This window comes from Mytilus californianus, unplaced genomic scaffold (assembly GCF_021869535.1).
Source record: "Mytilus californianus isolate M0D057914Y unplaced genomic scaffold, xbMytCali1.0.p SCAF_9, whole genome shotgun sequence".
In the NCBI taxonomy this organism is placed as follows: Eukaryota; Metazoa; Mollusca; class Bivalvia; order Mytilida; family Mytilidae; genus Mytilus; species Mytilus californianus.
In genome coordinates this window covers 99,276,629-99,420,807 of record NW_026262745.1, presented here as the reverse complement: position 1 = coordinate 99,420,807, position 144,179 = coordinate 99,276,629, and the positions used below count along the sequence as shown (strand labels likewise).

At 32.3% G+C, this 144,179-nt stretch overlaps 4 protein-coding genes across 11 annotated transcripts; 3 read left to right on the top strand and 1 right to left on the bottom strand.

Annotated features, from left to right (window-relative positions):
• The first annotated feature begins 4,115 nt into the window (after positions 1 to 4,115).
• LOC127716659 (phosphoglycerate kinase 1-like) lies at positions 4,116 to 22,411 on the top strand. The gene is made up of 12 exons (XM_052222909.1): positions 4,116 to 4,278; positions 9,301 to 9,351; positions 10,867 to 11,019; positions 12,111 to 12,255; positions 13,666 to 13,769; positions 14,592 to 14,711; positions 15,137 to 15,251; positions 15,641 to 15,820; positions 18,050 to 18,126; positions 18,672 to 18,772; positions 20,814 to 20,912; positions 21,699 to 22,411. Exons 1-12 carry the CDS (start codon positions 4,217 to 4,219, stop codon positions 21,737 to 21,739), a joined length of 1,248 nt encoding a protein of 415 aa, XP_052078869.1. The 5' UTR covers positions 4,116 to 4,216; the 3' UTR covers positions 21,740 to 22,411.
• Positions 22,412 to 37,901: 15,490 nt separating this feature from the next.
• LOC127716669 (uncharacterized) lies at positions 37,902 to 51,639 on the top strand. Its single transcript, XM_052222919.1, has 4 exons — positions 37,902 to 37,930; positions 44,959 to 45,028; positions 50,273 to 50,318; positions 51,253 to 51,639. The coding sequence occupies exons 1-4, from the start codon at positions 37,924 to 37,926 to the stop codon at positions 51,508 to 51,510; spliced, it is 381 nt and encodes a 126-aa protein (XP_052078879.1). The 5' UTR covers positions 37,902 to 37,923; the 3' UTR covers positions 51,511 to 51,639.
• Positions 51,640 to 67,802: 16,163 nt separating this feature from the next.
• LOC127716667 (trafficking protein particle complex subunit 2-like) lies at positions 67,803 to 77,483 on the bottom strand. Of its 2 annotated transcripts, none has more exons than XM_052222917.1 (5): positions 77,417 to 77,483; positions 73,534 to 73,667; positions 72,025 to 72,172; positions 70,547 to 70,632; positions 67,803 to 68,124 (listed from the first exon to the last, which is right to left on the bottom strand). In XM_052222917.1, exons 2-5 carry the CDS (start codon positions 73,627 to 73,629, stop codon positions 68,026 to 68,028), a joined length of 429 nt encoding a protein of 142 aa, XP_052078877.1. In that variant the 5' UTR covers positions 73,630 to 73,667; positions 77,417 to 77,483; the 3' UTR covers positions 67,803 to 68,025. The 2 variants fall into 2 exon arrangements, with proteins under 2 accessions (XP_052078877.1, XP_052078878.1); XM_052222918.1 differs by lacking the exon at positions 77,417 to 77,483 and adding an exon at positions 74,138 to 74,160.
• Positions 77,484 to 77,694: 211 nt separating this feature from the next.
• LOC127716649 (pericentriolar material 1 protein-like) lies at positions 77,695 to 143,963 on the top strand. Of its 7 annotated transcripts, none has more exons than XM_052222894.1 (38): positions 77,695 to 77,800; positions 78,988 to 79,153; positions 82,161 to 82,400; positions 85,072 to 85,257; positions 86,200 to 86,298; positions 88,987 to 89,082; positions 90,259 to 90,378; positions 92,830 to 92,964; positions 94,528 to 94,623; positions 95,630 to 95,717; positions 97,276 to 97,457; positions 98,575 to 98,788; positions 99,560 to 99,695; positions 101,119 to 101,271; positions 102,141 to 102,299; positions 103,327 to 103,533; positions 105,705 to 105,828; positions 106,746 to 106,869; positions 108,797 to 108,974; positions 109,633 to 109,757; positions 110,636 to 110,791; positions 111,226 to 111,290; positions 112,142 to 112,280; positions 114,244 to 114,763; positions 115,377 to 115,438; positions 117,981 to 118,161; positions 120,504 to 120,738; positions 125,197 to 125,298; positions 126,240 to 126,431; positions 127,470 to 127,643; positions 134,440 to 134,672; positions 136,147 to 136,300; positions 136,940 to 137,095; positions 137,367 to 137,500; positions 138,861 to 139,095; positions 139,614 to 139,673; positions 140,498 to 140,618; positions 142,078 to 143,963. In XM_052222894.1, exons 2-38 carry the CDS (start codon positions 79,004 to 79,006, stop codon positions 142,095 to 142,097), a joined length of 5,751 nt encoding a protein of 1,916 aa, XP_052078854.1. In that variant the 5' UTR covers positions 77,695 to 77,800; positions 78,988 to 79,003; the 3' UTR covers positions 142,098 to 143,963. The 7 variants fall into 7 exon arrangements, with proteins under 7 accessions (XP_052078854.1, XP_052078853.1, XP_052078850.1 ...); XM_052222893.1 differs by having other exon boundaries at positions 95,630 to 95,729; positions 127,470 to 127,631; XM_052222890.1 differs by having other exon boundaries at positions 95,630 to 95,729.
• The last annotated feature ends 216 nt before the right edge of the window (positions 143,964 to 144,179 follow it).

Below are 144,179 nucleotides of genomic sequence, written 5' to 3'. Positions count from 1 at the left end.
ATTTCAGCCACTTTTAAGACGATAACATATTTTACTTTTAATAAATTGGCTATGTTCTTTGGGCACAAAGGGTCGAAAGGGCAACTGAAAAATAGTTCATTGATTTTATACAATATATCTATGATAGCAATTGTTTTATTGGTCTTAATGAATTGTTTACACGGAAATTACATCCACTTTATTTTAACTTTGGTGGATAGTTGTCTCATTGGCAATCCTACCACATCTCCTTATTATTATACAGAAGCCCATTTTGGTTCAAATTACATCCACTTCATTTAACTTTGGTGGATAGTTGTCTCATTGGCAATCCTACCACATCTCCTTATTTTTATACAGAAGCCCATTTTGGTTCAAATTACATCCACTTCATTTAACTTTGGTGGATAGTTGTCTCATTGGCAATCCTACCACATCTCCTTATTTTTATCCAAAAGCCCATTTTGGTTCGCTAAGCTTAATCAGTGGTGGATCCTGAAACTATTAGAAAAGGTGAGTGGTAATATGTAAATAGGGGCGGAAGAAGAAACCAAACATTATATTATATTGTTTTAAGGATATGAATAAGGATATATTCAATAAAAGTCAGTGGATCATCAACCTAACACAAGAGATTAACATGCCTATACATCCATTGACTTTTTGCGATTTTGAAAATTAAAAGTCTATCGGAAACACACAATGATTTACTTGAATTCAGAAATTGGAATAAAGTGCCTTCTTAAATTCATGGCATCATTACTACAGTCTTCCAGCTTTATTACACTATATTGATGAGGACGAACGATGGTAAAAATCATTGCAAGGACATTTGAGCAGAAATGGTCACATGTATTGTATATTCTACAATAAAATGCACTATCCAATCTATAGTGCTGTACCACAAGTAGTTCCTGTAAACAAAATAGTATTAGTAGTCTAACACTTCTAAGATCTAAACAGAATATATTTCTAAATATCTGACATATAAACACTTGTTAAAATCTAAACAGTTGTTGAAATCAAAACATGTTTAGATGCTAAACGTGTTTCAAAACGTACACAGAAAAAGTGTTTATATTTGTGTTTAGGATCTAAACACTGTTTTTACAGTGAAGGAGCCGGAGGCTAGGGATAAAAACTTACAAAGGCGTGTCGCTGGTATTGGTCACTTTTTTTTAATGTCGAATATATCATTGGGGTGCTGATGAAATGTAGAAATGTATATGTCAATGGGTCATACATGTTCATTTTCTGTTAAGATGTCTTGAAACTTTGTACATAGCGATATTTTTATCTTATAATATGAATGATTCCACGAGGTTTTATATAAATAAAATATCACACATGTGTGTCTGATAGCTATGAAATTTATAAAAGGGTTACGATTTTCCTATGAAATCTCGGATGATAGGTATGGATAGGGATTTTCGCAAACTGAAATCAATATATGAATGGGGATTGTTTATACCCCAACTGGACGTCTGTACCAAAGTTTGTATTTTAAGACCCCCACTCCCGTGATACATTAAATCTGTGAAATTTTATTTTTAGATCCCAAACTCCCCCTTTTCATCTAGATCAGCCTGAGTAAAACATGATTTAACCTGGGACATATGATATATATATAATACTATTCCTAGTTCTGACCTAGGGACGATTTACCCTATATCCCTTCTACGTAGGACAGCAAAAGACGTTAAGGTAGATTGGGTGTCTTTTTCTGAACATCTGTTCGGGGCATGTTGCAAAAATACTCATTTGATTTAAAAAGATATTTATATATTCAATATACAACAGAAACATTTCAAACTTGAATTTTTAAGATTAAACAATCAAAAGATTAAGTGTCGTTAAGTGTATTTGAATTTTTGAGAAAAAAATTCCTTTTAAAATCAAGGGCAGATAATTATACTGAATTTGATGGGACGATTTGTGTTTTTTTGAGTTTTCAAGAAAACAAGGATTTGTATAGTTAGACTATACAAATCCTTGAAGAAAATAAAGTCCGTGACCCCCTTTTTTATTTGGTATTTCGGAAGTATTTATGAAAAGCAATTCTCTCATGGAATTTTAACAACTCTATCGTTTAATGTTTCCTTATTAAGGAAAAATTAAGTTTCCACTATTCAACCATAGATATAATTATTAAATAGCCATAGATATGGCTATTATATCTATGATTCAACCCATATAAAATAATTGTGATTTCGATAAATTTTTTTTTTTTAATCATGGTATTTTAACGAAAAAACAAGGTCCGTGACCCCGTTTTTATATTGAAATTTGAAAGTACATCGACCCAGAAGTCTTTTACAGAAGTTAAAGAAAAGTCGTCGAACATTTAGACACCCCAGCTACCTTAAAACAACGGCCGGGTACAGGTAATAAATTGATAAAACCGTTCTCTTCATCTGTCAACGAACACATTTAAATAATGAGTGCTTACTGTACTTTTAATATTTATGCATTATGCATAAGTATAACATAACTTAACTATACTTCATGACATTTATATGGTAAAGGCTTAGGTCAAAAGTGTTTCACCTTTCAAAAAATCACCTATTATTTCAGATAAAAACACATTCATATATATATGTATGCTTCATGTCATCAGGTAATAATTTGATTTCATTCAGTATGTAGCTCTTGTGCATGTGTTTTGTACATACCTGCCAACTGTCACTATTTGCGGGGGATTTCCACCCTGATAGCTCCCAAATGAAAATTTTGAAAGAGCAATTTTGTCCACAATTTAGAACAAAACAATCAATTTTACCATGTTTATAGGATTGTAAAAGTATGAAGAAGCAAAAAAAAACACAACATTAAAATACATTTGTTTGCACCTGTCCTAAGTCAGGAATCTGATGTTCAGTAGTTGTCGTTTGTTGATGTGGTTCATAAGTGTTTCTCGTTTTTTATATAGATAAGACCGTTGGTTTTCCCGTTTGAATGGTTTTACACTAATAATTTTTTGGGGCCCTTTATAGCTTACTGTTCGGTGAGAGCCAAGGCTCCGTGTTGAAGACCGTACTCTGACCTATAATGGTTTACTTTTATAAATTTTGACTTGGTTGGAGAGTTGTCTCATTGGCACTCATACCACATCTTCTTATATCTATATATGGAGGCCCCCTTGAAGGTATTGTAGGACTATGAGAGCCATCTTGCACATAAAACCCCCATGGGCATTTTGAAATGTTGGCAGGTATGTTTGTATGCAGCTCATGATGCTTGCTTTGTTTTAAACGTGTTTGTTTTGAGTGTTTTGTTTGTAATAAGAAGACATAAAAGCTCAATAGAGCTTTTGCTTTATGTATACAAATAACCGTCTATGAATTAAGGATTTGAATTTTGAACTTAAATTGAACATCAGCAGTTCAGTTCAGTTTCTTGTATGTTCATCCATTAATTGTGGAGCACTACCCATAGGGTAAAAATAACTATAATTGTAGCAACTATATACACCTTAAAACATAAAGGAACATATAAAACTATATACAGATAAAGGAATAAGGGCAATATTATTATTAATTCAAAGGATAGTCATTCAGTTTTAAAACATAAAATTAATTAATCATAATAGTTATATTATAAAAAAAAAAACATGTGCTGAGGTGTAAGAAGAAGCTTAGTAAGAACTGGATTTATCAACAACAGAGACATATATATGTCAATAAATACATAAATATAAATATAACGATTTCAAGTAGCTTTTTAGAAAAGAAATTATAATATTATCTGAAATAATTTTCCCATTGCTTTTTTGATTAGCTATCGAGGTTATTCATCCCTGACTTCATGTTGTAGAATAATAATTGACGAGAGTCTCATTCCGGACCGCGTTTTTTAACGGGATTTCACGGAGTTGCCAATCTCTGTGTATATATGTCTCTGTTTACAAATAAAATTTAAAAATTTTAAAAAGTTTAAATTAATTTTAAATTTTAATTCTATTGGTTAGTTAAAGGTGCTATTCTTACATTAGAATTTAAAATAAAAAGATTATTTTGATAAGGTGTTATGTAAATGGGTAAGGGTTTTGAACAATTCCAATGTATATACATAAATATACATCAGCTCTCAGTACAAGCTTTTTTAAAAGCTAAACTTGTTGCTGATGGAAAAAGTAGAGTTGTCTCTCTTGCAGTAAATCTTTTATTAGGAAGGTTTTGCCGGCTTATGTGAGAGAGAAAAGCAAGATTGTTTGTCAACCTTACTAAAAGATACTAAAATGGCATTGAACAAACTCGCTATAGATGCACTGGATCTCAAAGATAAACGTGTTTTGATGCGGTGAGTGCTCAGAAAAATATGCTTTGTTGCACAGATCAACACAACGGGAAATGACCTGTCCTTGACATTTGTCAAAGTGAAAGTCGAAGAATAAATTTTCCGCGAACGTTTCCAATCTATACGGGAAAACACTAATATAATGTGTAAACAATTATGAGTCTTATCTGAGTCAAACCGCCATATAAGCTCAATTGGCTTGCTTTGATTTGATAATTTGCCTTTGTAAGCCAACTCGTTTTTAAAATTTACTGGAGATAACATGAGGCAGGTGCCTCAATCCTCAATCTCAAGGCCTGTTGGCACAAATTGTCTCAAATGTGCAGATTTACTCCTTCGTGTGTTAGGATCTCCTGTAGTTGGTGATCGCAATACTGGTATACCAGTATTGTTCACAATACTGGTATAAAAATTTTGTACCAGTATTGTAACTTTTTTTTTAAATAACAGCAATACTGGTACATTACTGATCTACCAGTATTGTAGTTGTATTGTTCACTATACTTTAAGGTGTATAATGAAATATGAATTTTAAGCAAAATTAGATATATTGAAGATCAAAGGGAGATTAAATGAACTCAAAAAGATTATAGAGGATAATTGTGAAATCAATTAATTTTATAACAACCAGTTAAAAATAATTACTATACTTGTACAAATAAACAAAAGATTATTGTAATCAACTCATCTTATTCAAACAATTGTTAATTATATAAATAATTCATATTTCTATATTTTATTTAATTCAATTTAGATAAAATAAAATAAAAGCTTTATTATCTGAGTTATTATTTAGTAAATTCAAGCAAATTATTACATTATAACACTGTAAATTCAGCATTTACATGTATGCCATCGTATATTTTTTACAGATATTTTAATACATGTATTCTAAGATTCTTAGCATTTGTTTGTCTTTATTTTCTTATCAATCCTTCACAACAAACATGATAAAAGATATCAATATCCATTAAACATAAAATATGCTTAATAGGGGAACCTGATTATAATCAAATTAACTAGTTTGTCTACATGAATGTTAAGGGTAGTTAAAGCAGTTGATTCAGAACCATGGGCAATAAAATTTGTAGCAGATATATCTACTGGTACAAATACTCAAATACTAATACTAGACAAGCACTCCTACAGTAAGAGAGCCGTACAGGTGCTATCTAAACAAGCTTGTAATCTAGTAAGCGTAAGAGAAAGTCCAAAGAGTGAATACATAAATATCAATATAGGAAGTGGGGGTTGCAGAAATGCCATCTGAAGAAGAAATAAACAATACCAATGCTGATGATACAGAAGCTATAACAGCATTAATGTCAATATAAAATTCACTTAAATATACTATTGAGACTTGGAAATAGAGAGCTGGAAGAAAACATAGAAGAAAGTAAAGAGTTTGTTAAAATGCTGAGACAGTACGGTTCCCTTAAGAAAAAAACATCAGAAGATTTAAAACTTTCTTTGATTACAATCACAGTCAGTCAGGGGTACTACTTGTACACGTAATTTTTATTTACTTGAAGAAGTAATTATAATATACTTATATAAGTAAATTTGTAGGATACTTATACAAGTGTATTTTATTTACTTGTATAAGTAAATTATTTTTTGGCCTAGTTATGTCCCTTAGACATTCAGATTTTTTTACTTATACAAGTAAAAAAGTCATCCTATCTTCTTTTCTTGAATTCTTAGAACTTCTTTGCTCTAACAGAATTTTGAATTGTCTGTCCTTTGCAGATGTCTTTACTATTCATTTAAGTGTAATTTCATGGACAATGAAAATCTCATTTGTCTGTTATCTTTAGAACACTGCTCATTTACAAGCCCCCAAGGAGCAATTTTTGAAGGCCTTGCCCAAATACTTAAGATCTTTGCTCAATCAGTTTCTTTGTTGAATTAATGAGATAAAACATTGAACTATTATCAAAAATTATGAGCTAACCTGAGAAAAATTGTTAAAGGCATGATTTTACATCTCAAAACTTGAGAATTTTTGTGGGATTGTAAAAAAAATTTACTTATACAAGTAAATTTTTTAGAAAATTAAGGGGAGATTATTCAAACAATATAATTAACTTGTATAAGTATATTTTATTTACTTCTTCAAGTAAATAAAGATTACTTGTACAAGTAGTACCCCTGACTGACAGTGTACCATCAATGGCATCGTCAGTTAAACATACAATCATTCCATATAAAATTGTCATGTCATATGTTAATATCATTATGCATATTAATGTGACACATTTAATAAAAGATTAATTACTTATATGTATTGTTTATTTAAAAAAAACACAATACTGGTACAATACTGGAATACAATACTGGTACAAAATTTTTATACCAGTATTGTGCACAATACTAGTATACCAGTATTGCGATCACCAACTACAGGAGATCCGTGTGTTATGCTCAACGTATTTTGCTCTCAGTGTTGCCGGTGAAAGGGACAAAGTCTGTATACAATTATGGTATAAATTTTTTTTTAAATTCAAGCATATTTATTTCAACTTCAGAATCTTTGAAAAAGAAACGGATATATGGATTTGTTTCCAATGTTGGTCCTGTTGTTAGGGATTTTATTTATAGTGTCATTTTCAATGTAAACAAAGAAACTCTATCATCAGGTAACTTTTTTTTTTCATATCAAAGAATTATTAAAATAAAATTGTTATAATTTATATTTTTAAACGACGAAGATACGTACATGTACCAAGTCGACTTATTATTCTTATCAGATACTAAAATCTGACTGATTGATCAGATGAGTTTCCCTAAAGAATGCAAACATTTTGTTTGCTCAAAAATCGTATGTTGAATAAGCTTCAGACTCATTTATAAATGTAAAGAATTTATTTTGATTGTTTAATAGGCAGTATTCTTTCGGTAATCAAAAACAACAAATTTGCGGGGAAACAATATGGAGCTCCTTCCTATATTTTACTCAGCGTCACATAACCAGAAGGAATAAAGAGATTTCTGCACAATTGTAGTAAACTGAAAAAGTTAGAAAAAAAAGATAGATTTTCAGTAGATTGATTTTTTTTCCCCCTTTTTATTGATTTTCTTCATGTTCTTACTGTAATTGGGGATTTGGTCTCCATATACAGGTAGTCTATTCAGTTGAGTATGAGGAGATCTTTGGCTCAATCCGTTAAAGCGCTGCATTTACATCTTGAGATTGAGGGTGCAATGAGATGCATTTAATGATGGTACATTCAAGTTGGGTTGTCACTTACTCTCAAAACACAGCTTTCAGTTGTAAAGTGTAAAATTGAAATAAAATGTTGTGTACCTATTGGCATTATCATATACTAAAGTTTTGGTGCAAATGATAATAGGTAGTTTAAAATCGAACGTATTATTTGCGGAAAATGATGAGTTGTTACAGTAACACAACAGGACGTATTTTTGGCGCAAATGGATTTCTCCCTCAACATGCTCAATAATCATGTAAACAAGCACATAGATGTATATAAAGATGGGGGGGAAAAGCACATAAATATCAAAGCACATGTCACAATCCCAAATAGATTAAGCACACATACATTTAAAATTTACAGCATGAATAGTCACATTTCTCAAAGTTAACATTTTTTAAGTAACACTCTATTTCGGTGATTTTAAAAACAATTATAGATGCAACTTTTTTTAATTTTATTATTTGTTTTAGTTATTATACATGTTATACCATTTTTCTTGTTCTATTATTTTTCAATTTGATTTTTATTGAAAAAAGTGATATTTTTCCTTTCATTTACCTTTTTCAAAATTATAATTAAATTTGATCTAAAACAACACCCATTCACTTAAACAACATCTATTCAATTTGATAAAATGTAGGCATTCCAGTAAGACACCTTTTGTTTTGTTTTTTTCCTTTTCCGATAATAAAACTGACACTCCAGTAGAATATGACAATCCTCAGGGCCCTCCTAATAACCATTTTAATGCCTCTGGGAAATATTGGCTAATGATCGCTTACACTTTTTACATGTGTTTTCACACCTGACAAGCTCAGGACTTGTATCATAAAGAAATTAAAATTCCATGACAACTTTCTTCATTAATTGCTTTTCAGCAATGACAAATATCAATTCTGATTTATAAAATTGATAACTTGATTTATTTAAAATAGAAACAGGTAATTTTTCACCAGTCAGACGTACTTTATTTACTTTGCAATAGGCACGGGTGAAATTGTCTTCACGGTCACCAGAATCGACACTTAATTGTAAAATGCAAAGTGATTTCTTGCTATTATCTGTTATATTCAAACACTTTTAAAGGTAATAAAGTTAAAAATCTGGTGATTTCCTGTCAATTTGATAAACAGAACGTATCTAGGAACTGAATCAGGATTCACTTGTGCTAACTTCTTTAGTATTCATGTGAAACTCAGTTTGTATTTCGTCATATAAGAGTTGGCGATTCCTGAAAAATATTCTGTTTTGAGTCATTGAAATCATTTCAATTTTAAACTGTTGTATTTCATAAATTGTTCTTGAATGATTTTAGAAAAAACGGTAAGAAAATTTATGAAGTAAATGCGATGAAACAGTCAATACAAGTTCATTGATGCCATGAATCTTGTGTGAAAAATTTCAACAGATTGAAAAAGAACCCCAACCTTTAAGTCATCTCAAAATGACAGAAATTGTGTGAAAAAATTTCTGGATCCTTGGTCGAAATTCGTTTTTTTCTCTGAATAATAATAAAGTAGTTTACCAGACACCATGGACACATTCATTGTCTGCTTTAATCATACACCAGACAGACAAAAATGAATTTTGTGGGTTATATTGGGGAAAATACTATGTTGTGAAAACTGAATTGCGCATTTTGTATGGATTATACAGGAAAAACATCAATATGTGGATAGAATGTAAACTAAACAGACAGTTTTAAGCCATACATTAGGATGATGTGCCTATATTTAATTTGAGTCAACTACAACCTAGAAATGTAAAAAAAGCAGAGCATTAATTTAACTCTTTATTATTTTTTTTACAGAGTTGATTTTAATGTACCATTGAAAGAAGGAAAGATTACAAACACTCAGAGGTAAGAGTATAAACTAAAAAATACATTAAAAAATATCAAAATTAGCATTGACAGATGGCCACTACAGTACACCAGGAACTTTCTATACTAATGGGACTAGTCTCTATTGATTTTAATTAAATAACTACGCCTCCCGTGTAAAGCTACCACCCAACAATTAATTTAGTTTCGTATCTCTGATATACGAAGCTAGTAGTTATTTGCGTATTTCAAAGTACATTGTAATTTAATATTTTTTAATATAAAATCTGATTAATAGCCATTTACCATGACAAAAAATATAAAATTTTAAAAGAATGTTAAATTATTAAACCGAGACATATCGTTTTGAAGAACACTCCAGTCGTGCAAAAGGGGTTGCATATTGAACAAGATGGCGGCCGCTAGAAATTTACTAACAAAATACCTCAAAGTTTAAAGGTGTATATTTTAAAAACTATCAGAGAAATCTTTTCAAAAACAGCATTTTGCAATGACAAAATGTATAAAATTTCATAAAAATGTTACTTCATTAAACTTTAACATATAGTTATGAAGAACACTTCGTAAACATGAAATGATTTGCTATGAAGTCAAGAGACATCAGCGACGGCACAGTTCTGTCTGCAAATTTGTATAGACATTGTTATAAATGACCAGTCCGGTTAGTATAGACTGTCCCTGAGTACACACAAGATGCTTTGACTTTTGGTGGAGATTTTTCAAAGTGAATGGTGGTGTATATGTATTAGTGTATATTTATTTCTTTTTGTGGATACCAATTTTCGTGGATTGAGGAAAGCTTGATTAATTTATTTTTATGGGTACCAGTTTTCCTGGAGTAAGGAATAATTGTTTTTTACTGGATTCTTGATTATTGCAGTTTTCTTAAATTCTGTATACACACTTATAGGAAATTTATATTTTGTTGAATACTAAAATTTGTGGTTCACATTTACTCTAAAAAAAAATTATAAATGAATACACAAAAACAATAATGAATCAATGGTTGTACGATTTCCAAAAAAAATTGAAGGTCTGATGTTATATATTATTAAGCCATTTAATTTACAATAAAACATATTTAAGGTGGTACATAACACTACAGGGAGATAACTCTGTAAAAATCAGCTGAACGTTTTAATCACATTCTATTGTTAAGGAAATACTAAGCTTCTCAATGATCAAAATTAGTGTTTGTCAAACTGCTATATATCCAATGAAATTTTTCCGATAAAGTGTGTGGTTCAAGTTTTTTGAAATTTTTGTATTTTTGTCAAAGGGTCAAAGTAAATATTTTGTCAAAATTTTATGAAAATTAAACGAGCCAAATTAATTTTATTCAAGGTGTTTGATACCACCTTAAAACAAAAACATAGTTTTTGAGTTAAAAGTTACCTCTACTGACAAATTGTTGATGTTGATTGCATCAGTGTAAAATTAAAACATTTGTACCCTTATAAAACTTTCAATCTATCAAAATTGTAATACCGCTGACAATTGTCCAATTAAAATTTGTGTTATTTTTACTTGTAGAATCACAGCGGCCTTACCAACTATAAAATATGCCCTTGATAATGGTGCTAAGTCTGTTGTATTGATGAGCCATCTAGGGCGACCTGATGGCAGAAAACAAGATAAATATTCCATGTTACCTGTCAAAGGAGAACTAGACAAACTCCTTGGGAAGTAAGTATGATATAAATTTGGTTGTTGGGTTGCTGTCTGATGGATAAAGTTGTAAGTATGAGATGAATCTGGATGTTGAGTTGCTGCTGGACGAATATCATTATTTTTTTGTATGCTCCAATGAACAAATTATGTCTTTAAGAGAAAGGTATATACCTACATATTACACAAAAAATTGAAATTTACTGGTCTATTATCACACTGTAACGTGCCAGTGCTAACAAAAGTGTGCATGTTTCTAAGACATATTGAAAAAATATTTTCATAATTCATAGCCATGTTACAATAACTTCATATCCACGTTGCAATTAAGAATTTTGCAAACAAATCAACCAAATATGGTATATTTCAGTTTTATTGTATGATATCACTTATTTATTTATTGTATGTAATGCTTGTAAATGTATAAGTATATATGTAATTGTTAATGTATAATTGTTATCCTCTTGTAGCACCATACGTGTGCCTAAGTTGTAAATAAATTGTATTGTATTGTATTGTATTGGAAAAAAAAGTAATTAAATGTACTAGGTAGGGGAGGTGTTTGGCGCCAGCAAACATGTTTTAAAAATCCCGCCTACTTCTGTATGTGCCTGTTCGAAATCAGGAGGCTGTAATTCAGTGGATGTTGTTGCTATATATATCATAATTGTTTTTCGTTTATTGTTTTGTACATAAATTAAAGTGTTAGTTTTCTTGTTTGAATTGATTTACATTTGTTATTTTTGGGGCCTTTTGTAGCTTGCTATGAGGTTTGAGTTTTGCTCATTGCTGAAGTACGTACGGTGACCTATAGTTGTTAACTTCTATGACATTGGTCTCTGGGGGAGAGTTGTCTTATTGGCTATCATACCTCATCTTTCATGTCTTTTATTTTTATAATAAGAAAAAGTTGTAAATTTGCAACGAATTGTAGGAATTTAAAAAAAATATATATGTATATTTTGTTGATTAAAAAATGTATGAGTTTATCACACCAGGTAATGTATATGAAAGTAAGTTTAACTACATAAGATGGTTTCTTTTATATATCTGAGTTATCTCCCTTTTAATGTTCATGCATGATTAAATTGTTTTCCTTTCTGTTATAGACCAGTGACATTTTTATCTGACTGTGTTGGACCTGAGGTTGAGGCAGCTTGTGCTAGCCCTGCCCCAGGGACAGTGTTGTTACTGGAGAATCTCAGATTTCACGTTGAAGAAGAAGGTAAAGGAGTTGATGCTGAAGGGAACAAGGTATAAACAGTAAAATGTAATAATTTAATTTTGGATGTAACACGTCTTCTGATTGGCTGACATTGTTTTGTTTATCAGCTCATAGACATAATTTTGTCATGTGACCGTGACGTCGTCAACGTTTTTTCATGGTTTACTCCGGTTTAAAATGGAATTTAAAATTAAATTATAAGAAATGACTGTAATATTTTTTTCTGTCTATTCGAAATAACATAAAAAATGTGGTGCACACTTTAAAATAACCTGCTACGCGGGTTATTCATGGGCACCACATTTTTTATGTTATTTCTTCATAGACAGAAAAAATATTACAGTCATTCCTTAAATGGATAAAGTTTTGTGTGCTATTAAAAAGTGAGGAAAAAATGAAAAGTTAGCCAAACCCGAATACTAATATATATATATAATTTATTATTAGCCTTAAACTCTTCCAACCCCCATACATTTAATTTTAAATAGGGCCCCATGATTTGTATCAAATCATATAAAAATATGGAGATGTGGTAATTTGATTGCTACTTCCATGAAACAAAATGGATTAAGACATGAATTACAGATCGTCATACAGTCTGAAACAATGTGAAAAATTTATTAACTCTTTACAGATATAAAAGACCCTGGTTTGAAAAAAATGTCAGGATGGGATCTGTGTTTTTTTTTTTTTTAAGTCAAATCAGTTGTAAAATGCTGCATTATTATTTTTTTTCTATTCATTTAAGTTGATATAAAAGACATGTAGATAAACTCCATACAACAAAGGCTAAAATGTTTTTGATGCGTCTGTTTTGTCTGTCAGTCTGTCATTAGTTTGTTTCTAAGAGACTTCAGGGGTAATATTATAAAAGATATTTTTGTTTACCTGTAATATTTGAATATCTTTTCAAGTTGTGAATTATCTCCCCTTCAGATGTATCCCCCAAAATTTACTCATCCAAGAAATGTTTTTACAACAAATTAATTCTTGAGTTTTGGGAAGTTAAAACATGCATCTTACAGATTCTCTTATACATTGTGACTGTCAGCTTCTTCCAAAAAATAATTTAAATTTTTAATTATTCAAAAGATAATTTTCTGTAGGAAATATTACATGTACATGTAGTACCAAATTTTAGAAAGAGTTTTGCAATAGTAATATTGTGAAAATTGTTTACATACAGAATTTAAGAAGTACAATTCAGAGAGCACCTGCTACCAAGATAGATAACTCTTGTTTAACTTAACAAAACACTAACATTTGTGAAGGGGTTAGAAACAACATATCTTTTGGTTCATCTGTTTATAACTATATATACATAAACAAATGTTGGGGCTTTTTCATCATGGAATATCAAATGGTAATATCTGCATGTCTATTTATAGAGTTGCTGTTTCATTGTGTTTAACTCAGTATTTTCTATTATTTATTTATAGATAAAAGCAGACAAGGCAGCAGTAGACACATTCAGAGCCTCATTGTCAAAGTTAGGAGATGTTTATGTAAATGATGCTTTTGGTACCGCCCACAGAGCACACAGGTAGGAGGAGCGAAACAGAAAGTCTTGCAAGGATTAACTCTATGAAGCTTGTCAAATTTGTTACTTCTTTATTTTTTAACAGAAGTTTTTCATTGGCTTGAATGGTTTCTATAAAAATTTATTCATATGAAGTAAAGGAGATGATGAATATGAATGCAAATTCAGAAATTATTGTGAAGTTTTTATTAATACAAATAATGTGTCGGGGTGAATATCCCAATACTAAGAATCCACATTCTGATTTCTGATGGGTTTCTGTATGCAGCTTTTCATGAATCGCAATAATCAATCTCACATTTTTGTCCATTCTTCAAAAATCACAATAATTTCTGAATTTACAGTACATCAATGAGACAGCTACCAAACAACAGTAACAACCAGACATCTGCATTTGTAGACAGTAACATACAGTCTTCAACAATGGACTGGTGGGTCTAAATTGTCCAGAGTCTAATAAAGTTGAGAATAAACTAAACAGAAACCATCAACATCAAATATTTCCACACAAAAAAAATTTAAATAGATATAAAAGATGTGACATTAACCTGATAAGGTTCCTGACTTTGGACAGGCACATGGATATGTTGGGATGTTTAACTAATTTCTGAAATCACAATTTATTCTCTATCAGTGGACTTACAAAATTTACATAAAAGAACCTACAATCAAAAAATTTGTAAATATAAGTAATGAACTTTAATATAATGGTAATCAAAAACAACTTTGGATCTTGCAGATAAGAAAAAAATGGAACCCAGGAGATGAATTGTAATTGTATAGTTTAGATGTGTTAAAGAATAGATTTTATTTATTCCATTACAGTTCAATGGTTGGATGCCAGTTATCACAGAGAGCATCAGGGTTCTTGTTGAAGAAAGAGTTGACCTACTTTGCCAAAGCATTAGTCAGTCCTGAGAGACCATTCCTAGCTATTCTTGGAGGGTAAGTTTGCAGAAACTATTACTAGCTCCTTGGAGGTAAGTCCAGAGAGACTATTCCTAGCTATTTTAGGCGTACAGGACAATAGAAACCATTCCTAATTATTGTTGTAGGGTAAATCTAGAGAGTGCATTTCTGGCAATCCTTAGCGTGGCATCCTTGCCTAATTTTTTTGCCCATAGAAGGGTCTGCATAGAAAAATAACATGATAGTGTCAGCGCTGAACAGGACTGAATTACAGTGCATGTGTGAATAAAATTAACAATAAATACACTCTTTCTGTGACAATGCACATCCGTTGAGTCAAAGTGTAGCTGAGGATTCTAGCTTTCAAAATACCTTCTTGAAGGGGGAAAAAACTCCTGAATTTTCAAAAATAGAATTCTTTAAACTACTATGGCTATAAATATACATCTTGTTTGTTTCAGAGCCAAGGTAGCAGATAAGATCCAGTTGATAGAAAATATGTTAGATAAAGTGAACGAAATGATCATCGGTGGAGGAATGGCATTCACCTTTCTTAAAGTTCTAAATAATATGGAGGTATGATATAGTACAAATATCAACACGTTTTTACTGTTTAGATATATAGAAATAAACTCATAGTAGGTACCAGGCTTAAATTGGTTTTACAACAGATGGGTGTTTCATCTTCAAAAGACTCATCAGTGACGCTCGAATCAACAAAGTTAAAAAGGCCAACGAAAGTACAAAGTTAGAATGATGGTTGAAGGAGGCATGACATTTACTTTTTTCATAATTCTGTTTTAAATGTATGTGCAGATTTGTATGGACTTAATTTAGATGGAAAGATCAAATAAGGGACAAATCTGAAGCATGAAAAGTGAACGTAAACAGTTGAAAAGGCATGTATTACAGGCAAAATTATTGGAATAGGCCACTATGGAATTGTATAATTGACCTTATTTTAGATTGGTTCCTCCCTGTATGATGAAGACGGTGCTAAGATTGTACAGAAACTGGTAGATAAAGCCAAGGCTAACAATGTCACCATTACCTTACCAGTAGATGTTGTAACAGGGGACAAGTTTGCTGAAAATGCTGCTGTAGGACAAGCCACAGTAGAATCTGGTATCCCTGCTGGAAGTATGGTAAGGGTCTAGTTAAGGGCATATGATACAGAAAAGATACCTTGTTGACTTTTTCCTTAGAATTTGGATTCAAAGTCAATTTTGATATGCACTTTCGAAATATGCAAAGAAAAATATACCTTCATGACTTACTTTTTGAGATATTTCAGATTGAAATTTACATGTTTCATGTAAAAAACACAAAATGTCATTGTTAATACTTTTATGAAAAAATAACAGAAACAGATATTTTTCCCGGAGTTTTACAAAGTGTTCCTTAATTTATAGGCCTTTAAGAAAGTCCATAAGATAAAGTCTGAATGTAACGGGGAGGATTGCTGTTATTGCCTATCGCAATCAACAGTATATCCTAGAGCACCGTCCCTTGGTGTCTCCTGCAGATGAACAAATTTCCATCTTTATAGATAATAAGTTAAGGTTGATCAAACTTTATTATTAATACTTTTTTTTTTTTTTTTACACTGCTGGACATAAGGAAGGAAGGAAAAAAAAAATATACTCAAGAGTACTTTTAATGTATTTTTGTTATTAATACTATTTTCATTGTCTATTATAATATCTGTCACGTTATATACTGTACAATGTCTCATGTTTGTTGCTTCTACTATCATAATTGTTAATTGTAAATGCCCCCTGTGGGACCATGATTGGAATAATAAATATTTGATTTGATTTGATTTGTAATACAAAATTTCTCAAATCATCCAATTATTGAAAATAAAAAGCAGTAGATGCTTTTCTTGCCAATAGAAATGTACCGGTATATTAAAGAAATTACTTTTGATTTTTTCTTACAATTTCAATATAACATTCCTGAAGTTGTACATAATCGATTGTAACAGATAAATTGGGGCTGCAAATTTTTTAGCTAGAAATAGAAAACCTATTTTTGTATATTTGCTGGAGATCAAATTTCCCTTTTTTGGTGCTTAATAACGTTACAGGGTATTCTTAATGCAACATCACTGTGCAGCTATTCCTGTCGTACACGAAACTGCTATACAGATAACTGTCATATACAACTTTGTTGATGATAGTAAAGTATTTAGTCTTCATTTGCCTCGAATTTTTATGCCCCCACAGTAGATTTCATGTACTTAAATATACAATATGTTAGTTTTCCTGTGCAAATAATTTTAAATTCAAATGACCAATTGTGAGTGATTTTTCCATGATTTTTGGGTGATTATTATTAGCCACAAAAAAAAAAAAAAACATCTTAAATTTGGATGCATTATTATCTCCCCTTGCTACTGTATCCTATGTCCTTAAGGGTCCTGAAGAACAGGCTACAGTTGAATCTGGTACCTGTGCTAGATGTGTGTTTAGTGTTTAGTTAAAGGTCAACTAGGACTTAAACAGTATAATCTGGTAATATAATAGAGATAGGATTCTGAACACACTTTTTTAGAGCAGACAGCATGCCGCTGGTACCTGTGCTAGATGTGTGTTTAGAGTTTAGTTAGGTCAACTAGGACTTCAACAGTATAATCTGGTAATATAATAGAGATATGATTCCGAACACACTTGTTTAGAGCAGACAGCATGCTGCTGGTACCCTTGCTAGATGTGTGTTTAGTGTTTAGTTAAAGGTCAACTAGGACTTCAACAGTATAATCTGGTAATATAATAGAGATATGATTACAAACACACTTTTTTAGAGCAGACAGCATGTCGCTGGTACCTGTGCTAGATGTGTGTTTAGAGTTTAGTTAGAGGTCAACTAGGACTTCAACAGTATAATCTGGTAATATAATAGAGATATGATTCTGAACACACTTTTTTAGAGCAGACAGCATGCCGCTGGTACCCGTGCTAGATGTGTGTTTAGAGTTTAGTTAGAGGTCAACTAGGACTTCAACAGTATAATCTGGTTAATATAATAGAGATATGATTCTGAACACTCTTGTTTAGAGCAGACAGCATGCCGTTTGAAAAACTTTCATTTCTTTACAATTATACATTAATACAATAGATTGAGATAAATTTGCAATTCTGCAAACACTGTTAGCAATCGGAGGAGGAAAAGGGGGGGGGGGGGGGAATTATGATAACTATGATACTGTAATGACCATCACTCTTGAAATAAAAAAAAAAGTCAGAATGCACAGAATTAATATGGCCATAAGAAAGCTGACAAGATTCTAAATCACAGGATTATTGTGAAAGCTGATAAGATTTTATATCAATAAAAAAAAACTGTGAAGATTTGTTTTGTCTTTGTTTTAGGGTCTTGATGTTGGAGAGAAATCTATAGCAATGTTTGCTGAAGTGATAGGTAGAGCAAAAACTATTGTATGGAATGGGTATGTATTATTTTAATATAGCCTTTTCTGAATTTTATTTTTGGAAGCAAGATTCTAACTTTAAAGTTATTGCTTTCTTGCCAGTGAGTTGTTATTGATCTTGGCAATGATGTGTTCATGATAAGTGGTTTATAATCATATAAATTGATGTATGTGGTATTTACTTTGTATGAAATTCAGAAAAGGTTTGCTTTTTTCCAACATACCTGAAATTAAACTTTTTTAAAGAGCTGGAAAAGTGTCTAAAAATAAACTGCTGGTATTAATATTCTATTATTAAAGTTAACAGCTGTTCCAATCAAGCATGCATAAGTACCCAGGAAAGGTGTTTTGAAGATTGGGTGCTCACCTTTAGGGGTAAATTTAGAATTTCTCTAACATTTTAACTGTACAAAAAAGTATTTGACAGCCACTCATAGTTAAGGTTTTGATGTGCCTTTACTAGGTCCTATGTAAACAAAACACTTGAAAACTAGATTCTAGTCATTGTTCTAAGATTGCTATACAAGTTACCAAAATTCTGATATGTTTTGTTTTTGTTACAGACCACCAGGTGTTTTTGAGTTTGCCAACTTTAGTAAAGGAACCAAATCTATGATGGATGCTGTTGTCAAGGCAACACAAGGGGGAGCCACAAGTATCATTGGTAAGGTCTTCTAGGAAAGTCTAGCATGAGTCTGTGGTCATTGTGATAGATATTCAAATATAGGTAAATCTGCACATATGATGAAAGCCATAAAGTACATTTATGTGCAGAAGGTGCATATTATATAGATAAATATTGATTTTTTTCTTAATGCAACATCATAGTGCAGCTATTCTTGTCGATCACCAACTGTCATATACGACTTTGTTGATGATAGGAAAGTATTTAGTCTTTATTTGCCTCGAATTTTTATTCCCCCCACAGTAGATTCTATGTTCTTAAATATACAATATGTTAGTTTTCCTTGTACTTTTAAATTCACGTAGCCAATTTGATGAAGTGAGTGATTTTTCTTTAAATTTTGGATGATTATCATTAGCCACGAGGGGCCTTGGTGGCTGAGTGGTCTAAGTAGTCAAACTACTGTATCACTAGCCAGTCAACACTGAGATTGTGAGTAGCAATCCCGTATGGGGCAGGTGCACTCGACTTCAACCTTAATTGACTAGGATTGTCAGTTTTCCTACCAAAGGTTGGTGGTTCTCTTTGTGCACTCTGGCTTCCTCCACCAATAAAAACTGTCGGCCACAAAATAGCACAATAGTGTTGAAAGTGGCGTTAAACACCAATCAATCAATCAATCATTAGCTGTGAAAAAAAAACATCTTAAATTTGGATGCATTATTATCTACCCTTACTATAAATAATCATTGTAGGTTGACCTAGAAAACCTTTTGACCAATGTACCATGATTATTTATTGATTTTCAATGTATTACTTCTAGAATTATCCTATACATAGAGCTGTAAGCAGATTTTCCCGAAAATGCATTAACTAATCTTGCATTTTCCTCTTTCTTTTTTTTAAATCTCAATTATAAATGCACACAATAATTTCTGAATTAAAAGTATACTTGCCTTGATGATTACAAAATTCTTTACTGAACAAATATATACATATAATTTAATTTTGGATGTAACGTATCTTCTGATTGGATGAAAGTGTTTTGTAAATCAGCTCATAGACATAATTTTGTCATGTGACCGTGACGTCATCAACGTTTTTTCGTGATTTACTCCTTATAAATGGAATTTAGAATTAAATTATAAGGAATGACTGTAATATTTTTTCTGTCTATTCACTAGGCGGGTTATTCAGTGTGCACCACATTTTTTATGTTATTTCTTCATTGACAGAAAAAATATTACAGTCATTCCTTAAGTAGTACTAAAATATATAATTATATTGCTTTAGTAAATATAAAGTATGTATTCAAGAAAACTGGAATTAGAAAAGAAGTGTGACAGCATTTTTTAAAATTCTTCAACCATATTGACAAACAAATAAAATTTTTATGAAATATTGTATGAAGAACAAAAAAAATTAATATTTTGTTTGTGTATACACTTGGTCACATGCAGGTAGAAAGTCAAGTCACTTTTATATGTTTAATTTATTTTATTATTTATTTCAAGATTTTTTATAATCTAATTGAAAAAAACAAAAAACAAACATACAATTGTGATTAAAAACAATTATATTAACAAAATGACTGAATTGAAAAATCTAAAACTAAAAAACTTTGCAAAAAAACATTTTTAACTGAAATTATTACTGTCTATAAAACGGCTGTGTCAAAACAATTTGAATTACTTCCCTTTGATTAAGATCTTAAATGCAAACAGTTTGAATTATAAGGATTTTGAAGTATGAAATAATTTCAAATGGTTTGAACATGTATTTACAACAATATTTTCATTAATTCAAATGTATTCATATTTACAATATTTTGTATCATGCTTTTTGAAACTTTCAATTACCTCTTTTATACTTTAGCAATATTGAAATCAGATTTATACTGAAAATGAATGTAACTTTGTGTAAAGTTTAAAAATGCAGAAAATTTATTTCAAATATAAAAGTTCAGACCAAAATTAAGCGAGGATCTTCTAATAATGACTGTTTGGTCAGGATATTGTAAGCCATCCTTTTCACAAAATTTTTTAAAAGTTTGTACTCAAATATTTTGTTTCTTTTCCAGGTGGTGGTGACACAGCTACTTGTGCAGCTAAATACAACACAGAAGATAAAGTCAGTCATGTTAGTACTGGAGGTGGAGCTAGCTTGGAATTGTTAGAAGGTAAGAACAGACAGTTAATTGTCAGTTTTAAATTCTGAAATTTTAAAATATGAAAAAAAAAATGCTAAAAAAAGGTGAAAATATTGTATTAATTGCATTTAAAAGGGAATCAAAATCCAGTATACAATACATGAGATTGATATTTAATATGAATTTTAAGATCCTTCTTCAACTCAAAAGCACCAACCAATGTACATTCAATACAAACCCAGAAAAATTTGACCTAAAGCTTTCTCGGAAAGGAATTCTTTGCACAACCAGATTACAATACAAGGTACTCTGGAAAGGCTAGGATATCCTGTTTCACATTAGATACCCATCATATGTTTGAAGGAAAAAGAATTATAAATGTAAATTTTGAATTTGAGTGGAAAAAAATCTGTGATATTGTTATTAATATGAAGCAAAATTAAATCAAATTCTTAATTTGATCCACCATTTAAAACATACTTAAAATATATGTTGTAGTTATTAAGGTGATACCAAACACCTTGACTAAAAATAATTTGGCTCGTTTAATTTTCATAAAATTTTGACAAAATTTTTACTTTGACCCTTTGACAAAAATATAAAATTTCAAAAAACTTGAACCACACACTTTATCGGAAAAATTTCATTGGATATATAGCAGTTTGACAAACCCTTATTTTGATCATTGATAAGCTTGATATTTCCTTAACAATAGAACGCGATTAAAACGTTCAGCTGATTTTTACAGAGTTATCTCCCTGTAGTGTTATGTACCACCTTAAGGACTGAATAAGAACTTTTTATACTTTTTTGCAGGTAAAGATTTACCAGGTGTAGCAGCTTTATCAGACGCATAATAGAAGTGAACAAATCCTGTATAGAAACTTTCAAACTAATTTGTGTACTTTATAATGTGAATGTCATGATGGTAGGTCTGATTTTAATGTAAAAGTATTAAACATGATAAGTGCTAATTAAAAACTATAGTATTTATATTTATTTAACATTTACCAGTTTTTTTTGTTATTGTAAGATTTATTTTGTTATGATAAGATTGAATTTAATTCCTCATACTAGAGTTCTGATTTTTCTTTTTCCAATGTTTATTGTATTTCTTTCTAAAAATCTCTGTTTTCCCAATCTGTGGTCAGAAAAAGAAGTTCATTTGCATTTGTAAATGAAATTTCACTGGTTCATATTCAAATTTTGTCTATTATTTTATCCATATTGATAAAAACTCGTCACAGACCTTTATAGTTTTTTTAAACAGTTTATAAGCATATGGTACTGATATTAGCTCTTCACATGAACGCCACAATACAAGTTATTGGCCATACAGTCATAATGTCTCCTAGCTGTTATTGGTTCAATCAGTAAACCAATGATTTTATCCCCTCAAAATGCAATCATAATCGAACTATAATACCAGAAAATGTTTACTGAGAAGATTGTTATATATTAACCTCTTGTTATCCATTAACGTATATTAGCTGTGCTTGTTGACAAAAAGTTAATAAAACTGAAATTTCTTTGTTTTGTTGTTTAACTTTAATAATCTTTAATGAGCCAGATTATTCTTATGATTTTTATGCCCCACCTAGAGAGGTGCATTACATTTTCTGGTCTGTGTGTTTGTCATTTGGTCTGTCTGTATCAGGTTTAAGTTGTTATCCCAGGATAGCTTGTGGTTAAAATGCTTCATGTTTAGAATTTCATGACAAAATAGAAGATACAAATTAAGAAATACATGACTTGGGACAGGCACATATAGAATGTGGCATTGTTAAACTAGTTTGGTGACGCCAAACTCTCCCCTAACCTGGGACAGTGGTGTAACAGCACAACAGAAGAACAAACTATAAAAATCAGTTGAAAAGTGAATTACTCATCAGATTGGTACAAAGCAGAAAACATCTAATGAAAACACAAACCGGACAGCGTATCTATATATCCCACAACAAAATAAAAAAAAACTAAGTAAAGATCTCAGAGTACTCTGAGTCTCACAGTTACTGACAGCTAGTTTAAAGACAATAACAACTAATAAAAAAATCATGTATTTAAGACTTAAAATATCAATCAGTATATATATCCAACATCCAATGGAATTTGTGTAAAGACGTCATTACATTTAACAGTCAGAGAAAATATGACCTTGTGCAATGCCAAAATATAGTTATAGACAGATTGTAGTACCGTGAATTTGCATATATGTATAACAGTAATATTTAGTTTACTGATAACAAAATCAATATTTATACCAATAAAAACAATATTAAGAAGGGATATAGTTACGATACTGTTGTCAGGTCATTAAAGATTGCATATTTTGGCGTTAATATTGATTCACTTATAGGGTCTTTGCATCGGCACTAAACACATTTATTTAAAAACCAGTTGTTGGCATGACACGGGTTATGTTCTTCTCATATATGTTATGATGGTATGATACTAAACCCCTAACGGGAAGGATTGTGCCTGATATTCATATGATCATATTCATAATCTTTCAATCAGTTTAATTGAAGTCTGGAGCTGGCATGTCAGTTAACTGCTAGTAGTCTGTTGTTATTTATGTATTATTGTCATTTTGTTTATTTTCTTTGGTTACATCTTCTGACATCAGACTCAGACTCGGACTTCTCTTGAACTGAATTTTAATGTGCGTATTGTTATGCGTTTACTTTTCTACATTGGCTAGAGGGGGAGGGTTGAGATCTCATAAACATGTTTAACCCCGCCGCATTTTTGCGCCTGTCCCAAGTCAGGAGCTTCTAGCCTTTGTTAGTCTTGTATTATTTTTAATTTTAGTTTCTTGTGTACAATTTGGAGTTTAGTATGGCGTTCATTATCACTGAACTAGTATATATATTTGTTTAGGGGCCAGCTGAAGGACGCCTCCGGGTGCGGGAATTTCTCGCTGCATTGAAGACCTGTTGGTGGCCTTCTGCTGTTGTCTGTTCTGTGGTCGGGTTGTTGTCTCTTTGACACATTCCCCATTTCCATTCTCAATTTTAATATTCAAAGATCGAAATACAGTGTTAATTTGGTAGCCTTTTATAATAAGGTTATTTAAAGGATTGATAAGTTTACCCGGATCTTTTCTAAATTTCCAGGCTCGGTAAACGGCATTCACGTAAAAATTAGGATGTGCTATTCCGTTTAAAATAAGTTGTCTACAAGTACAGCCAAATTTGCCAACCATATCTTTGTATACATGGAAGAATTTAGTAAGGGTTTTAAGTAAGTTGTGGTAACGAAACCCCTGACTTAATAATTTGTCAGTGATACATAGATTACTCTCATTGAAATCCAAAACGTCACTACAGGCACGGGCATAGCGAACGAGTTGTGACATATAAACACCGTAAGACGGTGCCAAAGGACCAAAAAAGGAAAATTAACTATAGGGAAAGAAAAATCGTCACTTTTGTCGTAAATTTTTGTGATGAGTTTCTCTTTAGTGTGTAAAATTGAACTATCTAAATTTAGAAATTTAGTAAGTTCCTTTGAGTAAATTTCGGCAGTACATTTAAAGAATACTTGATTATTTAACGAAAAAATATCATCAAGATAACGGTAAGTGTTGTTGAATTTATCAATATAATCAAAGTTAGACGGGTCTTTACTCAGTTTGGCCATCAACATTGATAAATAACAGTACAGGGACAAGTCTGCTATTGAAGGGGCACAATAGGTGCCCATATGAATACATACAACCTGTCGATAAACTATATTTCCGAAACGAACATAAATGTTGTCGAGGAGAAAATTTACAGCTTTAATCATGTCCACACACCTCCAGTAAGTATATCGAGCATGTTTACCTTTCTCATTAGAGAAAAGGGCTTTATATGCAGCAAGCAAATTATTGTATACATATGTTCATGAAATTGGGGTTTAGTCTCCTGTAGGAAAACATTATGACTGATTTGATAATTTAAAATTTTAAATTAATATTTTAAAGGTCCAATGACAGTTACAGAATACATTTTTAGAACGGTCTTGCACGAAATTAAATCTGCTAAAGAGAAGTTAATATGCCTCTCAGCTGTGACTCAGCAAGCCATATTGAAAATTCAGTTAAGAATAGTTTTCATTTTCTTTTCTTTATGTCAGTTGTATATAATAATGTTGTGATACTGAAATAAACGTCTTTAATTATACATTTCCGTATTTTGGTCCGTTTTCCACAAATTTTTAAAAAGTTAAATCTCCATTAAGAAATTTTCTCTTGTCTGGTAACTTACATATGTTATATACTAAGTAAACGTGATTATTTAATTATAAAAAAAATTAAAGGCGTTTCAATTTTCATCAAAGCGTTTAATCAACTATACGATCAAACATAATTTGTGGTCTAGTTTTTTTTCGTTATATAACGAGACACGCCGAGCCACTAGCTTATTTTCTATGTATTTTAATTTTCGATTTAGTGCACATCTTACTGAAGAGAAATGTGGCCTGCTTTTTTTTTTTATGTAGGTCAAATATTTTAAACTTGTCTTTTATTTGAATTGCAATTAAGCACAAGGTGGTGACCTAATAATTAATGGCGATATTATTTTAAAGATTCACTAAGACAGTTGAGGACTCATTTTGAAATTAATCCTATTTAATTTATATAGCCGCTTTTGCTGTGTTTATTTTGTCCTTTCTGGTTGGTCAGCTCTTCAACGTTTGTACATTTGTATTATAGTAGTATAGTCTCAGGGCACACAAATGCAAGAAAACGTTTAGTCTCATAAATCCAGGATCGGAGATTACTTCACCCCCTCCCCTCACACACAAAATGCTCCCCGCACTCATTATTAGTATGTAGTATTTAATGATGCAAACCATATAAGTCGCACGCTGAAATATCATCAGATGGCGCACGCACCTGATGCAAGAATAAAGGAAGAACGGACTTCCAAGTTAAAAAAATGATTTTGGAATTTGAAAAATAAATAAACGTTTTCTTGCATTTGTTGTTTACTGAGACCATGCTACTATAGTATATAGTAGTCCCAATTACTTCTTGGTATTATTATTGTTTTTTTTTTATATCAATCAGATTTTAATCCTTTTTTTTTTTAGTTCAATATTTTGACATTTTTCTCTATTTTTTCGGTCGAGTATTATAAAAAAAAGATCCTGGAGTAAATAATCTGATATATTTTCTTCCTTTTTCTGTCAAACTTCCTTACATGTGCCAACTTGTGCTGCAATGGGGAATTGCTTTGTTTAAATTTGAGATATAATTTTTGTTTCGTTTGCAAGTATCTTTTGTTTATCTTGTCCGGTAAATACATCCAACTATCACTCAGATAAATAATAAGATGAGGTATGATTGCAAATCAGACAACTCTCCACAAGAGACCAAATGACACAGAAATTAACAACTATAGGTCACCGTACGGCCTTCAACAATGAGCAACGCCCATACCGTATAGTCAGCTATAAAAGGCCCGGAGATAACAAATGTAAAACAATTCAAACGAGAAAACTAACGGCCTTATTTTACAAAATAATGAACGAAAAAACTAATATGTTACACAGCAACAAACGACAACCACAGGCTCCTGACTTGGGACAGGCACATACAGAATGTGGCGGGGTTTAACTCGTTTGAAGGCGCCAAACCTCCCCTAACCTGGAACAGTGGTGTAACAGTATAACATAAGAACAAACTATAAAAAAATCAGTTGAAAAAGGATTAACTCATCAGATGGATACAAATAGAAATACATCTAACAAAAACAGAGAGTGGACATGGACGGGTATATAGATATGTGCAAACGATCTCCATACATAAGTAGTTTTTATATGATGAAATTTCAAATTTTCACACACTGTTTGCTTTCTATTAAACTTTTTTATTATCGCAAACTTTGGTCCAATATTACGAGAAGTACCGTTTTATTAGGTAATAAACTTTAACGATTTTATCAATGAATAATTGTCAAGTTTCGATCACATATTACACATTATGTATGAGATTGATTTCATAACATCTTTTTATAACAGGTCTTTATTGTTTGTTTGTTTTCGTGTATGCCATCAACCATTGGGGTATAATAGTGCATTATTCAATAAATTAAATTAAATATATCACTTCGGTATTTCTGCTGTCTGGGATCGATTTTCCGTGTTCTAGTCGTAAAGATTTTTTACCGTTTGAATAATTACATAAAAAAAATACACTCATGGATGACCTTTTTTTTACATTTAACCAAGCCGGATATGATTATTTTTTGAAGATCACCAAGTTAATATAATAATTCATCTTTTGTTAAGTTGAATTAAGATATGCTGTCAACATTCACATATGTGTTACCGAAACGGGATCTTTTGTGGAGATTATGTTAACGTCATAAACTGTATACCAGGGGTATATCCAGCGCTCGAGGAAAGGGAATAATAATAGTGAGCGAAGTTTTTTTTTGCCGATTGATGCTACAAAAACTATACTTTTTCAAACCAAAAAGGGTGGTGCGCCATCTACGTCACCCCCTCTCTTAATCCGCCACTGTATAACGTAAAGACAATAAACTACTGTAAATTCAGAAATTATTGCGATGTTTTTATTATTGCGAAAAATGCAACAGGGTTAAAATCGCAATAATTTAAACTCGCATTTTGAAACTTTTTATATGAATTAAACAGGATTTTTATCAATATCGCAAAAATTAAAATCGCATTTTAGTCAAAAATAACAAAATCGCAATAATAAATGCACGCAATAATTTCTGAATTTACAGTATCTGGTTTGATTTTAGTGATTATTGAGATGCAATTGTTTTACTTTCATTTTATTGACTGTCTATGGTTTACAAACTGTGTCATTTCTACAAGGGGGCCTCGGTGGCCGAGTGGTCTAAGTAGTCGAACAACTGTATCACTAGCCAGTCAACACTGAGGTTGTGAGTTCGAATCCCGCACGGAGCAGGTGCACTCGACTCCAATCTTAATTGACTAGAATTGTCAGTTTTCCTACCGAAGGTCGGTGGTTCTCTTTGGGCACTCCGGCTTCCTCCAACATTTAAAAACTGACACAATAGAGTTGAAAGTGGCGTTAAACACTAATCAATCAATCTTTTCTACTAAAAAATGTGTTTCACGACTCTCGTTGATACGAGTGTGTTTTGTTTATTAGTGCGACTGTTTTATCAAGATCAACAATGAGGGTGTGGAGGGGGGTTTACAGAATAGAGAATAGTGGGCAGAAAAATATAAAAACTAGAGAAAAATGGACCCAAAAAATTAAGAATAGAGAATAATGAGATGCTCAAATATAAAGATTAGAGAATAATGGGCAAAAAGTATAAAGAATAGAGAAGAGTGGCCTAAAAAATTATAGAATACAGAAATTAAGGGACCCCCCCCCCCCCCCATTCCATCCAGACCCTCAACAATGACGATTTGCAGTTAACAATACCTGTGGGTAGATGTGTTTTTTTTTGTAAAGTGCATGTGAAGGCGTAAACTATAATTATCATTATAGTAAATTTCCTGTTTCTAAATATGGAATTTAACTATATAGATAAAAGTACTATTTAGGATATATTACTTGTACTTATATTTTTTAGTATATCTGTACTTGTTTTGTAAATTCTAAATATTGAAACTTTGACTCAAAATAAAGAAAGTCCGAGTTTTTTAATTGACTGATTTCCTAAATTCCGATGAACATTTAAATTTTGAGCAGACATATTTTTTTTTAATTTTTTTTTTTAACATTTTTTTTTTTCGAAATATGAACAGAAGGATCTAATTATAAGGAAAAAAAACCATAAAAAGTCATTTTCCTACACAGCCAATTGTAGGGGGACAAAATATTGTTGTCATCAAGGATACTTTTTTGAAAGTGCTAAATCGACATTTAGATTCAAGGATTAACATTCAAATTAGAAAACACAGAAATGCGAATTATAAGTCTTCCCTGTCATGTCAAATGATAATCAAAATACTAATGTTATTAAGGATGTACGCTCCTCTTGTTTTTGAATTTTTGCCAGATATTCGGAATCCTCTGGTTTTATCTATGTAGTGCCATTAAAAATTTTGCCCACTATCCCCTACTTTTCTCTCCATAATTTGATTACATATAGTCGAAAATGTCATCTTTGAAAATCTTATAAAATCCTTGTTATTTTTTCATCGTTTTTGAAAGAAAAAAGGTGTCAATATTAATTATGTTAAACGTATGAAAAGTCTAGAGATAATTATTTCCCGCCAAAATTTTCAATGGCTTATATCTCGAAAACAAGAACACTGACCTTCCATTTTTTTCTGCTTTTTTAGTTTCTTTATTTATATACCATCAAGTTATAACAGTCTTTTAAAAGGCTTGTTATTTTGAAACAGAGTAGCGAATATCCTTAATATAAATAAAAGCGAAAAGTGGGGACCATAAAAGCACAATAAAAACAAAAGACATCTTCTTATTGATAACAAGTGAAAAAAGTGGAATTAAGCGTTGATATAATGAAGTAATTGAATCGATAAATAATTGATCGACTCGTAAAGTCCAGTGACAAATATTACATGTACATTCCGAATCGTAACAAAAGATGTTGACCGCCTAAAAGCATCATGAAAATAAAAGATATCTATATAACTTTCAAATACGAATGAACAAAAGGGATTTGTGCGTTGTAATGATAACTTAATTATTATCAACGAATTATTGATCGAATTGTAACATTCAGTGACAAATATTACATATGCATTCCAAATCGTAACATATTAATGACATATACAATTAGGAATATATGCTGCTTAGTTCTAGACCAGGGGCGGATCCAGGGTTCGAAGAAAGACGAGATATTGGCGGATATGCGAAGGGGCGTATACCCCTACATCCGCCACTGAGATTATGTCGGATTTATTGTTCTGTTGATATGGTTACTGCAAAACACAAATTGAGGATGGGTGATTATAGAAGTTTTGTTTTTTGTTTTAGTAACTTATTATAGACCAACTACTATTCCATTTTTATTATTTATTAGTTCGGAATTTATGTGTCACGTTTTTAGAACGTTTTCTTGTGAATTTGCCATCAATGGTGTCCGTTCGGATAACGCGCTACATTATTTTCCGCCAACTTATAAAACAAATATCTTGTACGCACTGTCATTAAGTGTTTGAATCGGTATATTTTACAATGATTTTACCGTATAAATTATAGATTTTGACAATGGTAGTTGCATTGTTTGCATGTTTTAGTCTATGACTCCGCATCTGAGTTCAATTAGGGTCTGAATTGGGGTTTACAGAGTAGAGAATAGTGGACGAAAAATATCAAAAAGAGGGGAAAATAGACCCCAAAAATATAAAAAAATAGAATAATCGGGTGCTAAAATATAAATTATAGAGAAAAATGGCCTACAAAAATAAAGAATGCAGGAATGAAAGACCTCCCATCCAGACACTATGTAGGGTGGTATCTATAGCAAAGAATTCCGCTTAACTTTGACTAGTGATTGGGGTCGTCTTTTTATTCGACGGAGAATAAGTTTTTGCTCCATACAGATTTGTTTGAAGGCTCTCTTTGTTCAGCGACAAAAGCTATGTTCCTTTACTATTATTTTTGTCAATTTCTTGTAGAGACTTTGAACATGATATGCAATCATGTTTTTTTCCAGAAATAAATTCAAAATAATTATAGTTCCTGGAAACGTATTAAGGAGTAGGGTTTCCACCCACACTTACATGTAAAGTACTTTATTGTCACCTGCGTTACTATTTGAGGTTTTTGTGCACTTTTTGATAATGCATACCGGAAGTAGATCCACTTTGGAAAAGAGAGGTGTAACAAATTGTTATTAATTCAAGTTACAAAGTGCATGTAGCGTATTGATTATTATGAAAATGTTCGTGTATGTCAGTGGTGGTTGAAGAGTGTTCGGTGTAAGCGTGGGGCGGGGGATAACCACTGTTCGTTGTGACGAGAGTACTTATTTTCTTCATCAAGAAAATTGCAACAAAACAGTGACAAAGATGTTTTCAACATTATGTAAACTTGAAAGAAGATGGAGAAAAAAACTTAAAAGAATAACTATTGCCGTTCAAATGCAGTAAAACCACTTTGTATATTATATAACTTAAACTGTTTCATTCCCTAAGGTTAAAAAGTAGAGGCAACCCAAAATTGGCACGCCACCGACTACTTTAAAAATTTGGAGAAGGTCCGGTAAGAGCTAATTTTGGCCTAAAATTTGAAGTACATCTGATGAAAGATTTTTGACATTTTATAAAAACTTAAGGTTCTACTTCAGTCGATTCAATTAGGTTTTGTAAAAGATTTGAACTGACTTGGTCTTTAAAGACGTTCAAATTCAAGCTTAGATAAGAAAAATCTATCAAATATGCAACAAAACGTCACTTTTCAGATGGTTTTTGTCTAATGGAAGGGTCCGCATTCGTGTTCCTTCTTAATCTTTATATATAGTTATGTATAATCATCAAATACAACAAATATCTATATATTAAGACTGAACTCAAGTGCGGCCACTTCCATTTTACACAAAAACCGTCTAAAAATTAGCGCAAATTCTAAATTGGTGAAGATTTTAGTAATTTTGTATGAATTAATTTAATGATGCTTGTACCTGATGTGTGTGCATTGTGTTGTCAAAAAACAGCCCATATTTATGTAACAAAAATATTCTACTTTCCAATAAATAGCTATAAGTTTTCATTTTTAACAAATATTTAAAATGCTCTATTTAAGGGCCAAAAAGGGGTCTTACCGTGCCTACTCCCTTGTAATAAATTAAGGGAATAGTTATATGGTCTAGTACCAATGCCTATGGTGCATGTTATTTTTTTAATTGTACAATCTATAGCCCTATTAGAAATTCACAGCATTACAGTTCAACAGCCGCATTCGTGTTCCTACTTAATCTTTATATATGTTATGTATTATCACCAAATACAACAAATATCTAAATATTAAGACTGAACACAAGTGCGGCCACTTCCATTTTACACTAAAACCGTCTAAAAATTAGCGCAAATTCTAAATTGGTGAAGATTTTAGTAATTTTGCATGAATTAATATTATGAAACTTGTACCTGATGTGTGTGGATTGTGTTGTCAAAAAAACAGCCCATATTTATGTAACAAAAGTATTCTTCCATCCAATAAATAGCTATAAGTTTTCATTTTAAATTTTTTTTTAATTGCTCTATTTTGGGGCCAAAAAGGGGTCTTACCGTGCCCACTCCTTTGTAATCGAATATGGTCTAGTACCAATGCCTATGGTGCATGTTATTTTTTTAATTGTACAATCTGTAGCCCTATTAGAAATTCACAGCATTACAGTTCAACAGCCGCATTCGTGTTCCTACTTTATCTTTATATATGTTATGTATTATCACCAAATACAACAAATATCTAAATATTAAGACTGAACACAAGTGCGGCCACTTCCATTTTACACTAAAACCGTCTAAAAATTAGCGCAAATTCTAAATTGGTGAAGATTTTAGTAATTTTGCATGAATTAATATAATGAAACTTGTACCTGATGTGTGTGCATTGTGTTGTCAAAAAACAGCCCATATTTATGTAACAAAATTATTCTTCCATCCAATAAATAGCTATAAGTTTTCATTTTAAAATTTTTTTTTAATTGCTCTATTTTGGGGCCAAAAAGGGGTCTTACCGTGCCCACTCCTTTGTAATCGAATATGGTCTAGTACCAATGCCTATGGTGCATGTTATTTTTTTTAATTGTACAATCTATAGCTCTTTTAGAAATGCACAGCATTACAGTTCAACAACAACAACAACTTTGTTTACGTCTCGCCTCTTTTAGAACATAATACAAAATGCAATAAAATAACAACAAACATGATAAAAGAGCCACCGTGGCTCTAAAACAGATTTGTGTGCTTTTCTATGTTGTGATGTTATACTATTGTTTCAGAAAAGGGAGAAGGTTTGGTACAACTAAAACGTTTAATCCCGCTGCAAATGTTTGCACCTGTCCTAAGTCAGGAATCTGATTACAGTAGTTGTCGTCAGTTTATATAGTTCATACGTGTTTCTTGTTTCTCGTTTTTATATAGATTAGACCGTTGGTTTTTCCGTTTGAATGGTTTTACACTAGTAATTTTTTGGGGCCCTTTATAGCTTGTTGTTCGGTGTGAGCCAATGCTCCGTGTTGAAGGCCGTACCTTGACCTATAATGGTTTACTTTTATAAATTGTAACTTGGATGGAGAGTTGTCTCATTGGCACTCATACCACATCTTCCTATATCTAATTGCGAGAGACTGTAAAAATAAATATTACAACTACATATGCCTATGCGTTTAGCATAAAACAGCATTATTTAAAAAGTAATTAATATTAAATCTGTTTTGTTTTAAATGCTATACAATCATTACAGTATAACGCTAATGGGAAAGGGCATTAAATTAATTATTAAAATCATATCAAGAATCAAAATTTTTATTAATGTTATTGTTGCGGTGTGGTTATCGGAATAAAACCAACAATATTACATAAGTAATGATAGATATAATCGTAAAACAAAAAAACATAAATAAAACATCAAACCAAGGATTTATATTATAATTTTTTTTATCAAAATTAGCAGATATAGGGTTCTGGATGGGGTCCTTACTATATCTGAATTCGTTTTCTTCCTATTATTTATATTCTATCTCCCCATTATTCTATATTGTTTATTTTTATTTGCCTATTTTTCTCTATTCTTGTCGTTTTTGTCCTTTATTCTACTGTGACTATTTATCCATTTTCCTCTATTCTGTAAACCCCATCCAGACCCTCAGATATAGAAATTGGCCTAATATTCTGACATTAACGATCTTTATGAAGGAAAATAATTCCTCTATTTTGATAAACAAATATGTGTATTTGACAAATACAGGAAAACTGAACATTTATAACACTACACCATTATAATATACACAAAAGTATAAGTCCAAAGTTCTTAGTTATAACTACTCCAAGAAGAAAATCAGTTTATTTACTCGAGATACGGATGAACGGCTGAGATCAAATCTTGCCTTTTCACAATCAGAGAAAATACATAACGTTTCTAATAAATAGGTCAAACTTTATAAACTTGAGTCAAGTCAATAGAATAATTGATTAACCAAAACTTATACAAACGTTGAAGAGCTGGTCTAACAAGAGCTGGTCAAACCAAAACTTATACAAACGTTGAGGAGCTGGTCAAACCACAACTTATACAAACGATGAAGAGCTGTTCATACCAATACTTATACAAACGTTGAAGAACTGGTCCAACCACAATTTTTACAAACGTCGAAGAGCTGGTCATACCAAAACTTATACAAACGTTGAAGAGCTGGACAAACCAAATTTTATACAAACGATGAAGATCTGTTCATACCAAAACTTATACAAACGTTGAAGAACTGGTACAACCACAACTTTTACAAACGTCGAAGAGCTGGTCATACCAAAACTTATACAAACGTCGAAGAGCTGGTCATACCAAAACTTATACAAACGTCGAAGAGCCTGACAAACCAAATCTTATACAAACTTTGAAGAGCTGGTCAACCCAAAACGTATGCAAACGTTGAGGAGCTGGTCAAACCAAAACTTATGCAAACATTGAAGAGCTGGTAAAACCAAAACTTATACAAACGTTGAAGAGCTGGTCAAACCAAAACTTATGCAAACTTTGAAGAGCTGGTCAAACCATAACTTATACAAACGTTGAAGAGCTGGTCAAACCACAACTTATACAAACGTTGAGGAGCTGGTCAAACCAAAACTTATACAAACGTTAAAGAGCTAGTCAAACCATAACTTATACAAACGTTGAAGAGCTGGTCAAACCACAACTTATACAAACGTTGAAGAGCTAGTCAAACAAGAGCTGGTCAAACCAAAACTTATACAAACGTTGAGGAGCTGGTCAAACCACAACTTATACAAATATACAGACGTTGAAGAGCTGGTCAAACAAGAGCTGGTCAAACCATAACTTATACAAACTTTGAAGAGCTGGTCCAACCACAACTTATACCAACGTTGAGGAGCTGGTCAAACCAAAACTTATGCAAACGTTGAAGAGCTGGACAAACCAAAACTTATACAAAAGTTGAAGAGCTGGTCAAACCAAAACTTATACAAACGTTAAAGAGCTGGTCATACCAAAACTTATACAAAAGTTGAGGAGCTGGTCAAACTAAAACTTATACAAATGTTAAAGAGCTGGTCATACCAAAACTTATACAAAAGTTGAGGAGCTGGTCAAACTAAAACTTATACCAACGTTGAGGAGCTGGTCAAACCAAAACTTATACAAAAGTTGAGGAGCTGGACAAACCAAAACTTATACAAACGTTAAAGAGCTGGGCAAAGAGCTGGGCAAACCAAAACTTATACAAACGTTAAAGAGCTGGTAAACCAAAACATATACAAAAGTTGAGGAGCTGGTCAAACCAAAACTTATACAAACGATGAAAACCTGGTCAAACCAAAACTTATACAAACGTTAAAGATCTGGACAAACCAAAACTCATATTGGCGATTTTGGTGTCGTCTTGTAGAAGAGAAGCATTCGGTTATACAAATCAGCATACCTCGGGTAAATCCGCTCATTCCGCTGCTCTCCGGAATCTACCGAAGTTACGTGGAGAGTCGATCATAAATACGATTGGTCAAAAGGACTTGAAGAAATCTATGAATTATGAGTCTCGAGGAAAGGATTTTATTTTGGAGTTTCAACTAGAGAAAACAATTTTTCATAAATTTCCGATCTCTTGAACGTGAAAACGCGCTGCACTTGACACCGATACATAATAATTAATCAATTTAATGATATTAAAAAAACGCGACCTAAAAAAAGTCCATCCCTTGCGTAACTATTGTTTACATCAAAACCCCTCCCCTACCCAACTCTCTCTGCATAGGAAAAAGAAGAAATGAAAAAAAAAAGAAATCACTTCATGCATCGTTCAAGGTTTTTGAACTCACGGTGTTTTAGTCATGAGTGCACCTATAATAGCGATGAAAATAACATTAAAAGTCAATATTCAGTAGAATATTAACCAAATCAATGACCACGAAATTAGTATCAAAAGTGTATAATAGTAAATAAAACTAAAAAGTGTAGTACGGGAATATTGATTATCTTAATAATTTTCAAAATTCTAACCGTGACCTAATTTTGCCTACGAGATTGTCAGGGCAACCTACATTCATTACGTATTATAATTGTGTCTTCCCACAGTTGTGTCGTATTATCACAACACCTGTACACGTGATATTAATAACCACTAGTGTTCATATCAATGTTATCTCTTGGCCTAGTTATTGTTAGGTTCATAAGTCTAAATCGGATCCCATATCAAAAGTGGAATTGATTTGTAAAAAGTGATTGGAATAAACATGGCCGTGTCAGATTTAAAGAAATACGGTCTTCCGACATGGATTTTAAATTGGTTTTATTTAACTGCAATTGTGTGCACATGGGATGCATCTTTTATTTTATGTCGTCCCCACAGTTTACCCGGTGGTGCTTGGAATACATTCTGGTATTTATGTAAGTCTAAAAATATTTTTATTTATTTATTTATTTGGATTTATTTATCATCAATTATTTTTACTTGATTATTTCGTTATTTTAAAAAAAAACTATGATATATTTATGTATCTATAAATGTGTTGAGTTAATATATTTGTTCAATTATTTTTTTATCTTGTATTTAATAATTAGGTATATATTTTACATATATATTTTACGAGACAGAAAGCGATATATATGAAACAAACAACCTAACTACGACACATCAAATTAGCGGGAATGAAATAGTAATGATATAAACATGTAAAGTTTTATAAGTGATTATTCAAAAAAAGTTTAAACTTATATTACTGATGTTGTAGTACACTTTTCAGACGTATATTATTTAATTAAATATTTTTATCTATCGTTTTACATACGGATCCGAAACACTCACAAAAACATATTTTGACTATCATTTTGCATAACGATCCGAAGCATTCACAGGAACGATCGTTCACTATATGTAAATATAATTACCTTAAAGTTCTTGTTCGCTTTCTCTCTCTCTCTTCCATAGACAAGGACCAGATGACACTCTCTCTCTCTCTCTTCCATAGACAAGGACCAGATGACTCTCTCTCTCTCTCTCTCTCTCTCTCTCTCTCTCTCTCTCTCTCTCTCTCTCTCTCTCTCTCTCTCTCTCCCCCCCCCTCTGAGACCAGAGGATTTTATTCCAGGAGTGAGTGTTTATGCATATGCATATGTGAGTATGGAACAAACTGTTCTGTTTTCTGTGGCTTCCCGGTGTTACAGGCCTAGAAAATATCATGGGCGAATTATATCCAGTATATATCAAAATGAAAAGCTACGAGGAAATGTACATGAGAAAATATCCCAAATATTAAGATTAAAACAACATACAACTTCACTTGAGCATACACGTCAAGAAGGTTCCTTAAAGTTATAAATTTTGCAGAGTGATTGCTCTTTATTTTAATTTTTTTTTGTAAACAACTGCGTTTTATGTTCGAGGACGTTCGCTGTGTTCCTTGATAATAGCATACTCAAAGAGTTGTCAGACTGCAGCAGGAACAGTGTGTTTTATGATCCCTGCATTCGAGGACCTTCAACGTGTTCCTAAATGAGGGTCAGAATGGGGGTATACAGAATAGAGAGTAATGGGCAAAACATGTAATGAATAGAGAAACATGGACCAACAAAATAAAGAGAGAGAATAATGGGCAAAAAATTAAGAGAATAAAGAAAAATGGCCTAAAAATTGAAAGAATACAGAAATGAAGGACCCACCAAGACCCTCTTTTATGATTCCTACATTCTAGGGCGTTCAACGTGGTATTTAATAAGAACATACTCTAAAAGATGTCATAATGCAGCTAGTATCGGGTTGTTAGTATAATCAACGGTTCTGGTCTTTTTCACAAAACAGACTACTCTTAATCCTGATATCTTATAACAATTTTAATCCTTAGCTCTTTTTTTTTTTTTATCTAAAACACAAACCAGGAAGAAACTAAAATGTTAGGTAAGTCCTATGAAAATCGGTTAAGTACACATGTTTTAAAACGAAATACCTGTAAATTACATTAGATATTTATTTCGTTACTTTTTTGTGCAAGAACTTAAAGGACGAAAACGCCCCGCCCCAACACTATGCCATTTTAAATGTTAATCAATATTGTTCAGATAACTGTAAAATTGTTTTTCATTTTTTTGTAATGTATTTGAAAATTATCTTGTAAATTTCATGTAGAGATTTTGTGTCATGAATTAATACACCATCACCCTCTTTTCGTTATGTAAATTAATTAAACATAAAATCTTTTAGAAATATTTGTTTTTTTTACTTGTATTTGTATTGCCGTTCAGTCTTCTTCATGATTTTATCTTCGTCATGAATATAAATCAAATGATTGCCACTGGACATATTAAGCAAAAAACAATCAATCAATCAATATACTTCTTTTATGCAATCAAACAATTTTCGATAGCTCAAGGTTTGAATTTGTATATTAAGATCTTACTATACAAATCCTTGCTCAAGGTTACGACTGTCTTCCAATTAAATCAAAACTGATTTCAATCATATTCAAACAAATTAAACTGGAAATTAAAGATATTGGATAATTGTTGACAAGGCCTATTTTTAAATGTTGACATCAATATTCTATTGTATGTTTATGTAACGATATATTTTGTAAGCCTTTTAAAATCTCCAACCTATATTCTTTATTAGTGTTTCATTATTCAATCATCAATAACTAGACTTTCAACTATATTTAAAACCGAGACAGTAGCGGTTATATGTTTTAAAACGTTTTTTTTTTAAGTTTGAATCTTATGGAACTTTATACTATCGTTTGGTTTGTAGATATATCTGAAAACAAAACTTACTGCTAGCGGAGAGTCTAGTTTGTCAATCACTAATATTAGTTAGTAGAAAGAAAAAAAAACTGTGGTACTAGAAAACTCGAATATTTTGTGAGCATGTATAAAAGAGTATTGCTTTTTGTGTTTTGTGTGTGTGTGTGTGTGTGTGTTTTTTTTTTTGTAGTGCATGTACTGATTTTGTGTCATGGATGGATACCCCTCATCCTTCTTTTTTCTATCAAGATACAAACCACAGCGAACTCGGGCACAACCATTATTAGACACAGAGGACGCGTAGATCAAAAAGTAAGAGGGGTCAAAACAATAAAACATTTGTGAGAAATAAATCCAGCAGCCAAACCCGTTTAAGGTTAAATTTGTCTGTGAAATTAGGTGCTACGTACCTTGGTTTTAATACAATAAAAACATTGTTTAGTAAAAAATGTTTCATTTAATTCATGTATGAACCGACAGTTGACTTGCACAGGCTACCAGGTGTATTGTATGTATCCGTCAACCAGCATTTGAATGGTATTTTTATGAGGTCTAGAATAATGGACAAAATGGGCAGAATAAAGGGCAAAAAAATTAAAGAATAGAGAAAAATGGGGTGCTTAAATATAAAGAATAGAGAAAAATTGCTTAAAAAATAAAGAATACAGAATTGAAGGACCCCCCCCCCCCCCCCCAAATCCAGACCCTCTATAATGTAAGGCTGCTGTCATCTTGATGTTTACTTTATACTTTCTTTTATTTATACTACTTATATATATATATTATGTATGTATGAATAAGAAGACGTGGTATGACTGCCAATGAGACAAATATCCACCAGAGACCAAAGAAAAAAGATATACTCCACTATAGGACACATTATGGCCTTCAACAATGAGCAAATACCATGCATACAATCAGTTAAAAAATGGAGGGCCCTGTGCCAATGACACGACAAAATTGTTCCCTATTCTTTATATTTTAACACCTCTTTTTTCTCTGTTATTTATACTTTTTGCCCATTATTCTCTGTTCTGTAAACCCCTATCCACATCCTCACAAGGAGACGGCAACCAACGGTAACCTCTGAAATACTGATTTCAGATTTGGGACATGAAGATAAAGAATGTGACGGGGTTAAACATGTTTGTATCAGTGCGCTTACGATGTATGATGAGTACATATGTACCGAACTTATTATATAATAAGTACAAACGTACCGGACTATCTTTCAAAAATAGCACTATCGTTGTCTCATATCCTTTCATTTGAATTATATAATATTTATCTTAATATATCTATTCTTACTTGTATATTATGCTGTGTTTATGGAGCAAGGTCATGTCTATGTTAGTTGTAAATCATTTTGAGTCAAGTAACATTTTCAAAACCGGTCAACCAGGCAGAGGAAAAACAAAAACAAAACATAAACTAGTACACTTAATAAACTAAATATGCCTTGCAGTCTGGTGTGCCATTTTTAACACCAAAATGAATATTGTTCAATAATTGTATCTACAGGAAACTAAATATAGGTAAACAATGTTTTTATTTAAATAAAATGAAGATTAGGGACATTAATAATGACCCAAATTAAAATTTTCCCTGAACTATCGTAATTTCTTGATTAAAAAAAACATCCTGATTTTTTTTTTGTGTTCCATTTTATTTACCATACAAATCCTTCTATAAGAAGCAAAAATAAAACAAAGAAAACATATAACTATGGCCAAACTGTGAAAACAGAGAGAGTTGAATTAAAATTCGATTGATCGATTGTTGGTTTCCTAAACGTCAAATGCAAATATTCTAAGTAGAATCGTGATAATTTGTATATATTTTTAGGGCGCATAAATAAAAATGTCAAAATAGCGAGACGAACAACTACTTGTTATTTTCACGCGGATTCTAGAAGAAATTTCGAGCACGACGAGAAGCTTCGCAACATGACAAGTTCCCAAAAATGCAGAGATTTAAACAATTTTGGTTTTTGTATATATACCCTGTGGTTGTATAAAATATTAAACGAATGGAGTGAAATTATCCCACCAAAAGAATAATGACTATTATAATAATAATAATAATAATAATAATAATAATAATAATAAAATAATAATAATAATAATAATAATAATTATAATAATAATAATAATAATAATAATAATAATAATAATAATGTAAGAGTAAATAAAAGTTAATAAAAAGTTATTTTATAAATAAGCAGACCTTTTTCTTTATTATAAAATTCCTAAATATACTGTACAAAGTTTCGTCACTGCGTGTGTATTTTTAAATTAATATTGATTCTCTACTCTACAGAGTGAAACATGATTAAATTGGTTATTTTTTGTAAAGTTGTTATACACACACGAATTTATTGTTGGAATTACTTTTATTACATATATTTTAATTGCCCAAATAATGGGAAACGGCGTCTGTTTATTTTTTTATTTTTATTTATTCGCCTCCGCTATGAGCATTGTTATAACAACATAGAAGTTACACGAAACCGGTGAATTTTCTCTTATTTCTGTGGCGAGACTATAAAAATAGCTATACAGGTCAAGTTCAAGTTCTTGGTCTCTTACGGCATTCATTTCATTGTTATATATACTATTGATCAATTGGTCAAGGATTAACCTGGTAACTCAGTACATGTATGCCAAGTTCAAGTTCAACGTCAGAAAAATCATGTGACTATTATAAAAGAGATTGGCATAATATGAGGACGTGGATGGGGTTTACAGAAAAAAAAAGCACACAAAAAAAAAGAAAGAAAAGAAAATGACTCGGTGCAAAAAACAAAGAATTGAGAACAAAGGACAAAGGACAAAGAAAAATTAGACAAAAATTGCCGAAAAAAACGAAAGAATTCATTAATGAAGAAATCCCCCAGACCCTCATGATATTAGAGAATTATTATTATATCACAAGCTGTTCGATTCACGTAGGAGTAATAACATAATTATATGACCATGGTCTCTAGTTAGTCCAATAACATGTGACTTCGGGGGCATTATTGTCTATGTTTGTTTGTTATTTAATATTTTCTTTTACTTATTTTGCTATAATTTGTTATTTTTTATTGTCTGTATGCTGTTTTACTATCAATGTGCAAACTGAGCATTAAAAAAAAAATTTTAAAAAAAATATCGGCATAAAAACGAGAAAAATGCCAAGTTATATACTAGTCAACAAAAGAAACGATACACAAGTTTGAACTCCAATTTATCATATAATATAATAAATAGGAAAAATTGTTGAATTATCCAATGAAAAACATTCATTTGTAAAGCAAATGCATATGATTAAAAGAATCTGAACAAATTGGAAAGTGAGAAAATACCGTGTTATTGAACACAGGGGTCAAATTTATTTTGTGGAAAATGATGACAAAAGTCGACACTTAATTTCGAAGATAAAATTAAGTATTCAAATATCTACAAAGGCATTCAAAATTTTAAGTTTAAAGTTTTAAGTTCTAATATCGATTTTTGAATTTTTGGGTGAAAGTACGATTTTTGAAATAACAAAAATTGCAAAAAAAAAAAAATCGCGTATTTGCCTGAAATCAAATATTTTGATAAGAAAATAACACTCTGTAAATATTAGACCAATTGAGCAATTATTTACCTTGGTACAGTGTATATATATATATGAAAAATACATTGACTTGTATCGTTGCTTTTGTTGACTAGTATATGTTATAGCAAGGACCTATACGTCTTTTGGTATCCTTGGTTATAGAATAGTCATAAAATGATGAAAATAAAAACAAAACATTTCTAATGAAGGATTTTGGAAAATGAAAACACTGGGCTTGGTAATAATTGGAAAACAATAACCTTGCCCAAGACATGTTGAAAATTAATATTCTGTCCAACGAAATGATTATAGTTATTTACAAGAATGAAAATAACTTTTCGCGCGTACAAAAGTAAGTCATGCTAACAACCAGCAATTAGGTGCAAATGAATAAATCCTCCAGCGACACCCCCCCCCTTTAGCAATAAAAAAAATCAAATGGTTGTCTCCTCGTAGATGTACATATATGATAATAGTTTATAACCTTTTTTTTTTATTATATTGGGAGAACAACTACGTACATTGTTAACTGTAAGAGTGGTATATTTTTTGACGATTTTGTTTTGATTTTGATTTTTGTTTTCTATAAATGTTTTAAACAAAAAAATTATGTAATTTTTTTCCCAATTAAACATACTAGAAAATCTTGCCAAGATTAATATATATGACACCCATGAATATTCTAACTGCATGGAAGTGTTTTGTATGATTAAAAAATTCGTAAGGGTTCCGCGGAACCCAGTGTCTCGCCTACTTTTTCTGTTAATCGCAGGCTCAACAAAAATGAGGAAGTAAATCAATAAAAATATTCCTCTTGATACTATCTTTTGATTGTAAGAAGCTTCTGTCCATGTTTGGTAAAAATCCAGGATAGTTTATGAATCTAATAAATGTTTAAAAACTTTAACTGCAGACTGAATGTAATGTTAACTGGAAGAAAACAAAATTTCCTTCTAGATACTAGCATTTGATCATAAACAAGCTTCTGTTAAAGTTTGGTACAAATCCAAAATAGTATAAGAAAGTTATTAAAATTTAAAAAAACTTTAACCACAGAGTGAATGTGTTGTTTCCTGACAGAAAATCTAAGTCCATTTAAAAGTAAAATACGGAAAAAATGGATTTATTTTTTTACAAAATTTCCTTCTAGATACTAGCTTTTGATTATAAACAAGCTTCTGTCCAAGTTTGGTACAAATCCAAAATAGTATAAGAAAGTTATTAAAATTTTAAAAACTTTAACCACAGAGTGAATGTGTTGTTTCCTGGCAGAAAATCTAAGTCCATTTAAAAGTAAAATACGGAAAAATTAGATTTATTTTTTTACAAAATTTCCTTCTAGGTACTAGCTTTTGATCATAAACAAGCTTCTGTCCAAGTTTGGTACAAATCCAAAATAGTATAAGAAAGTTATTAAAATTTTAAAAACTTTAACCACAGAGTGAATGTGTTGTTTCCTGGCAGAAAATCTAAGTCCATTTAAAAGTAAAATACGGAAAAAATGGATTTATTATTTTACAAAATTTCCTTCTAGATACTATCTTATGATCATAAACAAGCTTCTGTCCAAGTTTGGTAGAAACCCAGGATAGTTTAAGAAAGTTATTAAAATTTTAAAAACTTTAACCACAGAGTGAATGTAATATTTCCCGGCAGAAAAACTAAGTCCATTTATAAGTAAAATACGGTAAAAATGGAATTTTATTTTTACAAAATTTACTTCTGGATACTATCTTATGATCATAAACAAACTTCTGTCCAAGTTTGGTAGAAATCCAGGATAGTTTAAGAAAGTTATTAAAATTTCAAAAACTTTAACCACAGAGTGAATATTTGTGGACGCCGCCGACGACAACGACGACGACGACGACGACGACGACGCCGACGGAATGTAGGATCGCTATGTCTCGCTTTTTCGACTAAAGTCGAAGGCTCGACAAAAAGTGTTTGGTATCAGTAAAATACTTTTTTTTTTATAAAATCATAGTGTATTGTTTTGTATTTATCATGTTTATAAATGTCATGCTGTCCGTCAAGGACACTTAATTGGAACAATGCATATTCTTATTTCTATTCTTATATTCTCATGAGTGCTTTTGGAACAATTCCGGTCACATGAGTAAAACTTAACCACCCTTTCCCTTCATAATAATAACAAATATAAACATAGTGATCTTACAGCTTTCGAGACATTATACTGAAATAAACTACATTAAATATGCTCGAGACCAAACCTTAGGCAAGCCAAATACTTATATACTAGCATTGAAACTTTCTAGTTCGTCAAATAAAGCAAAAGGGCCTAAACACAAGTTATATTTGACGAACGATTTAGTCGAATATAAAACAAATGTTTTATGAATATAAGATATACTAGTTCCTTCTTCTAGAAAACAACGGTTCGTGGCTTATAAAACATAGAAATATTATCTTTAAAAGTGTACACCAAAAAGTTGCAGTAAGTAATTAATGGTCGAATATAGGACATTGATTACTATAATTGCAACTTTTTGGTGTACACTTTTAAAAGTAGTATACTAAGAATGCATTTGATTCTGAAACGTTGAATTGATAACTTTTGTTTAATGAAAGCCTTTTTTTCAGACAAATATTACATAGTAGTAGACAGACGATACATGGACGAAGAGGATTCTTTTTCTAGAGGAATAAGTTTGTATGTATTTTATGGACAGTTTGCAAGAACGGACACACGTCTATCTCATATTCAAAAACTGTTCCAATTGTTTTCTACATTTCTGCATTTTCATAATATCATTTTATAATTATTCTTCATTTCAATTAATATTTCTGTATTGATTTGCTGCTGCTTAAAGATGTTCGCTTCTTTGTTATAAATAACAAGCTTTTAAACAGACTGAATTTATAGTTTATGAATAACAGAACTTAAAAAGTAGAAAAAAATGACAGGTCTGTGTCCTTGTTTTTGAGATATATAATAAACTGACAATTTGGTGGGAAATGATTCTCTCTAGATTTTTCATATATTTAACATTGGTACCTTTTTTTCTTCCAAAAACTATGAAAAAATAACAAGGATTTTATAAGATTAAAAAAAAAAAATTTTTTAAACAAGAGTGCACACGCTGAAATGTCTCGCCTTCTTTACTAATCATTGATATTATGTTGATAGTCCTAAATATAAAGCTTTATTACAACTGTCACATAAACTTAACATAAACCAAGTAAACTAAACATTGACCAATGAACCATGAAAATGAGGTCAAGGTCAGATGAACCATGCTAGGCAGGCATGTACAGCTAACAATTCTTCCATACAACAAACATAGTTGACCTATTGCTTATAGTTTAAGAAAAACAGACCAAAACACAATAACTTAACACTGATCAATGAACCTTGAAAATGAGGTCAAGGTCAAATAAAACCTGCGTGACTGACATATAGATCATAAAATATTTCCATACACCAAATATAGTTGAACTATTGCATATAGTATTAGAAAAAAAGACCAAAACTCAAAAACTTAACTTTGACCACTGAACCATGAAAATGAGGTCAAGGTCAGATGACACCTGTCAGCTAGACATGTAAACCTTACAATCATTCCATACACCAAATATAGTAGACCTATTGCATACAGTATAAGAAAAACAGACCAAAACACAAAAACTTAACTATAACCACTGAACCATGAAAATGAGGTCAAGGTAAAAAAAAACCTGCATGACTGACATATAGATCATAAAATATTTCCATACACCAAATATAGTTGAACTATTGCATATAGTATTAGAAAAAAAGACCAAAACTCAAAAACTTAACTTTGACCACTGAACCATGAAAATGAGGTCAAGGTCAGATGACACCTGTCAGCTAGACATGTAAACCTTACAATCATTCCATACACCAAATATAGTAGACCTATTGCATACAGTATAAGAAAAACAGACCAAAACACAAAAACTTAACTATAACCACTGAACCATGAAAATGAGGTCAAGGTCAAATAAAACCTGCATGACTGACATATAGATCATAAAATATTTCCATACACCAAATATAGTTGAACTATTGCATAGAGTATTAGAAAAAAAGACCAAAACTCAAAAACTTAACTTTGACCACTGAACCATGAAAATGAGGTCAAGGTCAGATGACACCTGCCAGCTAGACATGTACACCTTACAATCATTCCATACACCAAATATAGTAGACCTATTGCATACAGTATAAGAAAAACAGACCAAAACACAAAAACTTAACTATAACCACTGAACCATGAAAATGAGGTCAAGGTCAGATGACACCTGCCAGTTGGACATGTACACCTTACAGTCCTTCCATACACCGAATATACTAGACCTATTGCTTATAATATCTCAGATATGGACTTGACCACGAAAACTTAACCTTGTTCACTGATCCATGAAATGAGGTCGAGGTCAAGTGAAAACTGTCTGACGGGCATGAGGACCTTGCAAGGTACGCACATACCAAATATAGTTATCCTATTACTTATAATAACAGAGAATTTAACATTACAAAAAATCTTAACTTTTTTTCAAGTAGTCACTGAACCATGAAAATGAGGTCAAGGACATTGGACATGTGACTGACGGAAACTTCGTAACATGAGGCATCCATATACAAAGTATGAAGCATCCAGCTCTTCCACCTTCTAAAATATAAATCTTTTAAGAAGTTAGCTAACGCCGCCGCCGCCGCCGGATCACTATCCCTATGTCGAGCTTTCTGCGACAAAAGTCCCAGGCTCGACAAAAACTATATGTAAAAAAAATAATGAAAGGAAAAGTAGTGGATAGCGGGCAAATTTTTTATTAGCACTACATGGATAACACTAGAGGATTCCGAATGTCTGACTTCCGAAAAGTCAAAAATAAGAGTACCGAACATCCTTAAAATCCAGCAGCAAATAATAAATGCATATTTAGGACGATAACATGAGCGGTAAGTTGGATTTTTTAACGTGATCGCTCACAAGATGAAAATCCACAGAAAGAAATATCACCAAACTTAGACACATTATGCTGACATCGAGCCGACCTTTCCATGTTCTTATGTACCTAAATGCCACATGTTTGGGGGAGAAGCAGCATATACCAGTATTTTAAAGACTTTAAGTTGAGCAGGTCGGGATAGACAAAACTAATTTTAAACAATGAGAATTGCAATTTCTTAATAAAGCACATATGATTTTTATAAATATTATTGCAGAAGTTTTTTAAAATTTTTTGTCGATTGATAGATTAATTTACCTAATTTTAACGTACAGAGGAAAGAAAAATCCCATATATCAAAAGTAAAAGCCACTGTACATCAACAAGATAGCAACCCAACGACACAAAAGAACGAACAACAAAAATTCATCTCGAGGTCAACATAGGGTCTTCAACAATATGTCGAGCTTTAAAATCGTGTCTAGTCTAGAAAAACCATACTAGTAGTTTAAATATATCTCGATATTCAAGATGAGTGCACTCTCTCGAGTTAAAAAACCAGTTACTATTTACAATGAGCAACACGATGGCTGCCTCATGTGGATCAGCAGGATCTGTCTACTGTTCCGGAGCAAATGAAATCAACCCCGGTTTTGGGGTTCGGGTAGCTCAGTGTTTAGTTTTCGATGCAATTTTAGTAGTTGTTTTGAAGAGTGTCGACTTCGCCGCGGCTCTCTTTTAGTGACCTTTCTTCTCTTGAAAACGGGTGCTTTGGACTTAAAAGAAAAAAGAAAGCAAGCCGGGGACTTGATCGGCAGATCTTTTAGACGTAGACACAACAGATTAGGTGCGGGGCCACGAAGCTAATATGCCCACTTTGCACCAGCCGTGTAAAGGAATGCCTAGGGTGGGAATCGAACCCACGTACGCCAGTACGCCCAAGTGTTTAGTTTTCAGTTTACTTTTAGTATTGTTTTTTGTTGTTGCCATAATGATGCAGTTTCTCTTCGACTCATGACTTTTGAATTCCATTTGGTATCTTCCGCCTCATTTTTACAGGAGTTTTGGAAAACGGGAACTTGAGTGTTGATCGGAAATTTTCTAGAAGTCTGGTGTGGCATTTTTGACATACTAAGGTCAAACTTGCAAAATTCTGTAGCCCTGCACAGAACCTTCGTTACTCGAAGAAAAAGGGTGGTATTTCATCACATGGACCCCCTTCCGATTCCCCGGTCTAAAACTGCCACCACTCTGAATCCGCCAATGCCAGTTAAGTCATCAACCCTATGGCGAATAAGGTTAAATTCATTTAAATGAAAAATGGTAAATGGAACACTATTCCTAAATTCGTATGTAATTAAAGAGAGATAACTCTAGCACAAATCTCGTGATTTTTTTTTTTAACTTTACCAACTATCCGTTCCCCGTTTGGTGAAGCGGGATGTAAGATAGTGAGAAAGTAAGTTTATTGAAAAGTTGGACTATCAGTATCATCAATTAGAACATGATCACAGAACAAATTGACAAAAGAACAACTGCAGCACAGTGAATAACCCATTTTCGTTTTTACACCACGACTAAGGCGAATAGAGCTGTCTCCCATGTTGCTTGCAAATGGATGGGAAGCAATTAATGATTCCCTTGATAGATAAAAGCAATTTTTGCTATTTTGCTAGGATTCCTGGCTTAGATTCAATTAGATTATGTCGAATCATATTTGAAGAAATTGCTTATCGTTTCATCCGCAAAATTTATTTTGATCCTCAATAGTTATCGTATATGATGCTGATATTATATCTTTTATAGAAGTTAACTTATTTTGAAAGGTAATAATTCTTTACTCTGATAATGTCTTAAGAGTATATACCTTGTTTGTACATATTCATTGTATATGCTTTTTGACGCATTTGCGTGAATGTCAATTCAAAATGTTCAAAATATGAAAATATTAAAATATTCCGGATTAGGAAAAAGAACCCGGTAACTAGGCTTTGGCCTATATCACTGAGAGTAATACCGTCACGAACGGGTTATGACGTGCTGCTTCTAATGTGCCTCCTCCCCCGGATGTACTACCGAGCAGTCAAAGGCAAAACCTATAAGAGATCGAAAGTACTTAGCAGAATCTTTGTTACCTTATGGGAAATTAAATATCAAGTAGTTCATATATTTTGATATATTCCTATTTCATCAAACCTCCTGTGTCGATAGTGAACACGGTATATATAAAAAAGAAGATGTGGTATGATTGCCAATGAGACAACTCTCTACAAGAGACCAAATGACACAGAAATTAACAACTATAGGTCACCGTACGGCCTTCAACAATGAGCAAAGCCCATACCGCATAGTCGGCTATAAAAGGCCCCGAAATGACAAATGTAAAACAATTCAAACGAAAAAACTAACCGCCTAATTTATGTACAAAATAATGAATGAAAAACAAATATGTAACACAGCAACAAACGACAACCAATGAATTACAGGCTCCTGACTAGGGACAGGCACATACAGAATGTGGCGGGGTTAAACATGTAAGCGGGCATTTTTTAACCCGTTTTTAATGTCAACGTTTATTCCACAGCGAGAAAAACAACCAAACACGGGTGTCAGTAGGCCTGCAAAAAAGCATACACCATCCAACAAGCCAGAAACTTGGGAGATTCCTCGGTCTTACACTCGATCCTATGTTTGGCGGAATTGTATGTCTTCATTCATTTGTGAGAAACTCACCAAAGTGAACTCGAATTGATAACCATGAAGCATCCGTGATTGGTTATAGTACTTTCCTTGGACCTCTGAACTACTGGATAAAAAATAAAAACAAACAAACAAACAAACAAACAAACAAAACAAAACAAAACAAAACAAAACAAAACAAAACAAAACAAAACAAAACAAAACAAACAGACAAAACAAACAGACAAAACAAATCGTAGGTTTTCATTTTGTTTGAGTATTTTCTTTTTGTTTTTTTCAGATTAAATGTTGTAGAAGTGGTTCTGTCTGTATTAGTTATACTTTTGGTATGTTTATAAAGTGACGTTGAAAAAAAAAACACGGAATATGTGTAGAAAGCTCCTATTTAGAAAACAAAATAATGTTCTGTATCTACATGTTATAATACCATGGTTACATTGTACACGGTTTCGCTTTCTATGATTTGCCTCCATGTTATGCTACCAAGCAATACACGTAAATAAAAAAATACCAAAAAGAATAAATCAGGGAAATATTAACATGCCAATAGATGGAGCCAATCATATTCGTGACTTAAAACAGGCACTTCTAATGAAAGTGGAAATACAGTTTGTTCTAAGTTCCGTATAGCGGCTTTAAAGCATGGTGGATGCATGGTATCCCCAGGACTTAAGTAAGCATCAAGTCAGGATCCTGTAGTTCAGTGGTTGTTGTTGGTTCATCATGTCTGTCATACATGTTTTTCTGTATGTGTCTGTCCCAATTCGGGAATCTTTATAACTCAGTGGTTGTCGTTTGTTGCTGTATATCACATATGTTTTTCGTTTACTGTTTTAACCACAAATCAGTCCGTTGGTTTTCTCGTTTGGATTGTTATACATTTTGTCATGTGAGGGTCTTTTATAGCTTGTTATGCTGTATGGGTTTTGCTCATTGTTGAAGGTGACCTATAGTAGCTAATTATCATTTGGTCTCTGGTGGATAGTTGTCTCATTGACAATCATATCGCACCTTCTACTGATTATATATGTTGATATAGATGCCAAAAAAAGATACAAGCAGTAAAATTAAACGACATTAGAAATGCTCAACTTATGCATAAATAATTAAGGTAATTTCCATGACACGTCGTTTGCAGATGAAAATTATTAGTGAAAAAAATAAAAAATATTTCGATGAAAACCTGTATATATTTGTGATTTTGTGAAACCACACTATAACGGAATATATATAACTAATAATAATATTGATCTTTTTCAGCATTATCAAAAGAGCAAGCACACACGCCTGATGGCGTTCACGGTATCAGTGATGACTTTCTGGAAGACCGTACTGTATTTTGTAATGTTTACAGAATATTGTGGAGCAGGACCACTACGAGTACAAAATACAATAATGCAAGAAATATTTATATACGTTATTCCAAATGGTATATGGGTTGTCGTTCCTTTTCTTGTTATGATTCAATTATGGAGTCTTTTAGCAGCAGACAGTAAACAGGGTTCAAAGTTTAATTAATTTCATTGTAGAAATTGAATTAATTAGTTTTTGATGACGTCAGTTTTATTCTAATATCTTGGCGTTATTATGTTGCCTTATAAATGTTCTTAATGTTTTATAGATAAATGTTTGATGGATGTGGCTCGATTATGTGTTTTCATGTCATGTGCCACTTTTCCTGAAATTTCTTTAATCTTCTTTAAAATTCACAGTATCAAAGATTCATATGCGTGTTTTAAGGTTTTGGCAACATTTTGTCGTATTTACCAACATTTTACTAAATTGCAAATATCTGAGGGTCTGGATGGGGGACCCTTCCTTTAAGCTTTAAGTAGCTTTAACTGCGAGTACTCTTATGTCGGTGCTTTGTGTCTTATTACTTTTATTTTAGTTGCTTTTGTGCCTCGTATCGATTTTTTAAGTTAAGCCAATTGCGACTAATTTTTACAGTTTGTTCGAATGTTGTGCTGTAACACCACTATCCCAGGTATGGGGAAGCGTTGAGCGCTCACAAACATGTTTAACCCCGTCACATTCTTTATGTGCCCGTCCTAAGTCAGGAGCCTGAAGTTCAGTGGTTGTTGTTGGTTTATGTCTATCATAATTTTTTTTCGAAATTGTTGTGTTATAAATTAGGCCGTTAGTTTTCTCAACTGAATTGTTTCATAATTTTAATGTCGGGGCCTTTTATAGCCGACTATACGGTATGGGTTTCCTCATTGTTGAAGGTCATACTGTTGCCTATAATTGCTTACATCCACTCCATTTGAACTGTGGCGGATTGTTGTCTCATTGGCAACCATACCACCTCTCCTTATTTGTATACATTTTTTTGTTGTTTTCATAACGTCTAGTGTCATATAAATAATGAATATTGTTTGTTGTTTGCATAACGTCCAGTGGCATATATATGATTAAGAAGGAACACATGTTGATCACGATAATACTGATTACTAGTATTTTCTTTGAATACTTCATTACATTTGAGTAATTAGAATAATAAATATACATAGATTGCAATTCCATTTTGATTTTTACAATGAATAAATAAATACGAATATAAATTTTTAAACTGCATTTCTAATATGAAAAGAGTTTACTTCGAAACGCTTTCATCTTATGGGTTCCACTGCTTAGTCATCATTGTCAGCACTTTTATCTTCGTCAATTTTGTCATCACTGTCATCTTTGTCATCATTGTCATCACTGTCATCTTTGTCATCACTGTCATCTTTGTTATCATTGTCATCACTGTCATCCTTGTCATCATTGTCATCACTGTCATCTTTGTCATCACTGTCATCTTTGCCATCATTATCATTGTCATCACTGCCATCTTTGTCATCATTGTCATCATTGTCATCTCTGTCATCAATGTCGTCACTATCATCGCTGTCATCGCTGTCGCTACTTGAACTATCTGAATTAGAATCGCTTGCTTTAAAGTCATTACCGTCTTCATCAATCCATTTCTCGTATAATTTTCCAATAAATGACTTTTTTTTGGCCACTCTTAATGTAGCCTCGTTATCAACAATAACGTTTTGCCCCAGTCTCAAGGCGTGATTCTCACAAATGATCACATGATCGGCTGTAGTTATGGTTACATACACTCTATTTTTAGTAGTATGTGGATGAAATGGAGTTGACCGTCCTGGGTTTATTCGAGTAAATCCCTTGAGTATCATGCTGTTATCATATTCAATGCATTCGTTTGTCGTACCACCCACGCCAACGTATCCTAATCTTGTTCTCCATTTCTCTATATTTTTTAAATGTTTCCCCCATTATTATCTATTCTTTATGTTCCCCTTTTATTCTCTGTTCTTTGTCCCCCCCCCCCCCCCCTTTATTCTCTATTCCATAAACCCTGCAGACCCTCTGTATTTGGTCAACAATATTGAAGTTTGTCCTTATATTAGTAACCATAAATCATTTATTACAGTGTACAAACAAAAATAAAAGCAAACTAACTGATCAATATAAAAATAAGGAGATGTGGTATGATTGCCAATGACACAACTATCCGCACATGTTCAAATGAAGTGGATGTAAGCTAGTAGTCCTTTGTTAATTTATGTATCATTGTCATTTTGCTTAGTTTCTTCTGTTACCTATTCTGACATCGGTCTCGGACTTCTTTTAAACTGAGTTTTACTGTGCGTATTACTGTGTGTTTGTTTATTCTACATTGGCTAGAGGTATAGGGGGAAGGTTGAGATCTCACAAAACATGTTTAACCCCGCCGCATTTTTGCGCCTGTCCCAAGTCAGGAGCCTCTGGCCTTTGTTAGTCTTGTATGTTTTTTTTATTTTAGTTCATTTATATGTTTCGGAGTTTAGTGCGACGTCCATTTTCACTGAACTAGTACACATTTTTGTTTAGGGGCCATCTGAAGCCCGCCTCCGGGTGCGGGATTTTCTCGCTGTGTTGAAGATCCATTGGTGGCCTTCAGCTGTTGTCTGCTCTTTGGTCGGATTGTTCTCTCTTTGACACATTCCCCATTTCCATTCTCAATTTTAATTATAGGCAACCATATTGTATTGTTATTAGGAATTGGTTCTTTAGACATACGTTTTGTTACCTGTTCAGCTTTATGATTGGCTGCCAATGACAACTTAAAATCCAAAATAGGAAGGAAACTTTACATCTTCAGCAAATTGTATGTCATGCATGTATAGGCAAAGTATATCAGTAATGTTAAACATAAATAAATATGAACTTGAATAATCTGAAGAACATAAGAAGTTGTATAACAAGCCGTTACTAAAAAAATCATATGTACTTGGGACCAGGACAATTATTTTTTTTTTTTTGCCCTCCCCCTTTTTCCCAAAATCCGTTATTTTTTTGTTTTCTATTAAGTTCAATTATTTTCACGTTTATATATCAGTGACCGCTATGGATAGAAAACTTGTAAATAGCAAATACAAGTTATTTCTACTATATTTATGTTCATATAATACCGAAAAAAGGGGGAGGGCAAAACAAAATGTCCTGTCCCCAAGTACCTATGAAAAAAATACGTTTTCTTCCTTATTCATTTGATCGCTTTTTATTTTCTTTACATCTAGTTGCAAATATTTATTCATATGTTCAGGACGAGAACAATTAAATTAACAATACAAACAGTAGGTAGTTCCTGCAACAGGGGTCGATCGGGGTGATGGGCAGGAAATTTGATTTATTTATTGATTGTTGTTTCTGAACGTCCAGAGGCAAATATTTCATGTATGTTTCAGAACAAGAACAAATTAGCAATAAATACAATAGGTAGGTCCTGCAATAGGTGGTCGACCGGGATGCTGAACAGTAATTTGGAATGCCACTGTAAAATGAAGGTATATTGGATAGGGACAGAAATTTAGCCTTTCAACAGGCCACCCATGGGCCCCTAAAGAGTTGTTTTGATGGTTCTTAACGTGCAGAGAGCGTGGCATTCTCTCTACACAATGCATTGGATTTTAACGTTTCCCTTATGACTATAGCTGCAAATTTATAAATACCGCACAGCCAAATCGGAATCCCATCTTTGGCAAGGGTTCTACTGCCGTTCGGAAGAAGGCCAAGAAAAAAGAGTTGACCATATTTCTATATACTTTTACGGCTTTAGATATATACAACAGGTTGGAACAACCCCTTAATGTAATGACTACTAGTATCCCTTTTATTAGGGGTAAATTTCAAGTGATAATTTTTTTAAACCACTTCTAAGTAGAAAAGGGCGACATATTTATATTAATTGCAGAAACATTTCCCAAAAGAACAATATGTCTATCTGGTATTATATTGATAAAATATGTCCATGAATTTTGGGATATTCATGGACTTTAACCTTCTTTATTATTGAAAATAAGAGGAACCCTCTGTTAGAAATTTTAAGTTGTTCTAAATAAAAAATAAATGTTACCCTGTTTAAGTTAAAAAGGCCAACTATTCTTTTTTCCTTTCTTTTCTACAACAGCAAAATAACCCCTTGCTTGAGGGACAGTCCTTTATTTAAGGGATATCCCTCTATGTCTGAAGCTGAGATTTTTAAAACAAAAATTCCAGGGAAAATTGTCATACATCAGAAAACGGTATTTGCACTAATAGCTTTAGCTCAAAACCTAAAAGTGATAGAAACAAACATTATAAAAAAACCTGTCTTAATCTAAAATGTAAAGGTTTCAATGTTGTATGCCTTAATGTTAGACATATTTTATCTAAATTTGACGAGTTAAAGAATATAATTACTATAAACAACAAATATTTAGATTTATTTGGATTAGTTGAAACATTCTTAAAACCTGATATTATCAATGAACAATGTAAAGTGCCAGGATACAAAATATTCAGAAAAGATCGCCAGAGTAAGGATGGTGGTGGTCTATTGGTTTATGTCAAAGATTCTATTGCAGTTAAAAATAGATCTGATTTATCAATAAACACATTAGAAACTTTATGGTTAGAGGTAGAATTTCCAAAATTTAAACCTTTCTTCATTTGTACTGTTTATAGACCACCAAATTCCCTTCAGTCCTGGATAGATCTTTTTGAGGAGGAATTTAACGCAGCTCTTTCAGAAAACAAAGAGATCATTTTAATGGGGGACTTTAATATTGACTTGATAAAAATTGAAAATAAAAAAAGGATGAATTTCATAAACCATTTTAATCTTCAACAACAAATTTGCACTGCAACACGTATTTGTGACAAATCAGAAACTCTTATTGATCATATTTACACTACTAATCCTGAAAATATTGCTCATGTCATGTTCCTTCATATGCTTTAAGTGACCACTACCCTGTACGCTTAAATAGAAAAATCAATATAAATGTAAAGAAAGAAAATCATATCGAAATAAAGTATAGGAGTTTCAAAAACTTTAATGAGGATGCCTTTTGTGCAGACTTACATCAAACCCCTTTTCATATTGTTGAAATGGAAGAAGATATTGATATTTCTGTCGACAAATGGTATGAACTTTTTAATCAAGTTATTAACAATCACGCACCAATGAAAACTAAAAGAGTAAAAACATTTAAACAAGCCGAATGGTTCAATGAAGAAATTAAAAATTCCATTCAATACAGAAATATGTATCATTCAAAAAAAGATTGGGTAAACTTTAAAAAGTGGCGTAATAAAACAACGTCGTTAATATTTAATGCAAAAAAGGAATATTATCAAAACGCTATATCTAGTTCCAAAAATAGTAAAGAACTTTGGAATCACATTAAAGAGTTAAATCCAAAAATGGATAATATTTTTCCACCTAAAATGCAGTATGAAAATCATCTGTTTATAACCCCAAAGATATTGTTAATACACTAAATGTTCATTTTTCTTCCGTAGCTGAAAAACTTATTGGAAATAATACTTCAGATATGGATTTTTCTAAGCTACAAACTTTTACTAGTACAAAATTAAAGGAAACTGAAATTTTTAAATTAAAACTCATTTCTGTTGGAGAGGTGTGTTCACAACTAAAACACCTTAATATTAATAAATCCGCAGGTTTAGATGGAATTGGTCCACAACTTTTAAAGCTAAGTGCAGAGATAATATCGCCATCACTAACTTTTCTAATAAACAAAAGTATAACGTCGAATCGTTTTCCGCAAAAATTTTAACTTGCAAGAGTAACTGCTATACATAAAGGAGGACCAAACAGATATTCCCTCCAATTATCGTCCAATTTCTATTTTAAATACCATATCTAAAGTTTTTGAGAGACATGTATGTACACAGTTATATGCATTCTTAAATAATAAAAAAATGTTACATATCGCTCAGTCAGGTTTCAGGCAAGGTCATTCATGTCAAACAGCGCTGACTAAACTAATTGATGAATGGTTAAAATATTTAGACAATGGATAAATAGTTGGTACTGTGTTTTTAGATTTCAGTAAGGCTTTTGACCTTATTAACCATGCCATACTTTTAGAAAAGTTAAAATGTTATCATATCGGAGAACATTCGATAGATTGGATAAAATCATATTTGTCTGAGAGACAACAAGAAGTTCAATACGCTAACATTAAATCTGATAAATCGTTTGTAAAATATGGAGTGCCTCAAGGTTCTATTTTAGGTCCTCTGTTATTTTTAATTTATATAAATTATTTACCACTTCATGTTAAACAATCCGACAAGGATTTATATGCTGATGATTCAACATTGCATTTTCATAAAAACATTGAAAAAATAAACAGCATATTGCAAAATGATTTAAATGCTATACAATCTTGGTGTAACAATAACAGTATGAAAATTAATGCACAAAAAACAAAGTGTATGAAATTGGGTTCAAAACAAAAACTTACACAACTATCAGAATTATGTATTACCGTCAATGAAACATGTATTGAAAATGTCCATTCTTTCAAATTACTTGGAATTGACATTGATGAAAATTTAAGCTGGGAGGATCATGTTGATCGTATATGCAAGATTATCTCATCTGAATTATATCACTTTTGTTTAAAATTAAAATATATTTGCCTATACACACAAGACAACTATTTTATAATGCATATATTCTACCATATATAGACTATTGTAGTTCAGTTTGGGGAAATTTATTACAAAAAGATTCAGATAGAGTCATAAAACTTCAAAAAAGAGTAGCAAGAATTATACTTGAATACGATATTTCTGTTCAATCTAATTTTATGTTTTCATCTTTAAAATGGCTATCTTTTACAAAAAGAATAAAATACCAACAATCAATTCTAATGTATAAAATTGTAAATGGACTAACACCTGATTACTTAACAATGCTAAATATTAATGATGTGCAACACCACAACTTACGATCTGTCTCTAATAATGATCTATTTGTTCCAAGACCAAACACAAATTTTTATAAAAAATCTTTTCATTATTCTGCAACAAAGGTATGGAATAATTTACCACTCAAAATAAAAAATTGTCGAAATGTGGAATTTTTTAAGAAACATTGTTATAATCATTTTCTTGAAAATTCTATGCAAGTCGAATAATTTTTTTTCTTTCTTTTATTGTAAGAATAAGAAAATTTAATCAAAACTTTACCAATTATTGCCATTTATTGCCATTTGTATGTTTGAATGATTGAATTGTGTATATACTAGTAATATATATTGTATTTTAATGTATGAATCGAATGTATGAATGTTAACTGTATACATGTATTTTGTTTGAGGGCCTCAATGAAAATTAGACTACTTCTAATTGAGTTACCCTCTTTAAATAAAGAATTTATTATTATTATTATTATGTTCCCAACCTGATACAACTGTACAATATTCGACGTCCGATGATTACATTGTGTTGCATACTTGGACGATTTACGCTCAAATTAAAACTATATACAATTTTGATTTATGCTTTGAAAACAATGGTACAGAGAACAAAAGGTGTGAGCTTTTCACTAGAGATATCAACTGTTGGTGCCTGAACAAGTAGAGCAGAAATCTTATTCCACTGTGGTATTGTGTATGCGAAATATTTGTCTGTTTGAGTCCTTGGATGTATATAACTTCGAAGAGATTTACTTACGTTTTTCTTATCGTCTGGTCTTTATAACATATTTTTGTTTACAAATCGGAAAACAGACGTAACGAAAACTTCTCAGTGTACATAACATTCATTGGTCAGTCGTAAATGGGGTCTGTATAGGGTTTGATTTGTCATTTGTAAAATAAAAAATAATTATTTTGAAAAGTTAAAGTTCAAAAATGCCAGTGTACCCCTAGTTTGGTAAAAACATCCCACATTGTTTTTTAACCTAAAATTATGTTATTTTTAATATAATTGAGTAATGTTGCAGCCTTTAAATCGGTCCGTATTAGGTATCTGTTTTTTTTTAATAAACCAGTCTGAGTACTGTTTATCAATCATAATCATGTAACTTGAATCTTAATTTCGAATAAAACTAGTCAAACTTTTCGCAATAAACAGTTAATATTCTAGATAAATATGTCAGGGCGGGAACCGAATATATACTGCCGGGTAGAGCGCATAGAGAATGGTAAGAGGTTTTTTTGGGGATAATTTTCTGCTAAAAAAAGATATCTGTTAATGAAAAAAGGGGTTGGCGTACGCTCCTACACCCCAAGCATCCGCCACTCAAATGACACGCAATGATTTTTTCTTATTTTTGTAGAAAAAAGAACACATTTACGTTAATAATTCATCATCACTTTAATTGTTTAGTCATTTAGCAATGGGGTTCTTTATATTAGACCAATTTATCTACACAGCTAATGTAGAAAATTCTAGCAACTAGAAATAAACCCATAATGAGAAATATGGCAGCTACAGTTAGCACTTTGATTTGAGTATGCATAAATATACAGGATTGCTTTCGATCCAAATTATGAATTCGATTAACCTGATTAAAGGAGGGGCACAGTGTTATTTAATTATCTGCTTAATATTTACATATATGTTTCATAAAAAATAAACCTGGAGACTAAAATAATCTTGTTTTAACATCCACTGATTTTTTTTCTAATTAGGTGTGACAATCGGATGATTATCAGGTATTTAAAACATCCAAAGATGCCGCTGACTTTCCCTTTCTTAACGAATTTCAAGAAATATGACAAGGGCATTGGAGCCGGAAGGTTTTTTTTATACTACGTTTTTGCTCCCCTTCCCCATCCCGACTCTTTTGCAAAATTATTGAAAATAAAAAAAAAAATGAAAATGAATGAATACACTGACTAACTTCTATACTATTAGACTATCGATCTGTGCGGGTTTTTTTGTTGCTGTTAAAATTGTTTGCAGATCACTTTCAGAAGTTCATCCCCCTTGTCAGTCTTTTCATAGATCATTATGTGAACATCTTTTGATTACAATTTTAACCAATAAGTGAACAGTGTATTGTGTTGTGGGTGCGTAGTTGAAACTTAAAAGTCTTTTATCATTATTTTTGTTATTACATGTGAAGTAATTGCCACTAGACGTTAAGAAAGCATCAATCAATCAATCAATCAATCAATCAATCAATCAATCAATCAATCAATCAATCAATCAATCAATCAATCAATCAATCAATCAATCAATTAATCAATCAATCAATCAATCAATCAATCTGTTAGTCTGTTACATTATATATCATATTACATATTGTTTGCCCTGTCCGTCTTTCGCTTATGGTCAATTATATATGCGTAAAATTTTGTTACTCCCAATTCCTTACTATTGAAAAAAAACATATACTTGCAAAATTACTTGTTCACCCTGCGTATTCGTTATTTAACACATTCTTTTAATTTTTGAAAATCGCAAAATCTGCAACATGTATTTATGATATATAATAGAAGGGATTAGAAAAATTCTCCTTTCGAAAAAAAAAATGAAATCAAAGTCATTTCTTGCGTTATATAAATGCTCATGAAAGTAATCTGATTTTTTATTCTTAGATACATGTTTTTTTTATTATTTGTTATTAGCTTTTATCTAGCTTCCAGTAATATATCTGCGAGTACTCTTAGATCTGTACTAAAAGTCTTTGTGTCTTTTGTGTTTTTGTTTGTTGTTTTGTGCTTTGAATCGATCTGATGAGTTAAGCCTTTTTCAAATGATTTTTATAGTTTGCTCTTACGTTACGCTGTAACACCACAGTCCCAGGTTAGGGATCGAGGGTTGGGCGCCCGCAAACGATGATGATTTACACAGCCACATTCTGTATGTGCCTGTGTAAAGTCAGGAGCCTTTTATTTAGTTGCTGGTGTGTGTTTCTGTATATCATATTTGTTTTCCGTTTATTGTTTTGTAATCCGATAGCTTCCTGTTATGAATTGTTTGACAATTGTCATTTCTGGTTTTTTATAGCTTGTATTTTAATTTATTTTATTTGCTGTATGTGCTGCATGGGTTTTTACTCAATGCTGACGGCCGTACGGTGACCTATAGTTGCTAACTTATACGCCATTTAGAGAGTTGTCTCATTGTAAAATCATACCACATCTTCTTATTTTCATATTAGTAAATCATTCTGATTTTTTGACATTAAATTCAAGGAATTGATAAAACAAGCACATCTGGAACTGGACACCCAGGACCTTGAGGGATACAGGTTGCTGGTATGCTAGACACATTTCTCCTACCGGTACCTATTAGCCTATTACCGACAGATGCAATTGGTAACACAGATCCGAAATGAAATAAGGGAGCTACCATTTGATTTTTTTATCCTGCCTTTTTTTTTTTGGCCAAGTTGCTCATCCTGCTTTTTTTTTACTCAAAACTCCTGTCCTGCCTTTTTTTTCAAATTTCATCCTAGCCCCCCCCCCCCCCCTTATAAAAATCAAATGGTAGCTCCCTAAGGAGATGTGATATAGTCGCATATGAGACAACACTATCCACCATTTCTTTTAGCATATATAGACTTATAAACAAGGTAAATGGGAACACATTTAAAATTAAAATGATCTTATTTAACTTTTCAACAAAACATCCACCAACTTGACCATGTTGACGAATATAAATGGATAGCAAATAAGAATTCAGCATAAAGAAATAAAGCGGATTTAAGCAACTGTAGGTCACAATATGGCCTTCAACAATGAGCAAATCCCATACCTAGTGGCGTAGCTTATCATCTATATTATTACCGAGGCAGAAGCTTTCGAGATTTTGCAATTTCAACAAAAAGAATCTAAATAAATGGGGAATGTGTTCATGGGACACAAATGATGCCCCCACTTGCATAGCATATAAAGTTATAAAGGGACATAACTGAAGAACGATAAAAGTGACGCTACCCAAATTTGTACTTGATCTGAGTTTTGTGGTAATAAGTATTGTGTATAAGTTTCATAGCGTTTGGTTGAGGCAGTTGAATACTGAAATATGTAATAAATTGTATTACAAAAATATCTCTACAGGTGCAAAGCACCAATTCTTCTATTTTCACTGGTGTCGAACTTGTCCAATACAAGAGCTCGATCAATTTCTTTATCCTTATGGTTGTGCTTTTATAAACGCCAACCTGTTTCATCGATGTTCGGTCATTGTTGTTCATTAACAACGTAGAGCACTAAATAATATGTTAAGTTCAGAATTGCCCTGATTTTATAGAAATTGTATGATTTAAACCGATACTATTAAACCTACGATCAACTCAACGTTATCCAACTAAAAAACACGCGAAGTTATTATCACATAAGACAACCACTGACAAGTTTCCTGACTTGCTAGCAGTAACTGAAAGTCAGCTCAAATACCTAATTTTTCCAAGCCGTCGTAAACTCTAATATCGGTGGCTGTACCTCACTGTGACATAAGATTTAACGTCATACCAGAAGGGAAACAGGACCTTGATCGATGTCCAGAAGAAACCTTTACAGAATTTTCAATGCAGAAAAACAAACGAAGTGATTAAGGTTTATTGTGATGATCATTTAATCATTAATACAGATCATGATTGATTTTTATGTTGAAGTCAGCATCAATGATTCATGAGGTCAAGGTCAGATAAATCCTGCTAGACAGATATCATTCTATGCACCAAATAATATAGTGGACCAATTGCATATAGTATCCAAGAAACAGGCCAAACCGTGAAAACTTAACATTGACCAATGAACCATAAAAATAAGGTCAAGGTCAGATGATACACGCAAGACAGACATGTGTTCATGGGACACAGATGATGCCCCACTTGCATATCATATAAAGTTATAAAGGGACATAACTGAAGAACGGTAAAAGTGACGCTACCCAAATTTTTACTTGATCTGAGTTTTGTGGTAATACTGTAAGTAGTGTGTATAAGTTTCATAACTGTTGGTTGAGGCAAACTAAAGTTAGAGAACGAAACGAAAAATTACGCAATTTTTCCATTTGTAAAGGGGCATAACTCTAGAACCGTTTAAGTGACGCCACCAAAATTCAAACTTGATCTGTGTTTGGTGGTAATAAGCATTGTGTATAATTTTCATAACATTTGATTGAGGCAAACTAAAGTTAGAGAACGGAAACGAAAAATTAAGCATTGTTTTCCATTTGTAAAGAGGCATAACTCTAGAACGGTTAAAGTGACGCCACCAAAATTCATACCTGATCTGTGGTTTGTAGTAATAAGCATTTTGTATAAGTTTCATAATATTTGGTTGAGGCAAACTTAAGTTAAAGAACGGAAACCAACTTTGGGACGTACGTACGTACGGACGGACAAGGGGGCATAAAAATAATATCGGCTGTTTCATTTTATTTCATCATGATTATGTTAATATGCCTTACACTATGTTATACTGTAGATTTATTAGTTGATTATCGGTACCTACGTCCTTTTCAATGTTCAGATGGAAACATAAATGTTCTCAAAAACATTTACGCTTTTCAAATTAAATACTTTCAGTGCGCCTCCAAGATTTTAAATCATTTTCAGATAAAAAGAGACGGACATATGGTATACGTTAATGAGACAGCGGACCAACAATGCAACAAAATTAAAAGTCATTTAGAGGTCGACATACGTAAGGTCTCAAACAATAGATATATGTCCTTACAATATATCAAGCTCCGAAGTTACCCTTTTCTCTTCTCTTTGTTTGTGAAGACTGAATACTAATCTTTTGCGGTTTTGAATTAACAAAAGCATGTGTGCATTTGATTTATTTGTGAAACTTAAATACTGAAATATGTAATAAATTGTATTACAAAAATATCTCTACAGGTGCAAAGCACCAATTCTTCTATTTTCACTGGTGTCGAACTTGTCCAATACAAGAGCTCGATCAATTTCTTTATCCTTATGGATGTGCTTTATAAACGCCAACCTGTTTCATCGATGTTCGGTCATTGTTGTTCATTAAAAACGTAGAGCACTAAATAATATGTCATGTTCAGAATTGCCCTGATTCTATAGAAATTGTATGATTTAAACCGATACTATTTATATATAACCTACGATCAACTCAACGTTATCCAAATAAAAACACGTGAAGTTATTATCACATAAGACAACCACTGACAAGTTTCCTGACTTGCTAGCAGTACCTGAAAGTCAGCTCAAATACCTAATTTTTCCAAGCCGTCGTACACTCTAATATCGGTGGCTGTACCTCACCGGCTGTGACATAAGATTTTACATCATACCAGAAGGGAAACAGGACCTTGATCGATGTCCAGAAGAAACCTTTACAGAATTTTCAATGCAGAAAAACAAACGAAGTGATTAAGGTTTATTGTGATGATCATTTAATCATTAATACAGATCATGATTGATTTTTATGTTGAAGTCAGTATCAATGATTCATGAGGTCAAGGTCAGATAAATCCTGCTAGACAGATATCATTCTATGCACCAAATATAGTGGACCAATTGCATATAGTATCCAAGAAACAGGCCAAACCGTGAAAACTTAACATTGACCAATGAACCATAAAAATAAGGTCAAGGTCAGATAATACATGCAAGACAGACATGGACACCTTACAATCATTCAATGCACCAAATATAGTTGACCTATTGCTTATAGTATCTTAGAAACAGACTTGACCAGGAAAACTTACTGACATTGACCTATGACCCATGAAAATGAGTTCAAGCCAGATGATACATAACAGACAAACATGTATACCTTACATGCACTAAATATAGTTAACCTATTACCTATATTATTTGAGAAAGAGGCTTGTCTAGGAAAACTAAAAATTGACCAATAAACCCTGAAAATGAAGTCAAGTTCAGATGAACCCTGCTAGGAATTTACTTTGAATAAATCTAACATAAACAGCAGTAGTTGTCCTTTTCTAGATTTAGACATTTCAATTTCTAAACGGAATCTCCATACTAAAATTTACGACAAAAGAGACGATTTTTCATTCCCTGTTGTTAATTTTCCTTTTTTAGATGGTGATGTTCCTTTGGCTCCATCATACGGTGTTTGCCAAGCCTATGTGTTGAAGGCCATACTTTGACCTATAATGGTTTACTTTTTACACATTGTGACTTGGATGGAGAGTTGTCCCATTGGCACTCATACCACATCTTCTTATTTCTATGTACACCTTGCAATCATTCCATACACAAAATATAGTTTACCTATTGCTAGTTACATTTGAAAAACAGACCAAAACACAAAAAACTTAACACTGACCAATGAACCATGAAAATGAGGTCAAGGTCAGGGGAAACCTGGTAGACTGACATGTACACCTTTCAACCATTCCATAGTATCAGAGAAACTGGTCAGCTCAGTGTAAGAATAATGTCTCCAGGAAGGCTAACATACCTCACTGCAAAATGTTTACAAGCATGTTAAAAATCTGGTTTATTGTGTTGGTCTAATACAAAGCAGTGTTGTGGTCCCAAGCTAGGAGCCTGTAATTCAGTGGTTTTCATTGGTTTTTGTCTGCTATATTTGTTTTTTGTTTGTTTTGTCATGCATTAGGCCATGGTTTTTTTTCGTTTGAATTTGTTCACATTTTTCATGTCGGGGCCTTTTATAGCTGACTATATGGTAAGGATGTTTCTCATTGTTGAAGGATGGTGACCAAAAGTTGCTTAAATCCACATCATTTGGACTGTTGGATTGTTTTCTCATTGGCAATCATGCTACATTTCCTTATTTTGTATTTATTACCTTATCACATTAAAATTATCTTTACGAATATGCATTATTATTTGTCTCTTGACAATAAGCATCGATTATTCAACCAATAATAGTCAGGAATCAGGTATTCTGTATTTATATTTATTGAATGTTTGCAAGCATTTTGCTATAGTAATAAAGAGGCAAAGTATACACAGGGATATTCAAAACTTATCATTCGAACAAAAAGGAAATGCCATGGCAAAGAATGAATCAAAGAGCTGAATGCTCTAAGTAAAAATGACGCCATTGTCTCTCATATTGGGATATTTTTGATGCAAGTCTTGATTTTTGCTTAATTTACCTACTGAATCTTAGGAGACGTTTCAGTTTATGGTAGGTAGGGTGACTGATAGAATAGATATGAATTGTTTCCACAATCTATAGCGTTTTTATTTGTTTGTCAAGATATATATATATATGTGTGTGAAGTGAAAATAACTACTAGTTATTCTGCTGTACAAAGAAATAGCTCAAGACTACCTGAAGTTGAACAATCTACAATATTCAAAGAAATATGTGAATTTGTTTCCCTTATTTGTAGAATTATTTAACAAAATGATTATGAAGAGCCTGTAGTAAGAAAGCTCTTATACCCAACATAGTCCTTATTCAAGAGATAAGTTACAGGTGACCTAGTGACATAATCACATTTTTATTTCAGTTACCTAAACATGATCAATTTCTGTAGATTTAGACAATAGTATTGTTATACTAGTTTCACAATTACAAACAAAGTGACACCATTTATACAACTTGATTTCATTGTGAAGATCCTGTAGTAAGCAAGCTTACACTGAAATCTTAAAATGACAACATGCAAAATTATTTTTTTTCAAATGATTTAATGTCTAGTACCGTAGTCATTTATTTCAAATAATTGACCCGTAATAAAATAAGGAGATGGGGTGTGATTGCCAATGAGATAACAGTCTGATGTACTATCTACCAGAGGCCAAATAATGTGGCTGTTGGCACTTATAAGTCACTTTCAGACCTCAACAATGTACCAAACCGGTTTATTGTTTTCAGGTACCACAGGAAAAAGAGGAGTTGTGGCCAGGTGCTGCCAGGATTTAAAACTATTAGAATTACACAGTTTTGTCTGCATTCAGAGAAAATTTCATGGTGTAAACACAGCCATTTTTGTTGGTGTATATTAGATGAACCTTAAAGGTGGATTATCAGATTATTGGTCACAGGAATATTAACTTGAACCCCACCGAAAAAAACAGGGTATGAACACAGGTGCTACAGAAGGGTAAGCCTTTTCCTGCTGTGCATGTGGCATACATCTTGTTGCTCCTCCAAGTACAAATTCGGTGATCAGTCTAATTCTGTGATGTCACAATCAAGAAAAAGAGGACAGGTTATGGCAATTTAAAATTTTGTGTTGGTTTGTTTAAATAAGCTTTACCACTCTTACAGTTCTTTAGACCAAGCCCCCCTTATGGAGCTACATAACTTTATGATAACAGCATAGACTTTTTACAAGTATCACTTCAACATTGGCTTGCCAGGCCCCCCTGCCTTTTTCATAATCATGGATCCACACCTGCTAAGTGATGGGTATGACAGGCTAGTGATACTAAAGATGAATTGAGTATTAACAAGATTGTGAGCCAGGGCCTGTCTAAATGCTGTACATGGCATGTATTCCTTCACAATTTTGTCATATTTTTTATACTTCTGTCCAAATTAGTACTACAGCTGAATAACTATAACAAGTTTTCAAAAAACCATTTAATCTTAACATAAATATTATTATAATATTGCACTCGTCATAAAATGTGAGAAGATATTAATATGAAACTGTTTACTTTAAATTTTACACATTGTCTCCTTCAATTGTGTAATTGTCTGGAATGTTTAACATTAATACACTGAATTTTTGTGTATTAGTGTTAAACAATTGTGTAATTGTCTGGAATGTTTAACATTAATACACATGTTAAACTTGAAGGTATTTCCTTCCAAAGAACTGAGTTTTCTTCTCAAATGCTGGAGATACTATTGGTTTGTTGATTTCATAAAATGGATTCATGGAAAACTGAAAAAAAGAAAGAAAAGAAGATTAAAGTATGAAAAAATAATAAATAATATTCATTAAGCATGTTGAGTCCATGTGACAGCAACTCAACAAACCAAAACACACAATGTCTGTTTCTCCTTTTAAGTGCCAATCTGCCTAAGAATCAGGCAGTGGGGAAAATATGACAAACAAAAAAAAACACTCAAATTTACAAAAATCTAAGTTCAAAATGTATAATGGTGCATGAATATAATATTCGTTTCCTTTTCCTGGATTTGTTTTTTTTTGTTTGGATATAATTTGGTTGAAATGCACTAGAAATTAACAATTAAGAGGAGCTAATATAAAATAGAAGATGTGGTATGATTGCCAATGAAACAACTCTCCACAAGAGACCAAATGACACAGAAATTAACAACTATAGGTCCGTAATTTGCTATCATTCTAACCAAAAGTTATCTAGATTTCTCTAAATACCAAACACGTGAAAAGCTAAAGACCTACCATTTCTAATTAAGGATGAAGGTAGCTTCAAAATAGGATGGTTAGGATGGTGGTTTTTTTTTCGACCATGTTTTGAAATTCTTCTAAATTGCCTGATTCTTACAAAGACTGGCACTTAAATAACAAAGAACAGTAACTGTATAAAAATATCACATCCACACAAAAATGTATAAAAGGCATATGGTATGAAGTAATTCTGTCAATTTTCCTATCAATTTAATATAAACTGTTGGATATTTTGAGCTGACAAACTTCTTAATATGTGAAAATGTATAAGTCAATGTTTTACTATCAGCACCCCAAACGAGAGGCTTTGGAAATCATGTAAAATAAGGTTAAAATCATAATTAATAGTATTAGATATTAGATATTATAATGATATCTTAGATAATAACAAAAAACTGCAAAATTTTTGTAAAATTACTAACTCAGGGGCAGCAACCCAACAACGGGTTGTCGGATTCGTCTGAAAATTTCAGGGCAGATAAATCTAAATGTGATGAACATTTTTGCCACCTGTCAGATTTGCTCTAAATGCTTTAGTTTCAGAGATATAAACCAAAAACTGCATTTTACCCCTATGTTCTATCTTTAACCAAGTCGGCCATGATGGTTGGAAGGCGGGGTCATCGGACAAGTTTTTAAAACTAGATACCCTTATAATGATTATGGCCAAGTATGGTTAAATTTGTCTCAGTAGTTTCAGAGAAGAAGATTTTTGTAAAAGATTACATAAATTTACGAAAAATTGTTGAAAATTGACTATTAAGGGCAATAACTCCTAAAGGGGTCAACTGACAATTTTGGTCATGGCAACTTATTTGTAGATCTTACTTTGCTGAACATTATTGCTGTTTACAGTTTATTTCTATCTATAATAATATTCAAGATAATAACCAAAAACTGCAAAATTTCCTTAAAATTACCAATCCAGGGGCAGCAACCCAACAACAGGTTGTCAGATTTGTCTGAAAATTTCAGGGCAGATAGATCTTGACCTGATAATCAGTTTTACCCTAGTCAGATTTACCCATAATGGTTTGGTTTCAGAGATATAAGCCAAAATCTACATTTTACCCCTATGTTCTATTTTTAGCCATGGCAGCCATCTTGGTTGGTTAGCGGGGTCATCGGACACATTTTTTAAACTAGATACCCTAATGATGATTGTGGCCAAGTTTGGTTAAATTTGGCCCAGTGGTTTCAGACGACGGACGCCAAGTGATGAGCTAAAAATGACTTTAATGAAAAAATCTAATGAAACATGTAGGAGATATTTATGTAGAAAATTTCCAAAATTTGTAGAAATAGCAAATTCCATATGGATTTAGATGTGGTGAAAAAACTTATATCTGGGTGCACAATTTTCTTTCCATCCTATATCAGTGCTACTCAACATTAACCTCAGACTTACAGGTAATTACAATGTAAGTTTAACTCATCCTTCAAAGGTCCTGGATGTGTCAGTCATTTGATGAAAATCAAGATTGATTGATAGGTTTAACACCACTTTCAGCACTATTGACTATTTCATGGCAGTCAGTTTTTATTGGTGGAGGAAGTAAGAAAGCTTGGAGAGAACTACCGACTTTTGTCTGGAAAACAGACAATCTTTGTCAATTAAGATTGGAGTCAAGCGCACCTGCCACTTACAGGGTTCAAAATGACAACCTCAGTGTTGACAGGCTAGTATACAGTAGTTGGACTAATTAGAACACTAGGCTACCGGGCCCTTCGAAAATAAAGAAAGAAATGATGCATCCACTCCCAGCCTTGGACACAGGGGACCATTTAAAAGTTTGGCCTAATACCTCCTTCGAAACGTAGAAATGTCGAATTCCTCTGGAGTTGTAGTCTAGTCCCTTGCATTAATAATGAGAGAACCTGATGGTACATATTAGATCTTGTGTGGCATTATAAGGGGAATAACTCTTACCTTTATATATGTCTCGTAAATTTCATTGAAGAAGTTCTTTATACCGTCCTCATTTTTTACTTCATGAAGCATTATAAACCTCATTCCTGGTGCTCAGTTAAGGAACCAAATTATACTTTTTACAAACATAGCAAGTTTTCAAAGATCAAAGCAATTTTCAACATTTATTCTGTTCAGGAATGTGCACAGCTGAAAGTTTGTAAACCTGAATGATTTACACACAAAAAAATACAAATTATAATTTGGCCTAAAAATGGTAGCCCAAATACATTCCTTTCAAGTTATGTGATTTGACTTAAGCAGACTAAAATTTTGTACTGGTTGACCTAAGTTTGTTTGCAAATTAATCACTTTTGGTCTGTTTTCTGTTGTGACACTAGAAAATTAACGGAAAATGTTTTATGTATCAGGTATTTCAACTTTTTTACTTGTTATATATGGATGAAAGGAGATGTAAGATATATGTCTATAAAACAACAACCCAACAACTTTTAAAACCAAAAGACATCCAGATGATCTATAAAGATTTCTAAACTAATTGGACCTTAATGTCATGTGTATTGAAGAGAAGAAACAAATGCAATTTTTTAAATGTGTTTCGATTCAGCCATGTTTAAATCCTGCAGCCTACAGCACTTGAGGCCAGCTTGATGTAACATGAAGTACAATCTTATTTATAAAAAAAAAAGAATTTGTTGATGGAACTATTAAAAGTTGTGTATAGATATAAGAAGATGTGGTATGAGTGCCAATGAGACTACTCTTCATCCAAGTCAAAATTTATAAAAGTAAACCATTATAGGTCACAGTACGGTCTTCAACACGGAGCCTTGGCTCACACCGAACAGTAAGCTATAAAGGGCCCCAAAAATTACTAGTGTAAAACCATTCAAACGGGAAAAAACCAACAGTCTAATCTATATAAAAAACGAGAAACGAGAAACACTTATGAACCACATCAACAAACGACAACTACTGAACATCAGATTCCTGACTAAGGACAGGTGCAAACAAATGCAGCGGGTTTAAACGTTTTAATGGTACCAAACCTTCACCCTTTTTCTGAAACAATAGTGTAACATCACAACATAGAAAAACACACTATAAAATATCAACTGAAATAGCTTAACTCAATCAAAGGACATATTAACACCATTGAACATACACTGAACAAATAAATTTGACCTATGATACAATGTAAATACATTTATATATACATTTTTGAAAGACTTCCTAAATTTTTTTGATAAATAAAATGATGCCAGTAAAGTATGAATAAATCTTTTTTACTTGATTATGGTTCACTTAAAAACAATGTGCCACCAAATATTTCTTATGAGTTACTTGATTTATTTGTATTTCATTTTCTGTATTTTATAATCCTGAGGAAAATCACTTGTATAGCTACAGGTGCATGTGTTATTCTTTAAAATTAAAGCATTGTTAAATGTATTATCATAATTATAAATGAAGGATACGGCTAGCTGTTACGAATGCTGAGACAAACCATTCATTGAACTTGTCAACTATCTTCAGATACATGTTGTTCGTTGCCCACATCTGCTCGTCTACCAAATCTAATGACTCATGGGCTACAAATTGATTTAAGTGACGGTGATCATCTTTCTGAAAATATCAAATAAATCTTATATTACCCGGAATCTATCTTTAAAAGTGTTTGTCCATCTTTCTAAAAAAAATATATATATCAGTATACATGTACATGATTCTTTCAAATTGATTGAAATGTAGGTAATCAGCCATCTTTTTGAAATATTTAAACGATTTAAAAAGTTGATTTAAGTTTCGTTGCTCATTTTCTAAAAAATACAAAAATAAGTAAATCTTATCCTTCATGTGATACAAAATAAAATCAACGTCATTGAAAAGAAACAAATTCATCTGTTAATAACTAATACTCTATTAGCTAAAAATTCTTCAAGAGGAGAAGAAAAATCTTCAGTTCATAGTCATAATACACATTTTTCATTTTTTTTCTGTTGCAAACTTAATTGATCCTCACTACATTAGAGATTTCAGTGAAACTCATTTTCAAAATTAGCAAATATACTGAATCTACCAGTGCAAATGTATGTAATTGATTTATTGATTGGTGTTTAACGCCACTTTCAACACTATTATGCAATTTCCTGGTGGTCAGTTTTTATTGGTGGAGGAAGTCGAAGTGACCGGAGAGAACCACGACCTTCAGTAGGAAAACTGACAATCCTAGTCAATAAAGATTGGAGTCGAGTTCACCTGTCAGGTCCTGCCCTGTGCGGGATTCGAACTCACAACCTCAGTGTTGACTGACCTGTGATACAGTAGTTTGACTACTTAGACCACTTAGCTACAGAGGCCCCTCAAATGTATGTGATAAAACCATGTCAGTTCTTGACAAAATCATGGTTGTTTACACAGACCCTTGTTTCATCAACCAAAAAAATAATGGTGTTGATGGCAGATCTTAGATAGTCTTCATTATATTCATTCACAACTTTTCAGGACTCTAATTGTCCTGAGTTTGAGATCGATAGTGTATAGACCACTTGCCTGTAATTCAGTGGTTGTCGTTTGTTGCTGTATATCATATTTGTTTTTCATTCATTATTTTTACATAAATCTGGCCGTTAGTTGTCTCCTTTGAATAGTTTTACATTTGTCATTTCGGGGCCTTTTATAGCTGACTATTCTGTATGGGCTTTGCTCATTGTTGAAGGCCTTACTGTGATCAATAGTTAATTTCTGTGTCGTTTGGTCTCTTGTGGAGAGTAATGTCTCATTGGAAATCATATCACATCTTCTTATTTTTATATTATTTGCAATCATAGTATGATTGCATAGTATGATTGCTAATAATATAAAAATTATGATACCACATCTTTTTATTTTGATATACATGTAATAAGTAGAAGTCATGTATACCCCATGCTATGAGTATGGATAATTTCTAAGACATGAATATAATGAAAATGATGTTGACAAACCTTTGGTTCACTACTTCTACTTCCAGGAGAAAACTCCATTTCAAATATTGGGTTGTCATGGTGACCAACTATCACAAAATAATAATTCCCAGCCATCTTTTATTTATCTTCATTTACTTTCTTAATCTTGAGTTCTGGAAAAATAAATTTATGAATATTCATTAGTACATGCACATATACCACAAAGTTAATATAATTTGAAAAGAAGGCAAATCAATTGATGGTTAATTTTCACAAATGAACATGTTGAATGCATGTGATTGTGGTAGGTTCACTCTGAAATTTCACTCTATATTCCATAGGTAATTTAGGGGCCTCTGTGGCCAAGTGGTCTTTAGTAGTCTGACTACTGTATCACTAGCCTGTCAACATGGATTTTGTGAGTTCCAATCTGACTCCAATCTGAATTGACTAAAATTGTCAGTTTTCCTACCGAAGGTCTGTGGTTCTCTCTGGCCGTATGGGCACCCCGGCTTCCTCCACCAATAAAAACTGACCACCAAGAAATATCACAATAGTGCTGAAAAGTGACATTAAACACCAATTAATCTATCAACCATAGGTAAAATTTATAACATGGTTTTAAATCAAGAGTGTCACCTACTCAATAACCCAGCTATCACACTGGTTTCCTGCAAATCACTCTTGCTGGTGTTGACTGATTCACTATTAGCAGATCTCATGACTTTTGCAAAGTAGACATGGTAAATAACCAGGATTAAGACTGTTTAACCTGATTTTAGACTGCAACTAGACACTAGAGGCCCCAGATCTTGCTGCATGTCATCGGAAACTTTCTAAATCATGAACAAACTGGTTGTTGTATGGATTCCACATATGGACAAACTAGTGAAAAGTAGACTGCAGATTTTGTATCTTCATTGTTAGTTTTGAGTTTCTCTCTTTTTTTTTTTTTTCAAATATCATCATATTGTTAGCTTTTTTGACATTTGGTCTATATAATGGTTCCATGTCAGAGTAAGTCAACTCCTACATGTCCTAGGTACTTGGTGGTTTTTGTTGCTTCTATAAATTAATGACCTTTCTGGTTTGCGAAGTTTTCACTTCTCTTAAAACATTGAACATCATCAAAAAGTCAAGTTAAATGGAAGACATTCTGGCAATTGAATAGTAGAAGGAAGATTTAATAAAAAAAACAAGGTATCAAAATTACTTGATCAATGATCAAGCAACTAAAAATTTCAGATCATTGTCCTTGATTGTAGTGGCGCTTCACTAAGTTCACTTACCTAGAAGATATACATGTATATGTCCTCCATTAGGCCATTAGAAATTGAATGTTGATTTCCCCTACCATGCCTACACAAGAAAATTTGCAAGGGTTGATAGATAGATAAAAACATTTCATTTTATTTTATTTCTTTGGTGAAAAATCCAATAAGGCTTAGGCACATGCAATTTTGATCTTCAGAGATTTTTTTCTTAACCCACCAACAGGAACTTTTTGAAAAAAAACTCTATTTTGACATTATATCTTGTCATAATCTTGATCTATATTATGAAATAAGCTATTTAAAACGCTAACATGACTAACATGATTACAAAGATACTATTAAAACGAAACACTTTTTCAAAAATTGTCAGACAATTAAAGCAAATATTAATAATTGTCTTATAAGAGTCTTGCTCTTTTTTTTCATCTGTTAAACAAATGACCCAGAGGTTAAAACAGACCCGGAAGGATTAGGAGGGTCGTAATTGGGAAACCTTCATGACGAATAACAATAAAAAATCTTGCTAACTGACTTTAACAGTAATTTTTGGTGCATGTTGATAAAATGTACACAGCTTTCTTAAATGCTTTAAGACAATCAAAAAATCAACTAATTTTGACAAATCACATTAATTTTTCCAAAAATGACGGTAACGGATAATTATTTGAGACCTCTCACGAATCACGATAAGGATATTTTGACAAATAATGATCAAATTTTAAACAATTTGATGCTAACGGTAGCCGAAAATGACCATTTGACACCTGACGGTAAAGGGCATTCATACCCTCGATAAGGATAAACCAATAATCTTGTTTAGGATCTCCTGTAGTTGGTGATCGCAATATTTACTGGTATACCAGTATTGTCCACAATACTGGTATAAAAATTTTGTACCAGTATTGTACCTTTTTTTTTAAAAACAGCAATACTGGTACATTACTGATATACCAGTATTGTAGTTGTATTGTTCACTATACTTTAAGGTGTATAATGAAAAATGAATTTTAAGCAAAATTAGATATATTGAAGATCAAAGGGAGATTAAATGAACTCAAAAAGATTATAGAGGATAATTGTGAAATCAATTAACAACCAGTTAAAAATAATTACTATATATACTTGTACAAATAAACCAAAGATTATTGTAATTAACTCATCTTATTCGAACAATTTTTAATTATATAAATAATTGCTAATAATTCATATTTCTATATTTTATTTAATTCAATTTAGATAAAATAAAATAAAAGCTTTATTATCTGAGTTATTATTTAATAAATTCAAGCAAATTATTACACTATAACACTGTAAATTCAGCATTTACACGTATGCAATCGTATATTTTTTACAGATATTTTAATACATGTATACTAAGATTCTAAGCATTTGTTTGTCTTTATTTTCTTATCAATCATTCACAATAAACATGATAAAAGATATCAATATCCATTAAACATAAAATATGCTTAATAGGGGAACCTGATTATAACCAAATTAACTAGTTTGTCTACATGAATGTTAAGGGTACGTTAAAGCAGTTGATTCAGAACCATGGGCAATACAATTTGTAGCTGATATATCTACTGGTACAAATGCTCAAATACTAATACTAGACAAGCACTCCTACAGTAAGAGAGCTGTACAGGTGCTATCTAAACAAGCTTGTAATCTAGTAAGCGTAAGAGAAAGTCAACAGACTGAATACATAAATATCAATATAGGAAGTGGGGGTTGCAGAAATGCCATCTGAAGAAAAAATAAACAATACCAATGCTGATGATACAGAAGCTATAACAGCATTAATGTCAATATAAAATTCACTAAAATATACTATTGAGACTTGGAAAGAGAGAGCTGGAAGAAAACATGGAAGAAAGTAAAGAGTTTGTTAAAATGCTGAGACAGTATGGTTCCCTTAAGAAAAAAACATCAGAAGATTAAAAACTTTCTTTGATTACAAACACAGTGTACCATCAATGGCATCATCAATTAAAAATACAATTCAATCATTCCATATAAAATTGTCATGTCATATGTTAATATCATTATGCATATATATGTGACACCTTTAATAAAAGATTAATTACCTATATGTATTGTTCATTTTAAAAAAACACAATACTGGAATACAATACTGGTACAAAATTTTTATACCAGTATTGTGCACAATACTAGTATACCAGTATTGCGATCACCAACTACAGGAGATCCTCGAAATCCCTTGTTTACATTGTGCTGAGCTGGGCTTGTGTGTGGAGTACTCCTTAGCAGATTGGTGGCTTACTATGCCAGGGGTCCTATGATTGAATCAAGGCTTATAGACGCTTTTGGTTTTCTGTGTAAGGAGCGAATTTTCTAGTGGGCAGCTAAATCAAAAAAGCCCTCCATACAAGAAAGGATTACTGTCAACAAGAACAGTACTTCATTTGTGGAGTACAAGATACAATATTTCTGTGTTTCTATCCTTATATTTCATGTAAGTGCCCCTCCCCCTTTTCACCAATATTAATGGGCAATATTCATTATATTGCAATTTATCAATGTTTGGAATAAATTAACCAAAACTTGTAATGATTTGACCCAAAAATATGAATAAGTTGATTTCATAGTTGCATATATTGTTACCTATAACGTGTGATTTTTACCTGAAGAAAATTGTTTACAAATATATCATGTTTGTATGTGAATGTCAAAATGAAAATCGATGAATCCAGAGCGATACAGAAAGAAAGAACAGAGAACATCCGGAAAAAAACAAAACATAGTCCCGCTTTTTTGCTAGTGTAAATAGATATATCATAGATAAATTTTTATAAGCTTGCACAATTTGAAATACTCAGTACATCATCATTTATATACCTGACTTATTAACAAATGACTTTCTGTATTTAAGAAACGATTTAAATAAATTATTGCGCGGCGTCAAAATGGCTGCCATGACATTTTTGTAGACGCAGAGAACTTTCATTTTCTACCTGTACCTGCATGACTCAGAAATATTTATGAACTAAATTGCACGAACATATAAAGTAAATCACATACAAGAAATACTAATGTACCATTTAATTTCTCAACTGTTGACACCCAGTAAAAAAAGAAAAAACATGACTTTTATCATGATTCATGTGCAGACTCATCTGCATGCCTAAGGCATGTTTCCCCATCTTTTTACAGAGTTCAAGTCTTACATTTTCCTTATAGGTGCCCAACCTGCCACAATATGAACGATTCGCCAAAGCACTATTGCTATTTTCAGTCAAATTTCAGGTACCCAACCCAAATTTGATAGCCTGGCTAGCCTTTTTCAGTTTTTATTTTAATACAGTTGCCACCTATATGTATAAATAAAGTACAAGTGAGTTGTTTTACCGGAGTGAAAATATTGTACACACGAGACTTACATTACAAGAGAGACAATCCAGTGTCAACAGCGACACCTACAGAATACAGTTTTTCAACATAAATTTTTGGCCCCAACTATATATTGAACTAATATTTTCCCTGTTTTACATTTTGATACCTACATGCTGTCAAAACACACGATCTAGCAGGTTTATTCTTACATTGTGATATAAGTTTTTTTTAGAGAATGCAATTATCCTGGATATTGTTCATGCAGGTATCAAAAAGAACGATAGTTGACAATTTTTATTTAAAAATTTATAATAGACATATTTACACTTGTATGCAAAATTGTCTGCCATTACTTCAAGTCGCACAAGTTCTGGGAAAAGGTTGCATCACAAATAACATTTGATTTCATGATTAAAAGTTGATTGTTGCATGACTTCAAACAGATTAGACATGATAGAATAGATTAGAGAATTTTATTTAAAGTCGTGTTGACATAAAACATTACAAACATAAAATCTGTAGAGGTTTTTGCCGATGTTAATAACAATAACAACACGTACAAAATAAGACATATAAAACATGCTCAATTTAGACATTCAAGGTAAGACAAGCTATATTGCATAAGCAAAATGTTCATATATAAAAGCATAACACAAACTAGCAAAGCACTAAACTAGATTATAAGCACATGCTAAAGCCTGCCTCCAAGTGGGTGATTTTCTCGCTGCGTTGAAAACCTTTTGGTGGCCTTGGGCTGTTCCTTGGTGAGGTTGTTGTCATTGACACTTTCCATTCTATATTCTTTGTTATATATGAGTTTTACCATATCCTACTGAAATATACATGTTGTGGTTCATTTCAGTTACTCAAAGAAATAAATGGCTTCAGGGGGAGGCAATCCATTCAGAAAGCCTGCAGCGACAGATCCAAGACAGAAGAGCACATGGCAGAGAACAGCTAGTGCCTCAGACAAAGATGACAACATTAGCTTGAACAGTTTACCTAATGATCTTAGACCAAATAACTGGGTTAGTATCACAGAAAAAAGCAAATTTTAGCAGTTACAAGGATGAAAAGGGGGGGGGGGGGGGGGAAGTATTTCAAGTGCATAACAGCTTAAGATCAGGAAGACATGAATTACATGAATATTTTATTTATTTTTATTTAATGTGGATTCATTATTTTTCATGGGATACTGATTTTCGTGGATATCCTGGGGATACCGGTAGGTTAACCACAAATTTAATTGTTCATTGAAGCATGAAGTTTCTATTGGCTTGTATGCAAACTTTGGGAAAAACATGAAAACAAAATCCATAAAAATATGGTTTTTCCTCAATCAACGAAGTTTGGTACCCAAGAAAAATAAATGAATTCATGTAGTATGAAAAATATTTGTTTGGTTTGCAGTGTTATGCTTAACATTTATCATGTTTATTGACTTTACATACACCTAAGGCCAAATAAAAATAAATGTGTGGTTCCAGTTACCCAACCGACAATGTTTAAACCCCCTGACCCTAGAACTTTTTTTTCAATTCTGTAAAATAAATTTGAACGATCCCATTTTGTGGAATTTGAATTTCAATAATTAAATTCCCATACTTCTGTCATCTGAATTTCTATTAGAAGTATCCACTACGGCTAAAAATGCAACAAATTCTTAGCAGAATGCAACAAAATTAACTAAAAACGTAACATGTCTGTTTTTTTTTACAACCAAACATATAGAAAATGGCAAACTTCCGGTAGGGGCATGTATAATACCGGAATTGAATTGGACTCAGTGAACACACAATTTTTTTCTGGATTTTGACAATCCAAAAAAAAAAAAGAATAATATGAAAAATTAAATTGCCAACCCACCAACCCTATCTTTTTTGAGGATGTAACTGGATCCACATATATATTTTTATTTGGCCTAACCAAAAGTCTTACACTCATGTTTGCACTACTACAGAGTCTGTTTGGATTTGAATCGAGGTTAAATGAAATACGACATAATATTCTAATGAGATTTAAGAACTAAAAAATACTATATGCTCTTGATCTCACTAATTAGTGACAAGTTTTAATACATCACTCATGAGACAGTTTCCCAGGGTTTGATCACATTTTACACACATCAGAAACATGGTTACACCAGAAAGCTAGACATGGTTAGGATCAACAACACATTGTCTGCATTAACTATAAACTTATTGGAAATGCTACCTGAACACACGTTTACAGCAGATTGAGGGAATCATATTTGAAGAGTGGCAGCATATTTTAAGTGGAACTCTGTATAAATCATTTCATTTGCTTAACTCTCCTACATGTGAGATTGATTAGACAGATGGCTAGAAATATGTCACATGATACTTTCAATTTGTACGTTTTGAAAAAAATATGGTGTCTTGGAAATCCACCATAACTCATCAAAGTTTAATGGTTTTCATTAGGCACTCTTCATCTTTTACGCCAAAACAAATCATAAATATACTGATTTAGAAAGTGGCATTACAATTATCATAGTCATTATCAGCATCATCAACACTATCATAAACATCTTCCACATTAACACTACTATCCTCATCATCATCATCCTCATTTTATTTATACAATTCACAAATAGAAAGCTCTTAGTAGGGTGGTTTTCACCTGTTTCATGCAAATATTCATACACATGCACATACACCATGTACACATTACACATGTAGTAAGTTATATTTAAAACTGTAGCTCCTAGATCTGTATAATGTAGACTATTCTTCTTACTGAATTCTTAATTCCATTTCAATGTCAAGTTAATGATTTGTTGAAAAGTTAAACATGTTAAGATGGAATTTTAGAGTTGTTCCCCTTTAGTAGCCTTTACAATGTAGGTGGTGTAGAGTCTCTTGATTTTTAATAATTTTGTCAATTTTTCATTTCTTTTATGTTATAGTATAAATAATAAAATTGAGAATGGAAATGGGGAATGTGTCAAAGAGACAACAAATATTGAATATGGAATATTGTGTCCATTTTTGCCCCAACTGTTCAGGGTTGGACCTCTGCGGTCGTATCCAGCTGCTCTCAGCGAAGCAATTTATTAAGCTTAATATTTGTCCTGATATATTACAGTCTTACGCTTAATCATATTGAATTTAACTTCATGAATCAAAGCTTTTAGAAAAAAATTCAAGCATAGTGCTGAGGAATTAAGGTCCATTGTAGGATGACCTCCATTCTTGATAAGACATGGTCATCCTTAATATGCATAAATTATTTAACACTGGATGTTAACCAAGCAACAATCAATCAATTTTGATCTGGTTGGCTGACCCCTGACCTACATGGAAAGAAAAATAAACTAAAGACAATCATAATGTCTCAAAAAATTCACCAATGGGAAAGACAGTTAAACCGTTTGTCAGGTGGAATTGCTTTTTCCACGTCTCCACAGTTGGAGTGAACACAGATAGGGCAAAACATCTAGGTTCCATTTCTAAATGTTTTTCTCACAAGACTAAATTGCACCATCCATTGATATAAGCATATATGCATTGGTAATCAACATTTGAAAGATATATAAGGCATGTAAGGGATGTATAAGGACATGGGTTGGTGGTGGAAAAGTAAACTTTACTTAACATTTAGTGCTTGATTTGAAAACAAAATGTTTTTTTAAGCCCAAGTAATAATGATAAGCAGTACAAGAGAAATTCTAATATTGAATCACTTTGCATATGATGTACTTCAAATCAGAGCTTTCAAAAGAATGATTAATCATTAAGACATAAAATAATATAGATACTTGTTTCCCGCCTCCTTGCAGCAAAAATTAGTAGGTAGGTAAAATTATTTAATAATGAATATTTTACATAGACTTTTTAAATGTTTTAGGGAAATATTCTAGACTTGATAAAAAAACAGGACTTTAACGGTGCTTAACCAATAATGTTTCATATAATGTGTTAAGGTGGGCATGAAAATTTAGGGTAGATTGGGAGGCAGGAAACACATAAAAACTTTTGAAAGCTTTGGTAATAATAATATCTTAACATATAGGATTTTTCTGACTGGAAGCCTACTAGAACTACTTATGATAATTCTAAACGAAGGAAAAAGGGAAACCCGGAGAGAGAAAGGGAGCAGTCATTATCTCAGGATTCACCACCTCCATCGGAACAGCAACACAGAACGCCCTCGACATATCCTCGTACTCGCATCACTCCTAGTACTCCTACATCACAAAGGGTCGCCCTAGAAAACCTTAAACAACAGCTAACTTTTAGTGACAATGAGGAAGTAAGTACTTTCATTTTGAAAGTCGGATAAAAATAGCAATGAGGTTTTCCAATTTTCAATGAGATTAACATTTTGTACAATTTAATTTGCATGAAAGTACATTTTTATATCTTAAGGACTATCGTTTCTGAAATAATATGCAGTATTCTAATTTTTACACTTTATGAATAAGACTTAGAGATGTAAGGTATATATGAATGAGACATCAACCCAACCACACAAGTAACCAAATGACATTTATGTATGCAAAAAATAAATAATTGTGTATGTAAAATATCTTCTCAATTTACTAAGAAAATCCATGTGTGGTAACTAAAGTGGGACCAATTTACCCTGAATTTATTTCACACCAGGGCTATGATAAAAAAAAAGTCTTCCAATCATTACTAAAATTCATTGTATGACATGTGCATTCGTGTGACAGTGTATTTTTTTTTACTTCTTATAACATTTCAGATATTTTAGCATTTAATCAAATTATATAGCCTTATTGATCAATGTTTCCAAAGTGCAAGTTTTCATCATTTTGGCATTTAGATTTGTGGATATAGATAGAATTGTAGAAAAATATCAAATCACGTTATATCATTTAGACTCTTACATTTGTATTTTTAGAATTTTATTTTCTTTTTATAATTTTCTTATTTTGATCATCATAGTACAATTTTTTCCCTCTGCATGAAACAAATACAGGGGAAATTGATCATACCTCTTTCATACATGTAGATGTAAAAGTCCATTGGCCTGTCATATATGATTGGTGTAATAACTACCTGGAATTCTAATTTGAAAAAACCTAAATTTACATTTAAATGTAATCTCTTTGAAATAAGGAATACAAGTGCTACGTTCAACTTCTTGCAAGAATAAGGCTATAAGATTGTTATGAAATTTGATATCATCCCTGAGTGTCCAGACTTAAGATGAACCGGTACTTATCAAATTTCATGACCTATCACACCTATCACTGTAATTTGTTTGTCCTAATATATACATCTCTCATTCTTAAAGCTTCTAATTTATTTTAAACACTCTTTGTTTTCTTTGTTTTCTATTTTCTTCTTACTTGCCAACTAATGCTAACAGTTTTAGTTTGATTAATGGCTGTTTTGCTGCATTTTGTCTTACTCTTAACAGAATTTTCACTTTAGTTATCATAAAATACATTATTAATATTAGTCGTTGATTTTTTAAATGTTTGTACTAAATTATACATTTCAAAACTATTTAAGTAGTCTTCATTTTAGGCTCAGTCAAGGCAAGTTACTTATATTTATTTACCTTTGTGCTGCTAGCAATCAGTGTCAGATAATTAAACATCACCTATTTAATACTTGTATATATGTTTCTTTGAAGTACATTCATTATCCACTTAGATTTTAAGGAAGTTTTAATTAGGTATGACACATGACGCCATTTTGTCATCGTATATTGGTGGTCATGAAATAAAATCGAATTTTCAAATTTCCCTGCAGAAAAGGTACTTGTATACATGTTTCTTTGAAGTACATTCATTGTCCACTTAGATTTTAAGGAAGTTTTAAAAATTTAATATATTGCAGCTTTGAGTTTTAAAAAAAGTCAGTAAACCAAATGAAATTTGTATTTTGAGTCTTGTTTTGCTATAACATGAATAATGGGATGTTTCTATTATATAAATACATTATTGTAGCATTTTGGAAAAACAAGATATTTTGTGATTGATTGTTGTTTTCTTAACGTCCAATTGCATATTGTAGAAATTTACAAATTAAGGATGTACTTGGGTCAGGTTTAGGAATTTTTGTCAGATGTTTGGACTCCTTTGTTTTTTCCCTACGATACAGGGTAAAATATTTTGCCCCATAACACCCATTTTTCTTTTTATAAAAGACTTCAATAGCTCATAAAAGGTCATTCACCAAAATTTAAGCAGATTCTAGATTTCTTTTCTTTCAATTTGAGACCCAAATAATACCAATGCAAATATAAGGTAAAAGTCTGAGTCAGCCTTTTCCCACCATTTTTTAAAAATTAGATATCTCGAAAAGGAGCTCCATAACCTATCAATATTTTTAGCTTATTTTGTTCCTTAACTAATGCTCTTCTGACTTATAGTATCAATTTTAAATTCTAGATTTTTTTAATTTCACCTAAGTCATGTAAGTACATCCTTAACTTTACTTATGTTAAATAAAGTTCTTTTTTAATATACATCTATTTGCTTAGCATAGTCTGACACAAATTTTTGAAATTGAATCTGATTCACTATTATTTTTGGTTTTATAAATAGACCTAGGAAGATTTTTTCACTGATGAAATGTATTTGTTGGTCTCAAAAAGTATTCAATTGTCAGTTGGATGACAGTAAAATTAAAAGAAAAGACAGGATATGGGGTATCTATCCATGACACAAAATCAGTACATGCACAGCAAAATACACAAAAAGCAAAGGAACAGCGCACACATTTTTTACTTCACTAGTATGTTTGAAAGTAGGTGATGTAATTGTAAGGTACCGGTATATATCAATAAGACAGCAACTCAAACACAAATAACCAAATGATGGTATATATTAATGGTATTTGCGGACTACGGGTAATAGTCAATGGTATATCTTTCCCACTATCTTCCGATAGTGTATTAACTAACACTACTCATACAGTTTATGATCTTTTTTGCTTTTTTTTAGGCTAGTCTTGACGGTGAGAGAAACAATGAGAGGAATGTTCCAATCCGTCGTGGTCGACCACCAAACTTCACGAGACAAGATACCTCCAGTACTGAGGGGGCAGGGCCTAGAAATGATATGTCACAACAGAGGGGAAGAAATATGGCCAGTCCAAATAATGTAGAGGACTTCTTTTCTGAAGCTGGGGTATGATATCAGAAGCGTTTAGTCTTAGCTAATTGTTCGGCAGTTCAACCTAAATTTCTAGTACCAGAACACAAGCACTATGTAAAACAGTTTGCCAGTGGCTTTCATTATTCACTTATTATGTAATTCAGAAGTTGTTGCCCTTTAAGATTTCATAAGTGTCAACTATTCAGATATTGTTCAGAGACTCAAAATTTTTTTTAAGAATTTTCAAATGTTTCTTTGGAGAAAGGTTTCCAGAGAGGGAGGTAAAATCATCTAATTTGGAGAAAAAGTCTCCATTTTTCGCAGTTAAACTATGAGGTGAATGTTCTTAGAAACTACTGAACAGATTGACTTTAAATTATTTGTTCTGCAGCTTGACAGTAATTATTTGTAAAGTATAAGCACTTTATGGATTGGTCAGACACCTTATTCATATTTTCTGATACTTTTAATTTAAGTTGAATGAATTTAATAATTTCATCACACATTTTTCCAGTAGAACTGAACAGAATGATAAGAAATTTGGTCAGCATCTTGACTGTGATGAGTTTAAGTTTGTATATACTCTGTGATCTGTCAGACATCAACTTCCTGTTTGCTGATTCTTTAAATTACGAGTTTGGGTCTGCTTTAAGGTGGTACCTAACACTACAGGGAGATAACTCTGTAAAAATCAGCTAAACGTTTTAATTACGTTGTATTGTTAAGGAAATATTAAGCTTCTCAATGATCAAAATTAGTGTTTGTCAAACTGCTATATAACCAAAGAATTTTTTCTGATAAAGTGGTTGGTTCAAATTTTTTGAAATTTTTATATTTTTGTCAAAGGGTCAAAGTAAACATTTTGTCAAAATTTTAGGAAAATTAAACGAGCCAAATTAATGTTAGTCAAGGTGTTGGATACCACCTTAATAGCCCGATAGCATGTGTAACTTCTTGTTTTAATTCATTTTACAGCCCAACCAAGGAGAGATTGTTGGTAGATTGATGCAGATTAGAGACTATATAAAACAGGCCAATGTGATGATGGATGCTCTGAACAAGTCTGGTAATCCGGTAAGTTTAGGGTACAATCATATCTGATGTTGCCTATTGTTACCCGTCTTTGCCGGAAATGGCTGATTTTAGGTTTACTCAATATGTGAGCTGTGCAAATAATGAGCATCTGCGACTGTGAATTTCCTTATCTACCACTAGTAAATGAATTTTAGTCTCTAGTGGTTGTTTTGATCTGAACATCATCTGAAAAGTCTGAACAATAAATTATTCAGTCATATTCAGTCTTTCAATTTTCAGACTTATCCACTGCGGTAAATTTAGTACTGTTCAGACATTTGGTTTGAACAGTACTGAATTTACCGCAGTGAATAAGTTTGAAAATTGACCAAAAGACTGAAAATGACTTTGATATAATTTATTGTCCAGTCTTTAAAGAGCTGTCCAGATCATTATTGGTTTAAGAGTGTATAGTTGATTGTAATCTTTGCATTATTTTCTTTTCTATACCAAATTTACTCTTTGACATTGCACATGATGTGTTTCTCTGCATTGTTCATGACATAGCCATATGGAATCTTCTTGGAAGACAGCATATGATATAAGGGTGTAAGGAGGAAGAATCTCTATATCAGATAATTAAGTAATTTGAGCTTGCTTCTGGTAACTACTAGCATTCATTTATCAGGTATATCTGTAAAAACAACTTATTTTCTGGATACTTTTTTTCTGGTTTAGATCTTTTGATCAGACATTTTGGTATTTCATTTTTCATGATATTTACCTTTTTTTTTCGAGCCTTCAACTTTAGTCGAAAAAGCGAGACATAGCGATCCTACATTCCGTCGGCGGCGTCCACAAATATTCACTCTGTGGTTAAAGTTTTTGAAATTTTAATAACTTTCTTAAACTATCCTGGATTTCTACCAAACTTGGACAGAAGCTTGTTTATGATCATAAGATAGTATCCAGAAGTAAATTTTGTAAAAATAAAATTCCATTTTTTCCATTTTTACTTATAAATGGACATAGTTTTTCTACCAGGAAATATTACATTCACTCTGGTTAAAGTTTTTAAAATTTTAATAACTTTCTTAAACTATCCTGGGTTTGTAACAAACTTGGACAGAAGCTTGTTTATGATCATAAGATAGTATCTAGAAGGAAATTTTGTAAAAAAATAAATCCATTTTTTCCTTATTTTACTTTTAAATGGACTTAGATTTTCTGCCAGGAAACAACACATTCACTCTGTGGTTAAAGTTTTTAAAATTTTAATAACTTTCTTATACTATTTTGGATTTGTACCAAACTTGGACAGAAGCTTGTTTATGATCAAATGCTAGTATCTAGAAGGAAATTTTGTTTTCTTCCAGTTAACATTACATTCAGTCTGCAGTTAAAGTTTTTAAACATTTATTAGATTCATGAACTATCCTGGATTTTTACCAAACTTGGACAGAAGCTTCTTTCAATCAAAAGATAGTATCAAGAGGAATATTTTTATTGATTTACTTCCTCATTTTTGTTGAGCCTGCAATTAACAGAAAAAGTAGGCGAGACACTGGGTTCCGTGGAACCCTTACGAATTTTTAATGTATATTAGTTTGAAGTATTTTGATGATTTATTATCATACTAAATACTGTAAATGTTTATTGTTTTTCCACTCTTGAAAGTCTAGAAAATTAGTTGTTTTACAGTTTTTAGTATTCTGGACATATGGCTGAGTAAAAATCTCATTTTACGGACTGTCATTTCAAAAATAAGACCTTTAGAATTTCACATGGAAAAGTCCAGTAAATCACTGTGTGGTCCGTTTACTTGACCATATTTTCTGTAGCATAAAACGTTAAGACCTTCAGAATCACTGTGATTGTTGAATTTTATGCTATTTTAGACTGAACACAGAAAAGCGGGTAAATTAGCCCAAGTGGTTGTCTCATTGAAGGAACAAGAGAAAAATTTGCTTGATAATCTAGAAGAACGCTGGGTTAGTGTTGCGTTTTAATATAATTGTTACTGTAATAAAAGATTTATGCTGGAATTTGAACTAGAGATGTCAATTTCTATTGCCGTTTCACCAGATTTTGTTTATCATATATTACAGTACACACAAGGGGATTCTATTAAAAATCACTCATGGTCTTGGTTTTTCATAGGGAATGTTGGTGATTGTGGGTGAATCACTCTAAAAGACTTCTGTATATCCCATAAGTATGATTTGATACGGTCAGAGTGGATCTCAAGCAAATCATTCTGTTTCACAGTGATTCACCGTCTGTGTAATGTACTGTATGTAAAATTGACCTGAATTTAGTGGTAACTGATGTAAATGGGATAAAGTTTGAACTAAAGATTGATGTTAAATCATAGTTCAGGAAATCTGACATCTGTATGATCAAATTCCAGCATCAAAGTGCATGGTTGTATGTAAAAATTGTCAATGTGGTCCTCAGAAATACTGAAATTTGTACCATGGATCTTTTTTTTTCCATTCAGCCTTAATTTTCACAAACTTGAACAATTTAAAACTTGTTCAGCTTGTTTGCTGTGCTCACTTGCCACAAAGCTTCATATAGTGACTTGCAGCTAGTATTTTACAGTATCCATATGCAAGAAATCCTGATAATCGGTACAAATTAACGACATTATATTCCTGAGTAGCCATATTGACAATATTTACTATATTAACCTTGGTTATTAAAAGGTGACAGTATGATTTGAGAATTCTGTTTTCCTTACTACAGCAAGCTCATAGGGAGGACCTAGGAAAATTAAGAAAACTTGCAGATAGCCTTCAAGAACAAGAAAATAGCTATTTGGGCCTTCTTCAGCAGGCCTTGGTGAGTAGGTTTTCTAGCAGGAATTTAGCCTAGTTCCTTTGTATACACACACATATATATATATCTATACATATCGTGGTGAGTACACCAAGGGCTTTTATGATAGAATTTTAGTCTCAATCATGTATATTAGGGATTGAAATTAGTGGGCCAAAAAGCTCATTATTAGGGTTACCCCAAAGAGTAGACCTGAGCTGTTAAGAATTTATTGTCACTAACCCCTCTGGCTTTTAAAATTTTTTGCTCTTATTTTTTCATATATAACTTGCGAGCTCAGTTAAACACAGGCCTGGAGATAAAATGCAATTAACTTGAACCAAACTGACAACCACACCAAAACCATTAAATTTCATCCTCGTTTCTTAGTGAATACACAGAAGGCTTTTATCCTTATCCTGCTTTCCTATATTTATACATATGAATATTTATTCTTATTATAGGATTAAACAGTATACAATGATGTACATGAAGTTGCCTTGTACTTGCACATTTTAATAATTAAAGGTTTTTCCTATTATTGATATTAAATATCAAAGGTGAAGTGCATTATTAAAAAAATAAATTTTCTTTTTCCTCATGTTGGAGAAATTTTAAAATGTGTAATTATTTGAGTTGTCAATGTCAGCATGAGTTTGTTTGTTTATCACAATTTCTTGTTTTTCTAAACTTTTATAAAATACCATTTTATGTCATAGGAATTAGGTGTATATATATATATATGTTGCATCTGTTTATATTTTAATGTTTTTATTCTTTAAAGAATTTATCATTGAAGGCAGATCTCTGGTAGTGTCTCTTAAATGCATTTTAGACTTGCATAGACTTGGGAGGATTTTAAACATTTGGTATAATGTCAAAAATAAAATTAACAAACATTAGATTTGCCATCAAAACATAGTTCTTGATCAGACCCTCCCCCCCCAAAAAAAAACCCCACAAAAAAGCAAAAAAAAATGTATAAAATCAAAGACATCACCAATGAGGTGATGACTTGGGACAGGCACATTGACGAGGCTGGGGTCAAAATTGTTTTTAATACTCACCACCCCCATTTTATCTTAATTAACACAATTACTTAAGTAACACACACAGATGTACAGTGACATTAGTTTCACTAGAAATTACTTATAGCATACTAAATGGAATAGCTCTAACCATGGAGATGTTTTATTTCAGACTATGAAGGTAGAAAATACTGCTGTGGATGGTAGAGATGACGCTCCCCGCCCTGATTCAGCCGAGGACAGACAGTCTGTTGACATTGATGTTAAATCAGAGTCTGATGAAACAGCTACAGTAAGTCCTTACTCTTAAAAGATTTGTTTTGGTTGGGGTTAGGGGCATGTAGATTTGTATTTAATTCAGAAATACATTGATTCTTCAAGTTTTGTCATAATATCTTTTTTTATTGAAAACTTGATTGTTCTATATGAAGATGATATTTGTTAGTCACACAGGTTTGCAAATATGAATCATGTTTGAAAAAAGATAGATATGGCTGAGGACTACTTCAAAATTATTAAGCATCATGGAATAAAACGGCTAATACATTGTAATGTTTTGGGAAAGAAATTCCAAATATATCTTTCTGTGATACCTTCTTAAAAGGTACTTGTACTTCATCCAAACACACTCGATGATTGCTTTCCTTAATTGCAGAAAGTTGTGGTTTCAGTTCTTCACAGATTTAAACTATTAAAACCAAAGCTATTAAAATATTATTTGCTGCTTATCCACTAAATTTGTGGTGTTTAGTAGTAAGAAAAAAGGACAGATTTTTTAAAAGTCAAATAATGTGCCTTGGTAGGGTCCTCTTTTGGACTTATTTTGTGAGGTTACCCATAAAAAAGTTTGACCTCTGCAAGGTCAAACCATTGCGAGGTCAAACCATATAAAGTAAAATTACTTTTAATAGTATTTGTTCTTTCTCCAGTGAACTTGTGCAGTTAGTAATAAGAGCAAGAAATGGTAGCCTTGGAGTTGAAAATATGTGCACCAATCTACCTTTGGACTTATCTTGTAACATGCTAAAAATCAGATTATATTCTTTTCTTGAATTTGATTTATTAAAGACTTCCCCTGTGGGTTGAACATTATATTGTTCCGAAATATAATAAATCGTATTTTTGTTTTTTTCGATGATTATATTACGTCTGTGGTTTGATAATTTGTGATTTGCACTAATTATTTTAATTTGTAAGTGTCCTCTTTGATTTGGTTGATTTTTTGTCTTATGTTTTGTTCCATTACAACATAAATCATGTACAGTTGAAAATTTTAATCTTATCATTGGAAAAATAGTTGAAACAAAATTTAATTATGTTTAATTAAAAAATCCACTTTCAATGTTCTTTTTGAACATCTGTGTATGGTTTGTTTAAATAAAAGACTAAGTTTTTGCATTGTAACTGCTTTTGGTCCAAAAAAGTAATATTTTGCAGAAATTTCTTCATTGATTTTGAATAGTAATTAAAATTTTTTTAAATTTGTCTCAAAAAATTTAACATGTGTTTGAGAAAAAAAAGTAAATTCTTTCCTTAAAATTTAACATCAATTAGAATTTATTTAGAAATGTTGTAATGGAATAATTACTTTAATATATTACTCTATTTTTTTTGATGTTCTAAATATTGTAAACTTTGATTGTGGTTACGGGAATGAAAAAATAGCTTTAATTACCAGGTTCAACATAAGTGGCCCTCTCCTCCAGTTGCTTCCTTAGTTTTAAACAAATAAAGTATTCTTCCCGTTTAAAACCATATTTTATCCACTATATTCAATAAGCAATGATTTTTTGTATAATGGACAATTTTGTAAATATCATAATCAACTATCATTTTATATTATGAATTATTCAACCAATCAGCCATTTATCATGTTTATTGAATGATTGTTTAATATTAATAAACCTTTTAAAAAGTGCACACAAAGTTAATTTATATGTTGAATAAAAATGAGAATTATACATCGGCCAAATAGAAAATTGTAATAAATGTTTATCTTTCTAAAAAGAGTGTAGTTCACTTTAAGGCTGTTCATAAAAACATATATGGGACCCAGGGAAGGCACTTTGAAATCTCTACTATGGGTGGGTGTGGAGTACAGTGGAAATGTAATTGAAATTCTAAATTTGCCTCTATAGGTGGTTACCCCATTATGAAAATGCCTTCCCTGGTTACCATGTATGTTTTTATGGAACAGCCCTAGTTAATTTTATATTCCGATATGAGTTTAGCCTTATTTTTTTCCCATTTTGTTGAAATTTTACAATTGTCACAAATTTCCCCCTTAAACCAATCAAATTTTTAAATGATCATTATCTGGCAGTAGAAAATCCTGAGTACGTAAATAACATGATACATTTCACCTAAAACATCAAAGAAAATTAAATAACTTTCTAATATAAAAAAAAATATGTAAATTTCCTTCTTTATCTTTTCTTTAACACTCTTTTCTTCCCCTTTGCTTATTTTTGCAAGAGTTACTGTTCTTGTGGGCAAGTATTAAGATGGAAAAATTCTGCAGTACCTGCAAAGTATCTTTTTCACAAAAAGTTCCTTTTAGGAAAACACAAATCATATAGAAAATAGATATATGATATTCCTTTTTTATTTGACTGAAATTCTTATTACAGCAATTTGAAAATTGCATTAGAAACTATTTATTGAAATACTTGCTCCAAGAATGTAACTCTTACAAATGGAGGTATGAAAAGACCTCTTGTACATGGATGTGTTTCCTTTTAAGGAGCGCAGTCCTAGTGCATCATCTCGGCCAAGAATTGAAGATAAACTTGGTATGTCTGAAGACGAGGATTTAGATGATGGCACTTCTCCGTTCTCTGTTGACAGAACACTAATACCAAGTCGAAACTTTGACCAGGTATGACCCACAAAATACTATTAGTATATGCAAATTGGAATAGGGTTATAGGTTAAAATTGGTCAACTCTTATGATTTGAAGGTCACAGAGGAGTCTTATATTGATGAAACGTGCGTCTGACGTACTAAATTATAACCTGGAACAAGTGGTTTATGCTGAAAGTGTTTGTCGTGAATTAACAAAAACAAGCTCATTTAATTATTTGTTGCAAATCAGTCAATGTTTTATTATAAACTGCTTTTGTTTTTTTTCTTTAATGTATTTTGTTGTATAGGTGTATTGGTTTTATTTATTTCTGTTTATTTTATATGATTAAATCAGGTGTATACACTAAAGCTTGTTGTAAACAGCAGAAATATTGTTTCGGTAATCAAAATGTTAATATTTGCTTGTTATGTGGAAAACCTAATTTGCTTGTTTATGAATTGGAACAGAAATAAGCTTTATAAGATTTCTGCTTCTTAATTTGATTTGAATAGAAGACTGCGAGGAAATTTATGTCAAGTTATTTAGGTAAATTTCATTTGAAATGACATTGAGGTGGCATGAATTATTTTCATACAAATTTTGTGATCTGTATATATTTTGTGTACAAATTATACAAATTTTTATACAAGTTATCAGTATTTTGTAAACCTTTAAATATAATGTGATTAAACTAAAAAACACTGCCTTTAGTTTAGCTTATCACTGTCATTAAATTTTCAAATTTAAAATGCGAGGCTTTCCGAGTGTTTTGAATATTTAAAATTTAACTGTCGATTGTGGATAAACATCGTATTGCATGATATTTGGTGGTGGAATCTGTTTCTCTAATGTTTTTAGATGATATACAGAAAAAATTAATCCTTCTTTTTTGAATAATCTGCAAAAAGATGTGTTCTTTCAATATGACGTCATCAGGCATGGTCGCTTCTTTCAAGACGCCACAATGGGAATTTCAGAGGAGAGCAAGACAATTTGATGTCATAATCAAGTTTTGACCAATGAAGAACTGAGATCAAACGAACCACAAGTTGATTAAATAAAAATGATCAACAGTTCAGGAAAAGGATGAATCAGCTAAGAATTAGAAAAAGTCTTTTACATAGCACTGATACACAGTAAAAGAACACTAAAATTTATTTTGTAGACATAGAATCGGGTATTAATGAAAAAATACATATAGAATCTAAACCAATCGGGTGTCTCCATTTCCAGTTTTATGACAAAGAGAACAGTGCTTAACGTTGGGTTGAAGTTTATATTTTTTTTTTTTAGTGAATCAATTAATTATTGAAAATACACTAGTATCACCTGACGAAGAAAGTGTGTACCAAAATACTGATAACTTGTACAAAAGACCCTGAACAAGTTATATATATATATATATATATATTTGTACAAAATTACAACTTGTACACAACATATATATATATTATGGTCAAAGTTAAGATTGCTTTTTTGAAATGGGGGGCCTGAGGATGCGGTATAATATCAGTGTTACACCAAGCCATATTGAACATTAAATGTATTGTCTAGATTGAACCTTGTTTCATATAACTAGTTGCTCTATTTTACAGGATAATGATGTTGATGAGGGTGATCCAGAAGGTGATTTGATGGCTTTGCGGCAGCAACAGGAATTACTCCAGAAACTGTTGCAACAGAAAGAACAGGTGTGAAAAAATACTTTTGATTTTTCTTTTTTTTGGAATACCAATTTTTGTGGAATTGGGCAGGTAATGGTTAACCTAAAATTTAAATGTTCAACGAAGTACAAATTTTCTATAGGCTTGTATGCAGACTAACTTTGCCAAAAACCACGAAATCAAATATCCAGGTAAATTCGTTTTTTCCTCAATCCACGAAATTAGTTCCCATGAAAAAAAATTAATCCACAGTTAGAGAAGTCAATTTTCCAGTTAGTTTCATTTTTTTCTGATTTGTTGATGATTTGTTTTTGAGGAAATATTGGTTTTTTTTTCATACTAGACTTAAGTAAAACATTCTCTTTTTGTCATGTTCAAAATTAGAAAAGTTGTAGGGATTCATAACTGTCCAAAATTTTCTCTGCCAAATTTGAGGCAGTGGGCAAGAGTAGTGTTGGGTAACTAGACCAAAAACGTAATCAGTTTATATTAGAAATTACTAGAATTGTATTATCATGTAATTTATTGATGTATAATTGATAATATTTTTGTTTTAATACAAAAGTCAATTATTTTTGAATTCATCTAAACCATGAGAAAGATTTTCTTTGTCATTTAAACTTGTGTTACTAACATGAGATTGTGCTTTTTTGATGATAATAAAAAATATCACCAAAATGAATAAAACATATTTAACTTTGACGCAATACATCATATTTAAATATTATTGAAAACATAATTGATTATCAAGACAAATCATCTATCATTTTAGATAATCTTTCCAACACTAGTCAACACAAGTAAGATCATGAAATTAGTTATATATGATATGGAATAAGGAGATGTGGTATCATTGACAATGAGACAACTATCCAAAAGAGTTCAAATGATGTGGATATATGGAATTGTAGGTCACCATGAAGCCTTCAAGAATGAGCAAAACCCATACCGTAGAATCAGCTATAAAAGGCCTGGCCATGACAAAATGTGAAACAATTAAAAAAAAAAACATACTTTCCTTTATATTTTACAGATGACAGCATTAAAAGAAAGACAAAGATCCCTAATAGCTCTGCAGAAAGATGCTGAAGCCAAACTTAATGAAGCCAGAGCGTATGAAGGTAGGAAAGCAGGTGATGACCATTTTATTTTTAGGTGAAACTGTGGATTCATTATTAATCGCTGGGTACAAAAATTTTCGTTGGGTTTCTAGGGTACAGGTTGACCATTTAATCGTTCAATGAATTACATATTTTCCATAGGCTTGAATGCAAATATTGGCCAAAGCACAAAATCAAAGTTTTCCTCATTCCACGAAAATTGGTTCCCACGAAAAAATAAATGAATTCACAATACATAATTTTCAGAGCAATTATAGTTTTGATTTCCTGATCACCAAATGGACCAGTAAAAACTTCTTGTTGTAAAAGAGTAGTTGTAGCTATTGGTATGACACAGATTAAATTTCATATTACAAAGGCTAAACATGTGTTCCCAAAACTCTATGGTGCAGCAAATACTGGCATTGGTGTAGTTAAAACAACTTACTGTTTAATGGAAAATTTTATAATGACTAAAAAGAATCCTCATTTTTGTCGAGTCTGCGACTTTTGTCACAAAAGCGAGACATAGCGATCCTACATTCCGTTGTCGTCGTCAGCGGCATCCACAAATATTCACTCTGTGGTTAAAGTTTTTGAAATTTTAATAACTTTCTTAAACTATCCTGCATTTCAACCAAACTTGGAAATAAGCTTGTTTATGATCATAAGATAGTATCCAAAAGCAAATTTTGTAAAAAAAAAATTCTGTTTATCCGTATTTTACTCATAAATGGACTTAGTTTTTCTGCCAGTTAACGTTACATTCACTCTGTGGTTAAAGATTTTCAAATTTTAATAACTTTCTTAAACTATCCTAGATTTGTACCAAACTTGGACAGAAGCTTGTTTATGATCAAAAGCTAGTATCTAGAAGGAAGTTTTGTAAAAATTTATTTCCTTTTTTTCCGTATATTACTTATAAATGGACTTAGTTTTATTCCAGTTAACATTACATACAGTCTGCAGTAAAAGTTTTTAAAACATTTATTAGATTCATAAACCTTCTTGGATTTTTACCAAACTTGAACAGAACTTCTTACAATCAAAAGATAGTAATATCTAGAGGAAAATTTTTAATAATTTTTTCCCCATTTTTGTTGAGCCTGCGACTAACAGCAAAAGTAGGCGAGACACTGGGTTTCACGGAACCCTTACAAATTTTTATATTCATTAATTGAAATGTGATTGATTGTGAACTAAATCATACCTGTGCGACTTTAAAATTGTTTAATCGTATCACTTAATGGTCAGGTAAAATATGTCTTTACTGCAATATTTAATCAAACAAAAACTATGAATGGAGAATTAGACAATGCAATCCATTCGTTAAATCCAGATCCTCATGTTGAAAAGAAGGCTGAAACAGTAAAAAAATGTCACAGGTGCAAAACAAAGTTTGTCATTTACACATCTTAAGATGAGTACATGCCTAATTAGAATTAAAGGACTTTTTCGTGGCCATTTATTTTTCATGTTTTTTTCTTGATTGTGAAATAAGTGGCCACGAAAATAAGTTGGTTTACAATCTGTAAATTTTACCATGGAAACTGAATAATCTTGAATCCTTTATTAATAGCATCCATGAACAGTCTAGGAGGACAGCAGCCTCCACGTCAGAATCGCCCAGCTGCTGATAATATTTTTGCCAACGTGGAGTCTGATGGTACACCTAGCTCCCTGCAGGACATTAGACAACATTTTAACTTACTGAGGAATGAGCTGAAGGAGACAGTCAGTGCTGGTTCCAGGAAAGTGGAAGTATGAATAAAGTCTTTGTTTTTAGCAGTTTTGATTTTTATGCCTGCGCTGTAGCGGAGGGGGCATTAAGTTTTACCCTTGTCTGTCTGTACGTCTGTCCGTCCGTACGTACGTCCCAAAGTTGGTTTCCGTTCTCTAACTTTAGTTTGCCTCTACCAAATGTTATGAAACTTATACACAATGCTTATTACCACAAAATACAGATCATGTTTGAATTTTGGTGGCGTCACTTTTACTGTTCTAGAGTTATGTCCCTTTATAACTTTATATGATGTGCAAGCGGGGGTATCATCTGTGTCCATGGACATGGAATTTTTCGTTTCCGTTCTCTAACTTATGTTTGCCTCAACCAAATGTTATGAAACTTATACACAATACTTATTACCACAAAACTCAGATCAAGTACAAATTAGGGGTAGCGTCACTTTTACCGTTCTTCAGTTATGTCCCTTTATAACTTTATATGATGTGCATGCGGGGGTATCATCTGTGTCCATGGACACATTCCCTATTTATATTTTAAGCAATACACTAGAAGGTTTGCCTACAGCTTAACAAGTGTTCAATATCATGACAGTGTTAATAGCCAATTTGAATAATAACAGTAAACACTTAAGGCTGTTACATAATTGAATGTGTGCGGTCAGGAAGCATTTTATTGAAATTTGATGGGTGCCACTGAGGTATAAACAATAGCTTAAAGGTTGTATTAAATTGTAAGTTTTGTAGACAGTAACATTCAAGCTATTGGGCATTTACACACAAGAAAAATTCACAGTCTTGCAGATTTAAGAAAAAAATATAAAAGACTGCAGCACTGATGATTGTTTATTAAGTCTTAACACTGAAGAAAAATGTTCATTCTTGTAGCTCAAAGAATATTTTCACCATTACTGTAAATTCATAAATTATTGCAAGGTTTTTATAAATGCGACTGGGTGATTATCACAATCATAAGAACTCACATTCTGAAATCTGATGCATATATCTGTATGCAGCTTTTACTGAAATCGCAATAATTAATCTCACATTTATGTCAATTCTTCAAAAATCGCAATAATAAATGCACACAATAATTTCTGAATTTACAGTATTTAAATTCAAATGAACTTTTCAGAAAAAAGACGACAGGACTCGACCAAGTAATCCTGCTATAGAGGCTGCTGCTAATGAAGCTGCTGCTGCATTAGATGACAATCGTTCACAGTTACAGAACAAACTGGAGGAATTACACGACAAAAAACAGAAGATGGATCAATTACTGCAGGAGTTACAAATTCTACGATCTGAAAGAGTGGAAGATATAATGAATAATGGACTACAAGATAATAGTAAGTTACAGAGACTAAGGACTGCGGATTGTAATACTGTATATTGGGTTGTTTTTGCATCAGGTTTTGTTAATGGTTTTGGCCTTTGATGGGATAGTTTAATGCTCGCTTTGTTTAAAATTCATGTTTCATGGGTGTTCACATAGGGTAAGTTATATATTATGAAACACATGAACATTCACTGATACATTAATACGGTATGTTTGTGTTGTATTTTGTATTAAAGACAATATTGTATAAAAATGTATTTGTATATTTTTTATGAAGAATTATATCATCATTCATCTGAAATGTTTGAATATTTCTTAAATAGTAATTATTTGTTCTTATAATTTCTGATACTTTTAGTCTGTTGTTTTCCTTTTATGTTTTTGTCCTTTGGCATTAAGGTTGATTCCTACAATTGTTGGGTCTGTACGTTTTGATTTTTTTTGGGTCACAATCCTTAAAATATTGGTTTTTCATAGAGTCTGGTTCCGGATTATTATTAAATATTGCTTTACCTGAAATTTGTCATTGAACAAGATCAGTCATTTCCCACCATAGTTTGATGAAATAAGTCGACAGTTACATTAGTGAATATTTTGGAGGAAATCTGGGTCAATTTGGCTGACCAAGTAACCGCAGAAACCAGATGGGCAATTCAATTTCCACATTTAGGGGTTCAGACATGCCAATGGATGATTCTGAATTTTAGAAGATGATGATGATGATGGATGGCTGCTTAACTGAATTTTAGACCCTGTATTATATATTGATTTGATATTTAAGGTACCAGTGCAGCTGTACCTAGAACAAACTCCCAGATGAGAATATCTTCCTCTGAAGCTGCATCACAACATGCTGAAGCTACAGAACATGATGCTGAAGATGTCCTTAAAATGTTGGAGGCTGAAGAAAAATTTAGGTATGGACACACCAAATTGCTGTAAACTCTGAAAATAGTGCGAGGTTTTTAATAATATAAATGATGCAACGGGGTGACTTTCGCAATAATAAGAATTTAAATTCTGAATTTAGATACAAATGTCTGTATGCGGGATTTCATGAAATCACAATAAATCCAGCATTATAGTCCATTCCTCAAAAATTGCAATAATAAATGTGCACAATAATGTCTGAATTGACAGTAAATTAAATTTAGTTTTCAGGATTTTAGCTGTAAAAAGAGAAAGTTTCATGCAGGAAACAAATCATTTTTAGGGGCCAAGTGAGCTTTTCTCATCACTTGGTGTCCGTCGTCTGTCGTCGTCGTTAACTTTTTACATTTTGAACTTCTAGAGAACCACTGAATGGAATGAAACCAAACATGGCATGAATGTTCCTTATGAGGTGTTGACCAAGTGTTGTTACTTTGAAGCCGATCCATCATCCAAGATGGCCGCCAGCGGGGGACTTAGTTTAACATAGAACCCTATGGGAAATACATACAAATGTCTTGTTTTAGAGAACCACTGAATGGAATGAAACCAAACATGGCATGAATGTTCCTTATGAAGTGCTGACCAAGTGTTGTTACTTTGAAGCCGATCCATCATCCAAGATGGCCAACAGCTGGGTACAGTGTTTAACAAAGGACCCTATGGACAATACATACAAATGTCTTCTTTAAGAGAACCACTGAATGGATTGAAACCAAACATGGCATGAATGTTCCTTATGAGGTGCTGACTAAGTGTTGTTACTTTGAAGCTGATCCTTCATCCACGATGGCCGCCAGCGGGGGGACTTCCTTTAACATAAGACCCTATTGGAAATACATACAAATGCTTCTGCTAGAGGTGCACTGAATGGAATGAAACCAAACATGGCATAAATGTTTCTTATGAGGTGCTGATGAACTGTTGCTACTTTGTTGCTGATTTACTGTTCAAGATGGCCACCAGGATTTTTTATTAAATTACAGGGCCAATATTAAACCAAATTTGGCCTTACTCATTATTAGGGTATCTGTTATGATTTTAATCTATTTTATCATGATTTCCAAAACCAAAGTAGAATCAGGTGAGCGACACAGGCTCTTGAGAGCCTCTAGTTTATTATCTGGGTCACCCACTAGTAACCTCTCGACTCCATCCATCTGTCCAAAAAACCTTGGGAAGAAAACAGGTGTTTAGAAAAATGACAGTGTTATTACAGAATGGGTCCTTTTCTATATAAGGAAATAGTAAATGGAGATATTAGATTGTAGATGAAATAGATTGCTACTCATATTAAAGTTTTGTACAGCTTTGAATATAAAATTGTCTTTTTATCTTTGTTTATATCATATTATTCGTCTTTGGGGCTAGAGAGTAAAATGATTCCATTGTTACACGACTTTTCTTCAGAAAATTGAAAGAGGTGAAAGAGAGGCTGAATCAGTTAAAATCATTGATGCAGTACTACCAGGCCGAGGAAGAGGACAAAGAAAATGATGAGAGAGCTGCGTATCAGGGTCGTCTAGAGCAAGGGTCAATACCTGTCAACAATGAACAGTTAACGTGAGTCCTGAAATTAAGAGAGATCAAGGTTTCATGCTAAGGAGAATGCTGATTTATAAAAATCAAATGTGAAGCATGCAACAGCTATTGTCAGTACAATGAAACAATTAATTCCTAGATAATATCTGTCTTTACATTTCACAGCAACATCATAAATAAACGTTGACGTTGTCCAATTCAACTCAAATTACACTTATTTTTTCGTACATTTCTATTTGAATAAAAAAAACTTCTGCAATCTCATATGGTTAATTTTCAATCTTAACATGAAAAGACTGTATTTTTTTCAGCATTTTGCTTCCTGCTCTAATATATACAATCCACTACGGGAAAATTTCACATTTTAAATAAAAAAAACTGGTTCTTTTTTTTGCTTTTTTTCATTTGTAAATTGTTTCAAAGTTGTCACTTCTAACATTATAGCAATTTTCAGACTACCCTTGGTAATCTTTTAATATTCACAGTATGCTTTTTTATCTACACACAAGGGGTCTCCATGGTTTAGTGGTCTAAATTATTGATCTACAGTGATTACTACAGTGTCAACACTGAGATTGTGAGTTCTACCTCTGCTCGTTGTAAGGTGATTTCTACTCCGATCTAAATTGACTAGAATTGCCAGTTTTCCTGCTAATTCTCTATGGGCATTCCTGCTTCTTACACCCATAAAAACAGGTCAATATAATGTAGCCATGAGTGGTTAAAATAGTATTAAACACCAGCAATCAATCAAACTATGCACACATAAATACATGAAAGCAAGGCTTATTACTGTATTCTTTTATTACAGTGAGGTACCAGTAGAAATAGTTTGTTGTGAATGTGGTGTGGAGACAATATCTGTTAATTACTGCATTCTTTTATTTCAGTGAGGTACCAGTAGAAATAGTTCGCTCTGGACGTGGTGTGGAGACAAGATCTGATGATGAAAATGAATCTGAGAGTAGTTCTAACGAGGAGGGGACAGAATCTCATCTCTCTAGTCTTGGTCCCTGGGGTGATGACCCAGAAATACAAGAGAAAGTCAAGTATGTACAGGAAATTAAGTGACATGTCGGCAACTTTGAAATATTAATTGTTGATGATAAGATTCTGTTAGGTATATGTCTAATGAAGCCCAAAAAAACAAAAGGCATCTACAGGTCAACTTATAGTCTTCAAAATCAGACTGTCTGCTATGTCAAGGAGACAGCAATCCAAGAACAAAAAACAGAACTCATCTACAGGTCAACTTATAGTCTTCAAAATCAGACTGTCTCCTATGTCAAGGAGACAGCAATCCAAGAACAAAAAACAGAAGTCATCTACAGGTCAACATATAGTCTTCAAAATCATACGGTTTCCTATGTCAAGGAGACAGCAATCCAAGAAACCCAAAAAACAAAAGTCATCTACAGGTCAACTTATAGTCTTCAAAATCATACGGTTTCCTATGTCAAGCAGACACAAAAACAAAAGGCATCTACAGGTCAACTTATAGTCTTCAAAATCAGACGGTTTCCTATGTCAAGGAGACAGCAATCCAAGAAGCCCAAAAAACAAAAGTCATCTACAGGTCAACATACAGTCTTCAAAATCAGACTGGTTCAGAAACAAAAGTCATGCTCTAAATGTCCCCAAATCATAAGAAAGATGTTTCCAGATTTCACAGAGACTATCTAGAATATGCCTTTAACACCAACTTCCTTACTTAGATAATAACTTAGACATATTGCAATGCTGTTTTAACTATGAATATAAATAAAAGGAGATGTGAAATGTACGTCAATGTGACAGCAACCCAAATGCTATGAAATCAAATGAAGTTAGTATTATGCATATTTGTCACTGGACAGCTTAGGGCTGTTCCAGAGTTAAACGCATGGGGAGATTGAGAGGCACTTTTTTAAGGCGCTGACCACCCATGAAATAAAAAATATCATTTTATGATTCTTACAAAATTCTGATGAAAACGCAACCATCCATATATAATTAATTGGAGTGCTTCCAAGCCCTTCCCCCCACTGGATAAATTTTTGAACAGCCTTTAGGCATTGTATTGTCTGTTTATTGTAGGAAACTAAAGGCAGCAAAAGACAAACTAAAACAGTTACAAGATCTGGTGTCGATGGTACAACATTCTCCTGATGCTGCCCAGCTGTCGTTACCAGAAAACCTAATGGAGCTAGCAGGAAGTCTAGATGACGGGGAGTATACAGAGGTGATGGACAAAGGGACAGAACTCAGTGAGGGAGAAATAGCAAATGATCAGGAGGAAGAACGGTAATAGCAAATAGTGTCCCATATTATGGTAACTCGAATAAATCAGTCCCTCCCCCTGATCGACTGTGCTTCGCACAAGGGCCTCAACTCTACATATTATAAAAACATGTCATGAATACAGGATTTTGATTGGTGCTCTTAATCAGCTGATTGATTTATGTTATCGAGATAGGTAAATCCTGAGCTAATTCTGAATGATTAATTGAAGATTTATTATTGACTAGACTTTCAGGAGTTAATGAAGCCATCCTAGAGCAGCGGAATATAATGACTGAATTATTTGGGTTAATATTATGGATGCTCACTGTTAAAACTTTTTATTCTCCTATATTTGTATTTATACCTAGACTCTTGCAAGAATATTGCATTTGCCTTGTCCAACACATAAATTTGTCAGTTTTATCAGGTACAGTAGACTCTGGCAAATCAGATACCCAAAATGTCAGCAAAAAATATCCCATTATCCGATATATTCAAATAGACGATAAATGTATATTCATTGAATATTCTACAAAAATAAGTAGACCTAATCCTGAGATGTTACTAGCCCTGACCACTGCTATATATAAGAAAGGGCTTAATTGATTTTTATCAGTTATCACCATGATGTTCGTGTAAAAAAAATATCAGCTGGTTATGTAATGCTCATATTTGTTTTCAGTTTAAATCCTATCTTTATTCAAAATAATTCAAAAGTCCTGAAATATTTATGTGAATAAATATCTACCATACATAGTTTGTGTCTTTATTTCATTTGTTGTAAACGAATTAATATCCATTATTTACATTTATCACAGGTAAGCTATTTGGGCTATAAATAGATCAAGGAATTTTCTGTTGTTGTGTGTACAATCTCTAAACTAAAATAATATTTGTCATATATTTTATTTCTTTTAATAATCAAGTTTGAATTTATGAAGATAATCATGATTGATAAAATATTATTGCATCAAGTTTAAATTTTCTGAAGACTGTTTGTATTTAGGTCATGGTTCTCGAGGCTGCTTCACACATTTTGTAAACAAAACAAAATGGCATCCATGACATCGTGTGTGGTCCAGCACATGTTACAAAATTATATATGACAAAAGTCAGATTTCTCTTGTCTAAAGGGATTTATATGTATATTGCAATAAATTATTCAGAAGGAGGTACATTCAGTTCGAATTATATTTCTGATTCTGTGAGCATTTTGAGTTTTATCAAAATTCTCCCAACGTACTGCTCTTGTATATTTTATTTTTATAAATAAATTCAAACCATTTGAATTTAAAGGGCATCTAATTCACATTACAAAGGAAGACAATGAATAAAGACAACAATTCATTAAGAAATGGTTCCTTTTTATCTAATGAAAACTAAATTTTCTTGTCTGCAAGATTGTAATTTCGTAACTTCCAGGTCCATTTCCTGTCAGAAAAATATTGAAAATATCCGATTGTGCATAGTTTTGAACAAAATTTCCTGAATATTCTTATCCGATTTGCCAATATATTCATATATCCGATATTCAATTACATGATGAAATTAACATTAAACATATAGGGAAGGGTTTGGTGTTTTGAAATAATATTACAATAGCCGATATATTCGTTTAGCTGATATCCGATTAGGTGGAGTCTACTGTACTACAGAAAAAAAAATAACTTCATATTTACTCAGCAGGTTGACAGTGATCAGTTATAAAGTGGGAGCACTTCAGTAATCTTTCAGACACAGACTTTCTGTTGCTATAACTTAGATTTTTTCAATATGTTGAATGAACTTGATATTTTTGTTACACATTTCTCCAGTTGTACTGAACAGAAGGACTTCATATCTGCTCTGTAGCTTGACAGTGTTGACAGTGATGACTTGTAACATGTTAGCACTTTTCCCATCAGTAAGATATGAATTTCCTATTTTCAGATACTTTGAATTACAAGTGGGATTTGCTTACCATGATAACGTGACTATAATGTTTTGTTTCTTTATTGTTTATCTAAGCATTGCTTAAAACTCATGAATTGTGAATTAAAATTATTGACATGTATGAACTTATCAACAGATATCACATACTGCTTTTCATTTTATATCTGCAAATTCAAATTTCATCAAAATGGAGTGAAGTGATTGATGAAACATGGATTATCTGGGAAAATGCTAGTTAAATCAAATGTTTTACATTTCAGAGACACTTTTTATGCAGCTAAGATGCAAGAACAGATGGATGAGTTAGATGAACTGAAATCTGAACGTCAGCGGCTACTGAACATACAACAAGAATTACAGACATTAAATGCTAGATTTCCAACTGTAAGTTACACAACAGAAATTATAGACATCAGAAATTATAGACATTAGAAATTATAGACATTTAATGCCAGATTTCCTGCTATAAGTTTGAAGTCATATCTGTCTTTGACTTCCATTTCAATTTGAGTTTGAAGTCCTTGTAATCTGTTTGTGACTTCTCTTTGAATAAATGGTATATTTTCTATTGTAAGTTTAAAGTCATATCTGTCATTGACTTCTCTATGAATAAAGGCTAGATTTTCTATTCTTGATATTAAAAATTGTATTTTTTTGTTGCTAGATTTCCTGTATAAAAAATTTAGCTCTTTAAGAGCCTTTTAATTTTCCTTGTAATCAAGCACATACAAATCTGACTTCCTGTTGTTGGGGTCTAATTATGTGACATTAACATGTTGTCATCCTGAATATTCACGTAATATTTGATGCTGAACTTTTATAATCATCAAAGATTTTGTCGCTTGTGTCATTCTGCACCATATCATACTGCTTCCCCAAAAAACAGGGAAAAAAAACACAAAACATATTGAGGTCAATATACAGTCTTAAACAATAGCTAATTGTCAATACAGTATATGCCAAGCAGAGTAGAAAAATAGTGAATAAATTTTACAGACTTAACAAATTTCTTCCATTCACGCCATATCTCCCAAATAAAAGACCAGTTTCCATATTTTTGATAACCGAATAAAGACTTCCCTCCTATTCCTCATTCAGAAAAAAAAAATATGCAAAAATGCAGCATCAAACATAAACTTGAAAAATGAAATCTGAACTTGTGTTTTTCGAAAAGATATTAAAAAAAAAAAAAAAATCAGATTTGCATAGGATCCTTTACATGAAATTTATAAGCACATGCACTACTGGAAAGTACTTAATTGCATACATGAATCTATAAATAACTCTATCTTCTATTCCAGTCAGAGGTTGCAGAAGGAGACCAGGAAAGAGATGCAGAACCAACTCATAAAAGACACAAACAATCTAAACAGATACCTGATGAACCTGAGGTTGAGGGTAGTGATAGGGCTCCTGTAGTCACGTGTAAGTAGTACCTCCTATTTCTTAGTAACTAGCAGCATGTGGCATCTTTTGTCACATGCATGCATTTGTAGCCACCAATTTCTGTCTGGTCACATGTAAGGCAAGGCAAGATGGGTGCTGTTTGGCACTTGTTGTTACATGTAGGGTTCCCCTTACTTTTGGGGGTACTTTGGAATCATCCATTTTCGTGGAAATATACAATATTAGGTCAATATCAGAAAAATATAAACTTTTTTGTATGAGGCTGAGAAACTGGGGAAGGGCAAGGTTAACCGAGCCCTTCCCCAGTTTTGTGCTGAATACAAAAAAGTTTATATTTTTCTGACATTGACCTAATTGTTTTTATACTGCAACTTGAATTAATACATTATTAGCTATTTAAATTTTAGCGCAAATTTCAAACTTATTTTCATCCCTAAATGAACCCCTGATTTTGGAAAAAGTGTTCCATGGTGAAATTGACATTGCATAAAATATAGCTTTGTTACTATATTTAGGAAATAAACACAGCTAGTTGCAGTATAAACCAATTTTCATAACTTCACAAAAATTATATTGTCCTGTATACTTGATTTCGTTGTTTTGTCAAAATGTCATTACAAGTCAATAGAAAATTTGCACTTTGTTGAGCATGTAAATTTGTGGTGAAACAATACCCATAATTTCCAGGAAAATTGGTATCACATGAATAATAATGATTCTTCAGTATCTTTCCTTATAAGAAATTCATTTTCTACTTAACCCTTTTAACGCTATACACAGCATATGCCGCGATGACGTACGCCGCCTGCTGTTCACAGCATATGTCGCGATGATGATGGATTTTTCATACAGACTCGTAACCATTCGGTTTTCATTCGGGTCCTCTCTAATTTTTCCTTGTATGAATCAAGGTCCCGTTTGCGCTTGAATTCGCGGGAATTTTAATGGTAAAAGCATGCAGTAGAAGAAAAATTAAAAAAATATTTTGACAAATGCAAATGGCGGAAATTGAAAAAGACGCTGTAAATATGGAAATATTTCAGCATTTCTATGGCGAAACTGACAACGAGGAATAGTTAAAAGGTTTCCCGTTATCTCAATGTGTTAATTACATTCAATTCGTGTGGGAAATATAATTTGGTCGATCTTTAAGAGACGTAGAAAAAGGGGGAAAGGGAGGTTGACTGAAAATTTTGAGGACGGAGCCACTTATTTGCGCCACGTTTACATTATGCATTGTGTATGGTGCATGTACGCTACGGAATCAAGCAACTGGTGTCTTCTTTATTATATGGCAGATAAAACAACAAAATAAATGCAGATTAAAAGTTTTTTTTTTCAAAATTCAACACAAATACAATAATTTACACCTTTTACCTGTTAATTACCTGAAAATGCAGGTAGCTTGATGAAAATTTTACAAAAATAATTGCATAACATTACAGTTCATGCTCTCCTAAGCATTTTTCATGCACTAACTGTGTCTGTATCTCTAATAATAAAAAAGTTGCAGCAGTCTGAAAAGGAATATACTGTTCTAATGAATGAACACAAAAAAAATGCAGCAGCAGCAGCCATTTTTCTATTTTTTGTGTAGCGTTGAAAGGGTTAAGTTTTGGATAGTGATAATGCAACTGTTGTCACATGTAAGTATAGAGATTACACTTTTCTTTGGATACCTGTTATTAAGCACTTATTGCATAGCTCATCCCATTTCTGTTGATGGCAACTGCATAATTTAAAAATGAATAGATTTTGTATGATTGCCAATGAGACAACTCTCAACCAGAGACCAAATGACTTAGAAGTTAACTATAGCTAATATAATAAAGAAGATGTGGTATGATTGCCATTGAGACAACTCTCTCTAAGTATATTTTACAAAAATTAGAAAAATCTGTATGATTGCATTAAAATTATTTTATAATTTTCAATATAATTTTAGTTTCCTCCAATGATGAAGTTTATGACAAGATGAGAAGACAGAGAATGCTGAGAGAGGAACTCCGACAGAAAAAGAGAGAAGTTGAAGCTATAATGAAGAAAGATGGCTCAAGGAAAAATTATGGAAAAAATCAAGATGCTCAAAGTGACACGGTTTCTTTTTCAACTGATGCATTTGGGTAAATACTACCATACAATTGTCAGATGTGTATTCAGATAAAGATTGTTTTACTTTTTTTTTATTCAGAATTGAACAGTTATATGGAATGATTTACAATGTATTAAAATTTCAGTAACATTTTGTAAATTTTGATACTTAAAATTGTATGTAAGGACAGTTGGAAATATCTGTGAAAAAAGTTTGATTTGTATCAATAAAAGAACATGTAGGACAGAAGTTCATGAGGCAGATTCCTAACCACAACAACAACAAAATGAAAAATGGAGAAATGTTTTATCTCCCTTGATGCAATAGTAGAGAAACTATATTTCTCACAGAATGCATATCATTTGTTACACTTTACTGAAATAACCAAAGATTGCTTGTCGTTGGTGCATGTCTGTCATATTTGTTTTTCCAAAATTATTTTGTTATAGATAAGGCCGTTTGTTTTCTCGTTTGAATTGTTTCACATTTTTCATGTCAGGCCTTTTATAGCCAACTACACAGTATGGGTTTTTCTTATTGTTGAAGGCTGTATGGTGACCTATAATTGCTTATATCCACCTATTTGAACTCTGGTGGATAGTTGTCTCATTGGCAGTCATACCAAATCTCCTTATTTTTACAAAGGAAAATACAGTATTATTCAGAGTTTATATTTCTTCTACTTACAGTGGAGCTGCTAGTGCTGATGCTACCATGGCAACTTGGGGAGGTTCTACTGTAGACAACATGGAGAGCATCACAGAGGACGGGGTAGATGGGAACCAGGCTAGTGATAATGATGAAGTGGATGATGGTAAGTAACACAGGGGATCAGGACAAGGGCTTTAGTAGACAACATGGGAAGAAGCAGCTAGGATGGGGTAGATGGGAACCAGGCTAGGAATGATGAAATTAGATAATGTTAAGTATTAAAGGGGAGCTTAGGTGAAGATTTATTAGATTAGAACAAAAGACCAGTAAGTATTTACAAAAAAACTAACAAACAAAACATGGGTAAGTTATGTCAGCTTTAGTAGTAATATATTTTGAAAACAAACTTAAACTTTAATATTGAGGAAGACAAGATAGATGACTGAATATAGTAAAATTTTACATTTCTTACATAAATTGATGTGGAAATTTTCTAATAATTTCACTCGATTGTTTTAACTTGAATAAAATTCATGATTGAGCGAAATTATTAGAAGTTTTCCAAATCAATTTATGTAAGAAATGTAAAATTTTACTCTTTATTGAAATAACCAAAGATTGGTTGTTGTTAATATCCTTCATGGCAGGAATTGATGTTTAGCAGAAAATATTCATTTTGTTGGTATGAAATTGAATAAAACAGATTTTTTCAGAACTACACTAACCTTTTTGTATGACATATTTGAGTATATTTGTAGGATATCCCAGTGATGGTATTGTATATTTGTAGGATATCCCAGTGATGGTATTGTATATTTGTAGGGTATCCCAGTGATGGTATTGTTTATTTGTAGGATATCCCAGTGATGGTATTGTATAAGGGTATCCCAGTGATGGTATTGTATATTCGTAGGGTATCCCAATGATGGTATTTTTTATTCGTAGGGTATCCCAGTGATGGCATTGTTTATTGGTAGGATATCCCAGTGATGGTATTGTATATTTGTAGGATATCCCAGTGATGGTATTGTATATTTGTAGGATATCCCAGTGATGGTATTGTACAGGTTGAGGAAGAAGAAGAGGAATTCGACAATGAAACTTACACAATAGAAAATGATGTACGTCAGCGAAGAATGGCCAGAGCAGGGAAAACCAAGCAGAGGACTTATCCTCGGTCTCGTAATGAACCTAAAGGTGGGTGCTCAACTGGCATAGGGTTTAAAATGGGCAGGTTAAGGATCTGTTAATGCTGTAAGAGCTGTACTACAGAAGGATGGATTTTGTTACTTCAATATTTCCATGGTTTTGAGGAAACACAGAGGGGACAAAACTAACTAGTCCATGCAGCTACTCCAGGGAATAGACATGCCCTTCCTATTTTATCATCACAAGATTTTAGCGTTTAATACATTTGAAAAAAGAATTCCAAGGTTTTGTTATTAAAGTTTTTTTTTTTACCAAATCTAAGGTTTAAGTTATGTTGGCAGAAATGGACTGCCAATGCAGAATAGGTATCAATTTTTATCTGCTTTCAGTTTGCTTTAAAATTTTCTATGTTAAATTGTACTCGGATGCAACTTGTCATTAAAGATTTTTATTGGCTTCAAAATGAGTTGTGCATATTTTAGGTGGGGCTCGACCAAAGCAAAGAAGTTTTGCAAAGAAACAAAAGAAAAGTAGACAAAGACAAGAGGTTTGTATGGTCAGTTTGAAAATGTGTTTTGAGACTTGTTTTTAACACAAAATGATCCAAGCTATTTAACAGAACAAAAAAAGTAGTTCTACAGTCAATGCCTGTCATTTTTGTAAACTTCGGTTGACAGTTATCAAATAGAACTCACCTGTTGTCAGATAACGTATTTGTTTATCTGTATGACCTTAAAGTAATTCATTCAAAATAATAGAAAAGAAAGGATATCGTGGATAAGTTCATAACACATAATCGCTACACACACTTGAGAAAAAAAAGCAAAGGAACAGTGCTTTTATTGTCGTTCTTCTTAAGGTTTATTATCAACATAATATTACATAAACATTTAGGATATTGGAAAGGGCTGATGATGAGTATTGAGAATGGAGAATAAACATCATAATTATTAGACATCACAGGAACCACTATTGATTGATTTAATGTACTGATACACATACACTAATACATCTTTGTTTATTTCTACAAAAATGATACAAATTGACATATTTTACCTTGGAGATTGAATACATATTTTTTGTAGATTTATTTGTGGGTAAAAGCATTGTCATAAACACATAACTTGTGTGAAGCCTTTCAACACATGTGCTGCCATAAATGCTTTTGAACGCCAAAAAAATCTACAAAAAATATCTTTATTCAATTCATAAATGAAAATGTTCCTCTGGGTTGCGGGATTTTCTCGCTGTGTAGAAGACCAGTTGGTGGCCTTGGGCTGTTTTCTGCTCTTTGGTCTGGTTGTTGTCTCTTTGACACATTCCCCATTTCCATTCTCTATCTTGTATTTGATTTATGATTCAGATATTTTAAAAAGATATATTTCAATTTTTTTTCAGAATTTCAGGTCAGCAGAAGATATTATTCAGGATGATGAGCCTGCATCCTTACAACAGCAAATCGACAGACTTACAAACTTGTGTCAGTCTTTGTTACAGAGGGACACACCTGGTCCTCTCATGCAACCGTCTCCTACCGGTAAGTTACAGAACTTCTAACTAAAGTACAATTTATCTTTGAAAGGTATTCATAATCACTTAACCCTTTCACCGATAGCTGCCCAGACAGAAGCTACTCTGAGACGATGACTTCCCTGGCTACTATTACTCAAGTGGGAGATCTTCATAATAAATGTCAATAAAAACTTGTCTGTAGTTATTTGTGTCTTTATTTCATTCACTAACACCATGTTCACAGTTTTGTTCATGTTTTGATAATTTTTTCTTCATAAAATATTCAAATTTTCAAATTTTCGGCATTATCTAGGTGAATTCTCAAAATTCTGCTCTTTGACCCAAAATCGTAATTTTTTTAACCCAAAACGGCAAAATTTTGAAAAATTTAATGAGGCTGTACAAATTCCTTACACTGAAAGATGTCCATTCCAAGTGTTTTGTACATAAAACGACATTTTATGTCAAAAAAGTATACTAGTTTGGCTTCAATTCTTCCATATTCTTTCAAAAAAAATGTTCCCTCATTTCAAATTTTCGTAAATTCCGTAAATTTCCTCTGATTTTGACACGGTTTTCAACAAACGAAAGCGCCATGTTTGCACTTTCATCCGGGTATTCAACAAAGAAAGATAACTCGTGTTTGCACTGTTTTGAGCGGGAAATATAAAAGCGGTATTCCGTTCCCAGTAAAACGAGACTCATCGTCAGCTGTCTGAAGCGTGAATCCCAGTAAACCGGGACTCATCGGCGAAAGGGTTAATACAGAAATGTGTGATAATGTCTTTATTACGGAAAACCATCTAGTATAAAATATGAAGATGTAGTATGATGGCCATTGAGACATCTTACCATTAAAAGCCATCAGGACAAAAGTGAATAAAAGATTTGAAGTATATGTCACCAAGACAGCAACCCAAAACTAAATCAATTACGAGACACCAATACAAATTTTTAAATAATACTTCTATTGGTTCTAGGTCCAGACCTATAACATCTGAGGATTAATTTGGTTAAAATTTTCAGCCTACGGGTACCATCTGAACCCAGACTTTGATCTTGTATTTAGCCACACTTGTTATTTTTCAGCTTATGGGTACCAATTGGGGATGTCAATGAATACTCAAGTACTCTGGTATCGCTTGGTAATACCGAGTATCAAATACCAAAATAATACTCGACTAATCGGTTTCCGTTAAAATGTTGTTGCCTTCTTAAAGAAAAAATATTTTAATTAAGAGCGGCTCTCGGGGAATTAAATATTAATCAAAATTAAAATATGCTTCAAATGTTTTCGTTTAATTGTCATTTAATATTCCCTCGAACAGATGTAGCCTATGAACAAGAGCACATTTCTAAGGCTTACACTTTTAGCAAATCTGTGTTAGTCATTCTGTCACCTCTCTACTGTCAGAACAAATATTTTCATCAGCATGACTGTTAGTTACATAAAGTGGAGAAATCGACTCGTCCAAGAAAAATTTGAAAAGATAATACTTCTTAATAAGAACAAATTTGTTGCACCCTGTATCGACCCTCAGAGAATGGTTAAAGACTTCAGTAAGTTCTAATCATCACCCCTTTGTTGATCATTAAATGTGTTTTTTTACAATTCACAAATACTATTGTTTGAGTAAACATTTTTCTATAGATGTTTATAAATTAATTGATTAGATTATTGCCAGTTTACATAACTAGCGGATGTAGTAAATGAGCTATTAATTATGGTATAAAATTCCTGGGACTATTATCTAGTCCTAAGTAAATAATGTTGAGGGTTTTATGTCCATAAGACAACGACCCACAATACGTAATATGGGTATAATTTTGTGTTTCCATTTTGTAAATGTTTTTCCGTGCGAGTACTCAAGTATCGCTCGGTAAATCTAACGAGTACTCAATTAGTAAATCTTCACCGAGTTGACATCCCTAGTACCAATAAAACCGACAATTGATTTTGTACTGAGTCACACTTGTTATATTTTCAGGCTATGGGTACCAGCAGAACCCTGACATACAACAACAATTCCAACAACAGCAAAGTTTGATGATGAATCAGTGTCTTCAACAAATGTGTATGCAACAGATGGAATTACAGAACCTTCAACGGCAACTCAACATGTTCACCGATCCCTACGGTGGCGACATGCGACTACGGTCTTTACAGTCACTTCCTACAGACAGTCGCAACATGTCCCCTAATCTTGAATCTCGACAGCAACCTTTTAGTGTTCAAGTTCCTCAGTTCCCTAGTAGTTACTATGGCAATAGGCGAAGTAATGATAGCTCGCCACAAATGAACAATGAAGGCTTGTTAATGAATCGGTCATCGTATGGTCAGGGTAGTGGGAAGAAAGCATCTAGTGGTAGGAGTAAGAACAATTATGAACAATATTATTCTTCTGAGAAAAAGGAAAAGTCACCGAAAAACGTACAAGAAAGAAGTCAAGAATTCCAAGATACCCCCATGCCATTGTTAAATTTTGATGAACAGAAGAATAGACGAAAGTAAGTGTTGCTATTTTATAATAGTAGGAGAAATCTCAAAATCAGAAAATGTTGGTGAATTACGCTTTGTACTGACTATAAATTTCATTCATGAATGGCTTGTGTTTTATAGAAGGAACTGACAAACCAGACATTGGATCCCCACATGAACTGCTGGCTTAGGAGATAATAATTACAACATTACTTGCAAACTATATATGTAATCAGGTGCTGTTCACTTTTTGTGAATATATATTTATAGATTATCGGTCGTCATCTCAACGCGATTGATTTTCTCGCTTGATCCGGTACGGCAAAAGCGAGAAAAGCAATCGAGTTGAGATGACCAATGATAATCTGTTTATCAATATTTTACCTATGACGACGTTGATAATTTCATTGACAACAGCACTTGCACCCTTAGTTTCTAGCGATAATTTTTCATATCACTCTACTGTGCTGAGAAAGGAAATTATTAGTCAGTAAGATCAAAGGAAAATTTAGTAAAATAGCGATAAATCATGTTTATAATGTTTTAGTATTCATAAGTATTCATTCATAAGACATTATGAGGAATATAACTAAGGCACACATATATGATACTTATTGGAAGTTGATTTTATTTTATTTGCAGGTTAAATGCAGCAAAAGATTGGTCAACAACATCATTAGCATCTGATAGTAAACATGGATCAGGTAAGTTTAATTTAATTCAGACATTGGTCAGATCAGTTAAATTTAATATAAAGGTTATGGGTCAGGTCAGTTAATTTTGATTCAATCATGGATCAGTCAGTTAAGTTTTGATTCAGTCATGGATCAGGTCAGTTAATTTTGATTCAGTCATGGATCAGGTGAGTTAATTTTGATTCAGTCATTGATCAGGTCAGTTAATTTTGATTCAGTCATGGATCAGGTCAGTTAATTTTGATTCAGTAATGGATCAGGTCAGTTAATTTTGATTCAGTCATTGATCAGGTCAGTTAATTTAGATTCAGTCATGGATCAGGTGAGTTAATTTTGATTCAGTCATGGATCAGGTGAGTTAATTTTGATTCAGTCATGGATCAGGTGAGTTAATTTTGATTCAATCATGAATCAGGTCACATATATATATTATTCATATGCATGGTTTGATCAGTTATATTTGATTTTTATGCCCCACCTACGATATTAGCGGGGCATTATGTTTTTCGGTCTGTGCATCCGTTCGTTTGTTCGTCCGTCCGTTCGTCAGTCTGTCCCGCTTCAGGTTAAAGTTTTTGGTCAAGGTAGTTTTTGATGAAGTTGAAGTCCAATCAACTTGAAACTTAGTACACATGTTCCCCATGATATGATCTTTCTAATTTTATTGCCAAATTAGAGTTTTGACCCCAATTTCACGGTCCACTGAACACAGAAATTGATAAGTGTGAGTAGGGCATTCGTGTACTAAGGACACATTCTTGTTTATGATGATTTTTATTCAATCATGGATCAGGTAACTTGTAATTGTTTCATTCTCAATTCTGTCACGGTAGTCTAAGCTTTACAGTATTCAGCGGTGGATGCAATACTATCAAATGGGATTATTCCCAAAATAGCCTGTCTTTTTTTTTAAACAATAAATTATTGGTCAGAAAAAACCTTTCCTCTATCCATGTTTAAAAATATCGTGCAACTGTCCAGATGAAGAACAACAATAAAAGTGCCATTATTTTCTTATTATGCCAATATGCATTAAGTCTAATTCCAATCGGCATGTATCATGACAACCAAAAAATTTGTAAGTTTACTTATTTTTACCACATCACAAATATGAGACGAAAATTTATGCAAGGGTTGATTAATTTTTTATCCAGACAAGAATTTTTTTTATTTGGAGTAAAAGGTACTGTGGATTCATTTATTTTTTTGTGGGTGCTAATTTTTGTGGATATTTAATTTCTTTGTTTTGCCGAAGTCTGCATACAACCTCATAGAAAATGTGTCATTCGTTGAAGGTTTAAATTCGTGGTTTACCTGTACCCACGAAGTTCACTAAAATTGGTATCCAGCGAATAATAATGAATCCACAGTAATAAAGGTTAGTTTTGCAGAGATAACTGATTCTTAAACTCTGACAGCCATTCAATCACAAACAAGGGTCCGGAAACGGTCATATTTGCCAGTCATGTCCTAAGATGAAACTATTTGTCCTAAACGAGTAATTGGGATTTAGGACAAATTTTATTTTTTTACAGAAGTAATTTCGGTCATTTCATTGACTCAATGTTTGAAATCAGATTTCTTAATTGCCATTTTGCACTTGCGATCACTTGTTTTTGTTTATAATCCCTTTCCTGTAATAAAACTGCCACTACAGTAGTTTGATAATCCTGAGGGCCCTCCTAATATCTATATCAATGCCTCTGGGAAACATTTGCTAATGATCGCTAATCACTTTTTACCTGTGGTTTTAATTCACACCTGACAGTGATCACAAGCTCAGAATAATATCTTTAAAACATTAAAGTTCCCTGACAAGTGTATTCATTATTTATTTACTTTTCATCAAAGGCAGTCATTAATTCTGATTTAAAAATTAAATCTAAATTAACGTAGAAAAAAGTATTATTTCATGAGTAACACATGTGCTTTATTTACTATGTAATACGCATGCGTGAAATTGTCTTCAGCAAATTTATTATTTAATCGTAAAATGCAAATTGATTTCATGCTAAATTAAACGAGTGCAACTATTATCTGTTATATTAAATCACTTTTAAAGGTAATAAAATAAAAAAGCCATAAAAAGCCGGTGATTTCCTGTTAGTTTGATAAACAAAACAAATCCCGGAATTATTCGTACTTTAAAAATATCGCAAACTTCCGGTTTTAACTTTTGTCAAATCGAAAGAAACGTAAGCAATGTCTTGAGAAATTAACCATTTTGAGTCATTAAAATCATTTCAATTTTAGACTGTTGCCTTCCCTAAACTGTCCTTCATGGTAATGGTAAGATATTTACTTAGTTAATGCGATGAAACAGCAATACAAGTTCGTTATGTTCGTTGATGCTATGAATATAGTCAAGTTGATATCGACAATTTGAAAAGGGGCACCAACTTTTCAAACATCTCAAAATGACCGAAATTGTCTGGAAAATTTTTCGGATCCTTGATCACAAATTTAACATTCATGATAAATAGTATGTAATCTCATGTGCATGCATATCAATCATTTCTTATGATTAAAACAGACATGTTTATTTTTCTAGAGAGACCAGATAGAGAAGAAGATGCCAGAAGACAAGGGTTGTCGTTGAGAGCTCGTCAGCTGTTAGAAGATATGTATAGACCAGGCCTTAGTGCTGGAATTAGTGGAGCAGGTTTCAGGGAAAATATCAGCATTGCTAGTACTATGTCACAAGCCCAGGAGAGTCCTGGTAAAGATACAAGGTAAGAACTAAGTGCAGGTATAAGTGGGACATACCTCAGAGAAAATAGGAAATTGGTATTTTGTTTAACACTTACAACTTTACCATGTATGCCCTGAAAATATACAAAAATTATCCAGCATACTACCTTTGCTCCATTTGATGTTTTAGTAATTACCTTAGCTGTGGTCACGGTTGATCAGAATGATAAAAAATTGGAATTATGTAGTAAAGCATTATCTGTACCTAAATTTGAACCCCACTTGCAGTTGGTGGTTTGCTGCAATCGCCTTGCCTGTCTATTACTCTATCTGAAACTTTCTTAACATATGACCTCTGTATTAAGGAATGATTCAATAAGTCTTGAACTTTATAATGTTGAGTTGTACTTTGTTAAATGATTTTTAGATCACTTCAGACACTTCTTGAACTTTATAATGCTGAGTTGTACTGTGTTAAATGATTTTTAGATCACGTCAGACACTTCTTGTTTGATGATTTTTTATTATACCTGCTGAGCTTTTCTGAGTAAAAAGTGCTTGAAATCAAGTTCAAGTTTGGTGGTTTTGACATTTCGCCTACGGGTTTACTTTGCACAACATCGCAAGCTTTTGTTAGCTCACCTGGCCCGAAGGGCCAAGTGAGCTTTTCTCATCACTTGGCGTCCGTCGTCCGGCGTCGTCCGTCGTCGGCGTTAACTTTTTACATTTTGAACTTCTTCTAGAGAACCACTGAATGGAATGAAACCAAACATGGCATGAATGTTCCTTATGAGGTGCCCACCAAGTGTTGTTACTTTGTAGCCGATCCATCATCCAAGATGGCCGCCAGCGGGGGACTTAGTTTAACATAGGACCCTATGGGAAATGCTTACAAATGACTTCTTTTAGAGAACCACTGAATGGAATAAAACCAAACATGGCATGAATGTTCCTTATGAGGTGCTGACCATGTGTTGTTACTTTGTAGCCGATCCATCATCCAAGATGGCCGCCATCGGGGAACTTAGTTTAACATAGGACCCTATGGAAAATACATACAAATGTCTTCTTTTAGAGAACCACTGAATGGAATGAAACCAAACATGGCATGAATGTTCCTTATGAGGTGCTGACCAAGTGTTGTTACTTTGTAGCCGATCCATCATCCAAGATGGCCGCCAGCGGGGGACTTAGTTTAACATAGGACCCTATGGGAAATACATAAAAATGTCTTCTTTTAGAGAACCACTGAATGGAATGGAACCAAACATGGCATGAATGTTCCTTATGAGATGCTGACCAAGTGTTGTTACTTTGCAGTCGGTCTATCATCCAAGATGGCCGCCAGAGGGGGACTTAGTTTAACATAGGACCCTATGGGAAATACATACAAATGTCTTCTTTTAGAGAACCACTGAATGGAATGAAACCAAACATGGCATGAATGTTCCTTATGAGGTTCTGACCAAGTGTTGTTACTTTGTAGCCGATCCATCATCCAAGATGGCTGCCAGCGGGGGACTTAGTTTAACATAGGACCCATGGGAAATACATACAGATGTCTTCTTTTAGAGAACCACTGAATGGAATGAAACCAAACATGGCATGAATGTTCCTTATGAGGTGCTGATCAAGTGTTGTTACTTTGCAGTTGGTCCATCATCCAAGATGGCCGACAGCAGGGGACTTAGTTTAACAAAGGACCTATGGGAAATACATACAAATGTCTTCTTTTAGAGAACCACTGAATGGAATGAAACCAAACATGGCATGAATCTTCCTTATGAGATGTTGACCAAGTGTTGTTACTTTGCAGCCGATCCATCATCCAAGATGGCCGACAGCGGGGGACTTAGTTTAACATAGGACCCTACGGGAAATACATACAATTGTCTTCTTTTAGAGAACCACTGAATGGAATTGAACCAAACATAGCATGAATGTTCCTTATGAGTTGCTGACCAAGTGTTGTTACTTTGCATTTGATCCATCATCCAAGATGGCCGCTAGGGGGGGGGGGGGGGGGCTTAGTTTAACATAGGACCCTATGGGAAATACATACAAATGTCTTATTTTAGAGTACAACTGAATGGAATGAAACCAAACATGGCATGAATGTTCCTTATGAAGTGCTGACCAAGTGTTGCTACTTTGTTGCCGATTTACTGTTCAAGATGGCCACCAGGATATTTGATTAAATAACGGGACCAATATTAATCAAAATTTGGCTTCAATCATTATTTGGGTATCTGTTATGATTTTTATCTATCTTTACATGATTTCTAAAACCAAAGTAGAGTCAGGTGAGCGACACAGGCTCTTGAGAGCCTCTAGTTTATTTTATTCCTTATAAATAAATACCCTCTAATCTTCTTTATTACAGAGAATCAGACGATGGAGTAGACTTGTCCTTGTTTGAAGCACTGAGAGAGGGTATATATGCTGAAGTTGCTACTTTAATATCACAGAACGAAAACCGACCACATTTCTTGATAGAGTTGTTTCGAGAATTACAGAAATTAAACACAGATTACCTACGACAAAGAGCTTTGTATGCCATCAGAGATGTGGGGTCAAAGTTCCTCACAGAACAAAATAATGATACATCTGTTTCTGCTGTAAGTTGATTAAGAGTATTTTTTAAAGAAGTATTTTTCCTTCAATGAATAGGAACATTTAGAATAGAGTTGTATGAATGAGAGAAAATACATTAACATTTAATCATGAAAGTGTAGATTGAGACTGTCAATTTTATACCTTTTTTTCATGAAAATATGATCAGTTTCTTTGGACTATAATGTACAAATTTGACCTATACTGTATGCTTGCTAATGTTGAAGGCCGTACGGTGACCTATAGTTGCTAACTTCAATATTATTTAGACTCTGGTGGATAGTTGTCTCATTGGCAATCATACTAGGTTTATAATTTTGAACGTCAGACGCATGAAACATGTTTTGTCTACATAAGACTCATCAGTGATACTCAAATCAAAAAAAGTTAAAGGCCAAATTAGGTACAAAATTGAAGAGCATTATGGCCCAAAAAATTGCCGAAAAGTTTTGCCAAATACACTTAAGTTAAACCATGGTGTTGAAAATCCTTAATTTTTCACACTGCTAGTAAGCATTGATAATATTAAAAGTATTGGCCACAGAACATGCAGAACTAACAACAAAACTTCACTGTATTGGTTTTTTTTTCACACTTGAATTAATATGCTGTTAGATTTAATTTTTCATGTAATTAACTTGTACAACTTAAATACAGCCAGCTCCAGATTTATTTTTACATGTAATTTACTTGTACAACTTAATTACAGCCAGCTCCAGATTTATTTTTACATGTAATTTACTTGTACAACTTAATTACAGCCAGCTCCAGATTTATTTTTACATGTAATTTACTTGTACAACTTAAATACAGCCAGCTCCAGATTTTTTTTATACGACCGCAAAAAAATTTTGTGGTCGTATATTGGTATGACGTTGGCGTCGTCGTCGTCGTCGTCGTCGTCATCGTCGTCGTCCGGCGTCGTCGTCGTCCGAATACACAATGGTTTTCGCACTCTAACTTTAGTATAAGTGAATGGATCTCTATGAAATTTTACCATAAGGTTCAATACCACAATAGGAAGGTGGGGATTGATTGTGGGGGTTATGGTACCAACAGTTAAATAATTAGGGGCCAAAAAGGGGCCGAAAATAAGCATTTTTGTAACTTCCAGACATAACTTGTGTGTTATTATATGGATCTCTTTGACATTGTACTACAAGATTCCATATCACAAAGGGTCGATGATGGGATTGATTTTGGGGTTAATTTCCTCGAAATTTTAGGAATAAGGGGCCAAAAGGGGGCAAAAAACAAGCATTTTTCTAGTTTCATGACAATAACTTGTGTGTAAGTGTATGGATCTTTCTGAAATTTTACTACAAGGTTCCATTTTGCAAAGGGAAAGCTGGAATTGAGTTTTGTGGTAATTGCCCAAAACGTTTAGTAATAAGGGGCCTAAAAAGGGGTGAAAAATAAGCATTTTTTAGTTTCTAGACAATAACTTGTGTTCAAGTGTATGGATCTCTCTAAAATTGTATTACAAGGTACCATACCACAAAGGCAAGGCTGTTATTGAGCTTGGTTTGGGGGGGAAGGGGGGGTGATGAATCATAGGGGGGGGGTAAAAAAAGGGGTAATTATTTTTTTTCGTTTAAGGAATAAAAAACTAGGGTTTCCATTTTAATAGACAAATAATTGAGTAAAGAACATTATTTAACAGCAGTGTAAGGTTGGTAATTCAAACTCATTTAAATATCTCACCTGCACTATGTTTGAATTATGTAAATTGGAAATTTGCCAATTATTTTAGTATAATAAACTTCATTGGAAATTTGCCAATATAAAATTTTGCTGATGAAGGTTTTTTGTTTACCTTTAGTCTGACTATGATGTCATTTTCTATTTTAATAGCCTTATGATGTAGTTAAATTTTTTTTAATACTTTTATGATGTATTTTAATGCGCTTTTATGGTTGCAAATTTATTGTTTTAATATAATAAACTCCATTGGAAATTTACCAATAGTTTGTTTAATTTTAGCTATGACTATGATGTCATTTTCTATTTAATTTTAAGGTTACAAATTAATTTCAGTTTTAAATATTATTGTAAAATGTTTGCCCAAAACATTTATTAATAAGTGGCCAAAAAAGGGGGCAAAAATAAGCATTTTTTTAGTTTCCAGACATTAACTTGTGTTCAAGTGTATGGATTTCTCTGAAATTGTACCTAAAGGTACCATACCACAAAGGGAAGTGGGTCAAAAAATTTTGGGGGGGGGGGGGGGGGGGGGATTTTTTTTCCTTTTTTTTTTCTTTAAAATTTTCCATTTTAAGTTGGTTAATTCTGATCACAAAGAGAAAGTTGGAATTGAGTTTGGGGGATAATTGCTCAAATGTTTAGGAATAAGGGGCTAAAAAAGGGGTTAAAAATAAGCATTTTTTTTTAGTTTCCAACAATTAATTGTGTTTAAGTAATTGGATCTCTGTGAAATTGTACTGCAAGGTACCATACCACAAACTGAAGGCTGGGATTGAGTTTGGGGGGGCGTGATGTGTGAAAATTTTCCACTTAAAGTTGGTTAATTATTTCTGATTTAGATATAAAAGCAAATAATAATGATGTGGTTTGATTTTATCAAAAACTTAAATTGAAGTTATGTATATTGTAAATTTAGGTTACATTGGAATTTAAGAATTGGCTTTGGGGTAGGGTTATGGCTCAAACCTTTAAATAATAAGGGAAAAAAAGGTGAAAAAACAAGGGTTTCCAGGTTAATAGACAAATAAGTACAAAACATTATTTAAAAGCAGTGTAAGGTTGGTAATTCAAACTCATTTAAATATCTCACTTACACTGCTTTTAAATTATGTAAATTGGAAATTTGCCAATAACTTTATTGTTAATAAATGCATTGGAAATTTGCCAACAATTTTAGTATAATAAACTTCATTGGAAATTTGCCAATATAAAATTTTGCTGATGAAGGTTTTTTGTTTACCTTTAGCCTTGACTATGAAGTCATTTTCTATTTTTATAGCCTTATGATGTAGTTGAATTATTTAATACTTTTATGATGTGTTTAAATGGGGTTTTATGGTTGCAAATTAATTGTTTTAGTTTAATAAACTCCATTTAAAATTTGGTAATAAAAAAAAATTTTGTTTATTTTTAGCTATGATTATGATGTCATTTTCTATTTTACTTTTATGGTTGCAAAGAAATTTTTATTTTTAGATATTACTGTTAAATGATGCTGATTAAGATTTTTGCTATGTTTAGCCATGACTATGATGTCATTTTCTATTTTAATATCTGTCATGATGTATTTAAATGGGCTTTTATGGTTACAAAGGAATTTTATTTTTAGATATTACTGTAAAATGTTGCTGATTAAGGATTTTGTTTATTTTTAGCCATGACTATGATGTCATTTTCTATTTTAATACCTTTATTATGTAATTTCCATTTTTAGATATTACTGTTAAATGATGCTGATTGAGGGTTTGAATGCTGGGATTGATTTTGAGGGTAATTGCCTCCAAATTTTAGGAATTAGGCGGCAAAAAACAAGCATTTTTCTAGTTTCATGACAATAACTTGTGTGTAAGTGTATGGATATTTATGAAATTGTACTACAAGTTTCCATATCACAAAGGGAAAGCTGGAATTGAGTTTGGGGGTACTTGCCCAAAACGTTTAGGAATAAGGGGCCAAAAATAAGCATTTTTCTAGTTTCCAGACAATAACTTGTGTTCAAGTGTATGGATCTCTCTGAAATTGTACTGCAAGGTACCATACCACAAAGGGAAGGCTGGGATTGTTTTTGGGGGTAATTGTCTCAAAATGTTAGGAATTAGGGGCCATAAAGGGGCAAAAAAACAAGCATTTTTCTAGTTTCAGGACAATAACTTGTGTGTAAGTGTATGGATCTTTATGACATTGTACTGCAAGGTTCCATATCACAAAGGGAAAGCTTGGTTTGAGTTTGGGGGTAATTGCCCTAAACTTTTAGGAATTTGGGGCCAAAAAGGTGCAAAAAACCCAAGCATTTTTCTAGTTTCCAGACAATAATTTGTGTTCAAGTGTATGGATCTCTCTGAAATTGTACTGCAAGGTACCATACCACAAAGGGAAGGCTGGGATTGAGTTTGGGGGTGATGAATCATAAGGGGGTTTCAAAAAATTTGGGGGGGGGGATTTTTTTTTCCTTTTTTTTCTTTAAAATTTTCCATTTTAAATTGGTTATTTCTGATTTATATATAAAAGCAAATAATAATGATATGGTTTGAATAGGTAAATTAAAAAAATTTAAGTTCTTAGACTACTTTCATTCTGTGTGAGAAACCTATGCTGTGTCAAATATTTAATTACAATCCAAATTCAGTGCTGTATCAAGCTTGAATGTTGTGTCCATACTTGCCCCAACTGTTCAGGGTTCGACCTCTGCGGTCGTATCAAGCTGCGCCCCAGCGGAGCATTTTATTTACATTTAATTTACTTGTACAATGTAATTACAGCCAGCTCCAGCCTGGATGAACACAGATGCTGTCAATCAAGGATCTGATACAGAATCTACACCCAGTGAAAGTATCGTTACAACAGATATGGATGAAATCACAGTAAAATAAATTTTCTGTTTTTTTTTCCCCTGACTTATTAATTATATTTTGATAATCAATGAGTGGTATTCTTGTTTTCAGTTCTTTATTGGTCAAAATTTTGATAATGATGTCAGATTTTATTGCTTCCTTTGGGTTTTCTGTTGTGGCATTGCTAAAAAAGAGGACCATGCCTGATCAAGTCTGACAGAAAGAAAATTTATTATAAGGAATGATGAAAAACATGCTTTGTGTTTTCCTACATATCAATTATAAAGAATCATTTGGAGAAATAGATTCAATTGCTGTGTTTTATGTGATATGATATTTTTCAGTTCTTGATGGTTATACTGTAATATTTTATGTCTCAACATTCTCAAATGGACAAATGTCAAATCAAACTTTATACTGTAGTAGAATTTTTACATCTCCTGCACTAAGTTTTCCTACGTTTATGTCAAATATAACAAGAGTTATCTCCCATTTGGCAGAATTTTCAAAAATGCTGATCCCCCAAAGAACTTCTGTAGAATATAGAGTTTGCTTTCTTTATATTTTTAAATGTATACAGATATTCTTCTATCAACAATAATTAAGATATTCGGTTCAAAAACAATATTGCATATTTTAAAACATTGTGAACCATGCAAAGATGAGGAATTATTTGTATTTTTTATCTTCTTTTTAGCATTATTAACAATTTGAAAACAAATTAATGTTAAGAAAAAATACTAATTATACAAATCGAAAATAGCATGCAAATTAATGGGGTAAACTGGGAATTCAAAACTGCTGATCGTTGACTTGTGTTGAGAGCTTATTAGGGCTAAACCCAATAAAGGGGAATAACTCATGATCAGTTGTATTTTAAGAGAATGTTGAAGAATAAATAAATATTTGGATGTCTCAAAATAACTTTGACTTTAATGAATCATTAACATGTGACTGTATCCCTGTTACAGGATGCACCCCAGGGACGACGGACACAGTTACAGAACAACATGTTGTTACGTGGTGGATCTATAGCCAATGATGCCTTTGATTACATAGAGAATGCTGACAATGACAGCTCCCTGTCAACGCCTTCTAACAGTTACTGGGAGAATCCATTTGCACAGGATTCCCTTGGTGATACTGCCATTAACTTGAATAAAGTAAGTAAATTGAATAACAGATGGATGTTCTTATCCACTGTTACTTGAATACTGTACACAGGCTTATTTTCACGAATACTAAAGTTTGCTTTTAGCAGTTTCTATCCATCTTACTGATGATTTATTTCCACGATTTTCAAATATTGTTGCAGTATTTTATAAAAGGAAATATCAAGTTGAAAGTATTCGTAACTATTTATATTCACATAATTTTCTCCCCCCCCCCCCCCCTCGAAAGTTGTGTAAATAAATCACACTAGTAGTTGGTTTACGGTATCCATAACAAAACATGGTAAATGAGTTATGAATATAAAAAATTGTTTTAATACTAGACTTCTGAACAGAGTCAGATTTTTAATATGGTTGTGTACAAGATAACAGTTCTCAGGAAGACATGTAGCCTCACAGGTTCACATTATTTTTACCCTGAGCTGACTAGTCTCTGCTTTTTTACAGAACTAGCATATGCTTAGCAGATTGGCAAAAAATGCCAGTTTTAAAGTCTTTGGTTTCACATGACCAGGGTTGAACCTATGACCTCAAAAGTTTTAGAAAAGCATACTGCCATGTCACGAATAGGGGGTTAGTTAATTGATGGTTAAATGTTGATTGTCAAACAGTTTAAAACATCTATAAAGGTACCTCAAAATAAATACTGGAAAAATGATTTCATATTTCATATAAAATTTATCCAGAGAAAAAAATTGAAATTTAAAAAAGAGGCTAAATTTCTGTATGGGATTTTTTGGCTTGTTATTTTATATTTATCTTATAATGAACATTTTGGGATCATACAGTCTATCTTTTTCTGAATTTGTCTACAGCAATTTATTTTTTGCATTACAATTAGTTTTCAGTAAAGACTTATCTGTGTTCAGAAAAAGGAAGTATTAAAAAGTGTTCCATAATTTTTTGTAAAAATGGAGAAAAAGAACCTCCCTGCCTCATATTAAGTATCTACAGTTAGCTTGAAAGCTAAAATTTGTGTTGTATTTCTTTTATTTCAACATATTTAAATGATATATTTTCTATCAACAGGCATTACAGAAAATGAGAGAATGTGAAAAGAAAATGGCATCAGAGGAGGCCAAGGTCAAAAGTTTAGAGAATGCACGACAGAATCGTGAGCTGTCAGAACAATACAGTAGCTCTGCTGTAGACCAGGGGAGTGATAAAGAAAGTTCAGTCTCATCATTATCAGTAAGTCAACAGGTAACCAGGGTTAATATTCTAGGCATGTTGCCCTCTCACTTACTCACCAGTTTGAAGTTACCAGGCGGCACAGCTTTTTCTCTGTCACATTAATTTTCTTAACAGGTAATATACATACTGTGGATTCATTTATTTTCCTGAGGAACTAATTTTCGTGAATTAAGTAAAACATAATTTTTATACCCCATTTATTATGCCCCATTTTATGCCCCATTTATGGGCATTATGTTTTTCGGTCTGTGCGTCCGTTCGTTCGTTCGTCCGTCCGTCTGTCCCGCTTCAGGTTAAAATTTTTGGTCTTTCAGGTTAAATTTTTTGGTCAAGGCAGTTTTTGATGAAGTTGAAGTCCAATCAACTTGAAACTTAGTACACATGTTCCCTATGATATGATCTTTCTAATTTTAATGCCAAATTAGAGTTTTGACCACAATTTCACGGTCCACTGAACATAGAAAATGATAGTGCGAGTGGGGCATCTGGCAGATTCTATATAAGAAATTGAAATGTCTGTCAAAATGAATAAATAGATAAAAATAATAATTACTGTTATTTTAAAGATAATCTGTGAATGTTTTGAGGAATAATGATGTTAGAAGAAATTATAAAAATAATTTTTGGATATGATTGTTTCCGTTTAAAGTAGAAATGATTAAAACAAGTTGAAAAAATGCAAAAATTTTGACAGAATTAACTCCCATTTTTTTACACAATGTTTATGTGTTGCAATGCTTTATGTTGACACTTGTATACTGGTATTTACTAGTGTAGTCTGGTTATTCAAACATCCCTGTTCCCAAATTTGTTACTTTTTTTAGTCAAAAACATCTAGAGATATATATTTTTTTTCACTTTCAAATATCTTGCTTTATAGCTCAGTGTCTGTCAATAAATCTTATGTCAGGAACATCGCTGTTAAAACTTTCAAAATCATTGTAGGTTCCAATATATGCCAGTTAAAACTGTAAGTCATGCTGTGCGTAAGAAAAAACACATGTTGATTCTTTCATTTAACTTTATTCAAGCAATAGTTTTAACTTATATGTTTCCTACATAAGATCTGTCAAACTTGTTTTCTTATGTCTGAAACATTTGAATGTGCTCACAGTTAAAGTTCTTTGACCTGTAGTGAAATCTTGTTAGATGTTAGGCTGCAGTATTTTCCAGGAGTTTTAAAAATGACTTTCAACTAGGATTTGATTTCCAATGTCAGTCAAAAAAAACAAATATATATTTCTGTCAAAATATCTTATGTATGAAAAATCTTATGTCAGAATCAAGTCTGTCAAAATCTTATGTCAGAAACTCAATTTGTCTGTCAAATCTTATGTCAGAAATAATAAAGTCTGTCAAATCTTATGTCAGAAACAATAAAGTCTGTCAAATCTTAAGTCAGAAACAATAAAGTCTGTCAAATCTTATGTCAGAAACAATAAAGTCTGTCAAATCTTATGTCAGAAACATAATATTTAAGGCTTCGTTTATTTAAAAAGGATGATGCTCATAATTTTTTTTTTGGTCAAATTGTCTTTATCTTTATAAGAAAAGCATGTATTCAAAAACAGAAGTTCATTGCTTATGATTTTTGCCTAACGTGCTTATGGGAGTTGTTTCACTTTCTTATATGGAATCTGCCATCTGTGTACTATGGACACATTCTTGTTTTCTTGGATTTCAGGGTTTTTCAAAAGTCTACATACAAACCTATATAAAATTTTTATTTAATTTGCTGAATATTTAAATTGTTGTTTCACTGGTACCCACAAAATCCACTTAAAATTTGTATCCCACAAATACAAATGAGTCCACTGTAGTTTGAGGCATGTAACAATAAAACATTTAACTTACACTCACATACCCATTCTGATATTGTCAACTCTCCTTTTATTGTTGGGAGTCTTCCAATACTTAAAAACAAATGGAAATCTTTCTCTTTAGACTGGGTTTTCTGAATCCAATTTCCCACATATGCGGAAAGTCTTCCTTTTTCTCCCTCTTTAAATATTAGTCATTTTAAATCATTTTGGCCTGTTGATAAAAAAATGTGCATATGCAAACTTACTTGTTGCTTAAGCTATTTATTTTAAGAATTGAATTCTATTGAAAGTTAAATGTAGAAATATTTTTGAAAGTGTTATATCTACCTTCATAAATTAAGATATAATATTCTTAATAATTAGTTCCACAATAAATCTTTCTGAATCTTAGGTAAACAAAAATTTCCTAAGAGTGAGAACTCATAGTTTTGAAAGTTGACATCTATTAAGTCTTTTCACTGCACAGATATCTTCCTAAATCTTAGGTAAAAAGAATACCTCAGAGGAATGTCTCCCAGTACAGAGGTTTGACAAGTTGACACCTTTTCATTCTTTTCACTGCACAGTTTAAAAATTTATGTGATTTACACACGCTAGGCTTGCATTACCTCACTTAGAGTTGAAAGGCAGCCAGTCTGCCTTTTATATATTTTCTAGCAAATGAAGAGTTCAGAGTCAACCATCTTGTTAATATTGGACATTCTCTACCTTTTAAGGGGTTATCAGGCAACTATGCTGTTAAATTCATGAGATTCTCAACCTTGCAAAGATTTAACAGACCCCCAATGAATTTTTGATATTCTTTGCTATGTAAACAGTTCAAGTCAACCATTCCATGAAAAGTTTTCATGTTCAGTTCAAACTCTCTACAGAAATCTGGGCATTTTTCACTCTGTTTTATACCCAGGCTTCTAAGCATCATGGTTCTGTATTTTATTTCGCTTGAACATGCTGCTTTTCCAATTTCTTCTAAATTTGTTTCACATTGGGGCCATTTTCAAAAAGTCTGAATCTTTACTTTAATTCAAAGTATCACAGCCAAATATGTGCACTCTAAGGTTCTAACAACATTTTGGTTATATATATAATAAACGTCAGAAGAATGCAGAAAACTGCCATTTTAAGAGATTTTGAGTATTTATCACAAAATGTATAAGAAGGACATTGTCAGCCAGTAAAGCTATTTTAGTATATGATATACTCTCCAATACTCAATTTCCATTAGGACTTGACATGTTTTTAGATTTTGATCATGTCAGTGAAAGAATTACAGATATATAGTGATCAGTCTGTCTGTCTGTCCGTCCGTAACAAATTGTGTCCCCTCTATATCTAGAGATCCATTATAATTTCATACTTTATACTTGACATGTATATTAACTAACACCAGAGGGTGTGTCATAATGTTTGTACAACTTCCTAGGTCAAAGTCCAAGGTCAAAACTTAATAAAGTGCTTCATATCAGCTTCTCCATACACATTTTTATACGACCGCAAAAATTAAAAATTTTTTGGTCGTATATTGGTATGACGTTGGCGTCGTCGTCGTCGTCGTCGTCGTCGTCCGGCGTCGTCTGGCGTCGTCCGAAGACACATTGGTTTTCGCACTCTAACTTTAGTTTAAGTGAATGGATCTCCATGAAATTTCACCATAAGGTTCAATACCACAAAAGGAAGGTTGGGATTGATTTTGGGGGTTATGGTACCAACAGTTAAGGAATTAGGGGCCAAAAAGGGGCCAAAAATAAGCATTTTTGTAACTTTCAGACAATAACTTGTGTGTAAGTGTATGGATCTCTCTGACATTGTACCACAAGGTTCCATATCACAAAGGGAAGGCTGTAATTGATTTTGGGGGTAATTGCCTCAAAATTTACGAATTAGGGGCCAAAAAAGGGGCAAAAAACAAGCATTTTTCTAGTTTCATGACAATAACTTGTGTGTAAGTGTTTGGATATTTCTGAAATTGTACTACAAGGTTCCATATCACAAAGAGAAAGCTGGAATTGAGTTTGGGGGTAATTGCCCGAAACGTTTAGGAATTGGGGGCCAAAAATAAGCCAAAAATAAGCATTTTTCTAGTTTCCAGACAATAACTTGTGTTCAAGTGTATGGATCTCTCTGAAATTGTACTGCAAGGTACCATACCACAAAGGGAAGGCTGGGATTGAGTTTGGGGGTGATGAATCATAAGGGGGTTCAAAAAATTGGGAGGGGGGGGGGGGGGGGTTTTCTTTTTTTCCTTTTTTTTTTCTTTTAAAATTTTCCATTTTCAGTTGGTTATTTCTGATTTATATTTAAAAGCAAATAATAATGATATGGTAGGAGATACACACCAAACAGGATGTGTAAATTATTATATAATAAGTATTGTGCAATAGCAAGAAATTTTCAATTGCACAGTATTGCACAATAGCAAGAAATCTTCAATTGCACAGTATTGCGCAATAGCAAGAAATCTTCAATTTAACAGTATTGCACAATAGCAAGAAATATCCAATAGCACAATATTGCGCAATAGCAAGAAATTGTCAATTGTACAGTATTGCGCAATAGCAAGAAATATTCAATTGCACAGTATTGTGCAAAAGAAGATACTTCGTATAAATTGCTTATTTCTTGATCAATTTCAATGGGGTTTTATTCTTGAATTCTTTGGGTTCTTTAATATGCTGAATCTAACCGTGTATTAAGTTTTTGGATTTTAGGCCCCGTTTTTAAATTGGTCCACATTGAGGTCCAAAGGGTCCAAAATTAAACTTTGTTTGATTTCATCAAAAATTGAATTATTGGGGTTCTTTGATATGCCGAATCTAACCGTGTATTTAGATTTTTAATTTTGGGTCCCGTTTTTTAAATTTGTCTACATTAAGGTCCAAAGGGTCCAAAATTAAACTTAGTTTGATTTTAACAAAAATTGAATTCTTAGGGTTCTTTGATATGCTGAATCTAAACATGTGTTTAGATTTTTGATTATGGGCCCAGTTTTCAAGTTGGTCCAAGTTGGGGTCCAAAATTAAACTTTGTTTGATTTCAACAAAAATTGAATATATGGGGTTCTTTGATATGCTGAATCTAAACATGTATTTAGATTTTAGATTTTTGGCCCAGTTTTCAAGTTGGTCCAAATTGGGGTCCAAAATTAAACTTTGTTTGATTTCAACAGAAATTGAATATATGGGGTTCTTTGATATGCTGAATCTTACCATGTATTTAGATTTTTTATTTGTGGGCCCGCTATCAAATTGGTTCATATTGAGGTCAAAAGGGTCCAAAATTAAACTTTGTTTGATTTCATCAAAAATTGAATTATTGGGGTTCTTTGATATGCCAAATCTAACCGTGTATTTAGATTTTTAATTTTGGGTCCTGTTTTTTAAATAGGTCTACATTAAGGTCCAAAGGGTCCAAAATTAAACTTAGTTTGATTTTAACAAAAATTGAATTTTTGGGGTTCTTTGATATGCTGAATCTAAACATGTGTTTAGATTTTTGATTATGGGACCAGTTTTCAAGTTGGTCCAAGTTGGGGTCCAAAATTAAACTTTGTTTGATTTCAACAAAAATTGAATATATGGGGTTCTTTGATATGCTGAATCTAAACATGTATTTAGATTTTAGATTTTTGGCCCAGTTTTCAAGATGGTCCAAATTGGGGTCCAAAATTAAACTTTGTTTGATTTCAACAAAAATTGAATATATGGGGTTCTTTGATATGCTGAATCTTACCATGTATTTAGATTTTTTATTTGTGGGCCCGCTATCAAATTGGTTCATATTGAGGTCAAAAGGGTCCAAAATTAAACTTTGTTTGATTTCATCAAAAATTGAATTATTGGGGTTCTTTGATATGCCAAATCTAACTGTGTTTTTAGATTTTTAATTTAGGGTCCCGTTTTTTAAATTTGTCTACATTAAGGTCCAAAGGGTCCAAAATTAAACTTAGTTTGATTTTAACAAAAATTGAATTCTTCGGGTACTTTGATATGCTGAATCTAAACATGTGTTTAGATTTTTGATTATGGGACCAGTTTTCAAGTTTGTCCAAGTTGGGGTCCAAAATTAAACTTTGTTTGATTTCAACAAAAATTGAATATATGGGGTTCTTTGATATGCTGAATCTAACCATGTATTTTGATTTTGGACATTGGACCATAATAGGTAAATTAATAAAATTGAAGTTCCTAGACCACATTCTTTCTGTGTCAGAAACCTATGCTGTGTCAAATATTTAATCACAATCCAAATTCAGAGCTGTATCAAGCTTGAATGTTGTGTCCATACTTGCCCCAACTGTTCAGGGTTCGAACTCTGCGGTCGTATCAAGCTGCGCCCAGCGAAGCATTTTATTTACCACATGTTATTTACAGCGGGGCCCACAGAGATGGCTCCCATCTCAATGATGTCTAGTTGGCTCTGCTCCTTTTAGAGAAGAATACTGACTGTTCAGAATAATAAAGGACATATCTTCAATTTAGGCATTCACCTCAAGTTACATAGTAAAGATGCAACGACGCTGAAATCTGTTAATATTTGAATGTCTAGAGTGGGTGACATTTCCTTACCATGTATATCATGTATGAAGTTAACAGGCAACCAGTGTGAAATCAAAAAATGCTTCGTTTTCCAATGTTTCCAATATTCATATGATAACAAACTTGGTGAACTCTTTTAATGTTCATCAATAATTTCTTATATTATAAATGACAAGTGGAAAATATGCAAGACCAATAATTATGCATATTAAACTCACTTTTGGATTTATAAGCATGACATTCTGATCAATTTAATTTTTTTATTATAATTTTGTACATAACAGTGTTCTGGAACCACATTTATTAGTCTTTATACATTATTATCATTTGTCTTTAATTTTTGCATTAATAAATGTTTAATAAAAGTGTGAGTTTACAGAAGGAATAATGGCAGGAAAAATTTACAACAATTGTTCTAATTCTTGAACTATGACTTTATCTTTACAGCCCAAGATAGACACACAGCAGGTTGATCGACAGATTAAAAGCATTATGACAGAAATCATACCAGTTATCAAACAACACATGGATAATGTGTGTTCCTCAGAACTGCTGACGTACATCAAGAGATTAGTTCTATCATTGACTCGACAGCGTGATGGGAGTCAGTACTCCAGGTTCTACCATACCCAGTTAGGATCATCGCTGCAGGATACATTGTCAAAGTTTGAAGGCAGGAAGTAAGTTATTTTTCTATAAATAGACCAGACATGATATGAAGTACAATTGTAAGCTATGTTTTGTGTCTTAAAGGGGGTATTAGCTGTCAAATTCATGTTCACTGATTTGATTCAAATTCTCATATTTGATTTACAACATACTAAAACATATATCCAAATTACAATAAGTCTAAAATAAACAATTAATAATGCATGGACTCGATAATATACATCAGTATTTCGTGTGTATTTTAGTCTAGAAGCCATTTAATTAATCATTGAGATGACTTCCGAAGACTGCTGACGGTCACATAACCCGATATAAACATAAACATAAATATAAGTAGATACTTGACCTCGTGCAATTGGACTTATCTAGGTTTCTTTGATTTCATGTTATAGCTTGGAAAAATAAGTCAATCATCCTTTTTACCTGTATAAGAATAATATTAGTCTAGACGCCGTCTAATTAACAATCGAGATGACATCCGAAGACTGCCGACGGTCACATAACCCGATTTAAACATAAACATAAATATAAATAGATAGCAACCTCGTGCAATTGGATTTTTCTATGTCATTTTGATTTCATGTTATAGGTTAAAAAAATAAGTTAATTATCGTTTTTACCTGTATAAGAATAATTTTTTGTGGATCGAATCAGTCAACGAAATGGTTCACCTGGTTTCACTTTTAATATTGATATTCTCTTCCTTTTAATGGCTGAACACGACTAAAACATGTGTAACCAATCTCTAGCTAAGGGGTTAAATTGAAAGTCACATGAATACAGATTCAATGAGGTCAAATTATTCACTTGCAAGTGAATAATTCATCAGCAATGTTTCTTTGCTTATTTTGACAAAATTGAACTAAACTGGCTGCTAAAAGCGAATTATTATTTCATTATTTCACTTTGAAAAATGATTGAACAAACAAAAAAAAACATATTTTATTTTTTTTTATATCTCGCAGCTAATGCCCCTTTTAGTAAATGTTTGGTTTTTAGATTACTTGATATTTATATTTCATGCTTGCATTTAAAGTTGATAAAAGCAATCTGATTAGTTAAACCTTTATGTCTTTGCTCTCATGTCATGAATTATTGTAACCATTGAACCATCCTCAGGAAAGGGATAAATACTTCTTAATCTTATTATTGAAAGTTGAAGATCGGGTTTAATTTTATTTGCATGAACACTTTTTGAGGGTTTTTTCCCCTGTTTTCTGTGTTCTGGAACAAATGAAAATTTTACATGTGTGAATGATATTCTTTAAAACAGTGTCAGAAGTTTTATGCAATGAATTATCTTTATGGAAATTGATATTAGAGACATTTGTGTGTGTCCATTAAACTTTTGTATATTACAGAATGAAAGATTGTGGTTAAGATCTGTTAGCAGATATGTTGGAAGGTCTATTTGATGAGTTGTCTTTCTTGAGAGACATTTGTATGTGTCCACCATTTTGTCATTTTAACTTTGGTATATTACAGAATGAGAGATTGTGGTGAAGATTTGTTAGTAGATATGTCAGAAGTATTATTTAATGAGTTGGCTTTCTTCAAATTGATGCAAGGAATTGTGGATGTTCCTTCAACATCGGACCAATCACAACAGACTTCTCCATTTAAATCATCAGGAACACAGGTATACATTATTCACTTTACTCCTTCACTGTGTTTGTGTCCCCAATACTCTCTACACGGAGGCAGAGGGACATATTGATAGGCTTCTGTGAGTCTGTCTGTCCATCAGTATGTAACTTGTGTGAACACTACTTCCTTTAGACCATTTACCCTTTATGTTTTCCAGGATTGTAGTTTGGAATTGACCTTTCAAATCCCTATTTTAATTTGATGATTTTTGCAAATTTTATGGATTTTTTTTTGTTAAATTTGACTTTTATTGCATCCAAGCACTTTGTGAATGATTTTTGATTTGGTGACTAGTTTTTTTTACAGTGAATACAAAGTGCTATCAACATAACTCATTGTTAAGGTAAAATGAAATAATGTTTTTTCACACTTTTCATTTCTTCTGAATTTCCAGTCTACTCTTCACACTTTTAAAATAGATATAAGAAGATGTGGTATGAGTGCCAATGAGACAACTCTATATCCAAGTCAAAATTTGTAAAAGTAAACCATTGTAGGTCAAAGTAGCATGCCTAGTGACAAAACAGTGGAAAATATTTTGCTACTAGCAAAACCGTTTTGTATTGTATATATCAGGAGTAACTGATGCATGGGGACTTATTGTAACAGTCATATTTTTTTTCTTTGTAAGACCCAAGAAGTTGAGCAGGATGAGGAGGAGAATGATGATGAAGAAACTGATCAGACTCAGGAATCAGATACAGAAACTACATCCTCCACTGCTGAAGAACAAGCCATCAATACCTCTATCAAAATGGTGGAAAATGAGGAGGAGGAGTTAGGCAAGGTCAGAGTTCAAGTGCATTTCAGATTTACATAGTTCTCAATCATAACCTAACTTATCAAGATTTGATGTCAGACTTGTTGGCTTTAGGTGTACTAGTTGATTTTACAAAGGACAATAAATTGAAGTTTTACTGTTCAAATTTTTGATAATTCCTGTTGTACTTTTTATGTTTTATTCAAAAAAAGTGTCAATAAAATATTTCAAACTGTAGATTGTCTATTCAATAAAAAATGAAATTGAATTAAATGAGTGAATTTTGTTTTGTATACAGAGCAGAGATGATGACTTTGCTAATGAGGTACAAGTTAAGGATTCTGAAGACAAAGACGAAGACACTGAATCTCCATACAAAATGTCTCCAGTACAGATAGAGCTGGCTGTGTCAGAAACTAAACCATTCACAAGGTACTGTATCCCTGTAAATATAGAGCTGGCTGTGTCAGAAACTAAACCATTCACAATGTACTGTATCACTTTAGACATAGAGCTGGGTGTGTCAACTAAAACTATTTTCAATGTACTGTATTCCTCAGGGTTCCCACCCTACTTTTGAAAACGGGGGAAAAGTAAACAAAAATTTGGACATGAGAAACACGAGACAACAAGAGACAAGACTTTAACAAAATCTAGAATTTGACGACTGTTTAACGTCCAGAAAGTCTCAATTAGGTGTTGAGTGATGAGAGATTGCCATTTCAAGATTTGTTTGCATCAAGTCACATCACCTAAAAGGCTGGAAAGTTAACATTCTAAAATGAACATCACAGAAGGAAAAGACATGAATACACATACTCAAGTCTTTGCTGTTGTACTGCAACAATTGAAATAAATGGGGGAATTTGAAGACTGTTTTGATACAATATTCTAAAAACACACTATATATTTGTTTATCAGGAAGGGAAAAAAACACAAATGTTGGCAAAACCAAAATTACATCAACAGAAAATTCGTTTCCTGCATTTTGTAAGATTTAAATAAAAAAGAAGTGAATGTGTAATGGAACTAAGGTCTTTGTATTTTGAGGGGCAAAATCAATTAACTTCAGGACTCAAGTTGATTCAAATGACAAAATCAGTAATACATAAACAGCTTTTGGTTTTAAATGAAATTATATGAAATACAGTATGCCATTAGTTTTCTCATTCGAATTGTTTAACATTTGTCATTTCAGGGCCTTTTATAGCTGACTATGAGTTATGGGTTTTGCTCATTGTTGAAGGCCATACAGTGACCTATAGTTGTTAATTTTTGTGTCATTTGGTCTCTTGTGGAGAGTTGTCTCATTGGCAATCACATCTTTATATTTTTATATAGAAAGCATAGGAAAAATCAATTGAGGATAAAATTTATAGTTAAATTAGTTTGAATATCTTTATTATATTTATTTTTTACTGTATGTTATATTATTTTTAACAGGTTATAATTCTTTATTGATAGAATTGTATGATCAAATCCTCTTAAAATCTTTGAAAATTGACTAATACGCAGAATATGCAAATAAGAATGATTAAATACTTGACTAATAAAATTGTGTAAATATATAACTATTGTGTATTTTATAAGAAATAGATATAGGAATATGTCCTGGTTTGCTGATTGACTGATTTTTTATCCAAAATGTATGACATGAAAGTTTTGAGTAAGAATGAAAGGAGATATATTTAAAGAATTGGAACAGACAACAATATTGCTTTAGTTGGTAGATATTGTGGTCAAATGGAAATTTAATGTTTATTTATAGAACCTTTATCATATCTATTTATAGAATTGGCAGTGATGAAGATGATGAGGATGCATCAGAATCACAGAGTGCTGACGATCCATCTGAGACTGCTGTGTCAAGAGACGCCATGATGGAAAGGTCACTTGACAATGATGACGGGACAACTGACGGCATGCCTGATGAAGATTCTTTTGTCAAGATCAGTAAGGAAGACGCAGATCAGGGAGCCAATACATCAAAAGACAGCAAGTCATCAGACACGCAGTGTAATGGGGAGGTTAGTTGTTATGATTGATACTTACTCATTTTACAATTTTATAAATGAATAAAAAGAGATGTGGGGTGCACATCAATAAACAGGGCATTCAGGCTTCCTTCACCAATAAAAACTGGCCATCATGTTATAGTAAAAAATGCTGAAAGTGGCGTTAAATACCATTAATCAATCTCATGTGTACAATTCTTGTCCAAATTTTATCAAATTTCTTCCCTTGGAAATGTTAATTAAATGGAAAATTGCATTCGGTACTCACATGCCTACATTTCTCTAAGAAATTTATAAAAAGTTTTTGAAAATTTTTTGACAGATAATATATGAACAATGGGTGGACATTAAACTGTATCCTTTGATTGAAAAACAGTTTATTGAAAAATTAAAAGTTTTTTCCTGAGACCAACAAATTGAAAGGTTAACATAACCAAGTATTGATGAAGTATGTTGTTAGAACTTTATTCAGTATGAATTTACTTCTCATAAAATATGACAATACACAGACATACTCCATTGTATTTCAGGTTTTAATGAACGGAGAAATCACAATTGACGACCTTCCACCATCACTAGATATCTGTCAGGTAGATACTTAGTTAATTCACTAACCAATCTTATCAACCAATGAAATGAGTGAAAAACAATTTTTTTTTGTTTTGATAATGACAATTTAATGTTTATTTTATGAAACTTGGCTTGATTTTAGTATAAACTAAAGAAGCTTTTATCTGAATACAGTAAACAAAAACTTTTCTTGCATGACTTTTGTGAGCAGGAAATACTGGGGAAGTTATTTTTCGTGAATATGTCAAACTTGGTCTCCTCATATATACGATTACATAAACAAAAACAAAAATAGAAAATCATGAAAAATAAATCATTGAGAAGTTAGGGTTAAATGTGAAAAAAGTATCCACAAAAGTAAGGTGGTTAAAAACGACGGTATAGTATGGTAAATGCAGAAATTTTTGCAATGTTTTTTTTATTGTTAGTTTAAAAGTTGCATTATTTCCCAGTTTACTGTGGATTCATAAATTTTCGTAGGTACCAGTTTTCTTGGATTCAGGAAGAATTATATTTTCCTGGGTACCAGTTTTTCTTGGATTCTGGGAGAATTGTGTTTTCGTGGATATTTGATCTCATTATTTTGCCAAAGTCTGCATACACACCTATAGATAACTGGCACTTCTTTAAACATCTAAATTCGTGGGTTACCTATACCAACAGATTCATCAAAAATTGGTGTCCCACAAATATTAATGAATCCACAGTAGTCCATTCATGTGTTTAATGTTACTCGCAAGGCAATACTGTAAAATCTACTGTAATAATTGCTTCTGTGTACCATAAATTTTGTAAGGAAAAGACAACTTTAAATGTCATTCAGAACTTATCATTTATATTATAGGGTGGTATTCAACAAAGAGTACAACAAGAGCAGGTCAATAACTCTGGGACAGCTGCTGTCCTGGCTACCATGGAAACAGAACAGGAACTGGCAGGAGATGGACTGTTCCTTAAAGAACCAGGTACATAATTTTGAAGGTAAAGAAACTCAAAAGGTTTTACTGGGAAGGTTTGTTTTTATCAAAATGGTGCAGATGATTGATCTTCCTTTTCCTTTTTGAATAGGTCAAGTTTATTTGGCTAAGTGTTGGAAGGGAAACACTGATCATTTCAAGGTCTTTTAGAACTTAATTTATGTTTCCTTTGACAAATAAAAGGTAGTGTGAGGAGGCGGATTTTAGCCTAATCAAAACATGTTGAAATTAAATTAAGCTATATACTGTGTATTCATTATTATTTGTTGGATACCAATTTTTCGTGGGTGAAAAGTAAACCATGAATTTTAATGTTAAACATTTAGTACACATTTTCTAAAGGCTTCTATAAGTATAGAACCACTAATTCGGGTCAGAAAGAAAGTAGTACATATTTTAAACAAAACAGTTCCGAAGTACAGTTGTTACTTTGTCTAGAAGTAAAATATTTGGGTAATTTTGGTATCAAATGAAAGCTGAAGGACTTGGGATCACTGTAGGATCCTTGTTGAAAGTTTATTTTATTTCGAATAACAAAAAAAAATATATGAAATTATGATAGGAGGGCACATTTGCCCTGTTGTTCAGATTGAAAGTACCTGTTTTTGTAATACCAAACTTCCAGGATCCAGTGCACTCTAATATGCAATTAATGTTATGTTGAATTTTTCAGCAAAGTCAGGGCTGTTCCATTAAAACATACATGGTACACAGGGTAGGCATTTCAAATGGGGTAACCACCTATAGAGGCAAATTAGAATTTCATTTATATTTCCACTATGCATAAACAAAGATGACACCCACCCATAGTTGAGATTTGGAAGTGCCTTCCCTGGGTCCCATGTATGTTTTTATGGAACAGCCCTCAGGATAAGGTATAGTTTAGACATGAAATGACTGCAACTTTATTTGAACTTAAGACAAAGTAGCCATTAATTCTTGAAATTGCAGAATTTGACGTAGAAAGCAATGGGGTTATGAATTAGTGGTTTTATTCCTATACAGACTGTGGTAAAACCACAAAATCAAATATACAAGAAAAACCATGAAAATTGGTCTCCATGAAAAATAAATGAATCCACAGAAGCATTGATTTTGCTTTGGGATTATTTTCAGCCATAAATCACATCTTTAAAGTTATGGACACATTTTAGGGATTAGTTCTTGGGGAAGGGGAATGGTATCCACATATCTTTTGAATTTCACTGGTAATCTTGAAAGTGATTACCAAGTACACTGATACATTAGTTTCTGATTTAAAGCATGTTCCATATTTTTTATGGTGAACCAATTAATAAGTCTTGATATTTTGGTATTGATAATCGTGAGCAAGAACATCACACTTAGACTTTTTTTGTAATTAGATATGTTAATTATAATTATGCATATTAATGTTTTGTTTCTCCTTTTAATTTATTTTTATTTAAATTTAATTATTTTTTTGCAGATGAGTTGAAGATGGAATAATACAGAAAGACAGATATATATATTTATATTTCTTAGAATGTGTGATATAGACCAGGAAAACAAACCATATCAAACAGCTATAAAGTTATGTTAATATTTAGTCACAGAATTCCTTAATAATATTTACAATCAAAGTCATGTGATCTGTATACAGTGCATACATGTATATATAGAATTGTTTGAAAATAACTCATCCATCAGGCCTTGTTATAACAATCACTCTGGGTAATGAATTTTGGGGAGGAATTCTAGTGAGTCTACTGGAATATTTCACTCATTCAACTTGATTTGTTCGAAAATCACTCTTGGAAGGGATTCTATTGAATAGATGTTGATGTATTTACCAGAAAAATCATTCTTTATATTCAGTAAATATTATTTGACAGACAACCTAGTTCATTGGTTGTTTCCAGTTTTTAGATTAAAGGACAAACACTTACAGCTGAAATAATTGAGTGTGAACTTGGTGCATTAAAGTTAAGTTTACTTGTTTGTAAGATAAACCACAAATTCTTATTAGTTTGCTATTGTAAATATAGAAACAGATTTTTCAGTCATCTTTTTGTAACATATTCTGTGATTTGAACGACTCGTAAAGACTATTGTTACCCTTTGAGCTAGTAAACAAATATAAAGTTATTTTATGGTCTACCAAGCAAATAGGTCACTTTAACTTCATTGTTCTGTATACACACTCAAGTAAATTAGCTGTAATGACGAGATATCAAAATATGTCCCTTTATGTATCTATCTCATGACTTTGATTGTACATCTTACACATAAGTGCTTTATAAATTTGAAGAGGTAGAGCTTCTTAGGGATCCATAGAACAGAATAAATTGTCATATGGAACTCCTGCTGTTTAAAGACGTAGACATATTATAATGGCATCTATTGTAAATCTTATACATAAGCGCTTTGTAAGTCAATAGAGTATTCATTTTCTTATGACATCTAAGATGTAGTCATTGATAAAATTAATGTAGATTTTTTAACTGTAGAAAAAATGGTTGTAAGGGAACATGTTTGTAGAAATTGTTGCCCATTTATTTATGTGCAAGAGTTGTCTTTCTTGTCTTTATCATTGTATTTAGTGATAAAGGGCAAGACAGGTGTTTAAAGTTGCCATTTTAAGGCTTTTAGTTTAAAGAATAGTTATTTGTAATGTATGAAACAAATAAAATGAAAATTGTAAAGTAAGTAAAAGTTTCTATAAATATTAAAAAATATAAAAAAAACTAAAATGTGAAAAATTGGTCTAGAAGCTTTCAAAAAGTTTTTATTTAATGAAATTCAATAACAACAAGATATTGACATTATCAGATAGAAAATTAAGACATGTGCCAAAAAAGTATATATCAAATGCTGTTCTAGGAATTTGTTTTTTAAATAATATTTTGATGACTATGAAATGTTTTTGGATACTGTTAATGCCCCATAGCGAAAGGCAAATTGATGATTTGAAATTTAATTGTTGAGAGAATGAAGAAGTGTTGTATTGTATGAGAAATGATGTTAGAAATTTTTTTTTTGTCCAATGCTGTGATGATCTACGCTGAGCTTCATCATGAGATGTTAAGTAATCATCAGGAGATCAACTGAAATTGACTTGGTGTCTATAGTGAAAATCTGAAGCTAAAACCTGTTACTCATTATTTCAATAGCTACAAAAAAAAAATGATAGTTTTTTTTGTATTTTGTGAAGTTAGACCTAATTAATGAATGTTGTTAATAGGAAATATTGTTTAGGTTGAGATATGGTCTGACTTCCATTACTGACTAAACAGAAATATGGTGGTATTATTTGCAAAATTTGAGAACAGGAAGCCACAAAAGTATTTGGACAGTACAATATACCCCCCCACCCCACCCCCACCCCACCCCACCCCACCAAATAAAAAAGATGACGAAAAAACAATTGGTCCAGACACAAAATATCTACCTTTCTAGACCATATGTTTTTAAAAACAATCAGTAAAAAAATCTTAGATGTCATATGGAGGTTGGATTAGTAAGAAAAAACAGCCCAAGTTTATTCTTGCATGTTTTGTGCATGTATGCAATACTATAATGCCATAGAAT

Bases quoted from the DNA above. Each gene is read 5' to 3' on its own strand.
- LOC127716649 (XM_052222890.1), top strand. From the start codon at position 79,004: ATGGCTTCAGGGGGAGGCAATCCATTCAGAAAGCCTGCAGCGACAGAT. The intron at 82,401-85,071 runs GTAAGTACTTTC...GCTTTTTTTTAG, and splicing joins CTTTTAGTGACAATGAGGAA to GCTAGTCTTGACGGTGAGAG. The intron at 137,501-138,860 runs GTACTGTATCCC...ATCTATTTATAG, and splicing joins GAAACTAAACCATTCACAAG to AATTGGCAGTGATGAAGATG.
- LOC127716669 (XM_052222919.1), top strand. The intron at 45,029-50,272 runs GTATGTATTTTA...TGTTTTTTTCAG, and splicing joins TTTTCTAGAGGAATAAGTTT to ATTAAATGTTGTAGAAGTGG. The intron at 50,319-51,252 runs GTATGTTTATAA...GATCTTTTTCAG, and splicing joins CTGTATTAGTTATACTTTTG to CATTATCAAAAGAGCAAGCA.
- LOC127716667 (XM_052222917.1), bottom strand. From the start codon at position 73,629: ATGGCTGGGAATTATTATTTTGTGATAGTTGGTCACCATGACAACCCA. The intron at 72,173-73,533 runs GTTTGTCAACAT...TGATATTTTCAG, and splicing joins GTAGAAGTAGTGAACCAAAG to AAAGATGATCACCGTCACTT. The intron at 68,125-70,546 runs GTAAGAGTTATT...TCTTTTTTTCAG, and splicing joins TTTACGAGACATATATAAAG to TTTTCCATGAATCCATTTTA.
- LOC127716659 (XM_052222909.1), top strand. From the start codon at position 4,217: ATGGCATTGAACAAACTCGCTATAGATGCACTGGATCTCAAAGATAAA. The intron at 4,279-9,300 runs GTGAGTGCTCAG...TTTTTTTTACAG, and splicing joins GATAAACGTGTTTTGATGCG to AGTTGATTTTAATGTACCAT. The intron at 14,712-15,136 runs GTAAGTTTGCAG...TGTTTGTTTCAG, and splicing joins TTCCTAGCTATTCTTGGAGG to AGCCAAGGTAGCAGATAAGA.